The sequence below is a fragment of the Oncorhynchus tshawytscha genome, linkage group LG09, assembly GCF_018296145.1.
Source record: "Oncorhynchus tshawytscha isolate Ot180627B linkage group LG09, Otsh_v2.0, whole genome shotgun sequence".
Lineage (NCBI taxonomy): Eukaryota > Metazoa > Chordata > Actinopteri > Salmoniformes > Salmonidae > Oncorhynchus > Oncorhynchus tshawytscha.
This window is the reverse complement of record NC_056437.1, coordinates 76,728,016-76,850,394: the sequence shown is the minus strand read 5'-3', so window position 1 is coordinate 76,850,394 and position 122,379 is coordinate 76,728,016. Positions and strand designations below refer to the sequence as shown.

Sequence of the window (122,379 nt, the reverse complement as noted above, 5' to 3'; positions counted from 1 at the left end):
TGAAAAATGAGGGAATGGACTTGAAAACGTGAGGTAGCTTATGGCCTACGTTCCAAAATACAATGTGGTTCGATGAGAACACTCACATTTTGGCAAGGCAAAGATGAGTGGCCGACACCGAGACATACACGGACAGCAGTGGATGCATAAACTCTGGCCTAATGACAATCACCAAATGTCATTACACTTTTTGGTGTTTTATGTAACAGATGTCTCTTTCCTTTCACCACTGTTTTGGATGCTGGAAATATGTTGCAAGTGAATGAACGTACGCTGGTAGTCTAGTAAAGGAGCCCTTTGAAGTGATTATTTGACAATCAGACTGGTTGTGTTTATGCCACAATAAAGGTAATACATTTTAAATGATTCATCTTTATGAATAGGCCCACAGAGATCCTACTGAATTGATAGGGATTCTATATGTAATTCTATGATTAGCCCCATAAAATGTTTGGTGCAGGCCCATGAGTTCCAGTACAGGGAAGAAATTCATTCTACTTTCACCCTACCTCCCACTTTCAGTTTTACTCACTGAAACTGCCTGCAATAACAACAATTGTAGAAAATAGAAACAGCATATGATTTGAGAAAGATGTTGTGCTTCAGTATTATGATGCAGGGTCACTTTCCACTCCCTTTTTGGCTTTCACATTCTTCTAGGACTTAACTTTGCAGGATGAGAGTGGGCCCCAGGTTCGCCTAACATTGTGTGATGGTTAGTAACTCTGATGGGTTTGACAGACTTTGGGGTTTCTAGCTTGGTCCCCCTTGCCTCTCCCTGCTGTACGGTTCTGTCATCAGCACCAGCCAGACTTGCTCCCAGCCGCCTGTTCTACCGCCTTCTCCTCCTGCTCCCCAAAGACAGCCTGCTCAGCTGCTCTGAACCAGCACAGGAACACAGGAGTAGAGGGGAACATGTTGGAGCCTGTATCCCATGGCTCAATGACAGGCCCCTCTGAAGCCTTAACACAGCAGGCCTCTTGCAATTAAGGGAGAAGGAAGTGGTCGCAGTCTGTTACCAAGCACCAGGCTGCTAGGATAAATCTGGAGAAGAGGGAGAGAAGACCCAGAGCTGAAGGCGGTTACTGCACCTCCTAGAAAACAAGTCCATTTAAACCAGCTGTCAGTCAACTGTCAGGCCTATCATCTGTTGTGAGGCTGATAGACTGGGAGATGTGGAGATGTGTGGCCTTAAGGACTGGGTTTATTTATGCTAGCCCATATCGCAGCTGATCAAATTATGGGAGATAAGTGATCTTGGACTAGCAGTGTATGTTCTTTATTATATATTTCCTCATATTAAGGCTGGCCTTTCTCTCTAGTTTTGGTCTGTTGCCACTCCTGAGAAAAGATGATACTGTATATTTCAATCGGAGAAATGCAATGCATGCTTGGGTGGTGATGTACTAACTGCTGATCTCTGCACCCCAGCAGTGCCTCCCTGTGTGGATCAGTCAGTCAGTCAAAGTTTTGGAGGCCTGCCAGAGACAGCAGTGTGCTTGTGGAGTTGTGGTCTTATATGTAAGCATGGCAGAAATAGGTGAAGGGCACGCAGGAAGTTGCCAGTGGGGGTAAGTTGATATCAGTAACTTAAGGATGGCATAAACATTCCCAGATCTAATATTTGCATGGCTCGTTTTTATGATGTCATGGCAGCTGTCCTGTAGTACTTTTATCACTTGCTCTTGTGTGACCAAGTGATCTAATGGTCCAGAGTTAGAAGATATGTGGAGATCTGATTGGTTTTATTGAAGATATCATCGTTATCAAGAACTTTGATTTTATTATCTCTCAATAATTTGGGAATGTATACTGGGCTATTCCACGGTAACGGAATAACAGAATGAGACTTTGATTATTCACTTTAATAGTATGCCAAACAAAAAAACATTGATTGCGAAGTTAAACAAACCATACAACTCCATGCACAAGGACTAGTTTTAACTACTTCCACTGACAACTGTACAAAAACAGACTTCCTCAAACAGTTCAGGTGTAAAGTTTGGTGACAGAATGACGGTAGAATTTCCCTCAGTTTATGTGACGTTTTCCAAACTCCCTGTTAAATGTCTACCCTGAATTAAGATTTAAAGATGTCTGCAGAAGGAATAGGGTGTCAGCAATGATAAAACACCTTTTTGTTATTGAACTACAGTAAATTAAGTTGATTAACATCTGGTTAGAGAATGATGGTAACAGAATGACATCATGGGTCCCTGATCTATACTATACAGAAAGGCTTAATTTTGAATGTCATTCTCAATATGGTGATGTATCCTGATTAAGTAGAACAATGGAATAACCTCCTTTGTATGTTTGGCTATTATTCTACACACTGGCTATTATTCGAATGAGCTCCGCCCCCAAACAAGACCAGATTTGGTTTGACCGGACCAAATCTGTACCAATCATGGACGTCTATGTTTCACATGTTTGGACGTCAAAGTACAGCACAGTAGAGAACAGTATAGTACAATAGACTAGAGTAAAGTTCAGTACAGATCACTAGATTAGATTACAGTACAGTGTAGTTCAGTAAAGTACAGTGCAATACAGTAAATCACACTGTACTCTACTCTAGGGTGTTATACTGTACTGTGCTGTTCAAACTTGTGAAACAGAAACATATGATTGGTTCAGATTTGGACTGACCAAATTTCAACTACTTTTCAACGTCCATGGACGTTCAGTGTCGGTCGATGGTCAGTGGGTGAGAGGGCTGGTTACAGTAAATTAAAATAGATAGGGCTCATGGATAGGTGTCAGTAAGAGCTCGGAGAGCTGACATTAACTGGAGAGAGAGAGAGAGAAGAGCGAGAGAGGCAGGAGTTGTCCAGAATGGTTTCACACTCTTGCTTTAATCACCGCGAGGCAGAAATAATAAAACATTTATGAGCTGAACATAACAGTAGCCAGTGGAAGGGAGGACAGGAGCAGGTGGCCCAATTGTGGTTTGTGACTACTATGAATACCCATTGTAGCCAATTCAGTTGCATTCATTCTGGTAAAAATGTTTGGGTCATTCTGTTACTGATTTGGAAACAGAATGATGCATTTTAATCACTTAATACATCATAAACAACTAATTGGTACGCCTACCTTTACTTGTTACTTCTGTAAACTTTCATTATTCTTCCTCTTCATGAGGGAGAGAAATAAACAAATATCTTAGATATGTGGGTTTTTGGTAATGAAATTTCAAAGCACAAGGCAATGTTTCTTAAACTTACAGAAGGCAGAAAAACATATCCTAAACTAAATATAAGTGTTTATTAGTTGGCAGGGGTCTTTACTTCAACATTATTGTGTTTTAATGTACTTCTGATACCTTTTAAGACTTGTTCTGCCAGATGTTTCCTAAGACCCCTTTTCCGTCTGTTTGACCAGAAATCAAGGCCTTTGCTTATTCCTAATTCTTAGAATGAAAATGGTTGAAAAATGTATATACAGTGCATTCAAAAAGTATTCAGACCCCTTGACTTTTTAAAACATTTTTGTTACGTTACAGCCTTATTCTAAAATGGATTAAATATTTTTTCCCCTCATCAATCTACACACACTACCTCGTAATGACAAAGCAAAAACAGATTGTTAGACATTTCTTCAAATGGATTAAAAATACAACTGAAATATCACATTTACATAAGTATTCAGACCATTTACTCAGTACTTTGTTGAAGCACCTTTGGCAGCGATTACAGCCTCAAGTCTTCTTGGGTATGACGCTACAAGCTTGGCACACCCATTCTTCTCTGCAGATCCTCTCAAGCTCTGTCAGGTTGGATGGGGGGGCGTTGCTGTATAGCAATTTTCAGGTCCAGAGATGTTCGATCAGGTTCAAGTCCGGGCTCTCGCTGGGCCACTCAAGGACATTCAGAGACTTCTCCCGAAGCCACTACTGCGTTGTCTTGGCTGTGTGCTTAGGGTCATTGTCCTGTTGGAAGGAGAACCTTCTCCCCAGTCTGAGGTCCTGAGCATTCTGGAGCAGGTTTTCATCAAGGATCTCTCTGTACTTTGCTCTGCTCATCTTTCCCTCGACCCCAACTAGTCTCCCTGCCACTGAAAAACAGCCCCACAGCATGATACTCCACCACCATGCTTCACCATAGGGATGGTGCCAGGTTTTCTCCAGATGTGTCATTTGGCATTCAGGTCAAAGAGTTAAATCTTGGTTTCATCAGACCAGAGAGTCTTGTTTCTCATGGTCTGAGAGTCCTTTAGGTGCCCTTTGGCAAACTACAAGTATGCTGTCATGTGCCTTTTACCGAGGAGTGGCTTCCGTCTGGCCACTCAACCATAAAGACCTGGTTGGTGGAATGCTGCAGAGATGGTTGTCCTTCTGGAAGGTTCTCCCATCTCCACATAGGAACTCTGGAGCTCTGTCAGAGTGACCATCGGGTTGTTTCGTCACCTCTCTGACCAAGGCCCTTCTACCCCGATCGCTCAGTTTGGCCGGGCAGACAGCTCTAGGAAGAGTCCTGGTGGTTCTAAACTTCTTCCATTTAAGAATGATAGAGGCCACTGTGTTCTTTGGGATCTTCAATGCTGCAGACATTTGTTGGTACCCTACCAAAGATCTGTGCCTCGACACAATCCTGTCTCGGAGTTCTACAGACAATTCCTTCAACCTCATGACTTGGTTTTTGCTCTGACATGCACTGTCAACTGTGGGACCGTATATCGGCAGGTGTGTGCAAATCATGTCCAATCAATTGATTTTATCACAGGTGGACTCCAATCAAGTTCTAGAAAGATCTCAAGGATGATCAATTGAAACAGGATGCACCTGAGCTCAATTTCGAGTCTCATAGCAAAGGATCTGAATATGTACAGTATGTAAATAAGGTATTTCTGTTTTTTATTTTTAATACATTTGCAAAAATTCTATAAACCTGTTTCACTTTGTCATTATGGGGTATTGTGTGTATATTGATGAGGAACATTTTTAGTTAATCCGTTTTAGAATAAGGTTGTAACGTAACAAAATTTGGAAATAGGGGAAGGGGTCTGAATACTTTCCGAATGCACTGTATGCCTTAATTTCTAAAACACAGACTCTTAGCCACCAAATTTGATATGCTCATATGAACTTCACATGTTAGTGCTCATAGTTTGTTTTTACATGGAAATGCCCTACTTTTTATGTGGCGATAGAGAAAAGGGTAGCTGGTCATTATCCCAAAATAACCGAGAGCTCAACCATTTTTGAGTCCGTCAATTCCTTGCCTTACTTTAGTACTTTGAGTACATCAACATTGCAAATCAAACACTTCTATGCCTTGAGGGCAGCATGTTGAAGTTATTGGAAGATCATGTGTGGCCAATGTGGAAACCAGGTGTCCTTTAATTCCTATTGGCGACAAGTCTGTGACTGACTGATGGAGAGCCGAGGTGGACGCCAGACACAAACCCCCAGGGCAGCTCTGGTAGTAGAGGCCAGGGATGGTTGGATGACTCTGTCATATATCTGATCTGATGGTCTGGCTGAGGCCATCGTTGCCATGCTCTGGCTCTATCTGTTGGCTCAGTTATCTGTGTTTCCTGTGACTGTCAGCAGTGTGGATGGGCTCTGGGCTGGGCCTGGCAGCTTGGCAGTGCCACTGATGAGTTAAATGGGCTGGGTGGGTTGTGGTGGGTAGAGCTTGGCTGTCCTTTTTAATTCTGGCCTTCTTTCATCTCTGAGGTGAACACAGCTATGACGATGCTTCTTTGCAGGGACGCCAAATGACCTGTCTGTGATGCACAGATGGTTGGTCTCCGTACAACAACCAGAATACATCAGCCAGCGCAAGGCAGCACAGACTGTCTAAATATCTTATAGCACTGTGACTCACAGCCCCCTAATTGCACTGAACTAAAATATAAATGCAACATGTAAAGTGTTGGTCTCATGTTTCATGAGCTGAAATAAAAGATCCCAGAAATGTTCCATACTGTATGCACAAAAATTGTCCACCGCACAAGGTGCACCTGTGTAATGATCATGATGTTTAATCAGCTTCTAGATATGCCACACCTGTCAGATGGATGGATTATCTTGACAAAGGAGAAATGCTCACTACCAGGGATGTAAACACATTTGTGCACAACATTTGAGAGAAATAAGCTTTTTGTGCGATTGGAACATTTTTGGGATCTTTTATTTCAGCTCATGAAACATGAGACCAACACTTTACATGTTGCGTTTATAGTTTTGTTCGGTATACTTTGAATTTACTCAAGCATATTTGAAGCCACTAACCAATCATAAAGCCTTAACATGAGGGTTGTATTCTAGTCCATACAGACTAGAATACACTCTTGGCATTCTTGTCCATACAGAATACAGATACATTTTTGTTTTCCATTGAAAAAGGTTTCACTACGGTGTGCCCTACTGAACATGATCCAGAAGGAATTCACTCTGACCCACCAGTGACTTCTGACACAGCATTTAGAAAATAATTTGCTTGCTGTTTGTAAAAAGGTGTTTGGAAGATGTATTGCTTTCATAGAAATACCCTGAAGCTGTCAATGCAGGCATCTCTGTAAGACAACATATTAACTGTGCTTTCACATGGTGTGATATGCAATGATTTTCCTATTAAATGTTTTAAACAGACAGATGGCAACCCTCTCATGTTTCAGTGGATCACCTGCTTGGCTTAGTGTGCTCGGTGTACCACACCAAGGAGAGGGAGCAAAGTCATACTGTTTGGGAGTATTAAATCCTGCATGCTTTTCATTATGCTTCCCCTCATGCCAAATGTATATTATCTTCATACTACACTGAACAGAAATATAAATACAACATGTAAAGTGTTGTTTCATGAGCTCAGACATTTTCCATACACACAAAAAGCTTATTTGTCTCAAATTTTGTGCAGAAACTTGTTTACATCCCTGTTAGTGAACATTTCTCATTTGCCAAGATAATATATCCACCTGACAGTTGTGGCATATCAAGAAGCTGATTAAACAGCATGATCATTACACAGGTGCAACTTGTGCTGGGGACAATGAAAGGCCACTAAAATGTGCAGTTTTGTCACACAACACAATGCCACATATGTCTCAAGATTTGAGGTAGCATGCAATTGGCATGCTGACTGCAGGAATGTCCACCAGAGCTGTTTCCAGAAAATGTCATGTCAATTTCTCTACCATAAGCCACCTCCAATGTCCATTTTAGAGATTTTAGCAGTACGTCCAACCGGCTTCACAACTACTGTAACCACCCCAGCCCAGGACCTCCACATCCAGTTTCTTCACAGAGATACCGTGACGAGATTCTGAGGCCCAGTGTCGTGCCATTCACCCACCGCCATCACCACATATTTCAACATGATAATGCATAGCCCCATGTCGCAAGGATCTGTGCACAATTCCTCAAAGCTGAAAATCTTCCAGTTCTTCCATGGCCTGCATACTCACACATTAAGCATGTTTGGGATGCTCTGGATCGATGAGTACGACAGTGTGTTCCAGTTCCCGCCAATATCCAGCATGCGAAGGAGATTAACTCTTTTGTTTTTGTTTTTACGCAGAGGCTAGTGGTTACATGTTGGTTTCCTGATGCACTCTCCTACCTTTTTTAAAATGGTATCTGTGACTAACAGATGCATATCTCTATTCCCATTCATGTGAAATCCAAAGATTAGGGCCTACTTAATTTATTTAATTGACTGATTTCCTTATATGAAATATTTAAAATTGTAGCAGTTATATTTTTGTTCAGTTTATTAACTCTCTCATCATCCCTCACGTTAATCTTTAAGGACAAACACCATGAATTAAGCACTGTCATAACCCATTTAGAAGAGCAGAGAGCCGACAACTAACAGTACACAGACCTGAAGCCAACGTTAGACTCAAAGGAACTATGAGGAAAATAGCTGCTGCAGTACCACACAATGTAAATAAATCATAACTAAACCCTAACATGAAGTTTTAAGGCAAGTAGCCACAACTTTAGAACACAGTGTTTTCTGACACGGACTCTTCTGTTCGCCTCACTGAACCTTTGCTAAATTTAACCTGATATCTCTGTCAGCTGACAAGCAGATCCAAACGTTACTAATTAGAGGCTCCATAGTCTTGTACTCTAATTTTCCCTGCTCTCCCTCTCTCTCTCGCGCGCACTGTCTCGCTCTCTTTGAATATTATAAATCACAGAGTATTGGTGGTTTCATTCAGTTAGTAGTGGCTCAAATTTTTTATTTTGCTACAGTGGCAGGTCAATGGCATGCTTGCTGCTTCTTCTTGGTTGGATAGACTTGCATTTTTCAGAGGACCAAAGGGACTGCAGCTGAGTGAATCAGAGAGAAATGCTAGAAACATTTAATTGATTTATTTCATAATCTCTTCCCTTTGCTCAAGCACTTGAGCAGTAATGTATTTAGGTTTCTCTCCATTACATTGGTACATTGATTCTACATTGAAAGGGTGGTGTCATGTTTTACTGAATTAAACTATAGTTGACAAACTGCCTAAAATCTTTGGATGTCTTTCACAAATGTTTGTTTAGGATCTTAGTCTGTTTTCTGTGTTTGAAGTGGTTGTCCATACTGTTATTCATCAGCTACAGAAGCAGTTATGGCTACCCAAGTGATTTTGGCACATAATCTTATCTACAGCTACCTGTTTGTTTCAGTTGGCATCAGACTTCTTCTTCAGAACATTCCATGGATTCTAGCCCAGGTGTTCTCTACAGCACTCAATCACCTTTATCAGCAATCCAGCCTTGAGTTGATCTTTCACCTGTTAATGAAAAACAGTCACTGAGGTCTCTTGTTACTAATCGATGAGAAGAAGCCATATGCGAGGCCTTTAGATGACGGCAGAGCCTAATCTTCATCTGCCTCCTTTCTGTTTGATGGGGTTAATATTTAATAGATGATCATGAATATTTCACACGACTCCTTTCTTGCGTGGTGCAACAGAGGTGTCAGGTGAGCGCAGATACTCAGTGGGAGGGAGAGGCAGGATTACTGCTCAACATCCGCTGGAATTGGGCTCCAAGAGTCTCCGAGAGGCCCCTGGCTGGCTCAGAGATATGCTTTGATCAGAAACATCTGTCCAGCCTGTTCATATTTAGTCACTCAACTTTGTGTTGTTCTCAAGAAAACAGCCCATTCTGATCAAACTGGAGATACAGAAACTGGGACGTGGGAGGTATTTTCAGTCGGTCAAGAGGCTGAGTGGGTCAAGAGGCTGAGTGGGATCTGAGTGGGAATTGAGAGGTTGAAAGAGAATTCTGAATAGAGTTGAAAGAGGAGGAAAAGACAAAGGAAATGACTAAAGACCCTATGCTGTCACTGTAGCTGCATAACACTGACCCTTAGTCACTGTTTAACATGTGGTTGTGGTTTTACACCTTAACTGTGTGTGCAGATATGGCTTAAATCAGGTTTATTGGCCTACCGTGCTCAATAACGACAAAATATTAACGTCACCTCGCAAGCTTCTCAAACAATATCATAAGCAAAACACACAAGCATTTGTTGCTCACTGATAATAGCAATTGTATGCTTCGTTGATTGATTGAGCGAGCGAGACCATAGTTTTAGAAGGAGGATGTTTTCACACAAAGGGGACTCTCCACCTTGACCATTGAGTTTCTTGGTGTAGCCTGATAACAGCGTCCTTGTCTCCAGTCACACCTGCAAGCCCTCCTGTTAAACAACAGCCATTAGGCCAGGCAGGCAGGTGGTGGAAGCAAGGCTCTCTGCAGCCAGTCTGCTGCTAATGCTCTGATCATAGCTAGGGAATCACATTCTGTGTGCCTGCAGCCACAACTGTTTTTTGTTTGATCTTTATTTTACCCCAATGACTCTTTTGGAGGCCTCACTCTGCTCTACTTATCCAGCTGCTCAATGTGAGAATGGGATGGATGGTTTTCTCCTTGTTTGGTTGTTTGATCTGAATGCAACCTCTGACTGCTTCGTTTGTATTCTTCATGTCTATTATTAATGTATTATAATCTGTAAAAGTGAGATTTCATTGGGTTGGAATTCAATATACAGTATAAATTACCAGTCAAAAGTTTGGACACACCTACTCATTCAAGGGTTTTTCTTTATTTTTACTATTTTCTACATTGTAGAATAATAGCGAAGACATCAAATCTATGAAATAACACATATGGAATCATGTAGTAAACAAAAGTGTTAAACAAATCAAAACATATTTTAGATTTTAAATTCTTCAAAGTAGCCACCCTTTGCCTTGATGACAGCTTTGCGCACTCTTGGCATTCTCTCAACTAGCTTCATGAGGAATGCTTTTCCAACAGTCTTGAAGGAGTTCCCACATATGTTGAGCACTTGTTGGCTGCTTTTCCTTCACTCTGCAGTCCAACTCATCCTAAACCATCTCAATTGGGTTGAGGTCGGGTGATTGTGGAGGCCAGGTCATCTGATGCAGGACTCCGTCACTCTCTTTGGTCAAATATCCCTTACATAGCCTGGAGGTGTGTTTTTGGGTCATTGTCCTGTTGAAAAACAAATGATAGTCCCATTAATTACAAACCAGATGGAATGGCATATCGCTGCAAAATTCTGTGGTAGCCATGCTGGTTAAGTGTGCCTTGAATTCTAAATAAATCACTGACAGTGTCACCAGCAAAGCACCATCACACCTCCTCCATGCTTCAAGGTGGGAACCACACATGCAGAGATCATCCGTTCACCTACTCTGCGTCTCACAAAGACAAGGCAGTTGGAACCAAAAATCTCAAATTTGGACTCATGAGACCGAAGGACAGATTTGTCCATTGCTCATGTTTCTTGAACCAAGCAACTCTGTTCTTCTTATTTGTGTCCTTTAGTAGTGATTCACACAGTCTCCTCTGAACAGTTGATGTTAAGATGTGTCTGTTATTTGAACTCTGTGAAGCATTTATTTGGGCTGCAATCTAAGGTGCAGTTAACTCTAATGATCTTATACTCTGCAGCAGAGGTAACTCTGGGGCTTTCTTTCCTGTGGCGGTCCTCATGAGACAGTTTCATCATAACGCTTGATGGTTTTTGCGACTGCACTTGAAGAAACTTTCAAAGTAGTTGACATTTTCCGTATTGATGACCTTCATGTCTTAAAGTAATGAAGGACTGTCATTTCTCTATGCTTATTTGAGCTGTTCTTGCTATAATCTGGACTTGGTCTTTTACCAAATAGGGCTAACTTCTAAATGCCACCCATACATTGTCACAACACATCTGATTGGCTCAAAAACATTAAGGAAATAAATTCCACAAATGAACTTTTAACAAGGCACACCTGTTAATTGAAATGCATTCTAGGTGACAACCTCATGAAGCTGGTTGAGAGAATGCCAAGAGTGTGCAAAGCTGTCATCAAGGCAAACAGTGGCTATTTTGAAGAATCTCAAATATAAAATGTATTTTGATTTGTTGAACACTTTTTTGGTTACTACATGATTCCATATGTGTTATTTCATAGTTTTGATGTCTTCGCTATTATTCTACAATGTAGAAAATAGTAAAATAAAGAAAAACCCTGTAATGAGTAGGCGTGTCCAAGCGTTTGACCGGTACTGTATATACAAAAGTCAACTTTGCAGAGTATCACTGTATAGGGTAGTTGTTGAGATGTCTCAGTGGCAGCTTGTCACGCCCTGGTCTTAATATTTTGTGTTTTCTTTATTATTTTGGTCAGGCCAGGGTGTGACATGGGTTTATTTATGTGGTGTGTTTTGTCTTGGGGTTTTCGTAGGTATTGGGATTGTGGTTTAGTTGGGGTTCTCTAGCAAAGTCTATGGCTGTCTGGAGTGGTTCTCAGTCAGAGGCAGGTGTTTATCGTTGTCTCTGATTGGGAACCATATTTAGGCAGCCATATTCTTTGAGTGTTTCGTGGGTGATTGTTCCTGTCTTTGTGTTTGTTGTCACCAGATAGGCTGTTTAGGTTTTTGCACGTTTATTGTTTTGTTAGTTTATTCATGTATAGTTTTCTTCATTAAAAAAACATGAATAATCACCACGCTGCATTTTGGTCCGACTCTCCTTCACCTAAAGAAAACCGTTACACAGCTGGTGTATGGGTTGCAGGGTGTATGGAGGGTGAAACATTTGACAAGTGAGCTGACTTTGAATCTTGATGGAGCAGAGGCTGTGGCTTTACATTGAACATCACAGCCACTGAAAGTAGGCTACTCAAGGATTGTCAATAAGTCATTCTGACAGGCTCTATCTGAGTCTCTTTTCATGCTAGCTGCTCTTTTATGTCAGTTTACATTATACCCTTTCCAGATCCATTCTCTCTTATGGAATAAACTATGTGAACCTTACAATGAAGTTACTCTAAAATAGAGTATAAAATGGACTTCAGTGAGTCACCCATAACCCTAAAGAAATGTAGAAAAAAGCCTCATCTCGAAGCTGTACACTATAAAATTATGCAGTCAGTCTGCTGATGTTAATGCATTGAAGCATTACATGGTCTCACTCGCTGTTGTTTTCCCCCAGTCTATTTGTTAAGCTTCAGATCCCTGATGGAACTATCAGTCTGCTGTCAGGATGATATCTCTATGCCGCTTTGAAGACTGCCAGCCCGCCTGTCTCTCCGATGCCTCCACTCCCCCAGCCTGCTGTATGTATCCATTTTCCCCACCTGAATGAGAATGGCTATAACCCATGCATGACCAATATCCTCACTGTACTGCTTGCGTAGCCCAGGAATTATTGTCTCTCTCTCTGCTTTAGCTTAGCCTCAGAAACGATGGTCCTTCCCCCACATCTGTGGTTGGCTGACACAGGAGGAAATAGTTGTGTTATCCGTCTGACAGTGTTCCTTTGCTTAAACATGGCCTTTGCAGGTCAACCCTTTTATCTGTGTGTGATTGATGGAGCTTCAAGGGAGCTGGAGTGCTCTTAGAGGTCTGGCGTCAGCTGTCTAATCGCTAGTTGCCTATGCCCTGGCCTGGCCTCACCTCTTTCGCACTTCCCCCTCTCCCCGAGAGTTCACCGTTAATCACACCTACTTCATGGTATATCAATCAGAGACTCACTACTCTCTGAATCAGAGAGGTGTGGTGGGCTGTCTTAAACAATGTCCACGTCATCCTCGCCCAGGGAGTAGTTGTTGGGGGTTAACTTTCTTGCTCAAGTGCAGAACGGCAGATTTTACCAGGGATTTGACCAGCGACCTTTCGGTGTCTGGCCCAACGCTCTTAACCGCTAGGCTACCTGCAGCCCCAATGCTAATAGAAGCTCAGAAGCATACAGTATGTTTGCAAATGTTTCTGACATTTTCTTAAGAACTTAACATCATTTTACTTTGTAGGCGGAAAATGGCAGTACATTTCAGTAGTCGTGCCACTTTCTAGGTGTTGCAAGGTTTCATTGCCACTCTCCTGACGTGACGGCAGCCATGTGTGTCTTGTGGTCAGTTCTGGAAGCAGTGAGTCAGTGTTTTACAGGGGAGGAAAAACACTGCTAGGCAACCTGTTGCTTTTCATGAATAAGTGTCGACTTCAGCCAGGGACAGCCTCAGGGCTTCCAGACTCTCTGGTTAAGAGGAAGTGTTTGGAGGCAGAAGTGGAGCCGGAAAGTCATGAGAGAGGGGATCCCAGGCTGTGGTAACCCCTGCAAGGAGAGGAACCTGGGGCTACTGTACCCAGCAGTCTCAATCTAGAGAAACCCACTAGGGCTGTCATTATCTCTGGAACCTCCTGCCCACGTATCAGACTCCCCACTCTAAAGGCCCAGATTGGATATGAGCTTTCTCTGAAAACATGGAATTGAATGGTTTTTACATTAGAACCAACAGACTTTGTTCTCTGAGGAGCACTTAGAAGCTCCAAACAAGTATTCCTGGACAACAACCTCCCTTGGATTGAATTAAAGAACAGAGAGTACTTTGAATATCAAATTGTTAATTTGAGCCACACTGCATTTGTAGGTGATCGTCTGCTACAGATTGTTAATAGCTGACAGGGAAAACACATGGCGTCATAAAAGAGTTTGGGTCTACATAAGAGTTTCAGCCACTCTTGGAGGAAAATGGAAGTATCTCTATAAACAAATGCATTCATGAGACAGCCTATAGGGAGGAGGTCAAAGACATGGCAGTATGGTGCCAGCGCAACAACCTCTCCCTAAACGTGATCAAGACTAAGGAGATAATCATGGACTACAGGAAAAGGAGGGCCGAGCATGCCCCCATTCTCATCGACGGGGCTGTAGTGGAGCAGGTTGAGTGCTTCAAGTTCCTTGGTGTCCACATCACCAACAAACTATCCTGGTCCAAACACACCAAGACATTTGTGAAGAGCGTATGACAAAACCTATTCCCCCTCAGGAGACTGAAAATATTTGGCATGGGTCAGCAGATCCTCAAAAGGATAATTATACAGCTGCACCATTGAGAGCACCCTGACTGGTTGCATCACCGCCTGGTATGGCAACTGCTCAGCCTTTGACCTCAAGGCGCTACAGAGGGTAGTGCGTACGGCCCAGTACATCACTGGGGCCAAGCCTCCTGCCATCCAGGACCTCTATAACAGGCGGTGTCGGAGGAAGGCCCTAAAAATCGCCAAAGACTCTAGCTACCCTAGTCATAGACTGTTCTCTCTGCTACCGCGTGGCAAGCGGTTACAGAGCGCCAAGTCTAGGTGTGTCAGGTCCTGACCATAGAGAGCCCTTATTTTCTATGGTAGAGTAGGTCAGGGCGTGACTGGGGGTTAGTCTAGTTTATTATTTCTATGTGGGGTTCTAGTTTTGTTTTTCTATGTTGGTGATTTTGTATGATTCCCAATTAGAGGCAGCTGGTAATCGTTGTCTCTAATTGGGCATCATATTTAGGTAATTTTTTCCCACCTGTGTTTTGTGGGATATTGTTTATGTGTAGTTGCATGTTAGCACTCCATCGTCGTCACATATCGTTTAGTATTTATTGTTTTGTTGTGGGGTTCGCTTATTTCTAATAAAAGATGTGGAACCCAGATCCCGCTGCATGTTGGTCCAAGCATGCTTCCAACAATCGTGACAAGGTCCAAAAGGCTTTGTAACAGATTCTACCACCAAGCCATAAGACTGCTGAACAGTTAATCAAATGGCTACCCAGATTATTTGCATTGACTCCCCCCCCCCACACACACACACATTTTTTTACGCTGCTGCTACTCTCTGTTTATTATCTATGCATAGGCACTTTACCCCTACCTACATGTACACATTACCCCAATAACCTCGACTAACCTGTACCCCCGCACATTGACTCGGTACCCCCTGTATATAGCCTCGTTATTGTTATTTAACTGTTGCTCTTTTATTTTTTAAACTTTAGTTTATTTAGGAAATATTTTCTTAACTCTTATTTTTCTTAAAACTACTTTGTTGGTTAAGGACTTGTAAGTAAGCATTTCACTGTAAGGTGTAACACCTGTTGTATTCGGAGCATCTGACAAATACGATTTGATTTGAATCAGGGCTGTAAAAAATATGAAAGAACAAGACCAATTTAGTCTAACAAACTTGTGTGTTTTTCTGCTTTTCATGTGTCTCTCTCAGGAGGAAATGGAGTGGTGAATGGGAACAGGGTCCGTGGGTTGGGAAAGGAAGGCACATGAGGCTTGGAGAGTAGAGTGAGTAATCACAAAGACATGGCTGGAAAGTCCCAGAGAGCAGGTATGGGAGGAATCTCAGGTACCTGAGGTGACAATAATGGAATGTCACACGTCATTGTGATATCTTTGTCTTAGCTATCAAATGTCTGCAGTGGAGTTAATTTCTTCTATCTTCATTTCAACTGACTGTGATGGGAACCTATCTCACAGCAGAAACCCTGCTCATATACCCATCAATGCCTAACTAAAATTCAAGTGATAGAATATTTTAGAACCTTACACAGTACACAGTGCAGATGTTATTCTATACAATTATCTTGGGAATTCATGAGGCTACAGTAGTTTATTATAGGACAGGTTGCCTAAAATAGTCATTTAAGTATCTATTTTTAGAGGTGTCTCGCCACTTCTCCATGGAATTCAACAAACACAGACAGGATGGGGTTTGAGTTACGTCAGCTTCTATGTTCAGTTATCTAAAAGGATGTGATGTGAAATAATATCACAGGACTGCTCTCACAACAGCGACCCTTGAGACACGGGACCATGCATGTCTATGCAGAGTCATTCTGTCCACATCTGTTATTCATTAACATGTTAGGACCATTGTTTTCCCCCAGTTTGATTCAGGCTTGAAACATGCGTTACAAATAAAGATGTTATGACTGGGATATAAAGAACAGATATTGAACAGATCTGTTGAAATGACCATGCCCTTACTTTAACATCAACATCAGTAGCCTACAAATGTATGATGAGGGGTGTAATAACATAGTAGGCTAATAACCTTCAATTATAGACACATGATCAACTATTTATTGATCACGGCTGGTCAGGTATGTCCTATGATGTCATGTCATATGATTTCCCTGGATAGGCCAATGTCTGGGAAGTGCCAAATGAGAGCATACATTATTTGTTATGATCCTGTCTCTTTAATATTTTTTAAACCTGATCTCTTCTTTCTTAGTCACACCCGTCAGCCGGTTAGCGCCGAGCGCGGCAGTGGCTGCCCATGTAAACCGATTGGCTGGTGGGTTTGACAGTCTTGTCCGATGCACAAGGGCGGGGTTCTCGGTCGGTGGAACTGAATTACCGGCCGAAGAAAACTTACCCTTGTTGAGCCTTGAGGTGTGGGAATGCGCTGGACACTGCCTGTGAAAATAGGAGCCCAATAGACATATCTGAGAATGTCTTAACGTTTTGTGGCTAGTTCCAGGATATAGAAGTTGACTTGAAATAAATTATTATTTTTCCTTCTCAGAATGAAGTGACACCACATCACATTTCAGTAACTGGGATCTGTGATCTGAAATCTTTACAACCAGATTTTTTTCTCTACACCGGAAAACATAGGATTTGATTTTGATAAGGGTAAGTTTATTTTTATACTACATGAATAGGCTGGGTTTAGAGTGCTAGGCTATATAGGATTGAAAACATCAGAAATAGAATGTTAAGAAGACGATCCTGAATAAACGATCTGTCCCTCTGTCTCGTGTGCGCACAGTTGTATGTTCGATAGCCTACACCGGGATCGATAGCCTACTCACACGAGCCAAAGGGAATGTATCGAACGAATTGTACTATTTGATATTGGAACCTGTTTTGAATTTCCTGGTTCACATGCATTTGTGCTGTAGGTTGCAAAGATCTACGTGTAGCGCTATACAATATTAGACCTTTCTTTCGTTTTGCATATTTGTGATTGTGAATGACAGCTTGTCATCAGTGCTTCTATTCTATACATGTTTGTCATTTCCGCGTGCGCCTGTAGGCTTTACGACAGCCCGGCATGTTCATTTGTAGCATAGTAGCACGCCCGGTCTGTAAAGGCGCACATAGCAAGGTATTACTACATAATATGACTGCTATTACGCAGGCTTACACCTGAGGTATTTTGTCAGGTGATGAATGTAACAGATCTCCTCTGATAATGTTTCTCCTGGAATAAGTGGGTTCAGGTGTTTTCTAAGCAAAATCATTGGAATACAATTATTATGGCTGTACTCTTTCACCTTGTACTTCAACGATTGTTCATGTCGACCAGTATCAATATTATGTTATGACCTATTGATAGTAATTATTAGGTAATTGATTGCTTGTTAACATTTTCATACATGTCATGAATGCAATGCCACTGTTTAGACTCCAATATGCTACCTGATCAATGGACACTGCACTATAGCCCCCTGTCTGCAACAGGAATGAGAGATGTATTCAAATGTGCTGAGTTATTTTGTCAAAGTGAGAGGAGCAGCAGGCCAGGCAGGCAGCACATGGCCTGCTGAAACATGAGAGCATCCAGAGGATCATCATGAGGGCTGATGTCATGACACAGATGCACCGTGATGTGTGGTAGTGACGGGTCAGGTTCATCCTCACTTACTGTTCCAACTGGAATGGAGGTACAGGGAATGTTTCTCTGAGGAAGAGACTGGGTGTGGGGGGGGTGTTGTCTGTGTGTGTACAGTGTGAGGCATGTGTGGAAGAAGGTGTGTGGCATTTGTGTGCCATACAATCGAGAGAGCGTATTCCTTGAAAAAACCTAGGGGTTCTGGAGCTGGCATTGAATGGAGCAGGTGGGAATGGGCTAGCCAGGCCTGTGTTGGTTGGTTGGTATGTGGGTGTAGCAGGGAGCTGCTGAGAGGACACACTGGACTGTAGTCATGCCCACATGAGTCATGGTGCAGTATCTGTCTATCTATCAGTCAGTCTTGCTAAGTGTGCAACACTCACTCACTCTCTCTCCATGTGGTGTTGTTTTCACTTGGGTTACTGGGTTGAACCGGTCTCACCCTCAGGAGTCCTGTTCTGAACCCACCAGACTGTGCCAGACTTGTTTTGGTATTTTTCTTTTCATATTTAGGGGGAAGGACACTAGCATGGTAGCATGCATGCATCTCTATTATATTTAAAGCCTTCTAAGGCAGCCATGAGGTTGTGTTCTGTGTAGGTGTTTGTTCTAATCACCTCATGATGACTGATTGAAAAGCTGACCCGTCTTCAGATGTGGATGTGTCATGGCAGGCCCTCTGCTGCTCCGTCCAGTCAATGAGATGATGCAGCCCCTTAAGCAATTGCATATTTCCTGGAAGGATCTTCTTGTTTAACGGGGTCTCAGAGCATTTTGTATGACTCTGTACGTTACCCAAGACACTCTATTTAGTATGATATGTTACCCTTCGTATTCATTTTTGTATGTCCATCATCCATTTTGTACAATATTTTACGAATTTGCAAAACGTACAATATGTTACAAATTTGTTACCAACACGCAACCTTTGGGCCCACCTACCCACCGCAGACCAACCACCGTCTTTTCGTAACTACTATCTTATGTAATCATACAAAAACATAACATATCATACGTTTACTATGTTACATCTAGTCCAAAGACCAGCCTGTCTTGTTATGAAACTACATTGTTCTCTCCCATGGCCTTCAGGTATTTACCCTAGTCTCTGAACAGTTCACTCTCTCTCCCCCTCTCTCTGTCTCTCTGTCTCTGTCTCTGTCTCTCTCTCTCTCCCCCTCCCTCTGTCTCTCTCTCTCTGTCTCTCTCTCTTGTTCTCTTTTTGTGTGTGTGCACGTGTGTGTGCGTGCCTGTGTGCTGAGCACATGCTTCTCTAAATCACCCCAGGCTGTCTGCTGCGGCTTCAAAAGGCCTTGCTACGTCATGTGAGACCCAGAGATTATAATCATGTAGTAATGACTATGGCGTGAAATGCCATAGGATTGATGCAATAGTTATTAGTAATTATAGTGTTAGTATTAATCAAAGTAATTGTTGAAGAGAAGACATTTTCATAAACAGATCGTTTATTCGAAAAGGCTTGGGTTTAATTGTAGCATTAGTGTGGGCTAAATCCTAACACGGAACTCTTTTTAATTTTTAAAATTTTTACCCCTTTTTCTCCCCAATTTCGTGGTATCCAATTGTTTTTAGTAGCTACTATCTTGTCTCAACTCCTGTACAGGCTCGGGAGAGACGAAGGTTGAAAGTCACGCGTCCTCCGATACACAACCCAACCAAGCCGCACTGCTTCTTAACACAGCGCGCATCCAACCTGGAAGCCAGCCGCACCAATGAGTCGCGACATCCCCCCCAGCCCTGTCGATGAGACACAGGAGGAAACACTGTGCCCCACAGACCTGGCAACCGACAGAGCCTGGGCGCGAACCCAGAGTCTCTGTTGGCGCTGCAGTACAGCGCCCTTAACCACTGCGCCACCCGGGAGGCCCTAACACGGAACTCTCAACGTGACTCACACACCCAACATGTGTATCCACATCTCAAATGAGGATTCCTCAGTTTGTGGAAGCATGCTTGTAGTTGTAAAATATAAGGCAAAGCAACGGTATCTCTTGTCTTGCAGTTAAACATGTCTACCAACTTGGTCAGCAGCTTTTGTAACAATAAGCTGGGTGTTCCAAGCAGATCAGTTAAGAGTGTTCCCACCACGGCAGACAGATAGACGGTGCTTTACAAGCATGGCAGGTATAGTTTCACTGAAGAATAATGGTGAGAGAAGAACAATTTACTGCCTATGCGCTCTCTTTGATCTGGGCCCCATTGATGCTTGCTCAACCACTACCGTCAATAACTTTGATGTGCTTGTAGTCGGTCTGGAGTTTGTGTCAGATTGTGTCAAGGCTTCAGGAATGGTTGATAAGCAAAAACAGACCACTCTTTTCAGATGTTGCAAAAATGATTTGTCACGTCAATCTGCCAATCTATGAGCCGTGGTGATTACGCTTTATGTGGAATACTTGAGAACAGGAAGATGTTTTCCTCATGCTGTCAGACACTGAACGCCTTTCTATACATGCAAGCGAAAACACAAACTTTCACATTAGTTCCCAACAGTCACAATGAAAAAGCCTCATCAAAACCAATCCCCCACCATTTTGTGTTGTGTGCGGAGTTGGCGTGGTCATGGAGGCTACTTGTTTGTATTCACAATCGTCCTCCCTCGGGTGTCTTGAGTTTGCCCATGTATGAATAAATGGAACATTGCTTTGGTCTGTGAGTTTCCTGCCAGTGTTCAGGCCTTGATTATGTGAGTCCCAGGAAAGCAGCCGTGAAGCAGCTAACTGTAACCCTCCCATTACATCTTGGAGGTGGCACGTAGGGCCTGTGCTGCAGAGGCTAGGCCCGGCCGACAGACAGGACTACAAACTCAGTCAGATATGATGTAATGCTGTAATGCTATTTCAGGTCTACCTCTGGTCTCCAAGCCTCTGTCTGCCAGCAAGCCATCCTGCCTGCTCCCCTCTCTCTCTCTCTTAGTCCCCATGTTACCACCTCATCTATCAAAACTCAGCCATGGCCTATGTTGGGATCCACAGTCAGGAATCCCAAGAAACTCAAATACCCATGTCTCCTGTTATGACTACAGGGCAGAATGTGAACTTCCTTTAACTGAATGTAGGGATTAATATAGATTGTTTTATGTTATTATTTGTTTAAAGCTGATTTTAGGTGGGGCTTAGTCTGATGAGATGATATTTAGGGCATGATCCTTGCTGCTGGGGGTTTTTATGGATTCCATTGGTTGTTGTTCTCAATGGGGTGGCGTCTGGTCTGAGACTGGTTTACCCGGCGGCACTCGTCATTCTCAGGACTATGGGAATGTTGTGGGTGCTCCCACCAAGCAGACTAGAGCTCCAAGGAGGAGGAACTGCTCTGTGTATTTTGATCTTGGGTGTTTTTCTTTTTCACAGATAAAAAATAGGGGTCCATAGGAACATATTGTTCCATAGTTGTTGGCATGTGGATAGTGCAGATCCTGACCTGTGTAATATCTCATAACACAGAGTTTACACAACAAGTCAGAATCTCTAGTCCAATTCAGATCCTGACCTGTGTAATATCTCATAACACAGAGTTTACACAACAAGTCAGAATCTCTAGTCCAATTCAGATCCTGCCACTCAAAACAGATGAAATATAGGCTTCATTTTTTTAATGGTTGTCAAGTGGACAGTTTGTGGAACTATTGTCAGTCTTGTTCTTTTTCGACAGGAATCTTGAGTGCAGGACTAAAAATAACATATACCACATTCAGCACTTTTCCTCGACCTTTTTGCTAGGAAGTGAGCGTTCTCATGTGCACCAACAAAGTCCATTCCATTATTGCAAAATCCCCAAGAGAAATCTTTGTTCCTCAGCTTTCAGTTCGAGCCCATTAGCACAGGTCTCTACTGTCAGACTGTCCATAGTGTGTGTAGTAAGCCAACACTATCTCTTTAAAAGACTGAATGGCCAGACAGACAGACAACGATTGGAGAGGGACAATTATAGTTACTATCCCAGGACTGTTACAGTTGAGAGCACATTTTTTAAATAGGGCGGCCTGCTATCTTTGGCCCAGCAAGCCTTCAGCCCCTAGTGTAGGGATCATCAACTAGGTTCAGTCACGGGACAATTTTTTTCTTGAGCGGATGGTCAGGGGGCCGTAACATAATTACAAATCATTTGTAGACTGCAAATTGACCGGAAGAAGCCCAAACAAAAGTGATACAAAGACAATGAGTGTCACTATTGTGAACAAGTTGAGTGAGAAAGTTCCAGATGCAGAAATATCATACCCCTAAGACATGCTAACCTCTCACCATTACAATAATACGGCAGGTTAGTATTTTTGTAGGGGTATGATATTTGTGCATCTGTAACTTTCTCACTCATCATTATTCACAATACATTCAGGACTATCCGTAATCATGGTAGATACAACATTAATGTAGAAGTGTTTAGAAACATATTCTATTCTTATTTACAATAAAAGTGACTACAAAATGACACAATCCATTATTTACCATTCATTTCTATTGGACGCAAAATAATCTGAAACACAACCAAAACTAACACACATATAAGTGAATTTGTCCCAATACTTTTGGTCTCCTAAAATGGGAGGACTGTGTACAAAAAGTGCTATTATAATTGTTTACCTGATATGGATAAAAAAATACCCTCAAATGAAAGCTGACAGTCTGCACTTTAACCTTATAGTCATTGTATCATTTCAAATCCAAAGTGCTGGAGTACAGATTCAAAGAAGGAACAATGCTTCAATGTCCCAATAATTTCAGAGGGGACTGTATTACTCTCTACTGTACGTGGGAATACTTAGGAACAGATTTCCATAATGAAGATCACTTGGACCTGATTTGCTGGTGTTTTTACAGTATGTTATGTCCAACAGCAAAAACTACATTTTTGCTTAGTAAACTTGGGGGGGGTGTCAAATAAAATCACACAAGGTCCAAATTCGGCCCATGGGCCGCCAGTTGGGAAACCCTGCCCTAGGGACTGCGGATCCTCATGGTGTATCACAGCGGTAAACTCATGTAGACTGTTCCCCTGAATGGAAGAGCACACAGAGTCATACACAGTAATATCTGGTCAGTCTCCATCATCAGTCCCCAACACCACCTCCATCACATACCTTGGGCCCAACTCACTCTGTAATGGAATTTCCAAGAAACGAGGGTGTGCTTTTGGAACAGCTCTGTGACTTGACCTTGCCTGGTCCTCTGGGAGGAGGTGGATCCAGGAATGACTAATGATAACTGACAGGGAGACAACTTGGAAAGGTTCTGCAGTTGAACTGTTCGGTTGTGTTTTAAGATCTTTGTGTCACAATGACTGAAATTGCTGATGACGTCATCCTATAATTCTGTTTGTCCTTTCCGTTAGTTTGCTCTCCTGTTCTTGTCTGCTGCCTGTGCTACACTTCAGAACCATGCCAACTCTTCCATCGATTGGCCAGTTGTCAGTGGTTGTGCTTGGCATTGACTTTTGCCAGGAAGATGATGTAAAGCCTACCAGTGGTGCCAGTGTTGCCACCCAGTTGATCACATCACTCACTGCAATAATGAAGCCGTCTTCTGGATTCTTCTGGTTGGGAGCACAGTGGTGAAGGACATTTGCATGTAGAACAGCGATTCAACAGAAAAATAAATCCATGAATAGTCTGTCAGGTTCTTCAGTCTGGGGACGTAGCCCAGATACAGTGAGTCAAGTTGGTTCTGCTGCTGTAGAGGTTGACTAATGCACACTCATCACCACCACTCTATATGGTCTCTCGTAATCACTCAGTCATAACATAACCTGTTACCTGACCGATGAGGGTTTATTTGGATTATCTCACAATGACGAGCACACCCGGGAAGCTGGGATATGTGTCATCCCTTGTCCCCCCTTCTTTCCCCTGTCAAAACATTGAGCTCATCTCTGTGGAAGAGTCTGTGTTTTCCTCAGCCCAATCTACAGGGTGAGGCCCGAGGAGACCTCCCCCAGCCTACTGTATCTCACATAGGGTCTGCCCCAGCCCTAGAGTCAGCCTTCCTGTGCCTGTGTTTGGGAGTTTCCATGACTCTCTGTGCAGCACAGCTGGCTGCAGCAGGCCTGTCCTCCCCTGCTCTCTCTCCCCGACCCCTCAGACCTGAACCCTGGCTGGCCTCCCTTCTGATGATCCCCCAGGGCCAGCTTCACTTCCTCAGAGATGACTTAATGATAGAGAATCCTTTGGCACCTTGTTAGATTAGGGAATAACATGTAAAGACACAGGTGAGGGACTTGTCTGAAACAGGTCAATCAAAGGTTGTGTGTGTGTGGGAGTGGGGGAGATTCCAGGGCATGGGAGAGCTGAGAGAATGGCCAAATGTAGCTACATTTTTTAAATCACTAAAACAGAGATGATTAACTTAGATTTTTCTCCTCTTCATCTAATACGGTGCACATATTAAATGCTGAGTGATATGAAATACAGACAAAGCGTCTAAACCGCATCAACATTGTCATTGTAACGTTTGTATCTTATTTTCACAGTCTGTTGACAGTGCTCAGGAGACTATGATAGAGTGTATCAAGCACAAAAATACTCACTTGTGCTATATATCTCTATTTATACAAAGTTACATAGGACCACAATAATGTTCCTTATTTTAGTAGAGGCTTTAATAAGAAACCCTCATGAACTCCGGGCCTAGAGGTTTACTCTATAAGGGTCGGAAGTTCAGAGAAAGAGATCATATCAGCATAGCATCAGTATAGTTGAGTGCTGCTTTTTTTCACACACAGCAACTAGTTTGGGCAGAGTGTACATGTGGGAATGTGGGGACTTGTAAACAGGCAGTCTGGGTGGCTGTGGGAATCAGTGCACATGTTCAAGGTGGAAGTGGAGCACCTGTCTTACTACACCACATGGCAACAGCGATACACCTGGAATACTCAACCACAGGAAGAACATCACTTCCTCTTTCTACCTTTGGGTTTGACTATATTGATGAGTCTCACCTGTTCCGCTTTTATCCTCTTATCTCCCTGGATATCTGCGATGTATTACAGATGAAGGGATTTAAACGTTGGAGGGATATGAAAATCACCCTGTTGTGTCTGGGACAGACAGAGAGACATAACACCGGAGGGATGTATATATACACCACCGGTCACAAGTTTTAGAACACCTACTCATTCAAGGGTTTTTCTTTATTTTTTACTATTTTCTACATTGTAGAATAATAGTGAAGACATAAACTATGAAATCACACATATGGAATCATGTTGTAACCCAAAAAGTGTTAAGCAAATCAAAGATTCTTCAAATAGCCACCCTTTGCCTTGATGACAGCTTTGCACACTCTTGGCATTCTCTTAACCAGCTTCACTTGGAATGCTTTTCCAACAGTCTTGTTGGCTGCTTTTCCTTCACTCTACGGTCCGACTCATCCAAACCATCTCAATTGGGTTGAAGTAGGGGGATTGTGGAGGCCAGGTCATCTAATGCAATACTCCGTCTCTCTCCTTCTTGGTAAAATAGCTCTTACACAGCCTGATGGTGTGTTGGATCATTGTCCTGTTGAAAAAATAATGATAGTCCCACTAAGCCCAAACCAGATGGGATGGCATATCACTGCAGAATGCTGTGGTAGCCATGCTGGTTAAATGTGCCTTGAATTCTAAATAAATTGCAGACATCGCCACCAGCAAAGCACACCCACACCATAACACCTCCTCCTACATGATTTATGGTGGTAAATACACATGTGGAGATTACATTTTCACCCACGCTCATCTCACAAAGACACGGCGGTTGGAACCAAAAATCTCCAATTTGGACTCCAGACCAAAGGACAAATTTCCACCGGTCTAATGTCCATTGCTCGTGTTTCTTGGTCCAAGCATTGGTCTTATTGGTGTCATTTAGTAGTGGTTTCTTTGCAGCAATTTGACCATGAAGGCCTGACTCATGCAGTCTCCTCTGAACAGTTGATGTTGAGATGTGTCTGTTACTTGAACTCTATGAAGCATTTATTTGGGCTGCAATTTCTGAGGCAAGTAACCCTAATGAACCTATCCTCTGCAACAGAGGTTACTCTGTGTTTTCCATTCCTGTGGCGGTCCTCATGAGAGCCAGTTTCATCATAGCGCTTGATGTTTTTTTTGCGGCTGCACAAATGTTCTGTATTGATGTACCTTCATGTCTTAAAGTAATGACGGACTGTCAGTTCTCTTTGCTTGTTTGAGCTGTTCTTGCCATAATATGGACTTGGTCTTTTAGCAAATAGGGCTATCTTCTGTATACCACCCCTACCATGTCACAACACAACTGATTGGCTCAAACACATTAAGAATTTCCGCAAAATTAACTTTTAAGAAGGCACACCTGTTAATTGAAATGCATTCCAGGTGTCTACCTCATGAATCTGGTTGAGAGAATGCCAAGAGTGTGCAAAGCTGTCATCAAGGCGAAGGGTGGCTATTTGAAGAATCTCAAATATAAAATATATTTTGATTTGTTTAACACTTTTTGGGTTACTACATGATTCCATATGTGTGATGTCATAGTTTATGTCTTCACTATTATTCTACAATGTAGAAAATATAAAAAAGAGAGAAAGAAAAACCCTTGAATGAGTAGGTGTTCTAAAACTTGTGACCGGTAGTGTATATGTCAAAGGTAAATGGGTTTGTCTGGTTGGAGTCACTCTGTGTAGAAGATTAAAGATCCATAGTACACATCCTCAACAGCTACTGTGTAAGTGACTGTATATGTGTTCATATAGTTGCCCCCATTGCTGAATTGCCTTGTTGCTATATGGAGGCAGGTACAACACAGCAGCAATGGTGCTGTCGTAGTCTGTGGTTCATCTGTGGCCCCTGCTGTGATGTGGGTTACAGCTGAAAGATGGCACGTGTCACATGCTCTGGGACATTCCATCCCCTGTCACTTGGCTTTAAGACCACCATCCCATGCCCTGCCTGTCCTCTGTTCAAGCACTAACAGTGAGTGCTCTGCCCCGATCACTAGCTGTAACATCCCAGAGGAAGCCCCCAGTCTTAATATTATGACTGGTCATAGCAGGTATTAGGCCTCAGACCCTGTTTGTTGTGATGCTGGTCAGGAAATCAATTCCTTCGATCTGCTTGTGTGTTATTTCTCATTTGTGTACACGTTTCACCAGAAACCGCCCGTCTACTAAACCAGTTGAGGTCACTTCCATCCATGCAAGAATGTTCTTGGTTTAGGGAAGTGATACCGTGAAGAGTTCTGTATTCTCCAATACATATTTGACTCACTCCAAACCCAAAACGAATGAAAGATATAGAGAATTCTTAATTAACCATAAAGGTCAAGCAAATCTGTATGAAGGGATTTAAAGAGGCTTTGAATCATATTACAATCACTGTAGAATTCCCTTCGGAAAAAAACTAATTACCAAGTAGTGAACATTTTTATATAATATATGAAAGAACGTTTTAGTAGTAAATTAATAAATTAATGAATCCATGGATTATGAATGTCATTAAATGAACCTTTCAGTATATGCCTATGTTTTTAGGACATAATGGTGAAGCTAATTTTCTCTGGCGTTTTGTCAGACCTGGATTCAAATAGTATTCAAAGACTAAACCTGAGTTTAGTAAACAAATACTGTTTGAACCCAGGTCTGATGGTGTGTCAGTTAATCCCTCACCCCAGCAGACAGACAGAGGGTGGGTGTTCCTGCCAGTCCCTCCCTGGCCAGTTTATCAGGAGGTTTGACCTCATTGGCTTTGATTGGAGATCAGAGGGCTGATTTGGACAGGCCAAATGCCCATTCTCTCCCCTGGCTAAATCCGTGTGTAGTCTGGCTAATTCCTTTGTCCCAGAGCAACAGGCCACGCTTCGTCTGCTCTCCTCAATAGAGACAACAGCTTAGATTTCACACTGAATGGAGATGCCAGAGGGGGCTGACTGGACAGGACAGAGGGAGGAGGGAGGGGCGGCTATTGTTCTCTACTGTGGTATTTGGAGGGGAGGGATGCCTCATGGCCGGTGATGGGATGAAATTGATTAGTGTGTGTGTTGTGGCTGTGCGCAGTGGACGTTGTGGAGAAGCCTCCCAGAGAGCAGTGTGTTTTCTGCTTTCCCATTCGGAGGTCTCTTCAGCTCCTCCTCTCCTCCCCACTTCCTACCAGCACATCTTAAATAAGCAGTCATCTGACCTCTCCGTGCTGGTGGTCTTTTAGGGAGGATGTGAGGTCACACAGTTGATGGCGTCTCTTTGTGAAGTATTTTTACTCGTGTTGATTGGCCAGAGCGTGGAATTAAACCTAGGAGTGCCCACAGTGAGTAATATGGTGGTGACAGGCCGTATCACCTCCAGAATACACCGTCTGAAGGACTTCATAACAAGATACGCTGTTTGTCCGATACAGGAATCTGTCCACATTTACGCCCTCCTAACCACGATGGGGTTAACGAACTCCACGCACACAGAAAGTCATTAGCTAAACACAGAACTTGCTGACACCCCAGTTTTAATCGATAAAGGAATGAATCCTTCAGTCAGCCTGGTTTTCCCCTTCCTTCCCTCACTTTGAGGAGGAATTTTGGATCAGTCTCCACAACAATGACCCTCCTTCAGCCCCATGCGCATCATCAGCCTGATGCCCAGCACACAATGCAGCCTTTTGTAGGCGGGAGCGATTCAGGCTGATATCATGCTGGAAACTATTTAGATGGGGATCACATGTGGTCATGCTGCTGCTGAGTCCCCTCTTAGCTCACTTGGCTAACAGGAAGGGCAGCTTCTGACTGCTTTCTACAGACAATAAGGCGCTTGTTTAGCTAGTTTGGGGATGCATCTGGGAGCCTCTCTACGGGGGGTAGTAGTGGAGGAGAGACATTCTGCTTGGAGTTTGTTTTCCTTTGTTTTGTTTAAAGCTGCCCAGTTTCTCAAGAGGATGTAAATCCATACAGACACTTCTATGTCCAACGGTAAGAGGTCAAACACGCTAAAATCCGGTCACTAAGTCAAATGCTAACGTTATTGATTGACTGATTATGGAGAGAAAGAGAGAGGGCTGTTTCAGATTTGCATGCTGTGGCTCACCCAGTGGTTTCCCTTGCCCTGTCAGGCCGGTTTTACAGCGGTGTTTTGAATTTGTGATTAGGTCATGGAAACAATTATCTTATCTCTTGGCTGTCAACTGTCAGTGCAGAGAGCGGAGAGACAGTATTTTATTTATACACATGTAATTGCTGTGATTTATTATGGAGTGTAAAAGTGTCAGATGAATATATCATGAAATATTGAGTCATGTTATCACTTGGATAACCCTTTTGGCATTTTGAGTAACAAGGTATGTTGTTATTGGTATGTAGAAGTTTGACAGAAGATGGTGTCAGCATTGTTCTACCGTAGACGTTATCTTGTCAAACCCCTCAACCTCAGTTAAACCAACCCAGCTTAAAAGGTTCATGTTGATAAATGGTCATGGTTGAAATTGTCCAATCACCCGCCACCTCTGTGTTTTTAACCTTTGACCCAGATCTCCTAGTTCTCCTTAAATTGATGTCATGTAAGATGAGTTCACGTCCTTGTGAGTGTCATGCTCATGTTCATTTTATTATCTCCATTCTTTACTCTGCTCTTTGTCCCCACAGCATTCCTACCCATCTCCAGGCTGTTAAATACTGTCTACTCATAGATATACCTGTATCAAGGCTATTACACAGGCTACATGGAGAAACTGTTGTCATGGTCACACCCTGCAGTGGTCTGGGGGGTGGATGTCAGAGGGGCCCTGGGTCTAGGTGGATCTCTACTCCCACTCTCTCCCCAGGTGACAGGCTTTCCTGCGTGGGCACACTGGGTTGCCTGCTGGGGGAGATAAGGAGAGTTTTCATGCGAAGAAGTACCGTCTGGGACCCTGGCATGATAGCAGCAGTCTCAGGGACTTCAGGCTAGGCTGAAACACCCTCTCTATTCCCACCACATCTCAGAGTTGAGGAGGTTGTGTGTGTGTGTGTGTGTGTGTGTGTGTGTGCCCTAAGAGTCAGCTGATGTAATCACTGTCCACGCACAAGAAGACACAGTATTTGATTGTGTTAAATCAAATTACATTTACTTGTCTTAGAATAGTATAAGGCATATGGCCCACGAGGCAAGTTTAGAGTCATCTCTCTTTATATGAGATGTACAAACACTGGCATGTGTCCAGACAAGATACAGATTTACAGTGAGGCTGGTTTTTTCACCAGAGTATAGAAATGCACCAACCATCTCAAGTGCTGCTGTGGTTCAGGAGTGGAGCTTCAGTAAAATGGGCACATTAGAGAGTTGAGAAAAGGGGGGCACAGTAGAGAGTTGAGAAAAGGGGGGCACAGTAGAGTGTTGAGCTAAGAGGGGCACGTTAAAGAGTTGCTCTAAGAGGGGCATGCTAAGAGGGGCACGCTAAGAGTTTTGAGGAAAGAGACAGTAAGTGTACTAGTGTAGTCACAGAGTGCTATGGGCCAAGTGGTTCTCTCGCTCTCTCTCTGTCTGTATCTGTCTCTCTATCTCTCTCTCTGTTGCTCTCTGTGTGTGTGTGTGTGTGTGTGTGTGTGTGCATGTGCGTGCGTGCCATGCCAGCTCCAATGGGAAATACACAGTGAATTATTCACAAGTGCAGGATGGCTTAATAATTTATCCGTTGAATTATCCACCCTTGCAATAATATTTCACCCCCTAAAGAAAAGTGGAAAAACCGTTTTGCCTGGACAGAACTTACTCAACTTCAAGTGAACTGAATCAGTAGACGTGGCAATTCAGGGCTAATTCCTCTCCCTGATATAAAACACATCTCCCCCTTTTTTCACGTTGATTTGCAGAGGAAGATATATGCACTGTTTTCTTAATGTATTAATTGGGATGTTGTCTGCTCAACTTTGTTTCATTTTAGAGTTCCCACGCTGACGGTTAAATCTGCTGTATATGAGGCTATCTGCAGGAGGGTGTTATGAGAGTGTTGAACTGCATAACACTGTCACTGTACAGTACAGTGCACATCGTACTGTGAAGTCACTAGTGAGATGTTAAAAGGAAGCGGCCATCATTTTGCCAGTTACAGTAGTAGCATTTGCCGTTATATCATCCTACAGTACTTGCTACTGCCTTGATATCTAGCATGTCTGCCATTATGTAAGCTTGTCTATAGTCTATCTCCAGCAGGACGTTGGCCATTGAAGTTCTATAAATAGACTGTATGCACACAGACCAGCGTCAGAGACTTATCCTCTCATACATAGTACCTCTGGCACTAGATCTTAGCATTCAGTCAATACTGTTTGGACAGCAGTAGCAGAGGTTTTTCCCATGTGCACCGTATGTAGCACGTTCACACTCACTTTGGATTGAAAGCCACTCACTTCCAAGTGTTGACTTTGCACTGTAAAATCCCCCTGTGGTGTGTGTGTGTGTATGAGCGTGCGTGCGTGCGTGTGTTTTCCCGCACGGTAGGGCGAGACGACCCGGGTGTCTGAATGGAATGAGGTTCCACCAGATAGGCCTGTCATGCCAGTTCCCCCCTCCCCTCTGGCCCCTCCCCAGCCATGACACTGGATCCCTGGGTCAGCTGCAGAGGGTATTCCTGTTGTGTTTGTGTTTTAACGTCAGACGGGGATGTTTCGGGGTGACAGCCTGTCACTGTGTCAGTTTGCCTCAGGCTAGACACACACGGAATCTTAATGGTGCGGAGCGGCCCGGACACAGGGCGGCTCCTTGGCCTCCGCTACCCTGGTCTGGTCTGCAGCTATGTGGAGTATTTCCTTCCATGTAAGAGGAGCATACCGCCAGGCCATACGCCCAGACTGAGGAGAGGAACCAGAGCTGAACCCGCCTTCCTTTCCCCCTTAAAAAACCCTGGTGAAAATCCCCTTGTCATCCCGGCGCCATGTTCATGGAAACCACATGGTTTCGAGTCACACTGCTCTGTTAGTCATCCAGGAGACGGTGTGAGGGAGGGAATGAGAAACAGAGAGTTACGTTTACACCCGTGGTTATATCACAGAGGCAACTCTCGTCTGCGTCCTAACTCTGCTTCCACATTCAGCGTGCTCACCTGGTCTTGCTGTCGCTCCTCCAACACGAACGCTGTGTTGATAGTCTTAGTCCTTTAATCTGCGTCGGTTTCAGAAGTCGTCCACAGGCTCCAAAAACTAACACACTGCAGCTTTGCTGGTTCTGTCAGCTTCTTAATTCATCTCGCTTGACAGTGGTGTGTGTGTGTGTGTGCGTGTGTGTGCGCATGCGTGTGTGTATGGGTGTGTGCACATGCGTGTGTGCGCTATTTAAAGACCAAAAGCCTCACCATGCTGTAATAAATGCCCAGATGGGCCTCAGATGGATCAGGTGTTACACAACACTGAGGCCGTTGTTATTAAGTTCAATTGATTCACGGTCTCTAGATCTCCCATCTAGGTCCATTGCCAGATCAGATGCGTGTTCCAATTGCTTAGCACGTTCCTTATCCATCCAAACACACTTGAAGGATGAGGTCTTGTTGGGATCCTTGGCAGTAATCACGTTGTGGGAGTGTTGTTGCCTACGGTGCATGCAGATTGCAGCATAGTAAGCCTATAGAGTCATATGAGGAGTGAGGTCAGTGTTTGGGTAAGAGAGTGAGCTGCTCAATGGCATATTTTCCTCCCATTGTTTCCTTAATATCAGGCTTTTGCATTGCTTTCAACATGTAGTGAGGCAGGCTGACTGCAGCTATGATCGATAGGCTGCATTGTTGTTAGTGACTCCAGCATGGTGAAGGTCAACATTACCAGAGAGAATCTCTGTTTTTATCCAGGTTTACAGTATTTATGGTGCATATTCTGTTATGGAACATGATATGCGGTACTAAAGTCATTGTCTTATAGTTTTCCATAGTGTATCTTGGGTCATGAGTAAGCAAGTGTATCACTCATCAAGAGAAAAGAAGGAAGAATACAATTATACACAAAGACATTTAGAGAAAAACAAAATAAAGTGATTGAGGTTCAGCAACAGAGGATGAGAGAAAGATAAATATATATTCGGAGACATTCTGGGTGAAGAGAGAGAGGAAGCGAGAGAGAAGGAGAGAGCAAGGAACCAGAGCCTGGGGTCAGGAAGTTCAGTTTCTCAGGAAGGAAGTTTCTAGCCTTCTCAGTACCCAGATTAATGAGATCATCCATCATGGCGCCTGCCTCAGCCTGCACGCCAGCATGCCTCTTCTGTTACTCTTCCTCTTCCCCCTACGCCCAGCCTGCTTCATCTACCCAGCCTGCTTCATCTACCCAGCCTGCCTCCCTCTGCCCAGCCTGCTTCATCTACCCAGCCTGCCTGCCTCCCTCAGCCCAGCCTGCCTGCCTCCCTCAGCCCAGCCTGCCTGCCTCCCTCATCTATCCAACCTGCCTCCCTCTGCCAAGCCTGTCTCCCTCTGCCAAGCCTGTCTCCCTCTGCCAAGCCTGTCTCCCTCTGCCAAGCCTGTCTCCCTCTGCCAAGCCTGTCTCCCTCTGCCAAGCCTGTCTCCCTCTGCCAAGCCTGTCTCCCTCTGCCAAGCCTGTCTACCCAGCCGCCCTCTCTGCCCAGCCTGCTTCCCTCTGCCCAGCCGCCCCCCTCATCTACCCAGCCTGCCTCCCCCTCTGCCCAGCCGCCCCCCTCTGCCCAGCCTGCCTGCCAAGCCTGTCTCCCTCCAGCCTGCCTCCCTCTGCCAAGCCTGTCTCTCTCCCAGCCTGCCTCCCTCTACCCAGCCTACCCAGCCTGCCCCCTCTGCCCAGCCTGCCTCCCTCTACCCAGCCTGCCCCCTCTACCCAGCCTGCCCCCCCAGCCTGCCCCCCACCCCCAACAGCAACTCGCCCAAGCCTTCCCCATTTCTTTCTCCCAAATCCATTCAGCTGATGTTCTGAAAGAGCTGCAAAATCTGGACCCCTACAAATCAGCCGGGCTAGACAATCTGGACCCTTTCTTTCTAAAATTATCTGCCGAAATTGTTGCCACCCCTATTACTAGCCTGTTCAACCTCTCTTTCGTGTCGTCTGAGATTCCCAAAGATTGGAAAGCAGCTGCGGTCATCCCCCTCTTCAAAGGGGGGACACTCTTGACCCAAACTGCTACAGACCTATATCTATCCTACCGTGCCTTTCTAAGGTCTTGAAAGCCAAGTCAACAAACAGATTACCGACCATTTCGAATCTCACCATACCTTCTCTGCTATGCAATCTGGTTTCAGAGCTGGTCATGGGTGCACCTCAGCCACGCTCAAGGTTCTAAACGATATCTTAACCGCCATCGATAAGAAACATTACTGTGCAGCCGTATTCATTGATCTGGCCAAGGCTTTCGACTCTGTCAATCACCACATCCTCATCGGCAGACTCGACAGCCTTGGTTTCTCAAATGATTGCCTCGCCTGGTTCACCAACTACTTCTCTGATAGAGTTCAGTGTGTCAAATCGGAGGGTCTGCTGTCCGGACCTCTGGCAGTCTCTATGGGGGTGCCACAGGGTTCAATTCTTGGACCGACTCTCTTCTCTGTATACATCAATGAGGTCGCTCTTGCTGCTGGTGAGTCTCTGATCCACCTCTACGCAGACGACACCATTCTGTATACTTCCGGCCCTTCTTTGGACACTGTGTTAACAACCCTCCAGGCAAGCTTCAATGCCATACAACTCTCCTTCCGTGGCCTCCAATTGCTCTTAAATACAAGTAAAACTAAATGCATGCTCTTCAACCGATCGCTACCTGCACCTACCCGCCTGTCCAACATCACTACTCTGGATGGCTCTGACTTAGAATACGTGGACAACTACAAATACTTAGGTGTCTGGTTAGACTGTAAACTCTCCTTCCAGACCCATATCAAACATCTCCAATCCAAAGTTAAATCTAGAATTGGCTTCCTATTTCGCAACAAAGCATCCTTCACTCATGCTGCCAAACATACCCTTGTAAAACTGACCATCCTACCAATCCTCGACTTTGGCGATGTCATTTACAAAATAGCCTCCAATACCCTACTCAACAAATTGGATGCAGTCTATCACAGTGCAATCCGTTTTGTCACCAAATCCCCATATACTACCCACCATTGCAACCTGTACGCTCTCGTTGGCTGGCCCTCGCTTCATACTCGTCGCCAAACCCACTGGCTCCATGTCATCTACAAGACCCTGCTAGGTAAAGTCCCCCCTTATTTCAGCTCGCTGGTCACCATAGCATCTCCCACCTGTAGCACACGCTCCAGCAGGTATATCTCTCTAGTCACCCCCAAAACCAATTCTTTCTTTGGCCGCCTCTCCTTCCAGTTCTCTGCTGCCAATGACTGGAACGAACTACAAAAATCTCTGAAACTGGAAACACTTATCTCCCTCACTAGCTTTAAGCACCAACTGTCAGAGCAGCTCACAGATTACTGCACCTGTACATAGCCCACCTATAATTTAGCCCAAACAACTACCTCTTTCCCAACTGTATTTAATTTTAATTTATTTATTTTGCTCCTTTGCACCCCATTATTTTTATTTCTACTTTGCACATTCTTCCATTGCAAAACTACCATTCCAGTGTTTTACTTGCTATATTGTATTTACTTTGCCACCATGGCCTTTTTTGCCTTTACCTCCCTTCTCACCTCATTTGCTCACATTGTATATAGACTTGTTTATACTGTATTATTGACTGTATGTTTGTTTTACTCCATGTGTAACTCTGTGTCGTTGTATCTGTCGAACTGCTTTGCTTTATCTTGGCCAGGTCGCAATTGTAAATGAGAACTTGTTCTCAACTTGCCTACCTGGTTAAATAAAGGTAAAATAAATAAAAATAAATAAACCCAGCCTGCCTCCCTCTACCCAGCCTGCCTCCCTCTACCCAGCCTGCCTCCTCTACCCAGCCTGCCTCCTTCTACCCAGCCTGCCCCCCTCTACCCAGCCTGCCTCCCTCTGCCCAGCCGCCCTCATCTACCCAGCCTGCCTCCTCAGCCTTAGCTCTGCCCCGCAGCCAGCTGCACTGTCTGGAGCTCTGTCACTGGCTGACCAGACTGGTTACACTTGATGTGCTTTCTCCAGCAATGCTGCTCACTTTCAGAATCAGAATCACCTTTATTCACCAGGTACATTTACACATACTCAGAATTTTACTTGGTGATATGGTGCTACAAGTGATAGACAACATTTAGAGACAGAATACAGGCAACCGAGTTCATACGAAGTTTACATACATTATATACAATTAGGTAGAGTGAGCATAGCGCTATAAGAGAGTGAGCAGATATATAAATATACAGTGGATATGCGGTTGATATACAGTGGATGTACAAATTTACAGTATCAGTATGAATATATCTTAATGCAGAGAGATGGACAGAGTGCAATGCAGTATAATGCAGTTATTTTATGTACAGTTCAGAGATGGCTTGATGCGGTGTGCAGCATAGAGAGTCCTTTAGTCTCTTTGCGCCAGATAGCTGGTTGGTGAGGACCATAGTCCTTTAGTCTCTTTGCGCCAGATAGCTGGTTGGTGAGGGCCATAGTCCGGGGCAAGAAACTTTGTGGTGGGAGGTTTTGGTCAAGAGTGACCTGAACCGCCTGCCAGAGGTGAATTTTTGGAGTGGGGGAGACCAGGGTGGGAGGAGTCGGTGATGATCTTTCCTGCATGCTTCCTTGTCCTGGAGGGCAGGTGGCAGCCTATGACCCACTATGCAGAACGGACAATGTGTTGCAGTTTGCCCTTGCAGTGGGCAGACCCAAACCAGACTGTGATGGAGGAGGTGATTATGGATTCAACGATTGATGCGTAAAACCGGATCAGGATTGCCTGGGTGATTTTTTTTTCTTCAGTTGCGCAGGTATTACATCCACTGTTGTGTCTTCTGACCGCTGTGGTCATGTCCTCTCACTTGAGGTTGTGAGAGATGATGTTCTCCAGGAATTTGAATGATTCAGCCCTGCTAACAGCTAAGCCAGCAATCTCGAGGGGGAGAAATGGTGGAGGGCTGTTCAACTGAAGATCATATGGAATGTTGCTATGGAATGTTCCAGTGACAGCTTATTATGAATACAGGTTTTGTCCCCGGATGGAGGGCTTGGGAAACATACTGTACAAGACCCATTTTATAAATGTACAGTTGAAGTCGGAAGTTTACATACGCTTAGGCTGTAATCATTAAGACTCGTTTTTCAACCACTCCACAAATTTCTTATTAACAAACTATAGTTTTGGCAAGTCGGTTAGGCCATCTACTTTGTGCATGACACAAGTAATTTTTCCAACAATTGTTTTCAGATGATTTCACTTATAATTCACTGTATCACAATTCCAGTGGCTCAGAAGTTTACATACACTAAGTTGACTGTGCCTTTAAACAGCTTGGAAATTTCCAGAAAATGATGTCATGGCTTTAGAAGCTTCTGATAGGCTAATGTACCTGTGGATGTATTTCAAGGCCTACCTTCAAACTCAGTGCCTCTTTGCTTGACATCATGGGAAAATCAAAAGAAATCAGTCAAGGTAACACGTTCATCTGTACAAACAATAGTATGCAAGTATGGACACCATGGGACCACGCAGCTGTCATAGGACAGCATCTCAGGGAGGAGACGCGTTCTGTCTCCTAGAGATGAACGTACTTTTGTGCGAAAAGTGCAAATCAATCCCGGAACAACAGCAAAGGACCTTGTGAAGATACTGGAGGAAACAGGTTCAAAAGTGTCTATATCCAAGTCCTATATCGACATAACCTGAAAGTCCCTCAGCAAGGAAGAAGCCACTGCTCCAAAACTGCCGTAAAAAAGCCAGACTACAGTTTGCAACTGCACATGGGGACAAAGATGGTAGTTTTTGGAGAAATGTCCTCTGGTCTGATGAGACAAAAATATAACTGTTTGGCCATAATGACCATCATTATGTTTGGAGGAAAAAGGGGGAGGCTTGCAAGCTGAAGAACACCATCCCATCTGTGAAGCAAGGGAGTGGCAGCATCACATTGTGGGGGTGCTTTGCTGCAGGAGGGACTGGTGCACTTCACAAAATAGATGGCTTCATGAGGGAGGAAAATGATATGGATATATTGAAGCAACATCTCGAGACATCAGTCAGGAAGTTAAAGCTTGGTCACAAATGGGTCTTCCAAATGGACAATGACCCCAAGCATACTTCCAAAGTTAGGGCAAAATGGCTTAAGGACAACCAAGTCAAGGTATTGGAGTGGCCATCACAAAGCCCTGACCTCAATTGAATAGAACATTTATGGGCAGAACTGAAAAAGCATGTGTGAGCAAGGAGGCCTACAAACCTGACTCAGTTGCACCAGCTCTGTCAGGAATGGGCCAAAATCCACATTCACATTGTGAAGCTTGTGGAAGGCTACCCAAAACGTTTGACCCAAGTTAAACAATTTAAGGGCAATGCTACCAAATACTAATTGAGTGCATGTAAACTTCTGACCCACTGGGAATGTGTTGAAAGATATTAAAGCTGAAATAAATCATTCTCTCTTCTATTATTCTGACATTTCACATTATTAAAATAAAGTGGTTATCTTAACCTCTCTGCGATATGTGGGATTCTAGCGTCCCACCTGGCCAAAAGCCAGGGAAAATGCAGAGCGCCAAATTCAAATAAATTACTATAAAACTCAAACTTTCATTAAATCACACATTCAAGATAGCAAATTAAAGCTACACTTGTTGTGAATCCAGCCAACATGTCAGATTTCAAAAAATATTTTAGGCGAAAGCAAACAATGCTATTATCTGAGGATAGCACCTCCATAAACAAAGAGAGAAACCATATTTCAACCCTGCAGGCGTGACACAAAACGCAGAACTAAAAATATAATTCATGCCTTACCTTTGACGAGCTTCTTTTGTTGGCACTTCAATATGTCCCATAAACATCACAAATGGTCCTTTTGTTCGATTAATTCAGTCTATATATATCCAAAATGTCCATTTATTTGGCGTGTTTGATCCAGAAAAACACCGGTTCCAACTTGCGCAACGTGACTACAAAATATCTCAAAAGTTACCTGTAAACTTTGCCAAAACATTTCAAACTACTTTTGTAATACAACTTTAGGTATTTTTTAACGGAAATAATCGATAAAATTGAATACGGGATGATCTGTGTTTAATACAGGAGGAAAACAAACTGTAGCTAGCTTTCTGGTCACGCGCCTCTGTCTAACAGTACACTTCAAGTGACCCTCGTTCAAGATGGCTGTACTTCTTCATTACACAAAGGAATAACCTCAATCAATTTCTAAAGACTGTTGACATCCAGTGGAAGCGATAGAAACTGCAAGAAGGTCCTTTAGAAATCTGAATTCCCAATGAAAACCCATTGAAAAGAGAGTTTGTCCTCGGGGGTTTCACCTGCTAAATAAGTTCTGTTATACTCACAGACATGATTCAAACAGTTTTAGAAACTTCAGTGTGTTTTCTATCCAAATCTACTAAGAATATGCATATCTTATATTCTGGGGATGAGTAGCAGGCAGTTGAATTTGGGCATGTATTTCATCCGGACGTGAAAATACTGCCCCCTGTCACCAAGAACTGACCTAAAACAGGGATTTTTTACTAGGATTAAATGTCAAGAATTGTGGAAAAATGTAAATAAAATCAAATACAATTTTATTTGTTACATACACAAGGTTTAGCAGATGTTAATGCGAGTGTAGCGAAATGCTTGTGCTTCTAGTTCCGACAATGCAGAAATAACCAACAAGTAATCTAACCTAACAATTTTACAACAACTTACTTATACACACAATTGTAAAGGGATGAAGAATATGTACATAAAGATATATGAACGAGTGATGGTACAGAACGGTATAGGCAAGATGCAGTAGATGGTATTGAGTACAGTATATGCATATGAGATGAGTAATGTAGGGTATGTAAACATGTAAAAGTGGCATTGTTTAAAGTGGCTAGTGATACATGTATTTTGAGTACAGTATATATATGGCATTGTTTATAGTGATACATGTATTTAAAGATGAGTAATGTAGGGTATGTAAACATTATATTAAGTGGCATTGTTTAAAGTGGCTAGTGATACATGTATTTAAAGATGGCAAGATGCAGTAGATGTTATAGAGTACAGTATATACATATGAGATGAGTAATGTAGGGTATGTAAACATTATATTAAGTGGCATTGTTTAAAGTGGCTAGTGATACATTTTTTACATCAATTTTTCCATTTTTAAATTGGCTGGAGTTGAGTCAGTATGTTGGCAGCAGCCACTCAATGTTAGTGGTGGCTGTTTAACAGTCTGATGGCCTTGAGATAGAAGCTGTTTTTCAGTTTCTCGGTCCCTGCTTTGATGCACCTGTACTGACCTTGCCTTCTGGATGATAGCGGGGTGAACAGGCAGTGGCTCAGGTGGTTGTTGTCCTTGATGATCTTTATGGCCTTCCTGTGACATCAGGTGGTGTGGGTGTCCTGGAGGGCAGGTAGTTTGTACACATGGAAAATGGAATGGATGGATCAGTTATCATTTTATATCGATTAGATCTTATGTCGAGGGGTGTTTCCTATCTGGATGTTAGGGCTACCAGTTTAAACAGATAAAAGGAAGATTTTTCAGTGGAACATTTGTTTCTGCTTAGCAGGCATCAAAAAAGGGCTATATTTAGAATGTCGGTTAACGTGAGACAGGATGTATCAATTAAGGAAACGTTATTGTGAGATAGCAGCAGGAGAACTAGGTCCTGTTGAAAAGTGAACAATGAGAATTAACCCCTGCACTCGCCCACCAAAGCCCTTTCAGACAGGCAGCTGAAATAGGCAGTGAAGGAAGTCACATCCACAAGGCTCCTTGCAGCTCCCAGCCCTCCTCACCACTGTTTGTCTTCAAGCTTTACCTGTTACAGCTGGGTCCTCCATTGTCACAACTCACTGCCTTTCTATGCATGGCTGGCCCCCATTTACCAAGTCATTATATTAATAGATGGCCTAAAAACCGAGAGAGGGAAAGGGAGAGAGAGATATAGAGAGAGGGAGAAAGGGGGAGAGAGGAGAGAGAGAGGGAGAGGGGAGAGAGATATAGAGAGAGGGAGAAAGGGGGGAGAGAGAGAGAGGGGGAGAAGGGAGAGGGGAGAGAGAGGGGGGAGAGAGAGGGAGAAAGGGAGAGAGAGAGAGGGAGAAAGGGAGAGAGAGAGAGAAGGAGAGAGAGAGAGAGCACACTCACACACCAGGGAGGTAAAGCATTGTGGTTGAGCCAGGCTGTCAGTTTGATAACCTGAAAGCCTCATGGACTTCTCTGTCCTACCCTGCACCTGGAGAGACCCGGGTCTGTCCTCTGGGTTTAGTCTGCCTGTCAGTCTCTCCCACCCACCCTCTAATGGAGAGCAACAGGCTTGTAGAGCAACAGCAACACCAGAACGTAAAAACACAGTCAATCGAGTTTGTTGTAAATGCATCTCATGGTTGAGTAGGAAGTGTTTGTTTCTCACATCCATTAGCCTGGAGTTGAAGCGTCAGCAGGAAGCTAATCTTGCAGTGTGCATGTTGCAAGGATGGGAGTGGGTGTTTTCCTTCTTCAGATGTGGATTTGGAAGTTAAAACAAATCTCTTTAAAGGGCCCACAGATTAAATCACGTTAACCTCACAGTCGTGGGAAGTAGGGGTGCTGACGGTGCTGCAGCACCCCCTGAAAAATCGGAATTTTAAAAAGTATCAATAAAAAAATATATCCATCTGCAGCGCCAGAGCGGGCAAAAAGATTTGTCCAGCCCCACCCCCAAACTACTTCCCGCGGCTATGGTTAACTTTAAGAATGCTGAGTGCAGACCGACAGACGGAGAGAGCAGTTATCATGGTGGGAAAACTGTTGCTATCTCCAGGCATGGAATTGTTTGTTGTTTTAACCTTTAACCTTTAGATAAGACATATAGTATTCCATGCACATATAATTGGCTTCATTGTCTCTTCAACTCAATTACTAATATTAAGCTGTAATAAGCATTAATGTGAGGCACTTGCGTTACAGTAAGATGGCATTTCCAACCCTTTTGGAATGTGAATTGAAACAATAAGGAGTCAGGAGTCAGGGAAAATGATAATCCTGTGTCCTTGGATGGTGTCCAAAATGTAGAATTCAATCAACATAATTTCTCCTCAAGGATGTCTCCATTGCTCAAGGACTTCCTCCCTCTAAAGTCCAGTCAGTGTGCCTCTCAGACTGGGATGGATGACCCTGAATACTAGCTAGGCCCTTGGCCTTCATGCAGGCCTAATGTACTGTACTCATTCATTATCCTGGTGAGAGGAGATGACTGCCATGTTATAGACTCCCACGTGGTAGCAGGCAGCCCGATCACTGCCATAACCACAGCCTGTGTCCATGCTGGGTGTCCTGGAGCCTGCAGACCTAGTATCCGGCTGGCGGCTGCCATCCTCCCATCCTCCTCCCCAGATACAAGCCTCAGAACTCTGCCAAGTCAGCTGCCATGTTGTCTTTGGACTGGGCTGAAGGACAAGAGAGAAGGAGACAGGCTTCCGAAGCACACCGCTGACTGTAGGTCTGTCTGTCTGCAGTTCTTTGTCTGTCGGTCTGTAAGTAGGTCTGTCTAAGGTTTCAGGTTTTCATAGGTCTCAGTGTGCCAGACCACCTTGCCTCTCTCAGAGTTACACTCAGAGTGTGTACACAGGGTAGTACGGATGAGAGGAAAGCCAGGCAGCAGGCAGGAGGATTTTAGTGGGTTGGCCTTAGGAAAACCGTGGTGAGAATCGGAGGCGCCAAAGCCCCCAGCCCCCAGTGTTAGCTACAAACCCAGGAGATAGTGGAGCGATAGATTCAGCAGTAGACAGAGGCTGAGTCCCAGGTCAAACACACTACAGTCACGGCTCCAAGGCCTGGAATCAAATGAGACTGAGTGTGGAAGACAATTAGGCTCCCATCCCTCGATACAATCTGTAGAACCAGGGCATATGCCTCTGCTGTAAGATCCCTAGAGTTTGTAGTTAAAAGCAAATTATGGGAGCTGTTGCTTCAGGGCTGTCTGGGCTATAGAAGACAGGGTTTGTGTGTGTGGTTCTGGCAGAAATGTTGTAGTGGGTGTTTTGTACAAGTGCAAAGGCTGAAGACGGACAGGCTGAAGTTTCCCTCCTCCAGGCGTTGGTTGCTAGCTGGTCTAACAGAGCTTCACCTGGTCCATGACTCACCCCAGTAGGAGACCAGGGGAGGCTGTCACTACACCTTATTCCCCCCGAGTCAGAAAACCTACAGTGATGACCTGTACCGTCACGAGAAGTCTGAGCTCATATGGAGCTGAGTGACCGTGCTTTGAAATGTGTAATCTTGTGATATTTTTCCTGCTCATCTTCCTCTGCACAGAAAAACCTGGTTGCAAGTCAGTGAGGGCGGTCTCCCCCTCTTTCCTCCCTCCCTCACAACCTAGGCTGGCCTGCTTTGTTCCCGTCTGGCTCAGCTAACAGCTAATCCTGGCCAGTCATCACAACCCAGAGCTCCTGACCAGACATAAAGGCTGGTGAGGTCGGACAGCATTCCCCACATAGCCCTCTCTCCACTCTGTGCAGTGGGGCAGAATGTCTCAGCATGGCATCCATGGGTGAAGTGACCGACCTCTTGTTGGCTCTGTCTTCACAGTAGCTAGCTATTTACCACACGCTAATGGGCTTGTTCAGTATGCTCTCTCTATGTCAGACCTGGGTTCAAATAGTATGTGTTTTCTTTCAAATGATTGCTGAATTTGATTGAGCATACATAGAGTGCAATATTGGCTTGGTTTGCGCTTTTGGTTCTATTCCCTTGGTTCCATTGCACCAGGCAAGCTCAATCAAACTCAGTTAAAGTATTTTACTTAAAGCAAATACCACTTGAACCCAGTTGTGTGTAGTAGACCCTTTTCACACATGATAGGACAGGTCAGGATGGGACTGACTGCATGTGTGTCCTGCTGTGAACCGATGGCTCGTGAACACCAGCCGTCAATGATGACTTGGGTGACTGGGACCAGGACAGTGTGGTTGACCTCACCTTCTCTCCTCTCTATCCGTGGACAGGGCCTCCGGCCTGGGGTTTCAAACCTGCCTCCCTCCACTGCCCTCCATTGTCAGCCTCGCTGGCTCTGTGGCAGGATTTATGTTTCACATGAACGCTCCCATCATCACTTGGGCTAAAACAGGAGCCTGCAGTGTGTTAAAATGCAACGCAAAGCAGATGTGCTTGACATTGCCATGGACTTCCCAAGGACCTAAAGCTCTGTAACCATAGAAGGGGAATGCGTGACCCTGTATGACTGCTGCCAGCCCGCTCATTGCCCTCTGATGCTGCTGAAGTGAAGGCACAAGACCACATTAGGGCCCTCATCCCTCATCTTGTGGGGCATTTGAGCAAAATGAGAGTCTGTGAAAGACAAATATCATGTGACACGTGAGGAGAGTGTTTTTCCTCACATTCAAAGGGTTTAATAACAGCTTCTCTGGTGAGGAACTAACCAATGGCGCACGCTTGAGTGTTTTTCTCGGGGGAGGTAGTCTTTATTTACGCGTTCGTGTATCTCACTGCGGGAATAATTGTTTCAGTTGTCCTATGATGCCCCTGGGGAGAATGTCGCAGAGCACGTTAAGAGTGCCACCCTTGTGTTTGAAGGTCACAGTATTATTTGACCAAATAACAGGGAGAGAGAAACCCAAGCTGAAAGTGAAGGATTGTTGATAACAATGTTCTAGGGATGAGGAGGTTTCTCTGACGGAGGCCTGCGAGGTTCATTACACCTCCTGTGGTCTCTAGGCTGTGTCATGGGAATGCACAGGGAAAGGACCTAGCAATGTAGTCTCTCCCACAAATGCCTGGCGGAGGATAGGCCTAGAATAGATTAATATATAACAACAAGGTGGGATTAAATTCAATTTCATCTCTGGCATTTCGGGATTAGTCCTTAGATCATAAACTTCCCCAGTCCCGCTGCACAAATATTTATTGCTTTGTTAAATGGTTCCGTGTGCTTCTTTCTGGGTAAGAGTAAACAGCTGTGGTCTGGTAATATCTCCATCTGGCGCTCTGCTTTTCTAACTGGTTTTATGATAGCAGTACAGACCCTGTCACATGGGGTGACTCAAGGCTCATCAGCACCATCTTGTGTAATGACTCTGCAACACAAGCTATTATTGGGATGCTCTCAGGCTTTCATTTACAAATTGCTGATTAGACTTGTAAATGAAACTCCCGAGGGACAAAGAGGATGTGGTTATACTTGTAGGATGGATATGTATCAATTTCATCTTTCCCTTCATCTGTCTCTCTCTCCCTGTAGGTGGGAGGCGTGGGGTGGGGTTGGGAGCATGGCTGAACCACGCCATGAGAGCACCAGCAGCCTGCAGAGGAAGAAGCCTCCATGGCTCAGACTGGACATTCCCACTGCTCAGGTGTCCCTGGATGAGCCACCCACCTTCGTTCAGGTACAGCACACTCTCTCTCTCTCTCTCTCTTTCTCTCTCCCCCTCCTCTCTCCCCCTCCTCTCTCCCTCTCTCTCTCTCTTTCTCTCTCCCCCTCCTCTCCCCCTCCTCTCTCCCTCTCTCTCTCTCTCTCTCTCTTTCTTTCTCTCTCCCCTCCTCTCTCCCTCTCTCTCTCTCTTTCTCTCTCTTTCTCTCTCCCCCTCCTCTCTCCCTCTCTCTCTCTTTCTCTCTCCCCCTCCTCTCTCCCCCTCCTCTCTCCCTCTCTCTCTCTCTTTTCTCTCTCCCCCTCCTCTCTCCCTCTCTCTTTCTCTCTCCCCCTCCTCTCTCCCCCTCCTCTCTCCCTCTCTCTCTCTTTCTCTCTCCCCCTCCTCTCTCCCCCTCCTCTCTCCCTCTCTCTCTTTCTCTCTCTCTTTCTCTCTCTCCCCCTCCTCTCTCCATCTGCATGTCTTTCCTTGTATCCCACACTTCTTCTCTGGGTCTCATTCTTCTCCCTGCTTTCTCATTGTCTCTCCCACAGAGTTGTGTTGTGGTCTGTTGTACCTGTATGTGAATCTCTGCATGCAATATGGCTCTCATTGTGTGTATTTAATCTCTGTCTCTATCCATGCCCCCCCCCCACTGCAGCCGGTGAAGCGCCAGGGTTTCCTCCGCAGTATCAGCATGCCAGTGGAGCCCTCCCACCTCCGGTCCCCGCCTCGCGACCTCTTTGACCCCCGCCGGCCGCCCCTGCTACGCCAGTCCTCCATCACACAGACCATCAAGAGGTAAGGGGAACATATCAACGCTCTGGAGTTACTGAAGGACACCTTAGTTGGTTAGATCATGGTTGTGACCCGGAATCGTACGACCTCCATGGGATTTGCCTATCTTTGGTGTTGAGCAGTGGGCCCACTGCAAATATTTGATTATGAACTTGTCATGATGGTGTGAAATAAGCATGTTTTATCCAGAATCTGTAAGTCACGGATGGCATGTTTTTGACCAGTTTGTTACTGTGGGCTACTTGTGTGATGCCAGTAACAAGGCATGAGACCATGATGTCCATTTCTCTGCCTGATTGCCCCCGCCCACTTCAGTTTGGCGGTTTGATTGCATATTGATTTTTACCAGACTTCTGTATTTGCTTGCAATTTGTCTGGTTGAACTGAGGACAGTGGATATTTGACAGGACAGACTGGTATTTGTAGGTGTTTGTTTGTGGGGTGTTTTATCATAGTGCCTGTCTGGGTCTGCAGATGGGCTCATATTACAGTGTTTAAAACTTGAAATCACTGTGGCTGTGATTGTGTGCATTGATTCTTCAACAGTCTGAATGAATGAGTTGGGAATCCCTCTGCATGTCTGGTTCTTCGTCTGGTCAGTGTGTATGATTCTAATGCATGTTCAAACTTAACTTCCTTTCACAATTTCAATGCTTGAAAAGCTTTACTCCTTTTGCACTATTTCTGTCTATTGCTTTTCTAAATGCTGTTTCTTGCTCACCACCTCTTCTTTTCTTCTCTCCTTCTATTTCCTTCTCTTTCTTGCCCTCTGCCCTGTCCTCCTCCTCCTCTCACCTTCCTACCTTCTCCCCCACCCCCTGCCCTCCTCCACCCTCCTCCTCTCACCTTCCTACCCTCTCCCCCTCCCCCTGCCTTGACCTGCCCTGTCCTCATCCACCTCCCACCCTCCTCCTCTCACCTTCCTACCTTCTCCCCCTCCCCCTGCCCTGTCCTCTTCCACCTCCCAACCTCCTCCTCTCCTCTCACCTTCCTACCCCCCCGCCCTGTTCTCCTCCACCTCCCACCCTCCTCCTCTCACTTTCCTACCTTCTCCCCCTGCCCTCCTCCACCTCCCACCCTCCTCCTCTCACCTTCCTACCTTCTCCCCCTCCCCCTGCCCTGTCCTCCTCCTCCCACCCTCCTCCTCTCACCTTCCTACCCTTCTCCCCCTCCCCCTGCCCTGTCCTCCTCCTCCTCTCACCTTCCTACCTTCTACCCCCTCCCCCTGCCCTGTCCTCCTCCTCCTCTCACCTTCCTACCTTCTACCCCCTCCCCCTGCCCTGTCCTCCTCCTCCTCTCACCTTCCTACCTTCTCCCCCTCCCCCTGCCCTGTCCTCCTCCTCCTCTCACCTTCCTACCTTCTCCCCCTGCCCTGTCCTCCTCCTCCTCTCACCTTCCTACCCTCTCCCCCTGTCCTCCTCCTCCTCTCACCTCCCTACCTTCTCCCCCTGTCCTCCTCCTCCTCCTCCTCCTCTCACCTCCCTACCCTCTCCCCCTGTCCTCCTCCTCCTCTCACCTGCCTACCCTCTCCCCCTGTCCTCCTCCTCCTCTCACCTCCCTACCTTCTCCCCCTGTCCTCCTCCTCCTCTCACCTCCCTACCTTCTCCCCCTGTCCTCCTCCTCCTCTCACCTCCCTACCTTCTCCCCCTGTCCTCCTCCTCCTCCTCTCACCTCCCTACCTTCTCCCCCTGTCCTCCTCCTCCTCCTCTCACCTCCCTACCTTCTCCCCCTGTCCTCCTCCTCCTCTCACCTCCCTACCTTCTCCCCCTGTCCTCCTCCTCCTCTCACCTCCCTACCCTCTCCCCCTGTCCTCCTCCTCCTCTCACCTCCTTACCTTCTCCCCCTGTCCTCCTCTTCCGCCTCTCACCTCCCTACCTTCTCCCCCTGTCCTCCTCCTCCTCCTCTCACCTCCCTACCTTCTCCCCCTGTCCTCCTCCTCCTCCTCCTCTCACCTCCCTACCCTCTCCCCCTGTCCTCCTCCTCCTCTCACCTCCCTACCTTCTCCCCCTGTCCTCCTCCTCCTCCTCTCACCTCTTTACCCTCTCCCCCTGTCCTCCTCCTCCTCTCACCTGCCTACCCTCTCCCCCTGTCCTCCTCCTCCTCTCACCTCCCTACCCTCTCCCCCTGTCCTCCTCCTCCTCTCACCTCCCTACCTTCTCCCCTGTCCTCCTCCTCCTCCTCTCACCTCCCTACCCTCTCCCCCTGTCCTCCTCCTCCTCTCACCTCCCTACCTTCTCCCCCTGTCCTCCTCCTCCTCTCACCTCCCTACCTTCTCCCCCTGTCCTCCTCTCACCTCCCTACCTTCTCCCCTGCCCGTCTCTAGCAGCAGAAGGGTGCACTTTGAGCGGATTAACACAGTGCCCGTTAAGGGTCAGCGGGCATCTCGCCGCGGCCCCAGGAAGCATCACTCTCTCTCCAGAACCCTGCTCAGGTACTGCAGGCCAGAGGTCAGAGGTCAGACTGGGCCTACAGTCCACTGGCCAGTGAGGACAGCACTTCCTGTCTGATTACAGTAACATACAGTATGCAACCATGGGGAGCCAGAACATCTTTTGATGGATAACATACTGACACAGGTTTAGCTGAGTGTTTACCCCACCAATGTTTGTGTCCTAGGTTATGTTGGTAATGGCTCAGATCTAGGGAGTACAAAGAGTATGAAGTTCAGAACAGAGAGAATTATCAAGAGAGTGCAGGGTCTCCGTAAGATAGAATACTGCATCAGGCATAAAGACACAGCTTGAATGAACTGAATGAACTGTCTTCCATTGCCTATAGCTATAAGCCTCTCTTCAGGGGTGCTGTTGTTTTCTTTTTGTGCTATGACTGTTTTGTTATATGACTCACCTCATTGACACATCTGACTCACACTGAATTAGTCATAAAAAAGGAGCCTAACACAGGGACCTGCCATATTCCTGGAATACACAACAACCACCGCATTCCATTGTGGTCAGGCCAAAGACTAAGCAGCAATAATGTCGCCTGAGACTTTATGAATCTTTGTGTGAGTTAGGGACCATAGAATACATGTCCACTGATTTGATGTTACAGTCATTAAAAGACCATACTTGCGTTTGACTGAGTCTTAAACTAACCTGAGTTGCTTTTTAAACTAAGCCACTCTGGTTAGTTTGTGTATAGCGGGCAGGGTTGGGTTAGCTTGGCCTTCTGCAGCACCTGATTAGATTAGAGCTGCAGAGGCAGAGAACATTGTATTGTGATCCTTATTGAATGTACAGATGATATGATTCAATAGAAAACAACAGCTCACAGAAAAAAAGAGGCAAAGGCTGAGAGGGGCAGAGAGAGAAAGGCAGAGAGAGAGAGAGAGAGAGCTTGCTAATTGAGAAAGGCCACCAAAGGCAGACCTGGATCTTAAGAGAAGACACAGGCTATGTGCACACTGCCCACAAAATGAGGTGGAAACTGAGCTGCACTTCCTAACCTCCTGCCAAATGTATGACCATATTAGAGACACATATTTCCCTCAGATTACACAGACCCACAAAGAATTTGAAAACAAATCTAATTTGATAAACATATGTTTCCCATGCCACTAAAAAAGAGAGAGAGAGTGAGGCAGATGTAGAGTGAGGCAGATGTAGAGTGAGGCAGATGTAGAGTGAGGCAGATGTAGAGTGAGGCAGATGTAGAGTGAGGCAGATGTAGAGTGAGGCAGATGTAGAGTGAGGCAGATGTAGAGCGAGGCAGATGTAGAGCGAGGCAGAGGTAGAGCGAGGCAGATGTAGAGCGAGGCAGATGTAGAGCGAGGCAGATGTAGAGCGAGGCAGATGTAGAGCGAGGCAGATGTAGAGTGAGGCAGATGTAGAGTGAGGCAGATGTAGAGTGAGGCAGATGTAGAGTGAGGCAGATGTAGAGTGAGGCAGATGTAGAGTGAGGCAGATGTAGAGTGAGGCAGATGTAGAGTGAGGCAGTAGAGCGAGGCAGATGTAGAGCGAGGCAGATGTAGAGCGAGGCAGATGTAGAGCGAGGCAGAGGTAGAGTGAGGCAGATGTAGAGTGAGGCAGATGTAGAGTGAGGCAGATGTAGAGTGAGGCAGATGTAGAGTGAGGCAGATGTAGAGCGAGGCAGATGTAGAGCGAGGCAGATGTAGAGTGAGGCAGATGTAGAGCGAGGCAGATGTAGAGCGAGGCAGAGGTAGAGCGAGGCAGATGTAGAGCGAGGCAGATGTAGAGCGAGGCAGAGGTAGAGCGAGGCAGAGGTAGAGCGAGGCAGAGGTAGAGCGAGGCAGAGGTAGAGCGAGGCAGAGGTAGAGCGAGGCAGAGGTAGAGCGAGGCAGAGGTGGAGGGCTAGAGAGGGGGGCAGAGGTAGAGGGCTAGAGAGGGGGGCAGAGGTAGAGAGCGAGAGAGCCAGAGGGAGAGGGAGAGAGTCGCTCCAGATGTTCCATCAGGCAGAGGTCTATTTATATCCTCAGAGGTCACGGATGGCAGACTGACAGACTCTGATGACACGCCACGACCTGGAGGACAGGGCAGCTGGTCTGGAATGCCAGAAATTCAATCATGTCACTAACAGACTGATAGAGATAGTACATCCATCCACAACCCAGGGGAACACAGGACACAGTATTTCAAATGATTTGTCCATATTACCCAGAATAAGCCTTTACATGCAACAGGTACAGTATGAGTTTAGTGGGCTATAATAACTGTTGCTAGGGAGTAGGGCTTGGAATTCCCAGGGACAATAATATCATGATTCTCACGAGTATATATGTATTGCTATTTGATACTGTGATTTTATTGCGTTTCGATGTTCCAAACATATTGCTCCCCATATGTCTTCTACAGAGGGACAAGAGAGAGCCAGGAGAAAACCAGTTCAGTGGGTAGTAGTGGTGAGGGAAGAAATCGATAGTTACATATCGGAATATTTTTTGGGGACAATATATCGTATCAACTATCGCAATATTATTTTACACCAAAGTTCCAAGTATTTTTCCTTCAGAGCTTGTTCTCCATCTTCTTTCTAAATAGAGAGACTTTTTGTTTTCAGCACTTTTATCTCCATGACTGATCAAAACTCGTTTTCTCCTGGCTCCCTGTTGTCCCTCTGCAGAAGACATATGGTGAGCAATATGTTTGGAACATCGAAACACGATCAAATCAACTCCATTGTAGGTTTGGTGTTACTTAAATGGCCAAATCTCCCTTAAAAAAAACATGACTTACATCGATTGTTAGCTTGTCAAAACAAATTGTATAAGTCACGTGCCAACAGGTGTAGTAGACCTTACAGTGAAACGCTTACTTACGAGCCCCTAACCAACAATGCAGTTAAAAAATATATCTAAATATGAAATAAGAAATCAAAGTAACAAGTAATTAAAAGAGCAGCAGTAAAATCACAATAGTGAAACTATATACAGGGGGGTACCGGTACAGAGTCAATGTGCATGTGCACCAGTTAGTTGAGGTAATATGTACATGTAGGTAGAGTTATTAAAGTGACTATGCATAGATGATAACAGAGAATAGCAGTGGTGTAAAAGAGGGGGGAGGGGAGCCATTTGATATATAGTCTGGGTGGCCATTTTATTAGATGTTCAGGAGTCTTATGGCTTGGGGTTAGAAGCTGTTTAGAAGCCTCTTGGACCTAGACTTGGCACTCCGGTACCGCTTGCCATGCGGTAGAAGAGAGAACAATCTATGACTTTGGGTGGCTGTTGTCTTTGACAATAGGGCCTTCCTCTGACACCACCTGGTATAGAGGTCCTGGATGGCAGAAAGCTTGGAACCAGTGATGTACTGGGCCGTACGCACTACCCTCTGTAGTGCCTTGCGGTCAGAGGCCGAGTAGTTGCCAAACCAGGCAGTAATGCAACCAGGATGCTCTCAATGTTGCAGCTGTAGAACCTTTTGAGGATCTGAGGATCTTTGACCCATGCCAAGTCTTTTCAGTCTCCTGAGGGGAATAGGTTTTGTCGTGCCCGCTTCATGACTGTCCTGGTGTGCTTGGACCATGTTAGTTTGTTGGTGATGTGGACACCAAGGAACTTGAAGCTCTCAACCTGCTCCACAACAGCCCCGTCGATGAGAATGGGGGCATGCTCGGTCCTCTTTTTCCCGTAGTCCACAATCATCTCCTTTGTGTTGATCACGTTGAGGGAGAGGTTGTTGTCCTGGCACCACACGGCCAGGTCTCTGACCTCCTCCCTATAGGCTGTCTCGTCTTGGTCGGTGATCAGGCCTGTCACTGTTGTGTCATCGGCAAACTTAATGATGTTGTTGGAGTCATGCCTGGCCATGCAGTCATGAGTGAACAGGGAGTACAGGAGGGGACTGAGCACGCACCCCTGAGGGGCTCCTGTGTTGAAGATCAGCGTGGCGGATGTGTTGTTACCTACCCTTGCCACCTGGGGGCGGCCCGTCAGGAAGTCCAGGATCCAGTTGCAGAGGGAGGTGTTTAGTCCCAGGGTCCTTAGCTTATTGATGAGCTTTGAGGGCACTATGGTGTTGAACACTGAGCTGTAGTCAATGAATAGCATTCTCACACAGGTGTTCCTTTTATCCAGGTGGGAAAGGGCTGTGGGGAGTGCAATAGCGATTGCATCATCTGTGGATCTGTTAGAGCGGTATGCAAATTGGAGTGGGTCTATGGTTTCTGGGATAATAGTGTTGATGTAAGCCATGACCAGCCTTTTCGAAGCACTTCATGGCTACAGATGTGAGTGCTACAGGTCGGTAGTGATTTAGGCAGGTTACCTTAGTGTTCTTGGGCACAGGGACTATGGTGGTCTGCTTAAAACATGTTGGTATTACAGACTCGGACAGGGAGAGGTTGAAAATATCAGTGAAGACACTTGCCAGTTGGTCAGTGCATGCTCACAGTACACGTCCTGGTAATCCGTCTGGCCGTGTGAATGTTGACCTGTGTTAAGTTCTTACTCACATCGGCTTCGGAGTGCGTGATCACACAGTCTTCCGGAACAGCTGGTGCTCTCATGCATGTTTCAGTGTTATTTGCCTCGAAGCGAGCATAGAGGTAGTTTAGCTAGTCTGATAGGCTTGTGTCACTGGGCAGCTCTCGGCTGTGCATCCCTTAGTAGTCTGTAATGGTTTACAAGCCCTGCCACATCCGATGAGTGTCAGGGCCGGTGTAGTACGATTCGATCTTAGTCCTGTATTGACACTTTGATGGTTCATCGGAGGGCATAGCGGGATTTCTTATAAGCTTCCGGGTTAGAGTCCCACTCCTTGAAACGGCAGCTTTAGCCTTTAGCTCAGTGCGAATGTTGCCTGTAATCCATGGCTTCTTGTTGGGGTATGTACGTACAGTCGCTGTGGGGACGACGTCATCGATGCACTTATTGATGAAGCCAATGACTGATGTGGTGTACTCCTCAATGCCATTGGGGGAATCCTGGAACATATTCCAGTCTGTGCTAGCAAAACAGTCCTGTAGCTTAGCATCTGCTTCATCTGACCACCTTTTTATTGATCGAGTCACTGGGGGCGTGTGGGTGGGTGGGGGCGTGTGGGTGGGTGGATGGGTGGGGGCGTGTGTGTGTGGGTGGGTGGATGGGTGGGGGCGTGTGTGGGTGGGTGGGTGGGTGTGTGGGTGTGTGTGGGCGTGTGTGCCTGGACTGGAACACGTCTGGGCTTATTCCCTCTCTCTGGTTGATGGCCTATTACTAGTGCAGTCAAGAACAATTCGTTATTTTTTCCATTCTTGGGAAGTGTGGCGTTATCAGTTCATTGCATGTTTGCCCACCCAGTCTTCCAAATAGAGCTTTGAGGAGGGACATCTAATGACAGCTGTATATCTCTCAGGCTAATAACTGATGCACTCTGTGCTAGATAGCTGGAGTTAGCAGACTCCCTCTACAAGAGAAGTACTGCGGAACTAGGTGATCAGAGATAGTTCTGTGGATAGGTTGGAGTTTGTGAGATGAGATGTGTGCTTCCCGCGGACTGAGTGGCTGGTGTTTGTGGTGTCAGGGGCACAGCGGACTGGTTCGGGGTCAGTAAGGACGGCGATGCCACCCAGAAATGGCAGAGGAAGAGTCTGCGCCATTGCAGCATGCGCTATGGCCGTCTGAAGCCCCAGGTGATCCGGGAGATGGACCTGTCCAGTCAGGACAACATCTCTCTGACCAGCACCGAGACGCCCCCGCCCCTCTACGTACCCAGCTCAGCACACGCCTTTGGCATGCAGAAGGTATGATACCTCTGTCATCTATATATTTGGGTCATTATGCCTATAGTACTTTTGTACCTCAGTGAGGGTTTCATTGTGGATCTTGATAACATATTTTAGGATGTAACAATGTTTATCTTTCATTTCCTGTGGTATCCACAGTAGTTTTTTTCGATTAGAATCTTGGTTGATTATTCAAACATAATCCAGTTTCACAATATAAACTCAGTCCTAGATAGCCTGTTCTTAACCGCTCTGCCTGTGTCTGTCATCTTCAGATCGTGGACCCGTTGGCGAGGGGGCGTGCGTTCCGTATGGTGGAGGAGGTGGACGGTTACAGCGTGCCCCAGACCCCCGTCACCCCCGGCGCTGCCTCCCTCTGCTCCTTTACCTCCTCCCGCTCAGGCCTCAACCGGCTGCCGCGGCGACGCAAGAGGGAGTCTGTCGCCAAGATGAGCTTCAGGGCAGCAGCAGCTCTGGTTAAGGTGAGCTTGCTGTGTGACAAGACATTCTATTGAAGGAAGTGATTCATTATTTTAGAGACTGTCAGCTGCTAAAGCCCTCTACTGTACTGTACACACAGATCCAAACCATACCCACCCAGTACCACTATGACCAAACTCTTCCCTTAATCGATAAGGTACCCCCAGTGAAACAGCATGGCCTGATCAGTTGTGTGGAATCAGTCAGCCTCCGGCGTTCTAGAACAACACTGAGTTCCATCAGGGCGGATACATGTATTTTCTAAAGGAGACATTATCTCTGTGTTGTGTTGTGTCATTCAGTGTTGAGGGAGACCACTATGTGCTGTGTTGTGTTGTGTCATTCAGTGTTGAGGGAGACCACTATGTGCTGTGTTGTGTTGTGTCATTCAGTGTTGAGGGAGACCACTATGTGCTATGTTGTGTTGTGTCATTCAGTGTTGAGGGAGACCACTATGTGCTGTGTTGTGTTGTGTCATTCAGTGTTGAGGAGACCACTATGTGCTGTGTTGTGTTGTGTCATTCAGTGTTGAGGGAGACCACTATGTGCTGTGTTGTGTTGTGTCATTCAGTGTTGAGGGAGACCACTATGTGCTGTGTTGTGTTGTGTCATTCAGTGTTGAGGGAGACCACTATGTGCTGTGTTGTGTTGTGTCATTCAGTGTTGAGGGAGACCACTATGTGCTGTGTTGTGTTGTGTCATTCAGTGTTGAGGGAGACCACTATGTGCTGTGTTGTGTTGTGTCATTCAGTGTTGAGGGAGACCACTATGTGCTGTGTTGTGTTGTGTCATTCAGTGTTGAGGGAGACCACTATGTGCTGTGTTGTGTCATTCAGTGTTGAGGGAGACCACTATGTGCTGTGTTGTGTTGTGTCATTCAGTGTTGAGGGAGACCACTATGTGCTGTGTTGCATGTTCAAGAGCAGCAGTGCTGTGTTTAGGACTACTGTTATGAAAGAGCTTACCGTTTTGGAAGTGCAAGAGTGACATGGAGGAATGAACAAACATGGGTACTTAAGCTCTGATATGCCTACTATGCATGTGTTATAATTATGAGATACTGTCTCCAACAATTCTGACATGCAAAAAGACACTCAACTCAATGTTAGTGTGTGTGTGTGTGTGTGTTTGTGTGTCTGCACCGTTTGTTTGCTGTATGGCACTAGACAAAACACTACAGCCTGCTGTGCTAGGTGACAGCTTATAGTGTGTGTTTTGTTGTTATGTGTGTGTGTGTGCGTTTCAGGGGCGCTCCCTGCGGGAAAACGCCACCCTGCGGCGGATGCAGAGACGCAGCTTCACCCCTGCCAGCTTCATGGAGGAGGACGTGGTGGACTTACCTGATGAGCTGGACACATCCTTCTTCGCCAGAGTAAGGACATGTCCTCATCTACTCTGTAGTTAGAAACTCATCTCAAGCCTCCATCTAAAAGAGAACATACAGCACCCCCTGGTGGTCTCTAACAGAGTTGCAGCCAGGGATAGAGTAAAGGCCTGTGATTGGCCGACCAGTTAGTGTGTGTTTTCATTACGGCCAGGAGTTTTTCCTAAACCATGTGTGAGCTGACCAGGAAAATCTCCTGTGCCTAGTTCCCACCCACTACTGTTCTCAGACCTGGCCTACCCCCTCCCAATCCCTCCCCCAGGACTGTCTGATGCAGGAAGAGTTGTCCACATACGCTGACGAGGTGTTTGAGTCTCCGTCGGAGGCGGCTATGATGGATGTGGTGCAGGAGGAGGGCAGTAAACTGGACGAGACGGAGCTGACCGGCAGCGCTCTGGACAAGAGTGAACTGGAGAGGAGCCATCTCATGCTGTGAGTCAGGCACACCCATCATGACAACAAGTCCACAGAAACATCTGAAATGACTACAGTATCTTTGGTTTCCTGTTGCCAATATCCAATACACTACCAGAGCATCTCAGTGAACCATTCAGTTGTGATGACACAGTGTTTGGTTTAAAGAGAACCCACACGCTCTCCAAGGGTGGTTTTGTGGTGAGTTCCTCTTTAAACAGACTTTACCCCTCCTCCTCTCTGTCTCCCATCCCAGGCCTCTGGAGCGAGGGTGGCGTAAGGCCAAAGAGGGAACCCCAGGACCGCCCAAGGTGCCCTTGCGGCAGGAGGTGGTGAGTGTGAACGGACAGCGACGGGGTCAGCGCATCGTTGTGCCCGTCAAGAAGCTGTTCGCTCGGGAGAAGAGGCCCTACGGGCTGGGCATGGTGGGGAAGCTCACCAACCGCACCTACCGCAAGCGCATCGACAGCTATGTGAAGAGGCAGATAGAGGACATGGATGACCATAGGTAATGGTCTCTAAGACCATACTGAGGCTCAGCGTGTTTAATATATGAGACCATTGGTGTAGAGTAGAGCACTTCTGTTTAAAACCGTTGTTTTCTAATATGGACATTGTGTTTCCATTAGGCCTTTCTTTACGTACTGGATCACTGTTGTCCACTTGCTGATCACCATCTTGGCTGTCTGCATCTATGGCATCGCCCCCGTGGGCTTCTCCCAGCACGAGACGGTTGATTCTGTGAGTACCACCTCACTTCCCTAGTCAAATCAAATCAAAGTTTATTTGTCGCGTACACAGTTTAGCAGGCGTTATTGCGGGTGCAGTGAAATGCTTGTGTTACTAGCTCCTAACAGTGCAGTAAAATATTAATCAAATAATCCAAAACAATATTCAAGAGTCCTCTGAACAAATCATTACAGCTTTACAATGGCCTTACAGTCGTTATGACCTTCTATTCCATCCTTCCAGGATCAACTTGAAATATGAAATGTTTCCCTCCCCAGGTTCTAAGAAACAAAGGTGTATATGAAAATGTCAAGTTTGTACAACAAGAGAACTTCTGGGTCGGGCCCAGTTCAGTAAGCACATTCACATTGCTCCCCTTTTGTTCATTCAAACATTCTGTTCCATGACCGGATATGTCCTATCCTTTCCATTTTGGAAGGTACTTATTTGAGCGCTTTAACTAGGCCTGATAAAGGGATGGTGTTCTATGTGTCTATTCCTGACTGTCTGCATGCCATCTGTCTCCCTCGTTAGGAGGCTCTGATCCACCTGGGGGCCAAGTACTCCCCCTGCATGCGTCAGGACCAGCAGGTGCACGACCTGATCCGGGACAAGAGAGACATAGAGAGAGACTCTGCCTGCTGTGTGCGCAACGACCGCTCCGGCTGTCTACAGACCTCAGAGGAGGAGTGTTCGGTGAGTCGTGAATCCCTCTCCGTCTCTCTCACTCACTTTCTCCACCTCACTCTTTTGTACTCTACCTCCACGAGAGATCTATTCAGGGGTCAATATTTTTACCTTTCCATCTTTGTTTTGTCTCAGAGTACTCTGGCCGTGTGGGTGAAGTGGCCTGGTCATCCCAGCACCCCTCAGCTGGAGGGCAGAGACAGGCAGTACGGCTCAGTGTGCCATCAGGACCCCCGGTGAGAGAACCACACTGATATTCAGCAGTACGCCGTCACACCCCTCATGCTACTGTAGTTACACTGTGTGTTTATTGGGACCACTGACTGAACTGTGTATCCATACTAATATTTCATTCATATTTTTCACCCCACAATAGGATTTGTCTAGAGCCAGCTTCGGTGGCACCGCATGAATGGCCTGATGACATCACCAAGTGGCCAGTGAGTATTGGTCATGATGAGAGGGTGAGAGGTCAGAGGACCTGTCAATCAGTCAGTGTCTCACTGTTTCCTCTGGCTGTGTTTTTAGGTTTGCACCAGGTACAACACAGGGAACCACACCAACCTGCCTCACATAGACTGCACCATCACAGGCCGGCCCTGCTGCATCGGCACAAAAGGGAGGTGAGGAGAGCCTACATACAAAACCAAACATGCAAACATTCACGCCAGACACAACACACACATTCAGAGTCTATTTACTATTGACACTGTGGTGTTGATTTGCCTGTGTCTGTGGTACATGTAGTTGGTAGATGGATGTTTAAACAAGGCTGCATCTTAATAATCTATATGGACTTCCTCTCCCCTCTTGCCTTCATTTTCACTGATCTGGTAAAGCAGCAATATGTAAGCAGTGTAGTGGTCACCATGTGTCATGTTCATGACCTATCAGTGCACATGAAAGGGAGGAGTCAAGGGAGTGTGTGGTCACGAGGTCATGCTGTGGTTCTCCCGTTCCTCAGGTGTGAGATCACGTCCAGGGAGTATTGTGACTTCATGAAGGGCTACTTCCACGAGGAGGCTACTCTCTGCTCCCAAGTAAGTAAGCATCTCTCTACTCAATGACTACTATCTGACTATTACGTTGCGTTAGGATATTGCCAAGTCATCTTCAGTGGCTAGCTAGTATGATGGATACGATCGCCCCAGTCCTACAAAGACATAACCCGGACCATAACCCCCGACCCCGTTCCAACTAGGATAATGAGACAGGCTGAGTCGGAGGCAGCCGTTGAGGAGCAGAGGAAGATCTAAGCTGTGAGAGTGGATAGTGTTTAATCACCATACAGGGTGCCACACAATACCCTACTGAGTAGGCAAACTGTCCTCACTGTAATCCCCTCTGCTCTGAGCTACAGAATATCCAGGCCACAAGTAAATATATTCACGTATGAGGTTCTTCATTATCAATATGATGTATTCATTCCACAATATGTGTCAAATGAAAATGCATCCTCTACTACTAGGACTTGCAGTGACATCCTCATCTTAGAATAGCTTGACAGTAAAAAAAAAGTTATCGTAAATTCAGTGGGCATCAGTTATGCTATTGTGTGTGTGGTTTCGCGTGTGCCAACAGAGACAAAGAGAGAGATGTTGTCCTGTAGGTGATGTAGTCTACCTCCTGCCCCAGGTTCACTGCATGGATGATGTGTGTGTGTGTGTGTACAGAGACAAAGAGAGAGATGTTGTCCTGTAGGTGATGTATTCTACCTCCTCCCCCAGGTTCACTGCATGGATGATGTGTGTGTGTGTGTGTACAGAGACAAAGAGAGAGATGTTGTCCTGTAGGTGATGTATTCTACCTCCTCCCCCAGGTTCACTGCATGGATGATGTGTGTGTGTGTGTGTGTGTGTACAGAGACAAAGAGAGAGATGGTGTCCTGTAGGTGATGTATTCTACCTCCTCCCCCAGGTTCACTGCATGGATGATGTGTGTGGCCTGCTGCCTTTCCTCAACCCAGAGATCCCAGACCAGTTCTACAGACTGTGGCTCTCTCTCTTCCTGCACGCTGGGTAAGTGGCTGCCTGCCTCTGCCATTTCATCACAAATCCTCTGTCCATCCTAGCAGCATTTAATACATTCGACCGGTTCTGTGCTTTTAGACATCCCTGGAGCAGCTGTATTATAATGAGGCAAAAGGGTGGCCTACGATTCCTTCCATTGGGTGACCAATTATGTGTCCTCTCACTGGTTCATTATGTTTCATGTACACGTTCTCCAATAGCTCCTTCTTCAAGCCACTCATTATTGTCTTTGACTTCTTCAGTCAGAATGTCAGTGGTTCCACAGCGCAGGTGTCATGAGCCTATTAGTAGCAGGAGCTGAGTGTGTACACTAACGTACCATTGAGGAAGAGGAGGGAGCAGAGTAGCAGTCCTCTTTCATCTCTCTGCTGCCTCTTATCTGTCTCTCCTCTCCTCCCCGGGGTAATTAAAGGAAGTGTCCCCTCTGCAGGCAGCAGCCCTTATTAGGCTTGAGGAGATAGACAGACAGCAGAGACATATTGATGCTGGATAAACTAGAGATCCCTGGTTGGCTGGCTGTGGAGGTGTCTTCTCACAGCAGCTGGATTAGCTGGATCCCTTCATCACATGCAGAGGACATACTCTTACATTCACACGCATACACGCTGTAGGATCCTTCATGGTGTAACGTGTCTTTCTGTCCCCCTGTAGGATCCTTCATGGTGTAGCGTGTCTTTCTGTCCTCCTGTAGGTGCAAGCGTGTCTTTCTGTCCCCCTGTAGGATCCTTCACTGCATGGTGTAACGTGTCTTTCTGTCCTCCTGTAGGATCCCTTAACGTGCATGGTGATCCTTAGCGTGTCTTTCAGTCCTCCTGTAGGATCCTTCACTGCATGGTGTAGCGTGTCTTTCTGTCCCCCTGTAGGATCCTTCATGGTGTAACGTGTCTTTCTGTCCCCCTGTAGGATCCTTCATGGTGTAACGTGTCTTTCTGTCCCCCTGTAGGATCCTTCACTGCATGGTGTAGCGTGTCTTTCAGTCCTCCTGTAGGATCCTTCACTGCATGGTGTAACGTGTCTTTCTGTCCCCCTGTAGGATCCTTCACTGCATGGTGTAGCGTGTCTTTCAGTCCTCCTGTAGGATCCTTCACTGCATGGTGTAGCGTGTCTTTCTGTCCCCCTGTAGGATCCTTCATGGTGTAGCGTGTCTTTCTGTCCTCCTGTAGGATCCTTCATGGTGTAACGTGTCTTTCTGTCCTCCTGTAGGATCCTTCACTGCATGGTGTAGCGTGTCTTTCTGTCCCCCTGTAGGATCCTTCATGGTGTAACGTGTCTTTCTGTCCCCCTGTAGGATCCTTCACTGCATGGTGTAGCGTGTCTTTCTGTCCCCCTGTAGGATCCTTCATGGTGTAACGTGTCTTTCTGTCCCCCTGTAGGATCCTTCATGGTGTAATGTGTCTTTCAGTCCTCCTGTAGGATCCTTCACTGCATGGTGTAGCGTGTCTTTCTGTCCCCCTGTAGGATCCTTCACTGCGTGGTGTAACGTGTCTTTCTGTCCCCCTGTAGGATCCTTCACTGCATGGTGTAGCGTGTCTTTCTGTCCCCCTGTAGGATCCTTCACTGCGTGGTGTAACGTGTCTTTCTGTCCCCCTGTAGGATCCTTCACTGCATGGTGTAACGTGTCTTTCTGTACCCCTGTAGGATCCTTCATGGTGTAACGTGTCTTTCTGTCCCCCTGGTAGGATCCTTCACTGCATGGTGTAGCGTGTCTTTCTGTCCCCCTGTAGGATCCTTCACTGCATGGTGTAACGTGTCTTTCTGTCCCCCTGTAGGATCCTTCATGGTGTAACGTGTCTTTCTGTCCCCTGTAGGATCCTTCACTGCATGGTGTAGCGTGTCTTTCTGTCCCCTGTAGGATCCTTCACTGCATGGTGTAGCGTGTCTTTCTGTCCCCCTGTAGGATCCTTCACTGCATGGTGAGCGTGTCTTTCTGTCCCCCTGTAGGATCCTTCACTGCATGGTGTAACGTGTCTTTCTGTCCCCCTGTAGGATCCTTCACTGCATGGGGTAACGTGTCTTTCTGTCCCCCTGTACGATACTTCACATCATGGGGATCCTTCCCCATGGGATCCTTACTCCGTAACGTGTCTTTCTGTCCCCCCCCCATCATGGGGTAACGTGTCTTTCTGTCCCCCTGTACGATACTTCACATCATGGGGTAACGTGTCTTTCTGTCCCCCTGTAGGATCCTTCACTGCGTGGTGTAACATGGTGTAACGTGTCTTTCTGTCCCCCTGTAGGATCCTTCACTGCGTGGTGTAACGTGTCTTTCTGTCCCCCTGTAGGATCCTTCACTCATGGTGTAACGTGTCTTTCTGTCCCCCTGTAGGATCCTTCACTGCATGGTGTAGCGTGTCTTTCTGTCCCCCTGTAGGATCCTTCACTGCATGGTGTAGCGTGTCTTTCTGTCCCCCTGTAGGATCCTTCACTGCATGGTGTAACGTGTCTTTCTGTCCCCCTGTAGGATCCTTCACTCCGTGGTGTAACGTGTCTTTCTGTCCCCCCCTTCACATCATGGGGTAGTGATCCTTCACTGCATGGTGTAGCGTGTCTTTCTGTCCCCCTGTAGGATCCTTCACTGCATGGTGTAACGTGTCTTTCTGTCCCCCTGTAGGATCCTTCACTGCGTGGTGTAACGTGTCTTTCTGTCCCCCTGTAGGATCCTTCACATCATGGTGTAACGTGTCTTTCTGTCCCCCTGTAGGATCCTTCACTGCATGGTGTCAGTGTGCTTCCAGATGACCATCCTGAGAGACCTGGAGAAGCTTGCAGGCTGGCTAAGGATCTCCATCATATACATCCTGTCTGGCATCACCGGAAACCTAGCCAGCGCCATCTTCCTGCCCTACAGAGCAGAGGTCTCAATAAACCCATAACACATACTAACACGCACACCGCAATATGTAGGGTTCAATTTGGACAGCTCAGAACACATGACTGGTAATAGTGTCAGATGAGACAGACAAGATGTATGGTTCAGACTGGGGGTGATTTTTCATTGTTTTGTGCAGCTCATAGAATGTATCTAATAGAATGTGTCCACTCTAGGTGCTGAGTATTTCTATGTTGACCTGAGTGGTCCCTCTCTCTCCCCCTCCCTCTGTCAGGTGGGTCCGGCAGGCTCCCAGTTTGGCATCCTGGCCTGCCTGTTTGTGGAGCTGTTCCAGAGCTGGCAGATCCTGGCCCAGCCGTGGCGGGCCTTCATCAAGCTGCTGTGTGTGGTGCTCTTCCTCTTCGCCTTCGGCCTGCTGCCCTGGATCGACAACTTTGCCCACATCTTTGGCTTCATCTCTGGCTTCTTCTTGTCCTTCGCCTTCCTGCCCTACATCAGCTTCGGACGCATGGACATGTACCGCAAGCGGCTGCAGATCATCGTCTTCCTGCTGGTGTTCTTGGGGCTGTTCGCCGGCCTCGTGGTGCTTTTTTATGTCTACCCCATCAAGTGTGACTGGTGTGAACTGCTCACCTGCATCCCCTTCACAGACAAGTTCTGTGAGAAGTACGACCTCAACGCCCACCTCCACTGAGGAGACGGAAGGTAGCGCCGGAGGAGGGACGTCAGGTCAAGAGGCATCGATTGGCAGGTGTTATCAACCAATCCTTGTCTCTGTTCTGCCCTATAGTGTGGCTAAAGAGGAGGGGAGGGTCCTGTGTGGAGCTCCCTCTCCTCTGGCTCTGTGAACTGAACTTTGATGACAATATGCTTGTGTTTTTTACTCGGTCTGTCTGTATGAATAAGTAGGAATGCCACTGCACTCGTCATGAGACATTAATCACATTCTTTTCACCCCCCCACACACACCATTTTCTCTCCTCCACTGACCAATGAGAGAAGGGTATGGTCTAACCCCTTATCTAAGCCCCTCCCACATTTCTCTCTCTTCACGTATAAGGCAGGGTTTGGAGGAGTCATCACTGGTACAATAGACAGAAGGAAATATTTCTGTATTTTTTTCAATTTGTTATTTTTTCAATTTTATTTTCATGTTTTTAACACTCACAATCCAGGAGTAGGTTTTGTAATTATTCAGGCAACCTCTCAAAACAACCAGGGACAAACAAATCAGACATTAATACCTTTGGTGCCTTGCTGATAAATGTACCAACTACTGCCATATTTTTGTTACAATACGTTGAGCACTCGAATGCTATCCTTTTTATTTGTTTGTTGCTTCTTAAGAAGTAATGATTGATTGAAACAAGGTAGTGTTTTAGCTACCTATCTACTCATATGTAACTGAATAGAACAAGTAAAAAAAAACTTGAGAAGAAATCCGTCAGTGAAGTCTGTCTGATTTTCTGTGGTGACTGATGCTGCCCTTTACTTTAAGACGTGAACATTAGTTACCGTTCGCTAACAATCAGCTTTGTTGAAGGCACCACTGTTTTCATGATGTATGTCAATGTTAAAGGGAGTATGAGGAGCTATAAAATCAGTGGCATTGTTTCCCTTTATTGCCTTAGTACATCATAGTGTTAATATGAAAAGGTAAGCAAAAGCCTAAGATTTCAACACACCAGAGGACTAATACAAAAATAAAATGGTATTTACATCACACTCAGAGAACTCAATAATAGTCAATAATAGTAGTATCTCAGTAACAGTATCTCAATAACAATAGTAGTATTAGTATCTCAATAACCATAGTAGTATTAGTAATAATAAAGACCTCAAACAAGAATAGTACTACAAAGTACGATTTGTGGCAAGGAATATTTCATTTAAATGCTCTCAAAATTAAGCATAATAAAAATGAAGAATGTTGGGACTGAAAAATGTGAACTTTGTTAATTCAATGACGTATACACAAAATATGCTGAAACCCGACCTTGCATCTCAAACATATTCTGATTCTGTCTTCTATCGCTAACAGACATTTTTTTGCTTTCTGTTGCTGTTTTCTAAGAAAACCCATCCTTGTCCCCTTCATGCGGTGGTGCATGTCCCCTCTCTATGTCGCAGGGGGTCGGGATGCTGTCTGTGAGGCACTGAAAGATGGTGTCTCGGAGCCTGCTGGTGCTGCAGCTGAGATTGATGGGGCAGTGCCTTCTCTCATGGAGCACCTGTGGTTGCAACCTGATCTCAGAGCATTTCATATTATTCTGTATGTAAATCTGGGACAATCCATTTAGTATGATATGTTACGTTTGGTATTGTATGTGTTGTTTGGTAGACGTCCGTCACCCATTTCATATATGATATGTTACAAATTACAATTCGTATTAAATGTTCAGAATTTGCAAAGCATACAATATATTGGGATTTTACAAAACGTATGATATGTTGCAAATTCTAGCTAGGTGCCTAATGTTAGCAAGCTCGCTAACATTAGCTAGGGTCAGGGTTAAGTTTATGAGTTAGGTTAAAGGGTTAAGGTTAGGGTTAGGTTTAGGGGAAGATTAGCTAAAAGGGTAAAGGTTAGGCTTAGGGGAAGTTTTGGATAACATGCTAAGTAGTTGCAACGTAGCTAAAAAGTAGTAAGTAGTGAAAAGTTGTAAAGATGTCCGTGATGAGATTTGAACTCGCAACCTTTGCTAGTTGTTCGTGTTATACGCCCACTCATCCTGACCAACCACCCTCCTTAAGTAACCATCTGTCTTATGTAACCATACCAAATGTAACCTATCATACTAAATGGAGTGTCTCGATTTTACTTGCAGAATATTATGAAATGCTCTGAGACCAGGTTGGTGCTTGGCTCTGTCTGTCTGCTATAGTGTGGTCTGGACGGTCAACTGTGATGACCAGAGTCTATGTTTACATGGTGGATGAGTTCCAGTGCTAGGGTTGATGTGATTATGAGTGGGGTGGTGACGGCCGGCAGTGACTAGCAGCCGCTGTTCCGTCGTGCGTAGGCCGCTCCGCCGATATGGTACTCCATCTCCTGGAAGGTGAGGTTGGGCACGGTGATGGCAGAAGGCCCCTTCTCCTTGAAGCCTGCCTTCTGGTAGAAGGGAACCAGGAACTCCTCACAGGCCAGCAGGGCCCTCCGGAGGCCTGGCACACATCGCAGGTACTGCAGGTAGCGCCACAGCAGGATGGATCCTTTACCCTGCTGGCGAGCGTGGCGGTGCACAGACAGCACATGGATGTGCACTGCCGAGGTTTCTGGGATATGCTGGGTCATGGCCTCCTGGGGTAGGGAAAGGCAAAGGTATGATGACCCGGTATGATCAGAGTAAAAACATGTATTTTATTGATGGTTACCTTTTAGATTATGAAAAACAAATATCTGTTTTTTGGGGGCAAAACAATTCCAAATATACAATGGAGGTAGCTACTGTAAATTGTGGTGTCTGTCTCACCTGCTCCAGTCTCTCTTTGCCCCAGCCTGAGCCGATGATGAACGCCACCAGCTGGCCCTCTTCAAACCAGCCCAGGGAGAGCTCCGGACACTGACTTAGGAAGTTCAGCACCTCGTCAAGAGTGAGTGGACACTCACCAGACACAGAGACGAATGCTGGTGGGAGGAAAGACAAGACACACGGTCAGTCAGTCAGTCAGTCAGTGAGCAGCTGAAGCATCTTGGAAGATTAACAAACAAACCAGGGATTACAGGCTGCTTGTTCTCTTATCACAGTTTATTGATGTTATTCACAATCCATTTTTTGGGCCAAAAATCTGTGATAAACACACATTTGGTGGTTATGGCATTGTTTAGTTTCCTGAGCTATTTATATTGTGGAGACTGACAGCTATTGTCATAGAGATGATAAAATAAATGTGCATTTTGTTGAACATAAAACCCAAAAGTATCTCCAATCCAACAAATCCTATACAATCAACATTTTCTGAGTAACCAGTAGAATCTGGAGACACTCTTACCTTCTCTCTCGATCTCGAACACGCTGATGGCGTCCTGTGGGGTCAAGTTCCTGAACTCGCTGGCGGGGAGTGTGTGGCGTCTCTGGGTTCGCGGAATGACCCCACCAACCGGGGTCCTGGTGTAGAAGGGCTTGAGGAACGGGGAGCGGCTGACCTGATGTGTCATGATGGTCAGTTACTGGGCTGGTGAATAATAACGATGAAACAGTCTCTGTACTGTCTTAACAAGTACAGCAGCTCTCTTTCCAGTCTTCTGTTGTAGAGACTACTGTAGATATTTTCTTGGTTAGATGTTGGTTTCCTCTTGACCGTTTTTTTGTTCCAGAGTGGTTTGTTGATGATAATAGTCTTTGAATGCAACACTAAATACACATCTGAGGTTATCTTGCTCTGTGCTTTCTATCTGCCAGTCTCTCTCTGTCAACTGACTAGTCTTTCTCCTCACCAGTAGAATAGTACCTGTCCTTTTGTCTCAACACCTCCACTGCAAGCTTCCTGATCTCCTTCTCTTGCTATCTCTCTCTTTCATTATCCCCCTCTTTCATGCACTCTCTCTCTTATTGGCCCATCCCCTGATCTGTCAAAGTGGTCATTCCAAAGAGGGGATCACTGTCTGGGCACGTTTGTATGTCGTGGATCTGGTCCAGGGTATGTGCATGTAGCAAACATAGCCGATATACTGTAGCTCACATTGTGTTGACACGTGGGGCCCTTAGGGGTGTGTTTTGGAGACACCCCCAAGGGCCCCATGGAAAGAGATGTAGCGTGGCTTCTGGCTTACTGGCGTGATAGGCATGTGTGTGCAGTTCCAAGGACATGTGGGCTTTCACTGTAACAAACCCAGAGAGAAAGAGAGTGGGAGATTTGGGTGGATTGCTGTAAGGCTGATGTCATGGCTTAGAGGTTTAGCTCAGCTGCTAATTAATGAGAATGAAAGCAGCCTGTTTGCTGGGCTGCCTGGAGGAGAGTAAACCTGTTTATATCTACTGGGCCTGGAGGAACGGGGTAGGATGAGTAGGTTACAGAATGACTACTCTTGATGTCACCAGACAGATGAACAGATCTGTAGTCAAATAAAGTAGTATGATCATATAAGATGATGTCATTTATGTAGCACTGTGCTAGTTATTTATGGTGATCATCTATGTAGCGTTATGCTAGTTATTTATGGTGATCATTTATGTAGCACTATGCTAGTTATGTATGGTGATAATTTAAATAGCACTATGCTATTTATTTATGGTGATCATTTATGTAGCACTGTGCTAGTTATTTATGGTGATCATTTATGTAGCACTGTGCTAGTTATTTATGGTGATCATTTATGTAGCACTGTGCTAGTTATTTATGGTGATCATTTATGTAGCACTGTGCTAGTTATTTATGGTGATCATTTATGTAGCACTGTGCTAGTTATTTATGGTGATCATTTATGTAGCACTGTGCTGGTGTTATTTATAGGTGATCATTTATGTAGCACTGTGCTAGTTATTTATGGTGATCATTTATGTAGCACTGTGCTAGTTATTTATGGTGATCATTTATATAGCACTATGCTAGTTATTTATCGTGATCATTTATGTAGCACTGTGATCATTTAGTAGCACTTGCTAGTTATTTATGGTGATAATTTATGTAGCACTATGCTAGTTATTTATGGTGATCATTTATGTAGCACTATGCTAGTTATTTATGGTGATCATTTATGTAGCACTATGCTAGTTATTTATGGTGATCATTTATGTAGCACTATGCTAGTTATTTATGGTGATCATTTATGTAGCACTGTGCTAGTTATTTATGGTGATCATTTATATAGCACTGTGCTAGTTATTTATGGTGATCATTTATATAGCACTGTGCTAGTTATTTATGGTGATCATTTATATAGCACTGTGCTAGTTATTTATGGTGATCATTTATGTAGCACTGTGCTAGTTATTTATGGTGATCATTTATGTAGCACTGTGCTAGTTATTTATGGTGATCATTTATGTTATTTAGCACTGTGCTAGTTATTTATGGTGATCATTTATGTAGCACTGTGCTAGTTATTTATGGTGATCATTTATGTAGCACTGTGCTAGTTATTTATGGTGATCATTTATGTAGCACTGTGCTAGTTATTTATGGTGATCATTTATGTAGCACTGTGCTAGTTATTTATGGTGATCATTTATGTAGCACTGTGCTAGTTATTTACTGTGCATTTATGTAGCACTGTGCTAGTTATTTATGGTGATCATTTATGTAGCACTGTGCTAGTTATTTATGGTGATCATTTATATAGCACTGTGCTAGTTATTTATGGTGATCATTTATGTAGCACTGTGCTAGTTATTTATGGTGATCATTTATGTAGCACTGTGCTAGTTATTTATGGTGATCATTTATGTAGCACTGTGCTAGTTATTTATGGTGATCATTTATGTAGCACTGTGCTAGTTATTTATGGTGATCATTTATGTAGCACTGTGCTAGTTATTTATGGTGATCATTTATGTAGCACTGTGCTAGTTATTTATGGTGATCATTTATGTAGCACTGTGCTAGTTATTTATGGTGATCATTTATGTAGCACTGTGCTAGTTATTTATGGTGATCATTTATGTAGCACTGTGCTAGTTATTTATAGTGATCATTTATGTAGCACTGTGCTAGTTATTTATGGTGATCATTGATGTGATTTTTATTTTGTGCTCTATGCAGCTAATCCACATGTAGAATATAATATTTTCTTTTTACATTTCTACCAGGGCCATCTGTAAGGTGCAACTTTGTCTGTTAGTTTCTAAATATTGAGATTGCCAGATAAATTGTTAGATGGCAGCATTTCTTCACATAGTGACTGAAATGGACATGAATCTCCAAAACAATCTTCCTTGAGTAGTTTACAGAAAGCCAATAAGATTATGATGAGAGAGCTAAATAATGTCATGCCGTCCATTCCTTATCAGTTATTAGAATAGCCTTTCATTACTTGTCATACTGTTTACATTAAGATGATGTTGTAGACAACTAAGACAACTTTGCCCACGTCAACATGACTTTTGGGATACCCCCCACAGGCTTAGCAAAGCCATAACAGCTTTAAAACCACTGAATGTGGAGTAACTCGGCTCTGTAGACCACTATTCTACCAAAAAGGCCTAAAGCGTATGCACAGATTGTTTTTTCATGATGCCGTGATTTTTTTGGGTTCCACCTAAAGCTCTTGTCTTCCTAGTCTCACTAGTTTGCTTGAAAAGGAAAGAGGAGGGGAGAGTAGAGTCTCACTGCTGTTGTCAGGAAGGTAATTATCTCAAGGAGCACTTAAACCTCTGAGCTGCAGCTTCTAGCCACTTTAAATGTGAGTTGAGGAGGAAATTATGCTGTGGTGACGTGCAATGGGGGTTTGGGAGGGCATATCAGGTTCTCACCTCCTATAGTGTTCAATGTTTTGGATTACACTCAGATACATAAGACTCCATTTTACAAAGTTGTTGACGAATATCATTATATTCTTAAAACCTTTGATAACCTAAAATCATGTATCACTGGATCAGGATGTGACAATACTTTCAAGAAATAATGACAGAATAATAAGAGCACTATAATGTAGAGTTACAGAATGGTGTGTGTGTGTGTGTGTGTGTGTGGTGTACACTACCGTTCAAAAGTTTGGGGTCACTTAGAAATGTTTTTGAAAGAAAAGCCATTTTTTTGTCTATTAAAATAACATAAAATTGGTCAGAAATACACTGTAGACATTGTTAATGTTGTAAGTGACTATTGTAGCTGGAAGCGGCGGATTTTTAATGGAATATTTACATAGGTGTACAGAGGCCCGTTATCAGCAACCATCCCTCCTGTGTTCCAATGGCACATTGTGTTAGCTAATCCAAGTTTATAATTTCAGAAGGCTAATTGATCATTAGAAAACCATTTTGCAATTATGTTAGCGCAGCTGAAAACTATTGTGCTGATTTAAAGAAGCAATAAAACTGGCCTTCTTTAGACTAGTTGAGTATCTGGAGCATCAGCATTTGTGGGTTCAATTACAGGCTCAAAATAGTGTATGTGTGCACATGTGTGCCTGCATGTGCATCAGTGTGTGTGCAAATGGAATTGGTTCTTGAGCTGTACTGTCAGTGTCAGCTTAATGAGGTTAGTGGGTGAGGTTGGCACAGTGTGCCAGACTGTTTTAATCTGTACCGACCTGCTGCCTGCTCAGGCACATCCAGAGGATCACCCATCCTCTGACAGCGTAGTCTCATAACTCTTCTTCCCTTCTGTGCTGGGAGATTACGCTAGCTGGTTATGAGACTAGTAGCTCTACTTGGCCTAACAAATGACACAGAGACTGGGCTACAGGTCAACAGCAATGGGAAAAGGGAGGATGGGTGGCTGAAATCCATGGGTAAATATGTTCTAAGTCCTCCTAAATGAAGTTTGGGTTAGGGTTGAGCCAGGGTGTGGACATGAAGCTAGGGTTAAGGAATCCTACATACTGTAGGTTTGGTTTGCTCCTAGCAGAACTTGGCATACTATCATACTCCATAAAGACCTTTGCTTGTAAAAAAGGGGAAAAAGCATTTTGTCCATCCTGAGTCACCATAGCAACAACATAGCCAGAAATACTTCCTCAAAATAGTCAGAATTAATCTAAAATAACTCAAGAAATCGGTCATTAATTTTGACGGTTTTTGTGAGGTGATCTTTGTCAGGCAATTTTACATTTAACTAAGATGTTTGGTGCAGTATTTCTCAAGTGAAAAAAATCATGAAACCTAGTCGTCTCTCTTTGAATGAGAACAAACTCTTCATGTTCCCACTCTTACTAGGAGTAGTACTGTTGACCAATCACAGACTAAGGGGCGTAGACTTTGGCTACCGAACTTCGACTTGCATCAAGAAATGTTTTTGTGTGCATGAACAGACGAAAAAAACTGCCAAAGACCAGAACTAACAAAAAATATATAATATATGTACAAACTGTTTTGACTGGGAAGCATACTGTAAACTTTAGGGTTAGGGTTGAGACGGAGTGTGGACATGAAGCTAGGGTTAGAGTTAGGGTTGAGGTTAGGGTTAGTTGATTGTCTTGGGGAGGGACCTGGCCTTGCACTTGCTGACTGACTGACCTTGTAACTTGACGCAGACCGTAGCCAAGCCTGGCAAGTGTCCAGTGAGAGACACTCTCCTCTTTGTGCATAGAGACAGTCATCCAGTGTCCAGGATCCAGTTTGTTGCATAAAAGAAACCACACAATGTCATACTTGGACTAATGAAGGGAGGGAATATGAGGGCTTGAAAATACATAATATACAGTGAGTGTAAAAAACATAAAGAACACCTGCTCTTTCCAGGACAGACTGACTAGGTGAATCCAGGATATGATTCCTTATTGATGTCACAAAATCCACTTCAATCAGTGTAGACGAAGGGGAGACGACAGGTTAAAGAAGGATTTTTAACAATTGAGACATGGATTGAGACATGGATTGTGTATGTGTGCTATTCAGAGGGTGAATGGGCAAGACAAAATATGTGTCTTTGAACAGGGTATGGTAGTAGGTGCCAGGCCCACAGGTTTGAGTCTGTCTAGAACCGCAATGCTGATGGCTTTTTCATGCTCAATAGTGTACCGTGTGTATCAAGAATTGTCCACCATCCAAAGGACATCCACCCAATTTGACACAACTTTGGGAAGCATTGGAGTCAACATGGGCCTGTGAAACGCTTTCGACACCATGTAGAGTCCGTGCTCCAACTAATTGAGGCTGTTCTGAGGGCAAAGGGTGCAACTCAATATTAGGAAGGTCTTCTTAATGTTTTGTACACTCAGTGTATACAGATATTATGAGTAAGGACTGAAAAGGGCTGATACAGATCTTTATCAATATTATATGACATTTTGGAGTATCTGCCCACTGGGCGAAAACTGGTTTAATCAACGTTGTTTCCACATCATTTCAACCCGAAATTCAATGCGGTGACATTGAATCAACGTGGAAAATTGATTGGATTTGAAAAAAGTCAGAGGATGCAGAGGTGAATCATAGCTGAACATTGATCTTACTCTGAGATTGGAGAAACTGGACACAGACTTCAGTTCAATGTCTAGTTTTACATTTGGTTGACATTTTAACCAACGTGAGTTCAATGTGAAATCAACAAAAAAGAGAAAGCTTTTCATTGGATTTTGGTTAAAAGTTGGGTGAGAAAAAAAATGAAATCTTACGTTGATGACTTTTTTCAAATCCAATCAATTTCCCACATTGATTCAACGTCATCACATTGAATTTAGGGTTGAAATGACGTGGAAACAACGTTGATTAAACCAGTTTTCGCCCCGTTGGGAAGATACTAAAAAAAAAATCACATAATGTCGATAAAGATCTGTATCAGCCCTTGCACACATGATATGGGCAAAATAATACCTAACGTGACCAATCCATTGACTCAAGAACAATTGCAGCGTATTATTATTACAGGTGTTTCACTAGTTCCTGTTTGGAATGTATGTGCCTGAACTGTCTAATCAGTAATCAACACTCAGTCAGAGCATGTACAGGCTTGCTGTGGTAGCAGGTGTGGTTCAGAAGTATAGGTCATTCACATCAACACACAATGGACAGTGAGACACGTAGTTATTAGTCCTTATCAATGGTGCACAATTATGGGTCTCGGTGGGTTCTTGCCTAACATACTGGTCTACTCAAACATGGCGCCTGTTCTTGGAAGCCGACTGCAGTTCTGATGTGCATCATCGATTCTCAGTGAATGTGTCTGTATGTTATTTATTGACAGCCCATCGTTTACAATGTATTTTGTGAAGGTTTTTATTGCAAGGACCATATTTACTCATCTGCCGTTGGTTATACTGCTGTTTCCCCACTAGAGGGCGCCTTGGAGGGTGTAGAATTAAAGTGTTGAGAATGATCTGTACAGGGCTATTCTAGAAATGATACATGCTATATTCACAATATTTAGGAATCATAAAAGAATACAAACTTTGAAGAACAATAGTTCATGTTAAACGGCTTGTCAAGAACTGTCAAAGTTGTTCATGATCCAATCTTTTGTTATCAGTTGAAAGGCCACCGGTGTTGACCCAGGGCCACCCCTACCCTTGTCCCTTGTCCAAGTAACTATATATTCCAGATCTGTCATATTACCCCTCTGATTATTTTTTGGTATATTGCCATACAAGACAGCACCAAACATTTCACAGTATCCACGTCAGTCCTGGCCTGTCTCTTCTTTCAACAGACACATATTCTGGTGTAAACTATCAAATGGATCTGTACCGTGCAGCATTTCTATATCAACATTAGTATGATGAAGAACTATTTCTTGAGTGTTCTACCTCTTTTTTTGTTCACACATGTATTACATGTTGACTATAAAAATCGTCATAGTCTGAAATGAAGGACCAGACATTAAACATCATGAAAAGGGCATACAGGGTCATTTTGTAGACAATAGTGACCTTGACCAGACAGGGAGGAGAGCAGGGCTATATAGGCACATTCCTGTTGTCATGGTAAAATGACTCTCAGGGAACTGGACAGCAATAAAGAGATAGTCAAATGGAGATGAGAGGAAGCATGTAAGAGACAGACCACACTCTGTGAATTCTATTAGCATATTTCAGGTAAGTGGTTGTGTAGGTTTATTGTGTGGTTGATGTGCAGAAGAGGAAGTATAATCGAAGTAAACACACACAGGCTTATGTCACCTACCTGCCATCATGAGTACCAGAAGGCCAGTTTTATGGAGACCATCAGCAGGGGGCACTGTGAAACCTGCATGACCCGGCAATGTCTCAATCAGTCCCTCTTGTACATTATTAGTCTAACACGGGTGCATAACAAATAGCTTCAGTTACTCTAGGGCCAATATAACTTTGAAGCAGAAAAGTAAGATCTTATTGATAGTACTGTTTGTTGACTGTAATCTGACATGGGGCTCGACATTCTTGTTTCAGTGTTTCCTTTTTGTCCATTCCAATTCTGTACACAGATTCAGTCATATCCAAGTAAACACGTTACAGCTGGATGGACCCAAATCATTTTTTGTCTGTTCTCCAAAAAGCCAACCCACCATCTCATACTTATTTCATGATTTATTATTAGCCTGACTGTCTTTATGGTTACCCACATGTTTACCCTCCAAATAAGTGCACACATTCTCCTCTTCAAATAGCCAGTTGGTGTTCATATGAGCTGTTAACTTGAGCTTGCGGTTGACCAATGGGAGGTTAGCATGGTCCTTTTGGAATGCCACCCCCTGCTGAGCCCACTGTGTCTGATGTCGGGAGGGAGGGAGAGAGAGAGAGGGAGAGGGAGAGAGAGAGGAAATACTGCTGTAACCTTAGATGGCCTAACACGGGGTAGTCCTATTCCCAAAGGTTACAGCAGTATTTGGTCTCTCTCTCTCCTCCTGACAGAAGCTGGCTGACAGAAGCTGGCTAATGCGTGTCCCTGTGGTCCAGGATAATTGGTTCTGTGACATAAAAAAGGGAGGCATCTTGAGTGTGGACAGGTCCTGACCCTAATGCCAGAGCAAGCCCCCATGATTACCACTGCACAAAGACCCCTCTCTCAGCCATGGGATGGACAGATTCAAATGCTAAAGAGTTACTCAATTAAGTATTCATATGATCAGAAAAGGGGTATTGAACAATACCCCAGAAACAATGCTCTGAATGACGCGGAGTTCTGCATTCTCATCAAGTATCCAAGCCCCATAATTAGGATTGGCCTAGGACATGTTTTTTAGTAAGTGCACTGAATCATTTGGCCAAATTGTGTGCTTGATTGTGTAGTGTAATTATATGCCCTTGTGACTGTGTCTTCTAGAGAGCTCTAGAAGACAATATCAAAATGTCAAAAATAAAATGTCTGTTGGAATAAGGCATTCATACTAGGATTTATACATACTTTCACCAAGCACTACTACTTCAAAATGACTTTGGTGATGAAGGAGATCTTGGCTGATGTAAATGTGCTTGTTACATCACCAATATTTGTACACAATGTTCTTCACCCTGTCTATTTAGGTCAGAATGGTCTCCAGGTATCTCTCCCTCTCTTTCCCATTGTTACCATCTAGTGCAGCATTTAACAAGAGCCACAAGTTATCCCATCTCTCCCTCTGCTCTCTCATTAAGCAGGTGCCTAATGAGCTCTGGCCCCTAGGGACTCCCAGGGTCCCCCGGTACCTGATACCCCTTCCTGAGATACCAACCATGCTCCTACCCACAATGTAGCTTCTTCTTCTCAGGTCTCACGCCGTCGTCTGGTTTTAGATGAAAAAGAGCCTTCTGACTCTAATATTTGACAGTGCAGTAATTCGTCAAGAGTGATCAATGATAGCTTTTTATGACATTGCTGTCCAACAGGACAAGGTGTATATTCATTTTTCTGTTTTTCTGTGAAAATGGACATTTGTCTGATTAATGCACTTTAACACTTGCAATATGCCTGCTTTCATCAGGTATTAAGTATGACGACGGCTTACTGTGTGTGCTCTGTTTGTGTGTATGTGTGCGATAACGGCCCATAACGGGTCTGCCACCATAGACCTATGCCTCCCAAAGTAAAGAAGGAGAAAACCCAGGAGAAGGATTGTGTTCCACTGTTGATCCAGCATGAATATTTAAAGTAACGCTGATGGAGAGGACCCTTCTCTCTCCTGGAGGAACTGAGGCTTCTGGGAGCTGCACACGCACTTCCCTGCTGTGCCTCTTGGCCAATCACAATAAGCAGGCAGGTGTACTGCATGTTAGATCCACAGTCTGCCGGGGACAGGTGTAGTCCCAGTTACAGTAATTACATCGCTTTTAATGAATCCCACCGATCTCTTCTGCAAGAGAGGCCACCGTTGGCACTATCTTGATCAATGGTGTTACGGACTGGTGTTTTGTGGCTTTTTACATCTTTTGTTTGCCTCTATCAATTCTGCAATGTATTAAAATCTGCGTGATTGTACATTTTAGAATGTTGTTCTTAGTGGTTGAGAAGTGTTCCACGATATGAGCTTTGTTATTCAGTATATATACAGTATAGTCTGGTTAATAATGTTTTGTGAATGCCAGTTACATAAAACCTTTTCAAAAGCAGAATAGTCCTTCCAGGAAGTCATTTGAATCTTTTAACGAGGTCTGCTTTTACTGGCTGATTCATGGTAGGCACTTGTTCTTTTGATTGGTCAAATTGACTACTGATTGTTAGTCTGATTAGTAAAAGAGAGATATTATTGTGTTGAGTATAATGATGTCCTAAGAGGAGAGCAGGTGAGAGAGACTCTGCTCCCATCACATCTACCTCCAGCATACATACACACATCCCTCCATCCAGACAGCTGATTAGGGGAGGTCCCAGTGCAGTCACCCGGTCCCAGGCCTTGGGAAGGAAGGTGTAGTGTTACCCTGTATTAACCAGTTAGCTGACCCAGGGAGCCAGATGCCAGGCTTCATAAAGCAGGGAGCAGCTAATCAAATAAGACTCTCTTCAAGACCCAGACAATGCCTGCAATGTCAACCCACCTTCTTATTCATCAGGGGAGCTGTGAGGTGAGGGAAATAGAAAAGAGGACGGAGCATCTGCCCTTACACACACACACACACACACACACACACACACACACACACACACACACACAGCACACAACTCAAGTGAACACATACATTTATTGCAATGATGTGGCAGAAAATACTTTCTTATAACAATCGAGAGATTTGCAAGAGCTAATTCCTGAGTGGCGCAGCAGTCTAAAGCACTGCATCTCAGTGCTAGAGGCGTCACTACAGACACCCTGGTTCGAATCCAGGCTGTATCACAGCCCATAGGGCGGCGCACAATTGGCCCAGCGTCATCCGGGTTTGGCCGGGGTAGGCCGTCATTGGAAATAAGAATTTGTTCTTAACTGACTTGCCAAGTTAAATAAAGGTTCAATAGCAATAGATAATAATTATTCAACATGCTGTGTTACAGGGCATTCCCTTCTTTCCTCAGTCTGGTCTGGAATGGAGGCTGTTGTTTGGTGTTCATTATTGATGATAATCCACATTCCCCATAGGGATAGAGCAGACCCACAGCAGGTGGAGGCTGGTGAAGAGGTGGGGCACATAAACCCCTAATTGCTCCTGTAAGTCGCTCTGGATAAGAGCATCTGCTAAATGACTAAAATGTGACATAAATGATGATGACTAAGGATCACCTGATCAGAGGTTCTCAAACAGACTTGAACAGAGGTTCGCAAACAGCAGTGAAGATGTTTCACCCCCAGCCTGTCACCTCAGGATGCTCTGACATGATGCTGCTCTAATTGGACCCCTCTTTTGTTTTGACATCAATGGTCAGATATCCTGCTGATGCACTGAGATTGGGAGATGTTCAGACTGGACTGTCTATAGGGCCAAGGATGAGACCAAATCTAGTCAGACCAAATCTAAAGGAGACAATCCTTTCACCCCCTTTCTCAGAGGGGCCCAAGTTAATTACAGCCTCAACAGGAGAACTATCTGACAGATCTGTGACCTCTGACCTTTACCCTGCTGCCCATCAAAGCCAGAGGGAACACTGCATGACCCCAGCTTTGTGTTGGTGTATACACAGAGAGATCTAGAACATAGCTATATTAAAAATGGCATTAAGCCCATGCTGTGGTTTTATTTTCTGTCCGGAGTCCTCAGGGGTGAGACCTGCTCCCACTACCGTTTCATATAAGGAATCAACTGCTTTCTGAACTTGTGAACCACCACTGCAGGAAACCACAGAGGCACTTCCATGTTCCTGGGTGAATAATAGAACAGGAATGCCACTTCCGATAATTCTTTACCACAACAGATTGGATTATCACTCATTGGGTCTATTTAGTTCCCCTCACAATAAAGAGATGCTGTTTGGGAATTAAGTGGTTTATTCATGGGGGTTATCATTCCAGCATTCCGAGTCCATTCCTTGTATTGTTCCTTTCACACACATGCATCCTTCTACCTTCTCCCTAAATGTACTTGAAAAGTTTAAACCTGCCTCTGTTTTCATTACACTCATGATTTGAGGGAAGAAAAATTCATTACTATAGTATATACTACAGTTTTCTTTTTACTACAATATTTATACTATAGTTAACTGTAAATACCATTGAATTCACTGTAGTGCTTTTGCACAAAACACTACAGTGAATACTACAGTAAAGTTGGCAAAATACTTCAGTGAATACTATAGTATTTATACCATAGTATAGACAAAGACAGAACAGCATGTTTAGAAACTATGCGGTATAGATTCAGTAAAGAGGTCTATGGAACTCGACCAAAACAATGGAAATGCCATGTGAACGCGTAGCAGAAAGATGCCATGGGGGAAAGCCTGAATCTCCTCATTGCCCCCCAGCAAAATTAGCCTACATTTAGTCTATTGTTTATACATGTATGTGTATTTCACACTATATTGAGGTAAAAATCTGAGTATCATTTTTGTATGGACGTCAACCCCAATGTATGTTCATCTTATCGTCATCAATCAACTGCATTACAGTTCAAAACAACTTTGACTACCAGCATGGATTTCTGTATCCTAGCTATGATACCAGCTTATACTTATGGGAGTTAGCATTTAGCAGTCACTTCTTCTAAACCTGAACAGGGACAACTTCTAATTTTATGCAGTGAAAACAGCCAAATATATCCAAATCGGACTTTAGTAACCACATCAAATCAAATTGTATTGGTCACATACAGTACATATATTTGGCAGATGTTATTGCAGGTGTAGCGAAATGCTTCTGGGTCTCTTACAATGCATCAATCATGACGGATTTGATGAATATCCACTTTAAAAATAAAAAAATGTGTTTAACTTGCACCAATCCAGCTTCCTTCTATCCCTCACGGTCTGCGTTCCATTGACCTCCTAACACCATCTATACTACAGTATTTTCTCATGTGGGAGACCGCATACCTTCATAGAGGAAGTTAATGAAAGACCATTGGATATTAAACCATTATTCCCAACCATGCTTTGTCTTTGAGAGAAAAATACAATTTTCTTGAGTTCCTGTGAAGATTCCAGTCACAAACAGCAGGCAACTTGGTCTGCAACCTGGTCGTTCAAACAGCATGGGAAAAACTAATACTATTTTTTTTCTATATTTAGATTGTCTTTCTTTCTGGATGATGTCATTGATCAGTCAACCCAAGTCAGAATTGGGAATGGACCGTGGAAATGAAATTACCATGTGAGAAAATTAGATAAGTCTGTTTAACCCCTCATGTGACAGATAGAGAGACAGTCATCCCACTTGATAAAAATGGATCTCTTTTGTGTGACTGAATATCAACCATGACAGTTGGTCTCCCAAAAGATTGTTCAGTAAAGCCGAGAATGTAAAAGTTGGAACCTGTCAGGTTTCTCCTATCATAATGTATACAACAGTGATAATTGAAGACATATCTATAACCATGCTCAAGAGTATAGAAATATATTTAGAATGATGTTTTAAACTCAGCAGAGCTGTGCATTAAGACAGAGGTTTACTTGACTAATGCAAGGCACTACACAGTCAGATGCAGGTCCTCATCCCCTTCTCTGCTCTGGCTTCACACATCTGAAGGAGATGGATCCCCAGCCGTCTCTCCACCACACAAAGACTTCCACTTGGTTTGGATGAAGATGCAGGGAACAATGAGAAGCAATCATTCTCAGAGTGAATGGACTCTGGGGATTGGGGACCATGTGTTTAATGATAGGTATGTCAGGTCGGGACTGTTTGCACAGATGTAATAGAAACGTACACACAACAAGCCATGGAGCTTTCAGGCCGTCCCCACTCTGTGTTGTGCTTTCTACTGTATATCACTGGAAAGACTAATAAAAACCAAACTGATTTGTTTTGTTCATGAATTGTGTACGTGAGTGAACCCATCAGTATCCGTTCACCCTTTGTTTCAGCTCCTCCTTGGCTGTCCTGTGCCCCCCAGCAGTCAGCTCCTCCTTGGCTGTCCTGTGCCCCCCCAGCAGTCAGCTCCTGTAATCAGCAGTACCAGGAGGACATAAAGCAGACAGGGTCAGGGTGCATTGACCGCCCTGCTTGTTCACCCTGACAGATCTGCATGTTGGGCCGACAGTGTGCCACAGTTCCTTGTTTGAATAGAGCCCCATGATTCTGCCTGCTGGGAGATAAGTCTATCAGGGCAGCTCAGGAGGGTTGGCTTCGACACGAGACAAGAAGTTTGTCCAGGGGGGGAATGTTAGATTTGAGCTCACCACCCAGCTGTACCTTCTATTAGATTGTCTAGAAAGTAAGCTGTCGTAAGGCCCACAAGCTGTGGTGTGGTTCAGTTTGAGTTTAAGTGATGTGCAGATTGGCCGTGGACCTCAGGATGACCTAACCCACCTACACATCCAACTGGTTTATGTTTACTCAGAACTGCATAATAACACAATGCCCCCTGCATGCCCAGACCTGCTCCACCACCTCCACCTGACCTGACTCTTCCTTAACACCTGCCTCTGGGCTGCTCATGTTCAGGGTGGGGATTACAAAAACATTAGACTTACACAGACAGACCAAGTTGCACCATGGTTATTAGACCAGTGGGTCTGGCCATCTTATAAAGTTTTGACAAGCTCAGACTTGCCTGAGGGAAATATGTACTTTTTTTCTGTTATGAAAAACAAAGAGGTTATCTTCATTCACACACACACACCAAATTATTATTTTTATCCTGGAAGAACTTCTCCACCATGAGTGAAATTGAATGAGCGCTGCTACAATACCTCGTCACACTCTATCGCTAATGGATCCTCTGGAAATGGGATTTGGATTTGTTGGGAAAGGCTGATAAATAAACAACTCCTCGAGGGATCTGAAAGCAACGTTTCATCTTGCAGAGATGGAAGTGTGTTCATCTGCCCTGCTGAGTGAAGTGCTTTGTTTTGTACCATCCATTTCAGAATGCACTGAGGGACCGGGGCTTAGGCAGGCTGGTCCTCATAAGACAAACTTTCAGTGGTGTATGGTGAGAGGGTGTAGGTAGGGGATAGAGAAAGGACAGTTCATTCCTGGTAGAGTAGAAGAGTTGTAAATGTACTTGTCCTATCTGTCTGTCTACATACATTAACAATAGATAATACAGTATAGTTAAGCAATAAGGCACGAGGGGGTGTGGTATATGGCCAATATACCACGGCTAAGGGCTGTTCTTATGCGTGACACAAGTGGAGTGTCTGGATACAGCCCTTAGCTGTGGTATATTGGCCATATACCACAAACAGCCAAGTTGCCTTATTAATATTATAAACTGGTTATCCACATATCCACATATTTTTGTCCTACCTGTGGTGTACGGCCTGACATACCAGCGCTGTCAGCTAATCAGCATTCAGGGCTCGAACCACCCAGTTTATAATGAGATTTATACAACGGGTGGGTCTAATCCTGAATGCTGATTGGTTAAAACCTATTCCAGCTGGTGTCTATTCCACAAGTTAACACCTATTTACTTTGTTTCATCTTTTTCCTATCCCTAGGAAGATCATAGAAACTACATAACAAAAGCATTATTTTTAAGTCCACTGTCTTTATTTAATTAATGCATTATTTACAGCCTTTTAATTCATCATTCAATAATTAATCACCCCATTCATCACATGCACGTTTAGATAAACTTACTGCCAAAGAAATGACCATCTATGCTGAAAAAGTTATTCAGTATTTTCATATTTTAACTGTATTACTTGAATCATACCTAAAATATCATGTACATAACATACCCTTACAACCATGGCTATACTAATGTTAGGTCATCCTGAGCCTTTTTAGAATATCTACTAATGGAAAGAATATTAAAAAATCATCATAAAGTTTTACAGTTGAAGACTTTCAGAGCATAATGCAGCCGGTTGGACAGCCAGAAAACTGTCATGGCACAACTCTCTCTTGCATTATGTCTGATCTGATTGCACACAAAATACTGATTCTGAAATGATATTATATTTTCATATGTGAAGAGTTCCAAAACACTATATACACACATTTTTAATTATTGCTTATCCTTCATGTGTGTGTGTAAAATATCAAATTTGCACTTGTCTAATGTCCATTGCTCATGTTTCTTGGCCCAAGCAAGTTGGTTCTTATTGGTGTCCTTTAGTAGTGGTTTCTTTGCAGCAATTCGTGCATGAAGGCCTGATTCACACAGTCTCCTCTGAACAGTTGATGTTGAGATGTGTCTGTTACTTGAACTCTGTGAAGCATTTATTTGGGCTGCAATTTCTGAGGCTGGTAACTCTAATGAAGTTATCCTCTGTAGCAGAGGTAACTCTAGGTCTTCCATTCCTGTGGTGGTCCTCATGCGAGCCAGTTTCATCATAGCGCTTGATGGTTTTTGCAACTGCACTTGAAGAAACTTTCAAAGTTCTTTATATTTTCCAGATTGACTGATCTTCATGTCTTAAAGTAATGATGGACTGTTGTTTCTCTTTGCTTATTTGAGCTGTTCTTGCCATAATATGGACTTGGTCTTTTACCAAATAGGGCTATCTTCTGTATACCATCCTTACCTTATCACAACACAACTGATAGGCTCAAATGCATTAAGAAGGAAAGAAATTCCACAAATTAACTTTTAAGAAGGCACGCCTGTTAATTGAAATGCATTCCAGGTGACTACCTCATGAAGCTGGTTGAGAGAATGCCAAGAGTGTGCAAATCTGTCATCAAGGCAAAGGGTGGCTATTTGAAGAATTTAAAATGTAAAATATATTTTGATTTGTTTAACACTTTTTTGGTTACTACATGATTCCATATGTGTTATTTCACCGTTTTGATGTCTTTACTATTAATCTACAGTGTAGAAAATAGTAAAAAAATAAAGAAACACCTTTGAATGACTAGGTGTTCTAAAACTTTTGACCGGTGTATAGATTTTAGTGTATAGATTTTTGGAATTAAGTGGTTGCTAATTAGGATAGATTTATTTAGTTCTATAACAGATATTCAATGCTACGTTAAAAAGAGCATGTTTATGTCATAGATGCAAACAATTAAAAAGCAAATAGAAAATGAACATAAAAAACACAGTAAATGTGACTCAGATTTTTTTTTTTAAAGAAAAAAATCAATTAACGTATGTTTCTCTGAATGAATCCATGATGCTAATGTAGCAAAACAGTAGTCTATAGGTCGTCTGGCCTCCTGCTGGACTGCTTTTTCAGTATTGGGGCTGGTGTTGGGTGAGGGTGAGGGTCACATATAAGACTCTGCTGTCCCCCATGGCTGCATCTCAGTGAAGAAGCCTTCACAGAAGCTGAGACTATGGTCCAGGGTGATAGGCACTGCCTGCACCTCCTCTTTCAGCTCCTCCCAGGGGTGCCTCTGCTGCTCATCAGGGAACAGTGTCAGCTCCTCAAAGTGCTGTGGGTGGACCGTCAAAGGGAGCGGCTGCTGCAGCCCAGTCAGGTTGAGGTGCTGCTGGATCTCCTCCATGCTGTAGCAGCCCATGGTGGTCACCTCCATGTACCTGCAGGCCTGCTGGTGGTCCCGGTCAGCCCCTCCGCTGCACCACCTCCCCAGGTGCCAGGCCCGGCCTTGATCCTGCTGGGAGAGCTCCACCTTACACCCCAGGGAGTTCAGAGCTAAGTTAATGTCTAGATCCTCAAAGTTATTGCTGCTCCCATTCAGAACATCGTCAAACACCATGGCCCAGTCTAGTTCACCCTTCAGTGCCTCTGGTTCCATGAGATCCGGTGTCAACAGTGGTGACTTATGGACTGTCTCCCACTTTGTGCCACTAAGTTTGCATCTGTTCCCAGCACCTGCTCCTCTGTGGGACACTGTGTAGTGGGCCTGTTGAAAATGCTGGTGGTACTCCTGGGTTTTCCGGTTACGGGATGATCCTTGGGTTTTGCTGTGTCTCTGGGTGTTGAAATGGATGGCTGACATCCGCCTGCGCTTGAAGACTCCATTGACAAACATGTCCGTGTACTGAGGGTCAATCTGCCAGAATCCCCCTTTTCCTGGTTCATTCTTCTGCCTGGGAACCTTCATGAAGCACTTGTTGAGTGACAGGTTATGACGGATAGAGTTCTGAGGAGAGAATAGAATGGGGGTTCATGAAAAGACAAGCTAACTGATAGTAGTCTTACTAAAGGTTCTCTGTCATTTGTTGCTGGATCGTCATAATGTTACACCTAACGATGTGCATATATAAATCATTGGTTATAACATGTCAAATGTGCATCGTCAGGACAAGGTAATAACAATTTAAGTTCATTATACTCCTGAATCATATAGTTCCCATCACAGAGATTCCCAGAAAATCAAACAACGTCAATCATTTAAACGTGTCTAATAAAACTACACATTTTTGAATGGTCAGCGAGAGTTGCGCCTTTTCCTGTCCCGATGATGTCTACTCATCTTCTACTTATTTCCCCCCAAAAATTAAACAAGAAATAACCCACGGTTACGTCAATGATGAACAAATATAACCACGATAGGCCTTCCATACAACATCAAAATAAATACTGTATCTCTGAGGGATTAGTTGCATGCAATCGCCCACCGGTCTCTCTCCCCCTGTGTTGTGTACCTCTCTCAGGTTTGATCAATAATGTAGAAGACAGACTGAGTCACTAACCTGCCAGCTGGTCTCAGCGTGTCTGTAGTAGCAGAAGTTCTCTGTGATCCAGTTATAGATAGCAGACAGTGTGATCTTGTTCTTCTTGCCAGCCTGCATGGCTCTGCAGATCAGTGTGGCGTAGGAGTAGGGAGGCTTCACCTCGTGGTTGGTCTTGAAGTCTACCTCCTCCAGGGACTTGGCTGGCACAGTGATCTGGTGGTGGTTGGTCACTGTCGGGTGAAGTGAGTAGTAACTAGTCCTGTTGGCTGAGGCACTGGAGGTGATGGGGCTGCCTACACTCTGAGGCATGCCGGAGGCTGCAGTGTCCCCAGCAGGTGGACTGGAGGGGGAGTCGGAGCCCTGAGGGTGCAGGTGGCTGGGCTGAGGCAGCTGGTACGGCTGGCAAGTGGAGCCCGGTATGCTTTCTAGACTCGCACTGACTATGGTGAAGTCCTGGAGCCATTGAAGGCTGGTGAGACTGTCATCCAGGTGCACTGAACCATTCTCATTGTCTTGGTCTTCTGGGTGAAGCTTCATCCATTTCTCCTTGAATCTGGTGGCAATCTCCTGACTTGGTAGTACTGGCATTGTAAAGTGTCCCTGTTAATAAATTCCCACAAAAGATTACTGTATTACATTTCTTGCTGGCTGTCATTCCTGTGAATCCTTTACATATTGGTGTGATCTCACTCAGCTGACTTTACATTTACAATGTGAAATACTGCATTATAAACTCATAAAAATAAAAGAACAGTGGCCATTCATTCATAAAGAAGTATTAGCAAAAGCAGTACAATTACCTTGGTCTTGGTGTACTCCGCAGTACAACTTGAGTGATCAGCTCCACTGTTCTCATATGGTACCCAAACCTCTTACACGTTATTGCGATGTCTGTACAGATGGCTTTGTGAGGTACTGCTATCTAAACATGTAAACCCAAGACTTCATTTGCAAAAGTAGCCTTCATTCAGATCCTGTCGATGTGTGATAATAATCCCATAACGGCGGAGAGACAGATCCGAACATACTGAGGGAAAGACAGAAAAGACCGCCTTGAGTTTTAATAGCCCTAAACAAATTGCAGGTCGCTGATTGGCTCCGTGATTTACAGGTTTCACCTTTGTTTCTACGGCTCACTGTATGAGTGCATATATAGAAAAAACGTGTTATTAAATCAGTGAAAACAGAATGTAATTGCACTTAATATTCTACGTAATATTTTTTACCTAATTAATCAGAAATAAATTGGCTTCTGACTGTCATTGAATACGTTGTGCATTTATGAATTGTAAGAAGGATGAGTTTTGATTTAAAAACGAAAGTGCCGTTTTGTTACTAAGGCTCTTCTGTAGGCTATTGGACAGTTAATGATACATATTATTTAAACGCTATCCTGAATAATTGCAGATAATGAATACATCCTTAGTTAATTGTAAAACAGCCCCCTTTGGAGTTAAATGTTTTACAACTGTGATGTGACTTTACGTACACATGGTCGATATTTGAATTTACTTTTGATTAATTCCTCGTTTTATAGACATTGAATACATAAATGTTACAGTTAATGAGATTGTGTGTAGTAGACATTGCGAACATACTGGCTCTGTGATGAAATTGGGTAATTCTGGTTTTGACATGATTTATTAGCGACATCTACTGGTTATTGTCGATGTTAGGTTCTCGTATTTGCTATACCCATTATTTAATCAGTAGGTATACCCAGCTGACAGGGAAACTATGATTGCGTTAAAATGAATATGATCATGGTAGAAAACTCCATCACAGTCACTCTTTCTCTGAACCTGGGAGTCTGGGACACAGGCTCACAAACTCTGTCTTTCTAACTCAGGGTGTAATGGGTCAGCGGTCAAACGACCTCCACTCAACACTGTCAAACGCTCCCTGAAACACTTCAGCGAGCAGGCCTTTCTAATCGACCTGGCCGGGGTATCCTGGAAGGATATTGATCTCATCCCGTCAGTAGAGGATGCCTGGTTATTCTTTTTAAACGCCTTCCTCACCATCTTAAATAAGCATGCCCCATTCAAGAAATTTAGAACCAGGAACAGATATAGCCCTTGGTTCTCTCCAGACCTGACTGCCCTTAACCAACACAAAAACATCCTATGGCGTTCTGCATTAGCATCGAACAGCCCCTGTGATATGCAACTTTTCAGGGAAGCTAGAAACCAATATACACAGGCAATTAGAAAAGCCAAGGCTAGCTTTTTCAAGCAGAAATTTGCTTCCTGCAACACAAACTCAAAAAGGTTCTGGGACACTGTAAAGTCCATGGAGAATAAGAACACCTCCTCCCAGCTGCCCACTGCACTGAAGATAGGAAACACTGTCACCACCGATAAATCCACTATAATTGTGAATTTCAAGAAGCATTTTTCTACGGCTGGCCATGCTTTCCACCTGGCTACCCCTACCCCGGGCAACAGCACTGCACCCCCCCACAGCAACTCGCCCAAGCCTTCCCCATTTCTCCTTCTCCCAAATCCAGTCAGCTGTTGTTCTGAAAGAGCTGCAAAATCTGGACCCCTACAAATCAGCCGGGCTAGACCATCTGGACCCTCTCTTTCTAAAATGATCTGCCGAAATTGTTGCCACCCCTATTACTAGCCTGTTCAACCTCTCTTTCATGTCGTCTGAGATTCCCAAAGATTGGAAAGCAGCTGCGGTCATCCCCCTCTTCAAAGGGGGACACACTCTTGACCCAAACTTCTACAGGCCTATATCTATCCTACCCTGCCTTGCTAAGGTCTTCGAAAGCCAAGTCAACAAACAGATTACTGACCATTTTGAATCCCACCATACCTTCTCCGCTATGCCATCTGGTTTCAGAGCTGGTCATGGGTGCACCTCAGCCACGCTCAAGGTCCTAAACTATATCTTAACCGCCATCGATAAGAAACAATACTGTGCAACCGTATTCATTGACCTGGCTAAGGCTTTTGACTCTGTCAATCTCCACATACTCATCGGCAGACTCGACAGCCTTGGTTTCTCAAATGATTGCCTCGCCTGGTTCACCAACTACTTCTCTGATAGAGTTCAGTGTGTTAAATCGGAGGGGCTGTTGTCTGGGCCTCTGGCAGTCTCTATGGGGGTGCCACAGGGTTCAATTCTTGGACCGACTCTCTTCTCTGTATACATCAATGATGTTGCTTGCTGCTGGTGAGTCTCTGATCCACCTCTACGCAGACGACACCATTCTGTATTCTTCTGGCCCTTCTTTGGACACTGTGTTAACAAACCTCCAGACAAGCTTCAATGCCTTAAAACACTCCTTCCTTGGCCTCCAAATGCTCTTAAATGCTAGTAAAACTAAATGCATGCTTTTCAACCGATCGCTGCCCGCACCTGCCCGCTCGACTAGCATCACTACTCTGGATGGTTCTGACCTCTGGATGGTTCTGAATTTGTGGACAACTACAAATACCTAAGTGTCTGGTTAGACTGTAACCTCTCCTTCCAGACTCACTTTAAGCATCTCCAATCCCAAATGAAATCTAGAATTGGCTTCCTATTTCGCAAGCAAGACTCCTTCACCCATGCTGATAAACATACCCTCGTAAAACGGACTATCCTACCGATCCTTGCCTTCGGCGATGTCATTTACAAAATAGCTACCAACACTCTACTCAGCAAATTAGATGTAGTCTATCACAGTGCCATCCATTTTGTCACCAAAGCCCCATATACTACCCACCACTGCGACCTGTATGCTCTCGTTGGCTGGGCCTCGCTTCATATTAGTCGCCAAACCCACTGGCTCCAGGTCATCTATAAGTCTTTGCTAGGTAAAGCCCCGCCTTATCTCAGCTCACTGGTCACCATAGCAACACCCACCCGTAGCATGTGCTAAAGCAGGTATATTTCACTGGTCTTCCCCAAAGCCAACACTTCCTTTGGTCGCCTTTCCTTACAATTCTCTGCAGCACATGACTGGAACGAATTGCAAAAATCACTGAAGCTGGAGACTTATATCTCCCTCACTAACTTTAAGCATCAGCTGTCAGAGCAGCTTACCGATCACTGCACCTGTACACGGCCCTTCTGTAAATAGCCCACCCAACTACCTCATTCCCCAAATGTTTTATTTTTGCTCTTTTGCACCCCAGTATCTCTACTTTCACATGCTAAATTGCACAATGCTATTTGCACAATGCTAAATTGTAATTATTTTGCCACTATGGCCTATTTATTGCCTTACCTTCCTAATCTTACTACATTTGCACACACTGTATATAGATGTTTCTATTGTGGGTTTTTTCTATTGTGTTATTGACTGTACGTTTGTTTAACCCATGTGCAACTCTGTATGGTTGTTTTTGTCACACTGCTTTGCTTTATCTTGGTCAGGTCGCAGTTGTAAATGAGAACTTGTTCTCAACCTGCCTACCTGGTTAAATAAAGGTGAAATATAAAAAATAAAATACAATTTTTAGAATAATAGTGAAGACATAAAAACTAAGACATAGTACATATGGAATCATGTAGTAACCAAAAAAGTGTTAAATAAATCCAAATATATTTTATATTTGAGATTCTTCAAGGTAGCCACCTTTTGCCTTGATGACAGCTTTGCAAACACTTGGTATTCTCTCAACCAGCTTCATGAGGTGGTCATCTGGAATGCATTTCAATTAACAGGTGTGCCTTCTTAAAAGTTCATTTGTGGAATTTCTTTCCTTTTTAATGTGTTTGAGACAATCAGTTTTGTTGTGACAAGGTAGGATTGGTATACAGAATATAGCCCTATTTGGTAAAAGACCAAGTCCATCTTAAAGCAAGAACAGCTCAAATAAGCAAAGAAAAACGACAGTCCATCATTACTCTAAGCCATAAAGGTCAGTCCATGTGGAAAATTTCAAGAACTTTGAAAGTTTCTTCAAGTGCAGTCACAAAAACCATCAAGCGATATGATGAAACTTGCTCTCATGAGGACCGCCACAGGAAAGGAAGACCCAGAGGTAGCACTGCTACAGAGGATAAGTTCATTAGAGTTACCAGCCTTATAAATTGCAGCATTAAGAAATGCTTTTTATATTTAACTAGGCAGTAAACTAAGTCAGTAAATAACAAATTCTTATTTACAATGACAGCCTACAGGGGAAAAGTGGGTTAACTGCCTTGATCAGGAGCAGAATGACAGATTTTTACCTTGTCAGCTCAGGGATTCGATCCAGCAACCTTTAAGTTACTTGCCCAACACGCTAACCACTAGGCTACCTGCCGCTTCACAGAGTTCAAGTAACAGACACATCTCAACATCAACTGTCCAGAGGAGACTGCGTGAATCAGGCCTTTGTGGCCGGATTGCTGCAAAGTGCAAAGAAGCCCCAACTAAAGCACACCAATAAGAAGAGACTTGCTTGGAACAAGAGACACGAGCAATGGACATTAGATCGGTGGAAATCTGTCTTTTGGTCTCATGAGTCCAAATTTGAGATTTTTGGTTCCAACCGTCGTGTCTTTGTGAGATCGCAGAGTAGGTGAACGCATGATCTCCACATTGTGTGGTTCGCTCATAGAGGAGGTGTGATGGTGTTTTGCTGGTGATACTGTCAGGGATTTAATTAGAATTCAAGGCACGCTTAACCAGTATGGCTACCACAGCATTCTGCAGCAATACACCATCACACCTCCTCTATGAGCGAACCACACAATGTGGAGATCATGCGTTCACCTACTCTGCGATCTCACAAAGACACGACGGTTGGAACCAAAAATCTCATTTTTTTTTCAAGAACATGGGAATGGTGAAATACATCTAACTAGATCTAACAAAGACACAGCATTCTGTAGTGTGACAGTGTGGATAATTATTTGTTACTTATCATTGTTATCATGGTTGTTATAGTAGGACTAACCTCAAGCTTAACCAAATGTATTATGGTATTCAGCACATCAGAATTTCCGTGGTCTGTTTTCATTCATCAAAGTGCATCATGAACAGAAGGAGTAGATAGTAATGCAATACAGCAATACATCTGGTTTCACTTAGTGGGACTATCATGTTTTAAAACAGGACTATGACCCAACACACCTCCAGGCTGTTTAAGGGCTATTTGACCAAGAAGGAGAGTGATGGAGTACTGCATTAGATGACCTGGCCTCCACAATCATCAGACCTCAACCCAATTGAGATGGTTTGGGATGAGCTGGACCACAGAGTGAAGGAAAAGCAGCCAAGTGCTCAGCATGTGGAAACTCCTTCAAGACTGTTGGAAAAGCTTTCCTGGTGAAGCTGGTTGAGAGAATGCCAAAAGTGTGCAAAGCTGTCATCAAGGCAAAGGGTGGCTGCTTTGAAGAATCTAAAATCTATTTTGATTTTTTTTAACACTTTTTGGGTTTCTACATTATTCTATGTGTGTTATTTCATAGTTTCTACAATGTAGAAAATAGTACAAATAAATAAAAACCCTTGAATGAGTAGGTGTGTCCAAACCTTTGACTGGTACTGTATATATAATATATACACATTTCATTTCAACCTGTAGGACTATGCATAGGGTGAATTCGGGAAAGAGTTGGACATGATATAATCTGGGACAGATTAATCCTGATGCTTTTATTTCTTGGTCTGACAAGAGAACATCTTAAACTATTGTTACTAAAAGCCTGATCAAAATCACCACTTATTTGGTGACATCAGTGAGGGGCAGAGAAAGCTTCAAACAGGAAGCTCACCTCGGGAAGCACACGGTAAAATCAGTGACATAGATTCTCTGTTTTGTTGTTAAATTAGTAAAACTGTCATACATCATGCACTGTGTCAAATGTTGATGTAAATGTGAATATTATGTACTGGTGCATCAAAATACATAATGTTGCCAATATCTTTCAATTTTGTAATTGTATTATCTATCATTTTTGTTGTTGTCCCGCATTACCAACCATAGCTAGCTAAAGTAGGACAGAATGGAGTAGGCTTTACTAATGGAGGAAAGATTTACATTAGGGACCACCTGTATTTAGGTTAGGCTCTGGTTCTTGTAGTTCTGTATCCTGTTAATTATGTCTTGTAGTACTGTTCTTTGAGTGAATTCAGAAAGCGGAACACGTTTTGCGTTGTCATCTTCTGTAACCTCTTTAGACATCTATACAACATATTGGCCCAACATGATACATTTCTGAAATCCTCAAATGTTTCCTAAGCACACAAAATTGAATCGTCGTTGAAGTACAATTAGGTGTCATAGTCGACCAAATGCGAACTAAAAATATGGTCATGCCTCCTGTGAATATAAAATCAACAGTAGTGTTTTTGTGTGATTAGGAAACATCTGGAGGATTTCAGAAATGTATCATGTGTTGGATAGATGTCGAAAGAGGTTACAGAAGACGGAAATGCAAAGTGTCCCACTTTTTCCGAATTCACCCTAAATGGTCCTCACATGTCAATGGAAGTCAAGCATGAGACATGCAGTTAAAAACAGAAGTGTTCAACATTACATTTATTTAATTGTTATTCACATGCGGCTGTAGGCTACACGTGTAGGATCTTAATCTGAGCCAGTTCGCTACAGCAGGAAAATAATCCTGCAGCAACAGGAAATTTAAATTGTGTGATCGGACTATAATAAATTGACATTTTTGTAGGGGTTGATACATTTTTCGTTAGGACAAATCTAGTCTGATATTTTAAAGTGGAAATTACAAACTTTAGAAGCCTTTTTAAACCTTGAATACACTACAAGTTTGCATTTCCTGCTGTGCAGGAATATTCTCAGTAACAGAAGATTGAGCAAATGAAGATCCTACATCTGTACACAGGGACAGACCGATATTGATAGAGTTATGAATCACTAAATGTGGGGTTGTCCTGGATACCAGGTCAATACTAGTGAGAAACAGGAACAAGGCACAGGTGTATCATCAAAGTTAACATGGCACATCGTTAGTCAAAGACACATGACATGAACAGTATTAATCCAAAGCAGTTTGAATCGTTTTACACCCCTCTACAACAAAACTCACAAGCAAAAGATAACATTAGGTTAAAGATGCAATGTCTCAAGATATTGCATAAGTAAAATGGTTAAGAAGCATTTAGTTTATTCCTCCTGGGAAAAAATTAGAACACACACACATAATACAGACCATATAACAACCAAGTCTAATCATAATGTACTTAATATTTATAGATTAAATGTATCAATATATGGATTTAACATACATTGTAATTGCTGAACAGTTGGGTTTTAATAATGGTTTAATAACAATTAGGTCTCCTTAAAAATACTTGACGAACCATTGAGAATGCAAAGAAATGTCATACATTTACAGCTCTGTATATCAGCCAGTGGGAATAAAAACCTCCTAGACTACAGGCTCATACAGCTGTATCGCCTGAAACCGTTTCATCACAAGAACACCAAAAAAATGCAACAAGCAGCAGCCATATCTGTTTAGTTGAAGGCACATAGATCTATATGTATGGTGCTACATCTACAGGGAAGTCAGACACTGCAAGTCATAGAACTTGAGCAAGGCAATGACTATGCCAGGATGACAAGCCACAATATAACTATAGAAATATGCCACATCTACAAATAACACAGTTTGTGCTATACGGTCAGCATAGTGTATTGGCTTGTTGCAGGCTCTATCTTTCTTTGTGTTCAGCTGTTAAGATGTAAAGCTGGACTATGTCACTAAAAATCAATCAGCTACATTTGAGATACTGTGCATGTAGCTGTAACTACATATCTCCTTATTTGAATCCCCAGATTTTCTTCTACAACACACAAATATACAATTTTGCAAATGAATCTACATACATTTCTAGTACAGGTACAATATATCACATAATTCAGTATAAAAATGAACAAATGTAGATATTCACAAAGCAAAATGAACGAATCCTCAAAACCTTTGAAGACAATTTGAAATTAAATGCCTCAATTTGACATAGGAATTCACCATTTCAAAGCAAAATGAATGAATCCTCAAAACCTTTAAAAATGACTCCATTAAATTGTCATGTTTAATCATGTCAAATGTCCACCAAAACATGTCATATCATACAAGCACCAAGAAATAAAATGTTAAAAAGTTATTAGTTTAGATGAATACAACAGGAATGGTATTAATGCTCTCTAAAACAATTAGTGTCAAGCAGTAATTTGAGTAGAGTAAACGGAAAGTGAGTGTGCTTCTAGTACTACCATATGATGGTAGTCATACTCAACCACTGGAATCATGCAACGTCCACCACTGCACCACAACCCCATCCAGAATGGACAAACAATTACACACTCCTAAATGTACAGTTGAAGTCTGAAGTTGAATACACTTAGGTTGGAGTCATTAAAACTCGTTTTTCAACCACTCCACAAATTTATTGTTAACAAACTATACTTTTGGCAAGACGGTTAGGACATCTACTTTGTGCATGACACAAGTCATTTTTCCAACAATTGTTTACAGACAGATTATTTCACTTATCACAATTCCAGTGGGTCAGAAGTTTACATACACTAAGTTGACTGTGCCTTTAAATAGCTTGGGAAATTCCAGAAAATGACATACCTGTGGATGTATTTCAAGGCCTACCTTCAAACTCAGTGCCTCTGCTTGACATCATGGGAAAATCAAAAGAAATCAGCCAAGACCTCAGAAACAAAATTGTGGACCTCCACACGTCTGGTTCATCCTTGGGAGCAATTTCCAAACACCTGAAGGTACCATGGTCATCTGTACAAACAATAGTACACAAGAATGAACACCATGGGACCACGCAGTCGTCATAACGCTCAGGAAGGAGACGCATTCTGTCTCCTAGAGATGAACGCACTTTGGTGCGAAAAGTGCAAATCAATCCCAGAACAACAGCAAAGGACCTTGTGAAGAGTCTGGAGGAAACAGCTACAAAAGCATCTATTTCCACAGTAAAACGAGTCCTATATCGACATAACCTGAAAGGCAGGTTCAGCAAGGAAGAAACCACTGCTCCAAAACCGTCATAAAAAAGCCAGACTACAGTTTGCAACTGCACATGGGGACAAATATCATACTTTTTGGAGAAATGTCCTCTGGTTTGGCCATAATGACCATCGTTATGTTTGGAGGAAAAAGGGGGAGGCTTGCAAGCCAAAGAACACCATCCCAACCGTGAAGCACGGGGTGACAGCATCATGTTGTGGGGGTGCTTTGTTGCAAGAGGGACTGGTGTGCTTCACAAAATAGATGGCATCATGAGGTAGGAAAATTATGTGGATAAATTGAAGCAACATCTCAGAGACATCGGTCAGGAAGTTAAAGCTTGGTCGCAAATGGGTCTTTCAAATGGACAATGACCCCAAGTATACTTCCAAAGTTGTGGCAAAATGGCTTAAGGACAACAAAGTCAAGGTATTGGAGTGGCCACCACAAAGCCCTGACCTCAATGCTATAGAAAATCTGTAGGCAGAACTGAAAAAGCGTGTGCGAGCAAGGAGGCCTCCAACCTGACTCAGTTACACCAGCTCTGTCAGGAGGAATGGGCCAAAATTCACCCAACTTATTGTGGGAAGCTTGTGGAAGGCTACCCGAAACGTTTGAGTTAAACAATTTAAACAACTTCTGACCCACTGGGAATGTGATGAAAGAAATAAAAGCTGAAATAAATCACTCTCTACTATTATTCTGACATTTCACATTCTCAAATAAAGTGGTGATCCTAACTGACCTAAGACAGAGAATTTTACTAGAATTAAATGACAGGAACTGTGAAAAAATGTGTTTAAATGTATTTGGCTAAGGTGTATGTAAACTTCCGACTTCAACTGAATGTAAAGCAATCTAATTAAGGACTTGTTGTTTTTTAGTTAAGGTATAGTATGGTTTTAGTAAATCCTTGCAGTGACCACCACAAACACATTTTGAATCAATGCCAGTTATATCATGAATCGATGACTAAAGTAGGAAAGTGGTCTTCTACAAGGCCCAAGGGGACTGGATCATGGGGGAGAGATGGCTTGGGAGGAGACCAAGTCCCAATTTTTCATCCAGGCTAAATGTGCACTTTCACACTCCCCGTCATGGATTTAAAAGCATTGGATTGGTGTAATTATTGACTGGAGGGAGTTTCCACCATTGTTAAATACATGCGAGAAAGTGAATTGGGACTCAGCCAGAGAGGGAGAACCATTGGGCCCAGAGGTTAGGGGTCAAGTTGCTCATCCTCCATGTGAAGGCTGCTGGGGGGACACAGGAGGGGCTGGCTGGAGCAGTTGGTACTCTGACTCTTCAGGCTCTCTGATGACCCTGTGGACACAAGGAGCATGATCCAATTAAACAAGAGGAGCTCTTACACCCGTGAAATAAATCTAAACAGTTGCATACTTATCAATACAAACTTGCTGTCTATTTGCATGATAAACAGAGTTACAACCTGCAGCAGATTATTAACCAACTGTCCTGAATCGGACAGATTGCGAGGGATCGGTTTCTCTGAAGCAACGTGACAGAAAAACAGTTAGGTAAAGACAGGACAGAGAAGTCCTACATACCACATTTATTCCTCCATACCAATAGAGCAGGCATCAGGACCTAGAGCTGGCCATAGCAAGGCCAGGTAAAGGGACAGGGCAGGTAGTAAGGAAACAGAGAAGAACAAACAGCACACAGGTTAGATGAAAAGCTGGGGGACTGAAAGCCTGGGAGAATAAAGAGAAAAATAGCTAAAAGGTGTTATACGTGCAATCAAAAATGTATGTTTACAATTGGTTTGATCATTAAAGACATGCTCTGGTACTTTGGCAACTAGTAAGTATTTTTTTAAACCTCCCGTTTTTTACGTGTTAAGGTGTACTTCATGCATAATCTATGAGCAAAACTAGCCAAGAAATCCCTGTTTTCTGGAAGCTGTGCAGTGCCACTTTCCCTCCATTTACCCCCACGTGGGCCAGCCCTCTAGCAATTAAAGTTTCAGCCAATGATCTTCAGCCTGCCAAGGGAGCGACAGCTAGCAACACGCACACAGTACAGCGAGAGAGAGACATGGTGCACATGTGACATAGTACGCAATTTTCTGGGGCCACTTTTGGCTCCTGGCGCTACTTTCAGAACTACTGGCTAAAAAGTATATTAAAGAACCAGAGAATATCTTTAATATCCAGACAAACATACACAATCATGCACACGCGCACAGATACGCACGGGCCTGGGCCTTGTGTTATTATTAGCTTACCTGGCAGAGACAGGTCCCCTGGCGGGTCACTCTCTGTTTTGGTCAGGCTGCTGTGTTCACTGCTGTAGTCCTGAAGGATCTCTCTCTCTCCTCCAGAGTGCAGTCTGTCCTCTGTACCACCCATGACAGGAGGAAGAGACAAGGTCACAACATGCAACAAGACCTAAATGTCCTTACACGGGTTTGCAATGTACCCTGGTAGGTAATTCAAGTCATTATTTGGAGGGGTCACGTACCCAAACATGTACACTGGACCGCTAACTACGTGCATTCAGAGCATGACAGAACTCACCATCATCTGGGGAGATGGACTCCGGTACATCCTCGGCTGCAGTGGCCTCGGTGGGAGCAGGGCTGCTGGAGAGCAGTGTGTGAGGCTGGGCGTCAGACATCTCAGACAGCTTCTCCTCATCCTCCTCCTGGATAGGTGATGAGGGCGACCTCAGGGTGCTGCGGGGGTCAAACACTTACAATGAGGTGACATTGGTAAACAAAAAAAACATTTACAACCGACGTGAAGCTTTATAATAAACAGACTGCACTCTGTACTGTTGTCCTAGTAAGGCTCAAGGCTCAGCAATGTCAACTGGATGGATTGCCAAGGACATGCCGTCTAATCAGTTTGTAGCATGGCGCTGGATACAGGAGAAGACCTCTAGCAGCAGCTCATCACAACATAAGGTGACTATTTTTTTCAGACTCTGGGCCAGCTGTTACACAAACTGATCAGCAATCAATCCAGAGTCAAACTCAATGTCAACAAGCAAATCCATCCAGGGCAGTTAATCTGTCAGGGCTATTAACTCAATACTAAAACTAAATCATTCAAAATTGCATATGCTCCAAGTTAGAGGCTGTTCAAACCAAATGGTAATGTAATGGTGTGAAACATTACAGTAGAAGGCAGCTGGACTGTAGAGAGCAGCACTGGAACACTTTAGCCCACTTCAGTTTCTCCCCCTTCTTCCTAAAGTGTGCATTGGTTCACCCTACGTCAAAAGATTTCAAAGCTTTGGATTGGTTTAAATATTCGCTGGAGGGAGGTTCCACCATCTTCCCTTACACCTGTCCATTCTTTTTAAATCCATGAGGGGGAGTGTAGTGTACACTTCAGGGAGATGGTTCATCTCAGATGGAGGAGAAAGTGATCTGGGCTTGTTACTACCCTTGTGTCCCAGGATTACCTGTCAGGTGACTTGCTGACTTTGCCCTTCTGCAGGCCCCCGTCACCGGAGTGTTCTGGGGAGCCCAGCGGCCGGCCCTCCCCTACCAGGCTCCCAGAGAAGTTAATATCATCGTAGAGGGGGGCGGGGGGGATGGAGGGGGACACAGAGTGCAGGCCGTTCAGGGCCTCCAGCAGAGAGATGGGCTCAAAGCCTGGGGGAACCGAGTCTGAGCTCTGGAGAGACGCACAAACAGAAACACTGCTCATATCTTCACTAGTCATTCACAGTCATTTATTAAAGGCTTTGTAATTGCATAGTGATGGAGTTGAGTTTCGTTAAATACAAGTAGAATAAGAAACCATCCTTGACACCAATGATGCCATGTGTGTATTAACAACAAATGCCTGGGTCGTGTGCGCCGTACCGAGTGCTCATCATGGTCCATGGTCTGAGCCAGTACAGGGCTGAAAGAGACAGGGGACAGTGGCCCAGGCTTCTTCCTCACAGCTCTGATCTGCAGCAAGGCTCGGAAGGCTGGTGAGAGAGAGAGAGACCAAACACTGGTTACACTACACACTGTCAAATGTGACTGCATCTTCACTAAAATGTCAACTTCACAGCATTTTCCTTAAATCAGCTCAGTCCCCACAGGGCATTCATCTCTACGTCAATTAGGCGTCTCTCTCGCTGAGTTCTGAAACATGGCTGCCGGGCAGGTCTATTTCCTATTAGCGAAGGCATCCCATTTGGAAGCCTATTGGAAACAAACCAGCGTCGCTCCTTACGCAGTCTGCAGATAGGACAGTTGTTGGCCTGGTAACGCAGGGTGTCAGCACAGGAGTTGCAGAGACACAGGTGTCTGCAGGGCAGGATGATGGTGTCTCGGAGGTCTGACAGACAAACAACACACTCATTGCTGTTGTCACTGTTCTCATCCTCCGACGGCTGCAGAGAACCAAAAAACATTTGTTAGAGTGATGAACATGTAGAAAGAAATAGACTAACCAATAGTCTGAAAACCTACAGCATAATGAGCCACATTCCTGGTTTACATTTCTGAAAGAGTCAGGTGTGGTTACACCTCTATAATGTAAAAATGTGCTGCTTTCCAACAGCCTTTGTAAATTCATGTTAAATAAATCTACTGTATGCATCTACAAAAGGTGTTCCTGGTGAGTTCTAGAATAACAACCTTGGTCTCTTGGTTGTTTTTGTTTTCAATTCCATAGATCTCCTGCAGCAGGTAGCTCACACGATCCACCTATAACAGACAGCACACATGGTAGCAACACGTGGCCAAGGACAGAGAACGATGGGAGGAACACATTGTAGCCTTATGTCCCATAGGAGATAAAGAGGAAGTAAGCACACATGCTAACAAATGTATGTGTTGTAAATGAGCATGTTCTTGTTATTCAGGCATTTTGTATTTTGAATAATCTACTAATATAATAGAGAAGACATGGATTAACTTGTGTTAACTTACAATTTGTTTCTGCTTCAGAGGCTTGACGGAGAAACTGCCATCCACATGCTTGAAAGGATGAAATTGTGTTTACTTCACATATTTCATAATGTGTGAAAACAGAACATCATGACATCAGACGTGGGATGCAAATTTGAGTCAAATTCAAACATTGTCCTCTTCTACTGAATCACCACAATGAGTTACTTACTCTCTCAAAGGCTGCCAGCAGCACATGTGCATGTCCAAAGCAATCTGGAAACGGACAAACACTAATTTATAAGGGATTACTGTACTCTGTGCATACAGAATGTCTCATCTAGCAACTGCTATTGTGGTACAGCAGAGAAACAGTTGCCAACTAAGTTTGTTATTAGGTCAGCCTTGAGGTGATATATGGAGCGAAGAACATTAACATCAGCGTCAACCGTTTGGACCACCTACCATCCCCTTCATCCACCACAGCTTGGATCACCATGGGGAAAACACCCCGGTCCAGGTCAAAGTTCAGCTGTAAAGATAAACTCATCTGTTGTCACCATTTATTTTATCAACTGTCAGCTGGTGACATCACTCAACAGGATTAATGCTGCTGCCCAGATATACTCACATCCTCCTCCTTCCAGTCGGTGAAATCGATTTTGAAAGAAGGCAGGGAGAAATGTTGGCTCACACCCCTCTTATAGTGTACAGTCTCAGAAACCAGGGCTGGGCCCTTTGGGTTGTACCTACACAGAACAGAAACAGTGAAGTCAATATATTATCAATACAAAACTATCAAAGTTAATTTAGTATACTGGAAATATAAGATGTTCTTTTTCAGATCTCTTGTTGAAAGCTCTTTCTTCGACCACAAATAATGAAAAACAGCATTAGGCCTAACTCAAATCCATTTCTGAAATTTCCCTCTTAAATTTGTCAATGGAAAATCTCAATAAAAAAAATGCTAAAAAGCTGAAAAACACATCCACCCACTCACATAATGACCTCAGCATAAACTACTATATTAATTCATTCTTCAGACAACATGCGTATCCATGGAGACAGGTGGTTGCTAAGGACCCATTGTATCTCTCCCAGTACATTGGCCACTACCATAAGATGTTCTAATACAATGCGTCTTTAAAGTGAATAAATCAATTTCACTGCACATCTTCAGAAACGGATAAAAGGCATGGATTTAATTTCAAATGAGAAATGTAAAACGCTGGATTGTATTTAGTTATATATTTGGGAGCAAGAGACAGTGGAAGAAAATATGTATTTCTAATTAGTGAATGACTAAAATAGCATAATGATGCTAAGCATCATCTATCATGTAAATGAAAAGGTTTCTGAATCAGACTCTTACATACATTGCCATCCCATTGGTGAATTCCTCAAAAGCTTGGCAATACAGGGTGATAGCCACACGAGCATCAGCGTCAAATGTGAACTCCACACCATACAGAACCTTTGGCTTCCCTCCTTCCTCTACTGGAGCATCAGTGTCATCTTTGTACCTAGTAGTCAAGCAGAAAAACAAAACAATGTTAAGCTAGCTTTCTCAAGTGGCCATTTTCAAAATTACATAACTTTGAAAATGAAGCTATGAATAAGTTAACAACAACAACAACAAAAATCGCTCATGCACCACACTTATGAAAGCATGTCAATATCAAACGAAAGGTAGGCAGTGAATAGATGTTAAGCTAAGCTCAATCAGCCAGGATTCTTGACCCTGAATCACTTGACAATGAAAACCACTAAGAAAAATAAATGAGGAAAGGTTAGTCTGAAGACTACTTGCTGTAGAATCTGATGATGTTTTTCCTCACCTGACCAAGCGCAGGGAGTCCTTTCTGATATTGACCAGACTTCTCAGGGTCTTCACAGGCTCATGAGGTGCCGGGGTCACGTACGGAAACTAAGCAAAGGTGAGACACGACAACTAGTCTATGAAAAGAACAGCCCAATGCAGATAAACTTCAAATGCTTTAGCCTAATCAATAGCATGGGGGATGTGAATCAAGGACTACTCCTGAACTTCCACTTCCACTAATATGCTGTACATGTTACTTATCTGTCAGCAACTTGCAAAATGAAAAACTAAACAACATAGATAAGAACCTTTGCCAATGTATAGCGCACTTGTTTGTCCTTACTTGTACAGGCCTATTTCCAAGGAAGTTCAGATCCATGTTTTCTCCAAATAGGTAACCCTCTGGATGGGGAGTGTCAAATTTCTCCCCTCCCATGAAAAAATGGCTGGCAAAGTAATTCCCTTAAAAGAAAATAGAAGTATGTGACTGGATTAGAACCAGGATAAAATCAGGATGGAAGGCCTATCTTTAATCAGGACAAGATCAGTGTACCGATGCACAACTCTGCCTCATCAAATAAACATCTCACCACGACTGAATATCATACAATTAACCATCTATAGCGTTCACGTGTAACGTTAGGCCTATAATGTTGGCAGCTGATGATATCAGTTTAGCTAACGTTAGCTATAGCTCGAGTTTTAGGGTTTCAATCCAAATTAATAGCTATATTTACCCGATTTCGGTGGAAATCTGTATGCAGAATTCGCCTGGATATCAATATCCTCAACGCCAGCGATTCTCCGACTAAGAATCGACCCCATCTTTCCTTGTTGTTGCTAGCTAGCTAATTAGCTACAGAATTAGCTAACTACTAACCCCAACGCTAGTGTATTTATCGTCCAAGGGACCGTTTTGTAACAAGTTTTAGACTTTCTTCGGTATTACACAGCGACTTATATATTCAACTGTGTACCTGTCAAAAATAACGATAGAACCAAGGATAACTTGGTGTCCGCTAAAGAAAATAAACACAAGTTTCTAGCCAAAAGCCTTCTGATGTGTGATACGTCAAACTACATGGTGTTAGGGACTTGTAGTTCTTTCTGTCACCGACCTACTGATCGCCCCTCCCCATCGCTCTGATTTGCGCTCTCGTGCTGCCGATCAAAGGGGCGCTCAGGACATTGAACATAGTTCAGACAGTAAATATTTGGGTTTTCACTGCGGACTGTGCTGTCTCCATGGTCGATGAGAGGAAAGGCTAGTGCAAGGGAGAATAACCTCAAGGACTGAGCACCAACCCAAGGGGAAAGGTTTAGAATAGCCCGCTTCTGCAAATATGGATGATCTAAAGCACCAAGTTATGATAAATCAGTTCGTCCTGACTGCTGGATGCGCGGCAGACCAAGCGAAACAGCTTCTACAAGCGGCACATTGGCAGTTCGAGGTATCGGAACCTTTTCTTGACAATGGTCTGAGTTTGGTGCATGGAAGATAGATCAGTTACAGAGATCAGTCTCTGTCTGTTTCTCGGAGTCATTAATTAAATACATCTAATTAATACAGTAATGCCAATCATTTGTAAAACAATCTGGTTATCTTTACAACGCCCCAGTAGGGTAATGCTATTATGCAATGAAAATGTAGCTAACTATTGTATTCAGCAGCCTAATGGCACAATGTAACATTTTCACAGGAGATAGTATAATATCGATTTAGATTGTATCTGTCTGCAATAGGCTATTATATGTGCAATGCACACTGGACTGTTACTTATTGACACATATATTTTATTTTTTCGATAGACTGCATTAAGTGCCTTTTTTCAAGAAACCAATATTCCATACAGTCACCATCATCAAATGGTAAGTATAGAAAACCTACAGTATTATTGATAATGAATGAATGATGTATTATTATTATTATTACATTATGATGATGATTATTGCAACATCTATGATTATATTTATATTCATTCACTTGCCGTCCATGTCCGCCATGCTGTACCGAAACACAAGCCTGACAAAAATAAACACACATTGGCCACGTTGTTCATAGTGCCTTGTCATGTACTGTAGCATATTACTTACTGTGTTATTTCACATGAACGGTGACATGATAGGCTACTATGTCTAATACTTATAGTCGTCAAATGAAGTCATGTGAGTTATGGATGATCTGTACTGCTACTACACTTTTTCTTGAATTGAAGCCTTGAAAATGTCTCTTGTGGGGGAGGGTGATTCCAGCAAAAGAGAACATTTTTTTTTTTTTACTAAAACAAAGGTTCTAAGATAAAATGATTTAAGTGCTACAGCACTTATGGTGCTGTACATACTATACAAAACATACATACGCTGTCTTTTAATTGAAAATGATTACTGAAAATGAATGGCAGTGTTAACATCTTGACACATGTATAACAGGACTTTAGCACAGTTTAATCTAGACCATTTGTCATAATAGATTGTCAATTTGGCCGATAGATTTCCTCCTTTCAAAACAACATCTGGCTTCATGAGCAATAAGATATCAGCTTATTTAAGTCTAGAACCTTACCTCTCATAACCTACCACTGGGTCTGCCATTTCCCAGTGATCTCATTCGGCTTCTATTTTCATTTTCAAACGGATGAAAATAAACAGGATGTGGGCAGACATTAGATTAGATAAGAAGCAGTGACATCGGCAATACATCTGGCGTGGTCTGTTTACATTAGGGGTTGGCTGTCAGGCGTGGCATAAGGTTAAGTTGAGCCCCTTTCATTGACAAATGGTTGTCAGGTTAACTACGGTGCAGTATGTGCCCACTGTGTCCTTAAACAGACCAGTGCAGAAAGGCCAGGTGTAGGAGAGGCCCAATGCACATGTAACATGATGTGGAGACATTTCAAGCTGGGGAGTGAGGTTACGAAACTAACTCTTGTTACATCCAAGGCTATTAAAAGTAATGTTTTTTGAAAGTGCTGTAGGTTATTGTTGCTGTTGTCAGTAGGGATTGTATTGCTATGAAGAGCACTGTGACTTTTAAAATGACACTTCTGTCACTTGAACAAGTTGACATGACAAACCAGCATCTGTATATTAATCTATCCCTGGCTGTATAATAAAAAACAAGGGACTGTGTTTGGTTAATTATTGACTCACTCTATGGTTGCTCATTGACCTGTTTGTGTTGGAGGTTGGTGAGATTGATTTGTTGATACAGAAAACAGTCATGTAAACTGTGTATCACGTGATGTTTGAATTCCCGTTCTTTGATCTCGTTGGACAGTTGACCACATACATGGAGACAGACAACGTGTAGGGTGACTGTGAGTTAGTGAAACAGCTCTGGAAAAGGTTGCAGCCTCACGAAAGACAGATTACCCATGATGCCCTCAACAATTTTATCTTGTAGATCACACAATGGAGGTCAGTGTTGAAACTCAACGTCCTTATGGGATGTTACATCCACAGATGATTACATCCCTCATGATTAAAATGCACATAGGGGTTTTTAACTAAAGCAGGCTCATAAGGCATAGGCTGGTGGCTATATTGTAGACGTGTGGCTTATCACAATGTCCCAGTCAATGTCTAGGATGCCAGGAGGTCTGTGGCAGTCATGAATCGAGTCAGTTAAAGAGTCTTCATAACATAGTTTAAAAGAAACATCTTTTGTAAACTGTACTACTACCCTTGTTATTACCATTTGGGATGGCTATTAGACGTTTAGTGTCTACATTTAGATGTGCTCTGATGCTTGTTTACAAGCCCTTTGAACAATGACAGAGTAGACTGCCTGTTGTACAATAGCACATTGTGTTTTAATATGGACAATGCTGGTTGGCAGGATGCAGGGCTTTAGTACAGGGTACAGTTTGCCATTGTTTATTCTGAGGCACAAATATGGCAAACTGACAATAAACAATAGGAAAAGGGATGAGAAAGACCACACTCTCTAAAACAAGCTCTCATGTACTGTTTCCCTGGCTGCAGCTGCTATTACAGGATCCATCCCTATCAAACAGGACTGTTTCTATAGCAACTTTGCAGCTCCAGATGAGAAAATGCACAGTCGGTCTCCTGTGTGTTTATGTGTACAGAGCCAGCTGATCTGACTGAGCAGCTGCCACACACTGAGGCCCACACCCCGTGTGTCCACATAGCCAACCCCTTCAACACCCTTCTCCCTATACACTGCTGACCTCTTTCAATGTAAAGCAGTGGAAACTCCCACACAGGCCAGGCTGTCTTGTTATTGTGATCAAATAACGGAAGTACTTTGTATTATACGTGTTTTTCAGCTGTACAATTTTAACCGTTTTGTAAACCGATACAGTATTTTAAAAGAAGTTCAAAATCATATCTTAGGTCATGGTTTTGTTGCCGGCATGTGTGTCAATTGACAGGAAGTCTGTTATGATCACTTGCAATTTATTGCAGTGTTATTGACTGAAGCAAATGTAGGCTACCAGTGATCTGCAAAAGGACACTTCTGAAGCAGCCAGCCTTATGCTAGTATGGCTACTGCTGACCCGTTTTTTGTACAAAGACATGCTTGTCCTGAACTGAGCAATGCACACACCAGCTTCACTGTGCATCATAAGTGATTACGTTGAATAAAGGCATGTCTCGTTCCTATCGAAGCAGGTCAACGCTAATGCCTGTGGGAAATCCAATGTTTGTTCATTCATTCACTCATTCATTCTTACTGCACCATAGAAACCTTAGAAATCCATGTGGGTGGGATACTCCACTAATGTTCTTATCAAGTAATAAGGATTTCTTTATTAGCCTGTGGTGATCTTTTTCCTTCTGTTACATATTTCAGCTCTCATTAACAAAATGTAGTTAAATTGTCTGACAATCCTCCTAAAGAAATATGTTTACCCCAGTAAGGGTGGGGGTGTATCTGTTTCCTCTAGTTCCACTACAAATCACATGACTGTTTTGAGATATTGCATAATCTATTATGTGGTGGATATCCTGTCCACGCAATGAGAAAACAGACATTCTGGTAGCCTTCAGATGGTTGGGGTGAATCCTAACACGGGTTGCTTTGACCTTTTATGTCCCGGAAGGTACGATTCCTTTGGACCCTCTTAGGTTCTTACTCATGGAATGGTGTTTGTTTTGGCTGACTGGTAATGTGTTTGGCAGTCACAGAGCAGTCTCCTGAGGCCTGCGCTCTGTAGTGTCAGCTGAGAGGGCAGACTAGGGGCAGGATGTGGAATTTGGTGGAAAGACAAAGGGTCAGTCTGAGGAAGTTGGGCTTCGAAGGGAAAATATTTTTCCTTTTTCGCTTCCACAACTATTATGATGTAGGCACTTCTAAGGACCAGTTGAGGGAGGACATAAGTGTCAAGATGGCAAATCAAACCAAGCATGTCAATTAGAACTGGAGACAATGCGCCAGTAATTACAAAAGTCAGTAGTGAAATATGAAATCATAAATGCGTACAGATTTATGTTCTCTTATTAATGGTTCTCTCCTTTCTCCACAGATGCACACTCCAGCCAACACACCAGCAACACCTCCCAACTTCCCAGATGCCCTGGCCATGTTCTCCCGCCTCAAGGCCTCAGAGAGCTTCTACGGCAGCAGTCCCATAGCCTCCATGGCGACCTCTCCTCCTCAGGTCAACTGGGCCATGGGCCCTTCTGCTCCAGGTCAGACCCAGCAGGGCCTGTGGACTTCTGGGCAACTGCCCTCTCAGGTGCCTCCCCGTGGGTGGCCCCAAGCCGTCACTCAGCAGGCATCCAGTGAACAGGCCAGCGTCACCATGGAGGCAGAGAGATGAGAGCACTGCAGGGGCCTCGCGATAACAAGAGGAACCAATATCGGGCAGTCCTCTTTGAGTTGTCTGTAAGGGAAAGCAGAAAACCAAGCGATGTTGTGGACATGCACTGAGGACAGGAAGGAGGAATTATGAGCATACAGCTGATGAACATTCACATGACGCCACATTGTAAAAATCTGCAGACAATTTTAGCTAGGCATACGTTTCATTTAGTTTCCATTGATCTGAAACCAGAGACAAAGATGGACTTGTATGACTAGTGCCGAAGAAGGATCTTCTTGTTGTACACACCGATGTGTATGACAGTGTCATCATCTTTCCTTTGTCTTTCTGGAGTGGTGTCAATGGACTGGATGCCTTTGATACTGGGGGTGTACTGCATAAATAACATCATTCTTCTTGATTTTTTAACCAGTGTAAGTGTGTGAATATCATGTGTTCTAGTATTCTAATGTGCTTAGAAACCAACTTGGATCTGCTTTTTCAAACATTGGGTAATGACATTGACTGTCCCACTCACACAATCAAGGAACACCAGCTATCCAACTATGTTTAATAAGCAACTTTACAAACTGCTCCTCTTTATGTCTTATGTCTGCATTGAATGCTAAAGGATGTTATACTTCAATCATTGTTCAGTGTTTTTTGTATGATTTTGTTTTCAGCAACTAGTGTCAGAGGATAAGTGAGATAAAGGTTTCTGTCAGAGTGAGCCATCTTGCTTGATATTCCAGCTGTGCACCATCTCTAAGTAGCACACAGATAGTTTTTGATACAGTGTTGTCGTTGCTTAAGATGGAAATCAGCATATTAGGGGAAAATAATAAAGAGGGAAAATATATTTTTAAAAATATATAGATTTAAAAAAATAAAAAATAAGAAAAAACCCAGCATATTTGGTGATGCTGTCTCAGGAACTCTCGGCTCAAAAATGTTTCGTCTAGGCACCTGATCATCTTTTTTATTTTGTACAATGGAATGAAAATTGCAATTGAAAGGAACTGATACATTCAGGGAAGGACTCATCCAAACGTTTTCTATTCTACGATCTGTTAATCTGATAATCACACTGTAGTTTTGCTTTGCACATCGGTTGCGTGAACACACGCCTGTTCCTCGATGTTTTCCATGAGACAGCTACAACAACAATTTTGTGGATTACCAGACAATTAACTTAATTATTTTGTGCTTCTGAATAAATATTGTATGTATTACACTGCATTAGATCTTGGAGTCTGACTCTATGTATCAAATGGACATGGGGCTCTAATGGAACTATAACCCACAACACCCTGTGTTCTTTTAATATTTTCCAGATGGCAGTTTATTTATCAGCGCATGTTGAATCCAGTGAGTTGGTATGACGCAATCTTCAGTCACACATATCACATCAAGGAGAGATACACTGTTTAAAAACCAGGGGAAATGTGAAATGGTCTAAACAGATGAATGTTTGGCCTTCTCTCTCCATCCTTGGATTGATTAAAAACCTCAGAGCAGACTGAGGAGGAGATGTTGAGTCAGATACTGTTTATCCCTCACTACAAGGACAAGCAGAGACCAAACAGTGCTATGTTATGGACACTTCCTTGTCTATGTGGTACAGATTTGTTTTTGTATGACAAACCTTTTCACCCCACTGTACTTTCCCCCCATCTGCTTAGGAAATCAGCTCTCCCCATTTGATAGACGTTGTCTTCATTCATGTCATCCCCTGTGTATGCTATTCAACTTCTCTCTATTTTGACTTGAGTGGTTTTGTATCCTTGCAAAATCTCCACTTAACTCTTGAAGATCGTCATCAGTTCTGTGAGCGTGGTTATTCTCCAACAGTCATAGCACATAGTGACATGGATTCAAACATTTACCAGAGCCTAGTTGGACTGTGCACCTATCAACCTCAAACAATTATTGTTCTTCTGCTCACATGGTGAACCTCCCTGTATTCTGTAGCTGGACAGGCCTTAGTCTGGTACATTGTATAATGTCATGCTGACATCAGACTGATCGCTCCGATCTGTCTGTACTGAGTTGACAATGAAAGGTGAGTGGCCCCCGAGCAGTCCACCCATCCTCATAACTCCTCAAAACTCATGGGATTGGTGAGTTGTGTTGGTGTTTGTTTACACTTCAAATTGCTGCACTGTAAAACTGTAAGCAGGCTAGCACAAGAGTTCCCTGCTGCGCAGAGCCTTGAGGTACTGTAAGCACAAGCTAGTTTGAGCCAAACTAAGACATGATGGTTTGGGTATACATACTGGAGATGTACTTTTAGCCTGAAATAGAATAGAGGAAATGGTGAGAGCATGCGCCAGGGGAGATCAGCAATGTGACTTGCTTTTGCCCCAAAATGTGGAGAACACTCAGGCATGCAAACATGAACAACGACTTCTCTCATAATGCAGAACCCCCTCCTGTTCTTTCTTTCTTTCTTTCTCTCCCTCTTTTTCTATTTCTACCCCCCATTCTTTCACTATCTCTCGGTCACCCCACATAACCAGCAGTAATGAGAGGTGGGTTGTGTGTCTCTTCTGACTATGACTATCCTTGTTTCACCTCCACTTCCCTGGCAGCAGCAGTGCATAAAATACTTTTGAGTCTCCTTTAGACCCATCCTGCTGGACCCAGTCCCCCTCCCTATCCCCGTCACCTCGCTGGCTGTGTGTGTTTCTGTTTGCAGGGCATGACATGAATACCAGGCAGCTGCCAGGTTGGCCATGGATGATAGTGGAGCTGCCAGGAACACAAGACGAGATGGAGGAGCAGAGCTACATGGCTGAAATTCCTACAATACACTGCCACACTCTCTGCTACTCCGTACTGCTCACATCCCAACCCACCACATCCATGACCATTAGGCTGACTTCATAGTTCTTTACATGGATTTCATGCAATGTTTATGAAACTTATGCATTGTAGGTGTGTTCAAGATATAACACAATAGAAGTGCTCCAGCTATTGTACTGATGGGAAATGGTTCAAATATACAGAAATGATACACTCCATCTCCAGAACATTGTGGGTTAGCCTATACAATAACAAGATAGCTATTGTTTATGTCAGGGTCATTGTTTGGATAGACTGTCGCAGTATGCGATCTCAGATAAGACATGTTTCTGGACAACTTGTGAGAAGCTGACGTGATTGCTGAGATAAAAACCTACTCGAGAGTAAGCCTGGAGTGAACCCTCAAAAGCAGGAAGTGGGTGAAAGGTGATGGGGACAAAGTGGACACAGCAGCACATGATAGAAGAAAGGGAGAGGGAGGTAGAGATTACAGCAACGAGGACGAAGGAAAGAGCTATGTTTATCACTTGTAAGCCCCTCTGCTACTATGGCATTAACATGTCGCATTTAGCCTACTGCCTAAAGGGAATGATCATATTGACACACGTACACCATGAGCATCTATTGTTTCTGCTGTGGGACTGCTCTTCACATCTCACTTGTGTGCTTGTGCAATAACTTGTGTGCTCGAGCAAATGGGAGGAATAGGACTGTTCAACTCTCAAAGGATGGGGAGGAGACACTTTTCTTTCCACCATGACTCCCACCCTCTCTCTTGCCCCCCCATTGTTACATAAGAGCACCGCAGTGTGCCTCGTCTCTCATTACACAGACTGATCTGAGAACAGAAACGTAGTGTTCCAGTGAAACGAAACAGACACAGGGACACAGGTAGAGAGAAATGTCCTTTCATAACGCTCTGGTGGGACAGACAACACTCCCTTTCATTCATTCCATTCATGCATGTGACTGACCCCTCACCCCCTTGTCTGCTGAAACAATCTCACTCTGAACACCAGTCATGCTTCAGTGTAGTAGTTGTAGTAATTGTAGCACCGGCGTGTGGGTTTGGGAGATTCTGGACAGGGAGGGTGGTTGGTTTTGCTGGTTCAACATGTTACAGCAGCCTCTTCATATTAGTACTAAAACACGAATTAGTAGCCTACTGTAGTCTATGTAACAAGTTATTTCTGGACAGTTTGTCAATATGTATCCTACTGCAAAACCAGACATAGTAACAACTTTCTTAATATAACCACATCAAATCTATCTGGCAATAAACACATGGAAACTGTGATCAAGTTCACCAATCACAGGGAGTGTGATAGAAAAGGAGAGATTGTGTTGGTTGGCCTCTAAACTTGGCTCAGACTATGGGATGTAAAACTTGCCAGAGAACAAGGGAGTGTCTACTCTGCCAACAGCAGTACTTTGTTGTTATAACTTGTGTGCCTGGAACTTTACTATTGTTTAAGTTTGAATGCATGGGAAAACTTACAGTAGGCCTAATGACTAAAATGCAATGTGAAACAAAAACCTACAGAATGCTCTAAAAACAAATATCTCATTAGAGATAAAACAGCATAAAATTGTCCATATTATCTGCACCTAAGATGCGGGGGAAATAGTTGCATTTGAGTGCAGTGGTAGACTAAATGTGTCTTCTGAGGAGGAGACTTCTGACTATAGTTATGCATTGTGCACAGTGCTCTCTAGTGGTCATTTTAGGCATGGAGCCATTGCTTCGCAACACCATACAAATTCAGGCTATATAAATAATCGCAAACCTCCATCGAGACACCTATTTCAACCGCTTTCATTCTTTTGTTTATGTCTGTGTATTGAAGTGAATGTTTTTGCTGTTTTGCCCCCTAGCATGATGTATATCAGTAATGCATCTTCAACAGAGGGCGGAATTAAGTTAAGTTTATTCTCTCTAAGGAAACAGTGGGAGTCTGGGAAATCCTAGGGCCAACAGCAACAATAGCGTAATCCTCTCTTTACATAGCGGGTTACTGATTTGTCTAATTTGTTCCTTTTACATGCACAAGTCTCCAATTAATGTTTTTAAACAGAGATCCAAGCTTTAAAAGAACATGGCACTCTTCTGGTACAGGGTTGTGGGCTCAGCTGCTCTCAAGTGTCTACTGAGTATTCTAACAGTAGCTGCCTGAGAAAGACTGTGAGAGGCCATCTGGGGGTAGTGAAACTGAGAGTGCTCTGAGCCAGAGAGAAGACTCAGTGGATAGTCTGCTTCAGAGTTGCACTGTATCAGGAGGTTCTCTTTGGCTCGCACCCAAGCACTACTTCCTCTCGTGCTGTGCAAGGAAAGGGAGCTAGTGGTTCATGACTCTCTGTTCTGTAGGACTGAAAATATGCCTACATCTCCCAAAGAACAGGACGGACATCTCTGACTCAGCACGCTTATTATTGAAGCAAATGGAACATTATAAGAAAGATATGAGGCTACATATCACTTTTTCAGGTCTGTTCAAACAACAATTATCATGTTACTTTCAATGACAGTGAAGGTCTCGGGGTAATCAATAAGAAAGAAAGATCCAGATGGCTTTCAGAGTATTAGATGTTTTAGTGACAAAGACAAGCAGAGACATACATGCCAGGGCTCCTGGGAGAAAACTCTAGTACAGGTCTCAAGTACATTTTCTCAAAGCCTTACTTTCTTGTTCATCTCTGTTTATACCTGGTTTTGCATCATAATGCGCCTTGCAATAATTGTACGGTAATCAAATTCAACATATCACAACAGCTTGAGTGTAGAGTTTCAATAAACCGGTAGGTAGACCATATTTGGTGGTGACGAGCTTAATCATCACATCAATGTTGTTGACATGAGACTACAGATACAAGCAGCTTGTTAGCGGCTGGAGTGGACAACAGCGTTCTATCTTGACCTTGGACGGAAACCCTCCCTATGTTAGACTCAGTGGGTTCTGACAAATATTTAATTTGTTTCAGAAACAACCTGGAGGTTGACCCCATATTCTATGATAACAGACAGGAAAAGTATTTTGTTTTTCGAAGGCCCATTGGACATCACTTGAGCTTACAAACAAAACACACGAGGCATATTAATATATGTTAATGTTAAGAAAGACAAATCATTGTGGTTCCAGTGGCGATTTTAGCATTTAAATCTTGTTGGGGCAAAAAAATGAATAATAAGTGGGATGCATGCCAGCAAAGCCACAACACAACACAACACTAAACAATACATTCATTGCACTATAACGGTGACAAACGGTGCCCACAAACTGTTAGGGACTACATAAAGCTGTCCCAACATCTTACCACTGCTATACCTGGCTATCAGCGGAGCCTTGTCTGCCAGCAAAACAGTTCAATCAGCCTCATTTACTGCCTTTAAAAAAACATAGCTGATATGGCTGACTTGCTTAAACAAATGTGGTTTCTAATGACAATTGAGATGTACAAACTGTGGCATAAGGGGACGACAAGCGGATAAGAGGCAATCGGTAATTTCGATTAAGACATTAATGAGCGAGCTAGGACAGACGTAGTCAATATAACTATTTGTTTAGCACTTTTGAAATGTACAGCGACAGCATTCAGAACATGGGTCATTCTTACAGTGTACAGTGTACACCAAGTCAGAACCGTATGATAAATAAATGATTTATGGATTTATGGTGCTTTCAACTGGGAACTCTGAAAAAAACAAGGTTGAATCATGATGACATCATTGATCTTCAGGTCGTAGCTCTAGAAAGAGGCCTGAGTTCCCGACTTACAATTCCGAGTTGGATGACCATTCAAAACGTATTTCCCAGTCGGAGATACGTTTTTCCGGAATTCCCAGTTGTCTTGAACTCACTGAAGTCAACTTTTCACAATTCCGAGTTAACAGTTGTTTTGAGCGCGGCACAAATCACGCTTCATTGACAGCATGATTTATCATTTATCATTTTAAACTTGGAAAAGAGACACTTAATCCCATATTTGGGACCACACAGCCACTCCACTCAATAGCAGGCTAGTGATTGCTTTGCAATGCTTGCAGTTAACCACTGTACTGATTCCTTCCAAACCAGTCATTGTTGAATTTGCAATTCCAGACTTGTGTAATGTTTATGTCCAATGGCCCATGAGCACAGATACGTTTTACCTATAATTTCTCTTCATTATTTCTCTTCATATGACAAGGATAAAAAAGGATTTGCCAGTAGATTGTCAACATGATTCATGATGATGCCTGAAATCGAAGGTTTTGAAAGTATGATGTTGACAGTCCAATCAAAGCTACTGTAGAGATAACGTAATTTGACATAATTTTATCTGTGGCCAATGACCTTGAGCCTTCTTGGATGGGCACTTCTAATATAACTCTATGGCAGCACCCAAGGGGCTTGAATTTTCATTGTGTTTATACTTGCGTACTCTTGTTTGTACAGATGAACATGGTACCTTCAGGCATTTGGAAATTGCTCCCAAGGATGAACTAGACTTGTGGAGGTCTACAATTTTGTTTCTGAGGTCTTGGCTGATTTCTTTTGATTTTCCCATGATGTCAAGCAAAGAGGCACTGTGTTTGAAGGTAGGCCTTGAAATATATCCACAGGTACACCTCCAATTGACTCAAATGATGTCAATGAGCCTATCAGAAGCATCTAAAGCCATGACATAATTTTTGGGAATTTTCCAAGCTGTTTAAAGGCACAGTCAACTTAGTGTATGTACACTTCTGACCCACTGGAATTGTGATACAGTGAATTATAAGTGAAATAATCTGTCTGTAAACAATTGTTGGAAAAATTACTTGTGTCATGCACAAAGTAGATATCCTAACCGACTTGCCAAAACTATAGTTTGTTAACAAGGAATTTTACGTGTTTCTAAAATCCCAAATGGGAAAAATGTATGGTGGAAAAACAATTGGAACCATTTGCCTGTTTGACCGCTAGGTTTTATGGGTATTATGACACCTCCACTGTAGGGCTCTATAAACCAGCTAAGTTAGCTAGCTAGTTAACATGAGTCTACATATTGAACTTCAATCGCCAGTGGTACAATATATGAATTTATGGTTAGATCAGAATAACCATCATAATCAGAGAATTAAGTGAAAACCACAAGTCCAAATCCACATCCATGGATTAGGAAAGGGACAATTTAGCAAGCTAGCTACTGCAGTACAAACAGACCAGAAGCAGACACGATTTCCTGATAAAGATGACGTTTTGCTCAATATGTGATTTGACTGGTGTGAAGCCAAATCCAAACTGGCCTCTCTTTTCCAGACCATTCAATAGTTAGATTTAGAACTCTGCAAGGAAAGAGTTCAGTTTATTCATGAAAATATCCTGACCAGTATCAACAGACTTCTGACATACCCTATAATAAAACATATAATAAGCCTTTCCTTACAGGAGCAATTTGTAAGTTCAGCTACTGGCCAGCAATGTGTGGAGGACCGGGGGAGAGTGTCTATGTGAGTGCAAAAGCACACACGAAATGTAATCGGCGGGTCAATCCACCAATAGAGTGCCTTTAGGGTTGTTCAATTTGGTTAAACTATAGCAAGTGCAAATTTAAGTAACAGGGTTGATCATAACAGGGTTAACAATTTCATATTTAAAATCAGCCATAACTCCCCTTGTGGCAGACAGAGCAAATGGAAGCTTGTCTAGCCTATTTTTCTATGGATAACAGGATTGACAAGATATACTCGAGTCGACGCACTCAGGTTGTCCAACACATAACACCATAAAATTGAAAAAATATATAGTATAACCAGCTCACCTGCTTTTTACACTATGATTTGACTATTAGATGCTCAATGTTTCTTTGGAAAAAAGTATTTCAAAAGGAATGGTTTAACCACATTAAAACAAGAGTTCCGTTAAATAAATAAAAAATATATATAAATAAATAAATAAACAGGCTTGAATTTAAAATGAGGGACAAACATAAATGAATCATTAATCACATGAAATAAATAACAGAACGACTAGGGCTTTAAAGTGATGGTGTAAACTTTGGAAAATGTGGGGATTAAGTGGGTTAAAATCATCCTAGAACTCAGTAAAACCTGCCATGGGACATGTCAAAATGCAGATTTCTGGCACTTTAGCCAGTCTTACACGCACACATATATATATATATATATATATATATATAAAACAATCTTATTAAATGTTCTATGTAGTTTATATTGAAGGACATGTCATTTAATATTACAGGCTTTTTAATAATTCAATATTGGTGCACAATTTCTACTTAATTTTGGGGCTCCTGAGTGGCGCAGCGATCTAAGGCACTGCATCTCAGTGCTAGAGGTGTCACTACAGACACCCTGGTTTGAATCCAGGCTGTATCACAACCAGCCGTGATTGGGGGACCCATAGGGCGCACAAACCCAGCATTGTCTGGGTTTGCCCAGTGTACGCCGTCATTGTAAATAAGAATTAGTTCTTAACTGACATGCCTAGTTAAATAATAATATTAAAGTCATGCAAAAAGGCACTCTATTCTTGGAAAGACCCAGGCAGTCATCGGTATAACTCAAATACCTTTTCTCTTGTGTGTATTTAGTTTCAGGCTGATTGTGTTTGTATCATTGCCACAGCGCAGGGGCCTATGTCAACTTTCAGTGTGTTTGTATGGGAGAAAAGTCCAGGGATCAAATGATAAAGATCAGAAATATGCATGGAACACACATACAATGATCACCCTCAGAAAATCAAGTTCCACATGCTGATTTTCATATCAGAGAACAGCCTGTGTTGCGAGTGCCCACGGGGAAAAGGGGAGAAACAGAATTGGGCAAGGACCTAGGTCCCCAAGTGGTTTTCAAATGCCAGCCAGCAGGAGGCATCCCTACATGCTCTGGCTAGTGGATCGGCCTGTATCACAGGAGTATCAACATCATGTACGCTGTCATCTGTTTGATACTTCAAACTTCCCAGAACATAAGGTCAATCAATATAAGGTCTGAAGAGGATAGGCCTATATGCGAACATACTGAATGTGAGACATGTAATGTGAATATTTTGCCATAGTGTTTAAGTGTGAACTATCACTAAATGATGCAATGTGTTATTGGAGTGAGAGTGGAGCAGGAAAAGGCAGAAAGACAGGGAAATTATGCATACATTCTTTATGAAACACCATTTTCCACCACCATTCAGCCACAGGTGTCCAACATCCTAAATGGTCAGAAAATACAAAAATGGTGGTGGGAAATGGTATCAACCTTGATCCTCAATTACTTTGTTGCTCACTAATTGGACATCAAGGTAAAGTGAAAGCAACTGTTTGTGATCAAATCAAACTCATCCAGACATAATGAAGTGAATGACTGAAGCTTCTCTGGGTGTCCATCAAGCCTAAGTGTTCTGTTCTCTGATTCTAAAGCGGTTCCATCAATGCATGAGGCCTAAATGCATGTTCCGTTTGATTAAACTGTAAAGTGCGTGCAGACTCATGACCTCATCTAGGTTGCCTTAAGCCAAATACGGATAACATAGCCTAGCTCTTATAGAACTGTGCCATTCATTCAGATGCCATGCATTTGTATATTCTTATTTTTGCCTACCCTAGAAAGTCCTGTAACCGAATCGGTGTTCACGTCACACTCACTGGTTTTATTTTTTGGTAATTTAGGATGTTGCACAACGTGTTCAGCCACTGGTGTCAGAAAATACAAAAATTGTGTTTTTTTTCCCTGCCTTCTTGTCAATGTAGCTAGTTAAGGAGGAAAATGATGCCTTTGCAGCCTGAATGGAGGATGCTTCATTTACAGTACAAACCGGTCCAAGAGTGTATTACGGGGAATGCACATCAAGCCTAGAAGAGCCTCTGCCCTACATTTACAGGTTACTTAACAGCTGAACAATATAAGCTATCCAAGAGCCCCCATCTAACACACACACACAGTAAATATCCTATGTTCAAAATGTTTTTACATCAAATATAATAACTTCAACATTATGTTACTGCCAATGTTGACATATCCATAACACATTTAATTTTAGGCAATTAGTCTATATAAGAAAAGCTTAATTTATCATCTTTGTTACTCAATAAGGTATCATAGGTGTCTACAAACGTAACACTTCCAAAAAGTGCAACAATGTGTCTAAAACAGGAAAAAACTCGGTGAATTTCAATTCGGCGCTCAAGAAAGATGTCCGAGTTTCAGACTTCGAATTCCGAGTTGGATGACCGTTCGAAACGATTTTCCCAGTCGGAGTTCAGTCTTGAACACATTGAAGCCCGAAGTCGGAGATTTCCAAGTTTCCAGTTCTAATATCTCTCCCTATGCACCGTTAAATCAAATCCCTCGAATGCCGCATTGAAAACAATTGGGAACTCCAAAACCTCCGACTTCAAGACAAAAAAAGAAAAGTGGGTCAAATAATGAAGTCAAGGGGGGTTGTAGATTTGGCAAGGGCACTAGAATAGTCTGCAGCACCCAGCCTCAGCATACTGGACTCAGAACTCAAATATCTACTGTTCACAGATAATTAGCTACTCCTGTCCCCAACCAAGGAGGGCCTACAGCAGCACCTTGATCTTCTGCATATATTCTGTCAGATTTGGGCCTTGACATTGAATCTCAGTAAGACAAAAATAATGGGGTTCCAAAAATGGTCCAGTAGCCAGGATAACAAATATAAATTCTACCTAGACACCATTGCCCTAGAGTAGTGGTTCCCCACCAGGGATACTAGGACCCGAGGGGGTACTCCAGGCAGAGCAAAATTCAGTTGGTGGTACAATAACTGAAAAGGTTGGAAACCACTACCCCAGAGCACAAACTATATTACCTCAGCCTAAACAGCAAAGCCACAGGTAACTTCCACAAGGCTGTGAACAATCTAAGAGAAGGCAAGGAGGGCCTTCTACCCCATCAAAAGGAACTTAAAACTCAACATCCCAATTAGGATCTGGCAACAAAAATACTTCAATCAGTTATAGAACCAATTGCATGCTATGGTTGTGAGGTCTGGGTTCCAATCACCAACCAAAAATTCCCCAAATGATAATCTGCAAAAATATAGCTGGTGTACAACACAAAACTACAAACAACGCATGTAGAGCAGAATTAGGACTATACCTGCTATTTATCAAAATCCAGAAAAGAGCTGTTAAATTCTACAACCATCTACAAGGAAGTGATACCCACACATTCCACCACAAAGCCCTCATTGACAGAGAGAGAGAGAGATAAACCTACTATCATGTTTCAGGTAAGACCTAGATGCAGACAATGTCAAAGTAACAGCAGTTTATAATCAAACAGAGGCAGGAAAAAGGCAAGTCAAGGGCAAGGAGAGGTCAGTAATCCAGAAAGGTGGGGCAAAGGTACAGGACAGCAGGGGAAACAGGGACAATCAAGAGACAGGAGCAGAGGGGAAAACCACTGGTAGCCTTGACAAAACAAAAACAAACTAGAAACAGAGAACACAGGTATAAATACACAGGGGATAATGGGGAAGATGGGTGACACCTGGAGGGGGGTGGAGAAAATCACAAAAGACAGGTGAAACACCTACAGAAGAGTCCCCTCAGTCAGCTGGTTCTGCGGCACTGTTCACAAACAGACCCCCCAGGACAGCAACACATTTTGACCCAAACAAATTATGAGAAAGCAAAAAGATAACTATTTGACACACTGGAAAGAATCAATCAAAAAAACGGAGCAAATTGGAACACTATCTGTCCCTAAACAGAGAGTACACAGTGGCAGAATACTCTACCACTGTGACTGACCTAAAATTAATAAAAACCTTGACTATGTACAGACTCGGGGAACATAGCCTTGCTACTGAGAGAGGCTGCCATAGCAGACTTTGATCTTGAGAGAAGACCGGCTGTGTGCCCACAAAAAAAATGGTGGAAACTGAACTGCACTTCCTAACCTCCTGCCAAATGTATGACCACATTAGATACATATTTCCCACAGAACCACAAAGAATTCCAAAACAAATCAAGCATTGATAAACTCCCATATCTGTTAGGCGAAATACAGCAGTGTGCAATCAAAGCAGCAGGATTTGTGGCCGTTGCCATGTGAAAAGGGCAACCAGTGGATCACAAACAACATTATAAATACTATTTCACTTGCTTTGGCAATGTAAACACATATTTCTCATGTCAATGAAGCCCATTTGAATTGAACTGATTTCTTTCCGAGTTTTTAACGCTGCATCTTTCTTGAGCTCTGACCTGAAGCTCACCGACGTCGTGATTTGACCTCGTTTTTTTCGCCGAGTTCCCAGTTGTCTTGAAAGCACCACAAGAGGCGGATGTTGAGTAGATTCATGATAAACAGACTAGCTAACGGTTGCCATCATTTGTCTTCCCTACGAACAGGCTTGGGATATAGCTATCCTCATCACCCAATTCAAATTGTGTGGAAGAGACAACACATCAGGTAAATTCCGTGTGGAGATAACTAGGAAACAATATTTGAGAGGCTATCAGCTAGCTAACGTAACGTAGCTAGCTAACATTATTCACCGTTTAGTTTTAAACTGATGTTACTCAATGTGAACTAGCTAACGTTACATGTTACTTGACTGTTCTTTTGAAATGTGTTCCATTTTCACTGATGAAAATAATAGCTAGCTAGATACCTAACTAGCTAGTTGAACTAGCTACATTAGCAACTACACTAACAGTTGTATAACGCTAGCTAGCTGATGTAAACATCCAGCCAAATCGAGGCTTCTCTCTCGTCAACAAGTCCTAAATGCAGTAACGACGAGCTAGCTAGCTAAGATAGCAATTTATGTTTGATATAAACGGTGTCAATGTCTAGATAGCTAGCTACATTACGTAAAGAGTGTTGGTCTGGTGGGTTGAGCAGATCATCTACGTAAATAACGTTACTGTAGCAAAAGGATTCCGGAAAATGATGGATGAAGTTTTCTAGAAAGTTGCCTCTCACTAGAGATACATTTTTGAAAATGATGATGGCTCATTCATATACATACATTGACAATTACACTTTTTTGTAACCTCACCATCCATTGATCCTCAATTACTTTGTTGGAACAAATTAAGGCCCCGCTTCAACTGTTTGTGATCAAATCAAACTCATCCAGACATAATGAATGTCCCATAAACCAAAGTGTTCTGTACTCTGATTCTGAATTTCTGATGCTGTTCTATTGTACGAGGCCTTAATGCTTGTTCTGTTTGATTAAACTGTAAAGGAAGTGCAAATTCATGGCATCATCTAGGTTGACTTGGGCAAAATACGGGCATTAATTTAGCCTAGCTCTTATAGAACTGTGGCCTACATTCAGATGCCATGCATTTGTACAGTTTTATTTCTATCATACCCTGGACATTCCTGTCATTTCCCCAGCTTAATCAGTGTTCACATCACACTCACTAACTGGTTGGATAGCTCTCCTCTGCCTTATCACTGCCTTAGATTACCCAGTTATTTGACAGGCTTATTTTTATTGCGCTGTCTGGCATTCTGACTGTTTGTTTTGGAGCAGGCGGGCCAGCCTCCTAATCATCTTATGTTCAAATTAGAGACACCCTGACATGCATGGTGATCTCTCACAGGCATGGTCGGCTGACCTGGGAAAGTGAAGCCTAGTAGGCCGAAGTATGGATGGCAGGTCTGGACAGCTGGTGGCATAGCTGCTCCCTAGGCTCCCTAGGCTAGGCTGTGTTTGTTTTCAGACACGTGTAGTAGTCAGGTGAGGTTTATGTTGTTGTAGAGTCTGTTAGGGAAAGTGTTAGACTACTCTGTAGCCATGTTAATTGCACTGCATTGCTGAGATGACATATGAGTCTGTAAT

At 43.7% G+C, this 122,379-nt stretch overlaps 6 protein-coding genes across 9 annotated transcripts in view; 3 read left to right on the top strand and 3 right to left on the bottom strand.

The window, feature by feature from the left end:
* The first annotated feature begins 16,578 nt into the window (after positions 1-16,578).
* On the top strand, positions 16,579-64,208 carry LOC112258720 (inactive rhomboid protein 1). 3 transcript variants are annotated; one of them, XM_042327457.1, is made up of 19 exons: positions 16,584-16,936; positions 45,145-45,289; positions 45,912-46,051; positions 48,372-48,479; positions 54,013-54,232; positions 54,490-54,696; positions 55,941-56,066; positions 56,341-56,510; positions 56,749-57,000; positions 57,122-57,233; positions 57,500-57,574; positions 57,756-57,917; positions 58,044-58,144; positions 58,285-58,348; positions 58,437-58,531; positions 58,873-58,948; positions 59,826-59,926; positions 62,640-62,793; positions 63,043-64,208. In XM_042327457.1, the coding sequence occupies exons 2-19, from the start codon at positions 45,173-45,175 to the stop codon at positions 63,460-63,462; spliced, it is 2,700 nt and encodes an 899-aa protein (XP_042183391.1). In that variant the 5' UTR covers positions 16,584-16,936; positions 45,145-45,172; the 3' UTR covers positions 63,463-64,208. The 3 variants fall into 3 exon arrangements, with proteins under 3 accessions (XP_042183393.1, XP_042183391.1, XP_042183392.1); XM_042327458.1 differs by lacking the exon at positions 48,372-48,479 and having other exon boundaries at positions 16,586-16,936; XM_042327459.1 differs by lacking the exons at positions 59,826-59,926; positions 62,640-62,793; positions 63,043-64,208 and adding an exon at positions 59,544-59,755 and having other exon boundaries at positions 16,579-16,936.
* A 1,366-nt stretch (positions 64,209-65,574) lies between these two features.
* On the bottom strand, positions 65,575-67,391 carry LOC112258719 (serotonin N-acetyltransferase-like). Its single transcript, XM_024433244.2, has 3 exons — positions 66,762-67,391; positions 66,242-66,396; positions 65,575-66,069 (listed from the first exon to the last, which is right to left on the bottom strand). Exons 1-3 carry the CDS (start codon positions 66,925-66,927, stop codon positions 65,764-65,766), a joined length of 627 nt encoding a protein of 208 aa, XP_024289012.1. The 5' UTR covers positions 66,928-67,391; the 3' UTR covers positions 65,575-65,763.
* A 16,208-nt stretch (positions 67,392-83,599) lies between these two features.
* Positions 83,600-87,315, bottom strand: LOC112258721 (forkhead box protein J1-B-like). The gene is made up of 3 exons (XM_024433246.2): positions 86,178-87,315; positions 85,396-85,977; positions 83,600-84,842 (listed from the first exon to the last, which is right to left on the bottom strand). The coding sequence occupies exons 2-3, from the start codon at positions 85,963-85,965 to the stop codon at positions 84,003-84,005; spliced, it is 1,410 nt and encodes a 469-aa protein (XP_024289014.1). The 5' UTR covers positions 85,966-85,977; positions 86,178-87,315; the 3' UTR covers positions 83,600-84,002.
* An 8,727-nt stretch (positions 87,316-96,042) lies between these two features.
* On the bottom strand, positions 96,043-103,089 carry mgrn1b (mahogunin, ring finger 1b). 2 transcript variants are annotated; one of them, XM_024433250.2, is made up of 16 exons: positions 102,734-103,089; positions 102,340-102,458; positions 102,013-102,101; positions 101,551-101,697; positions 100,806-100,923; positions 100,640-100,706; positions 100,407-100,450; positions 100,217-100,264; positions 99,923-99,991; positions 99,516-99,675; positions 99,155-99,264; positions 98,749-98,963; positions 97,857-98,014; positions 97,565-97,675; positions 96,885-96,930; positions 96,043-96,639 (listed from the first exon to the last, which is right to left on the bottom strand). In XM_024433250.2, exons 1-15 carry the CDS (start codon positions 102,819-102,821, stop codon positions 96,890-96,892), a joined length of 1,584 nt encoding a protein of 527 aa, XP_024289018.1. In that variant the 5' UTR covers positions 102,822-103,089; the 3' UTR covers positions 96,043-96,639; positions 96,885-96,889. The 2 variants fall into 2 exon arrangements, with proteins under 2 accessions (XP_024289018.1, XP_024289017.1); XM_024433249.2 differs by lacking the exon at positions 96,885-96,930 and having other exon boundaries at positions 96,044-96,639.
* A 101-nt stretch (positions 103,090-103,190) lies between these two features.
* Positions 103,191-109,011, top strand: LOC112258727 (UBA-like domain-containing protein 1). The gene is made up of 3 exons (XM_024433256.2): positions 103,191-103,447; positions 103,806-103,865; positions 107,489-109,011. The coding sequence occupies exons 1-3, from the start codon at positions 103,340-103,342 to the stop codon at positions 107,783-107,785; spliced, it is 465 nt and encodes a 154-aa protein (XP_024289024.1). The 5' UTR covers positions 103,191-103,339; the 3' UTR covers positions 107,786-109,011.
* An 11,813-nt stretch (positions 109,012-120,824) lies between these two features.
* Positions 120,825-122,379, top strand: part of LOC112258725 (cell death-inducing p53-target protein 1) — an 11,143-nt gene continuing 9,588 nt past the window's right edge. Inside the window, exon 1 of the mRNA XM_024433252.2 lies at positions 120,825-120,992. The gene's annotated coding sequence lies outside the window, so the exon portion shown is untranslated. The remainder of the gene's footprint in view (positions 120,993-122,379) is intronic.

Excerpts from the sequence above, each read along its gene's own strand:
- LOC112258721 (XM_024433246.2), bottom strand. The coding sequence starts at position 85,965 with ATGCCAGTACTACCAAGTCAGGAGATTGCCACCAGATTCAAGGAGAAA. Across the intron at positions 84,843-85,395 it reads ACGCTGAGACCAGCTGGCAG|AACTCTATCCGTCATAACCT; the intron begins GTTAGTGACTCA and ends TTCTCTCCTCAG.
- LOC112258719 (XM_024433244.2), bottom strand. The coding sequence starts at position 66,927 with ATGACACATCAGGTCAGCCGCTCCCCGTTCCTCAAGCCCTTCTACACC. Across the intron at positions 66,397-66,761 it reads GTTCGAGATCGAGAGAGAAG|CATTCGTCTCTGTGTCTGGT; the intron begins GTAAGAGTGTCT and ends TCCTCCCACCAG. Across the intron at positions 66,070-66,241 it reads GCAAAGAGAGACTGGAGCAG|GAGGCCATGACCCAGCATAT; the intron begins GTGAGACAGACA and ends TCCCTACCCCAG.
- mgrn1b (XM_024433249.2), bottom strand. The coding sequence starts at position 102,821 with ATGGGGTCGATTCTTAGTCGGAGAATCGCTGGCGTTGAGGATATTGAT. Across the intron at positions 102,459-102,733 it reads CAGATTTCCACCGAAATCGG|GGAATTACTTTGCCAGCCAT; the intron begins GTAAATATAGCT and ends TTTTCTTTTAAG. Across the intron at positions 101,698-102,012 it reads GACTCCCTGCGCTTGGTCAG|GTACAAAGATGACACTGATG; the intron begins GTGAGGAAAAAC and ends CTTGACTACTAG.
- LOC112258720 (XM_042327457.1), top strand. The coding sequence starts at position 45,173 with ATGGCTGAACCACGCCATGAGAGCACCAGCAGCCTGCAGAGGAAGAAG. Across the intron at positions 57,001-57,121 it reads GAGGACATGGATGACCATAG|GCCTTTCTTTACGTACTGGA; the intron begins GTAATGGTCTCT and ends TGTTTCCATTAG. Across the intron at positions 58,145-58,284 it reads GTGTGCCATCAGGACCCCCG|GATTTGTCTAGAGCCAGCTT; the intron begins GTGAGAGAACCA and ends ACCCCACAATAG.
- LOC112258727 (XM_024433256.2), top strand. The coding sequence starts at position 103,340 with ATGGATGATCTAAAGCACCAAGTTATGATAAATCAGTTCGTCCTGACT. Across the intron at positions 103,448-103,805 it reads CGGCACATTGGCAGTTCGAG|ACTGCATTAAGTGCCTTTTT; the intron begins GTATCGGAACCT and ends TTTTTTCGATAG. Across the intron at positions 103,866-107,488 it reads ACAGTCACCATCATCAAATG|ATGCACACTCCAGCCAACAC; the intron begins GTAAGTATAGAA and ends CTTTCTCCACAG.